Genomic DNA, 144,179 nt, shown 5'->3' with positions numbered 1-144,179 from the left:
AAAATGGTAAATGGAAGCTATCAAAACATTTAATATCTCTATTAAGCGTTTAATACATGGTGTGTGAATGAAGAGATAAAGAACAGTGAAGTACAACGATGAAAGAGATAGACAGAAACAAACAAGTGCCAATGTCCTAGCACTGATTCGATGAAGATCTGCTTGCCGGATAAGATGGTTTTGATGGCAGGAAGAGCTTCCCTCTCAGGCTTGCTCCACCAGTAGTAGGGATCTTTGCACAGAGCTTTCAATCGGGTGTTTGCCAGATTAGATCTGAGATTCACCTCTCGGCCTTATCTTGTCTTCTTCCCAGATTTCGTCTCTTAACCACTCAGCTCAGCCTTTTCTCTCAACAATTTTGTAGCACTTACCCCATATCCAGTAGCATATTTTTTCTCTGAAATCAATGAGGTGTTTATAGGTGCAGATCTTTGACTCCAGCCTTGTGGTCCCCACTTGATCGTTATGGTAATTCTGAAGATGAAGGGATATTATTCCTTCTGTTATGCAATCAGACCGTCAATTCTGCAACACCGTTAGTTGTATACGTGTCTCAATCCTCCGCTTTTGCATTGCTCAGCTGCATCTTCCGATCATGGGTTCGCATGCGGTGTTGTTTTTATTATCGCATGCGGTTGAAACACAACTCTAGATCGACTGTCGCATTGCGCCGTCATTGCAGTAATCGTCTCTTCATTGTTGATTGACGGGTGCATTGTGACAGAGATGCGTAGATTAGTTTCTCATGAGCCTTTAGCGCAAGCGGTGACTTGGTCTCTTGCAAAACAGAGTAAAATTCGTCTTGTCTTCCATCTTTATGGTGTTAGTGGGTGTAATTGCGATCATTTATAATTATTGTAATGCTAGGCTAATTTTCATACAATCGACGCATATTTACTAACTTTTGGCTGCAATATCTAGATAAGTTGGCATAAATAGTATTTCTACAAGTTATCACACCCCCAAATTTAGATATATGCTTGTCCTCAAGCATATCTTCTACTAAGGCAATCATGCTCAATTCCTATCCTCTATTTTTGCGACGATTGGTTCTCCGAATGCTGCACTTAGGCACATTACTTGACATCGTAATTTCCTTCTATCCTTGCTAATTCTTAGTAAGCCCTACTTTATTCTTCTATATGATAAAATTCTGCTCAAAGGCTTTTCTAGTTTTCACAATAGAATGTTTATCTCTTCTTTGTCAAAACAACTCGATGTATCTATTTGCGGTGAGCAAAAATTTGCATCATTTCTTTATTTAGAGACTGTTGGTCATGGTTACACTCTTCGTTTTGGCTTATCCCCACAGGTGTCATGCGAACATCCAACTACGATTGTGTGCCAATTTCAACTTCAACTCATGTGGATTAGAGAAGTTTGTCTCTTGCATATTTTTTGTTTTGTTTTGTTTTGTTTTGTTTATACTGCATTGATCCTGAAAACCCACCTTCATTTTGGCTTTCTCCTACGGGTGTCATACAAACTTCTAACTACGAGCAGGCTCCTTTCACAACTAAACTCTTATCAGGTTGGGAATATTTTTAAGGGTTTTCCCTTGCGCTGACATTGGAGTTTTGCCAAAAAAAAAAAAATTCTAATGAAAATGGACACATTTTCTTAACTACAGCATAATCTTGATCTCATCTGCTTAGACCTTCCCCACCCCCAAATTTAAAGATGAGCAAGGTCCTCATTGCATTGTTTGGAGAGATTATACAAATACTTAGAAGAAAATTTCAAAAAGAAGGTTTGAGTAGAACTTTGAAAGATATTGTCTCGATTCGAAATAGCCCAGACCAGCGAGACTTCAACTTTCCTAGAAACAATCGCAAACGCGCGTTGAATAATAATACCTACTGACCTTCGGTGAATGTCCGGTCGTGTATGCGGTCATCATGCCATTTCTTTGTCCTCTCCTTGTATATCTTAGCATTTTCATAGGCATCCCTTTGCCATTCGACCAACTGATTCAATTGCAGCTTCCGGACTTTCCCAGTTCAGAACAAGATTTGTTGCCACACATCTCTTCAAGACTTTTTCGAGGTTAATCAAACAGGAGTCATAATTACTGCCGAAGACTGAGAAATCATCCATGAATACCTCGACTGACTCCTCCAAGTAATCTGAAAATATTGCCATCATGCATCGTTGAAAAGTGTCTGGCGCATTACAGAGTCCAAATGGCATGCGTCGAAATGCGAACGTTCCAAATGGGCACGTGAAGGTTGTCTTATCTTGGTCCTCCGACGCAATTGCTATTTGGTTATACCCTAAATAGCCATCAAGAAAGTAGAAAAATTCATTCCCCGCAAGTCTGTCTAACATCTGATCAATGAACGGGAGTGGAAAGTGGTCCTTTTTAGTGGCCAAATTTAGCTTGCGATAATCCATACAGATTCTCCACCTCGCAATTGTCCTTGTGGGAACCAATTCATTCTTGTCATTAGTGATGACTGTCATCCCCCCTTTCTTCGGAACACATTGCACTAGGCTCACCCAACTGCTTCAGATATCGGGTAGATGACACCGGTGTCCATCCACTTTACTATTTCCTTCTTTACAACCTCCTTCATGGTAGGGTTCAAGCGGCGTTGTCTTTCTACTGATCCATTCTTTCCTTCGTCCAGACGAATCTTGTGCATGCAATATGAGGGACTGATTGCTCGAATGTCTGCCAAGGTCCATCCTAAGGCTTTTGCGTTATTTATTAGGATCCGTATGAGAGCATCTTCTTTCTCCTTACTCAATGATGTAGAAATAATAACTGGTAACGTGTCGTTATTCCCTAAGTAAGCATACTTTAGGTGCACCGGCAACGGCTTTAACTCTAACATAGGTGGCTCTTCTAGAGATGGTTTAAGTGCTGCGATGTCCGTTCAGATAACTTGAGCGGTTCAAAATTAGATTCTGCATGAATTGCAGCGCAGTCCTCCTCCAATATTGCGCCGACTTCAAAATTTTCCTCCTTCATTTCCTTCAAGGGTTCGTTCCACTATTCTCCCCGCAGCTCTTCGATATATTGGCAATTCTCTATATCTCCTGGGTACTTAAACGCATTGAATACGTTGAATTTTACTTCTTGATCATCACCTAGATGGTCAACTCTCCTTTCTGTACTTCGATTAACGCTCGCTCTGTGGCGAGAAATGGGCATCCCAGGATGATAGGAATTTCTCTATCGGCCTCATAATCCAATATAACAAAGTCTGCTGGGAAAATAAACTTGTCCACTTGCACGAGAACATCTTCTATCTTGCCCTCCGGAAGTTTTATTGATCTATCGGCTAGCTGTAACGTGATCGTGGTTGGCCTTGCTTCGTCGATGTCCAGCTTCTTAAAAATTGACAAGGGCATCAAATTTATGCTTGCCCCTAAATCACATAGTGCATTTCCGACCATCTTCCCTCCTATGGTGCAAGGCAATGTAAAAGTCCTAGGATCCTTCATTTTAGTAGGGAGATTGTTTTGAAACAGAGTACTACACTTATATGTTAGTGCAACTGTTTCATTTTCCCTAATCTTTCTCTTGTTAGCGAGAATATCCTTGAGAAATTTCACATAGCTCGACATCTGTTCTAATGCTTCTATCAAGGGAATATTAATGTGTAGCTGTCAAAGAACGTCCAGAAACCTCTGAAATTACTTACTATCGTCTTTCTTTTTCAGCCTGGACGGGAAAGGTGGAGGATCCCATAGTGTCTCTTGCTCACTTTGCTGCTTGGTGAGGTCATGTGCTTGCTGTGTGTCATTGGATGGAAGTTGCGTTGATTGAGAATTTAAGTCTTGAGAAGCTTCATCTTTTGTAGATAATCTTACTTCTGAACTGGGGGCACTTCCGTTATTTAGTAACTAGTCATCATCAACAGTTAAATCTGCTGGTGTTGTTACCGCATCTGGTACCTTCAACATAATGAGGGTTGTCGTTCTGCCACTCTGCAATGTCACGGCATGGCATTGTTCTTTACCTCTTGCCCCCGACACCCCTGAGCTTCCATGCTGCGTACCAGGCGTTTTCTTCTTTAATTCCCTCGTAAGTTGATCTATCTGATCTTCTAATTCTTTGAGAGAGTCAGCTTGTGATTGTCTCATGGCCTCGCTCTTTTCAATATAATGCTTTAATGATGTCTCCAGAGACGAGGTACTGCAAGAGGTATCATATGCGAACAGTTGGTCTCAATGTGGCGTACCTTGAGAATTACTTGGGTTGCAGTTCGGATTAGTGAAGTTCGGAGGGTTGCCTCGATCCTCTTGATAACTAAATTGATAGAAACTATGGCCCTTCTGATTGAGATTCTCATCCAAACCAAAAATTGGGTGACCCCCCAACTAGGGTTGAGGTTGTTCCCCAATGCTTCATCCAACATAGCATATACGGGTTGTTGATTCCATGGGCAAACGTCTACTGGATGTACCTTTCCCCATTGAGTGCAATCCATAGCGATCGTATGAGTCACTGCATTAACTTGCACTGTTCCTCGGGAAAGAGTTCTCTGCTGATTAGCCACCGTTTGGAGGAGCGATGTCATCGTGGTCATTTGCTCGACCAATGCGCTCATAGTGTCCATTGGCACATCGGCCCTTTCTACTTTTTCAGGCTCCAGACCTCTTACCCCAAGCCCAGTATCAATCCATTCGTCAGAATGTCGCGATATGCGATCCAATATGCTCTTTACTTCTGTATATGACTTATTCATTAATCCTCCTTCTACGGAGGAGTCGGCAACTGCTTGCATTGATGGGTCCAAGCCATTGTAAAAGGTTTCCATCAAAATACTATCAGGAATACAAATATGTGAACAGTTCTTTACTAACTGCCGAAATCGCTCCCAGGCGGTGCTCAAGGTTTCATAACCCTTTTGTTCGAAATTCAAAACCTCCCTTCGCCTCCTTGCATTGACATATGGAGGGAAAAATCTGTTCATGAACCTATCAACCAACTGCTCCCATCCATTAATTTCGCCTGGCTCTAATGCTTGAGCCCACTTCTTTACTTCATCCCACAATGTGTACGGGAATAGATATAGTTTAAGACTTTCTTGAGTTACCCCAGGAATGGAGAATGCGCTACACATGTCTAAAAATATAGTCAAATGTGCGTGTGGTCTTCTCCCTGTAATCCTCCGAATTGTCCCACATTCTGAATCATTTGAAGCATGGTAGGTTTTATTTCAAAGCTTGCATTCCCCTCAACTACTGGTCTTGAAATCTCTAGTAAAAAATTATAGAAATCTGGCGCTGCATATTCCCTCATAGGGATGTTCTAGTCAGCAATAAGAAAAACAGGATCTTGCACTGGCAAATCTCCCGTCTGGTTTCCAGCAAGTGCCATATTCTCATCAGCCATACTTCTTCACCAATTAATTCAGCCCTGATGAACTCTGCACGAAGAATACACTTGATCTCTAGGTCCACTTAAAGTTACCAGATCACCCTAGCACACCTAAGTCGTCAGACTGCTCTCCGCGTTGAACAGTCAGTACAAAGAGATCTGTCCTGCACATAACAAGAAAATATTCAACATTAACCTTTAACCAATCCTCGGCAACGGCGTCCTAAACTTGTAACGTTGTATGGGTTTATGATATGAAGTGCTCACAATGATGCGATACTACTTCTAAATATGCATTAATTATGGATGTTCATGTAGTATGCCATGCGTTGTCACAAGTTTCCTTACGATGGAACCAAGTGTAATTCCATCGCAAGTTTCTCAGTGCGATCCGAGGTCAAACACGGGGACTAGTTTACGTTATTGTGGTATGTTCATGATACATGCGACCAGGTTTTCAATCTTTAAAAGTATGTTTGTACAAGTATATAAATTGCAATAAAATAAAGGAAAGCAGCAAAGATGCGATAAAAACATATAAATATAGTAAAACTAAGTTAGATGATACAAGATAAAGACTTCATGTACAAGATGCTGGGATCAAGGCTGGCTGTGAAAGTTATGCAAAGACGTAGGATGCAGCGACAAGTCTTATGAACAGAATAGAAAGAGAAAGAAAAATAATATAAACCAAGCAAGTTCTTAATCGGATTGAAGCTACAAATACTGTTCTGCTCTTCTCTTGGCATACACCTCTCAGTGATCGGCCGCGCTCCCACATGTCTATGGTGAAGCAGAGACTAACGTAATGAATGCAAGGTTGCTTCCATGTTTGGAAGTACTACTCGTTTTAGTTAACGCATTCTTCTGACCTTTTCTCGATAGATCAGAATGACATCTTCACTTCTGCTCTCACAAGTGAAGATGCCGTCTAGCATGCTTTAGCTAAATGTATTTTATATCTTTAATATAGATTAAGTACTTAGTAATTCATATTGCTCATCAGGGGATTAAGAAGACTTCATGAAGAAAGTGATTGATGGGTGAATGGAAATAGACAGAAAATGGTAAATGGAATCTATCAAAACATTTAATATTTCTATTAAGCGTTTGATATATGGTGTGTGAATGAAGAGATAAAGAAAACATGAAATACACAATGAAAGAGAGATAGAACAGATACAAACAAGTGCCAATGTCTTGGCATAGATTTAATGGAGATCTACTTGCCGGATAGGATGGATTTGATGGTAGGAAGAGCTTCCCTCTCAGCCTTGCTCCACCGATAGCAGGGATCTTTGCACAGAGCTTCCAATCGGGTGTATGGCAGGTTAGATCTAAGATTCACCTCTCGGCCTTATCTCGTCTTCTTCCCAGATTTCTTCTCTTAAGCACTCAACTCAGCCTTTTCTCTTTGCAATCTAGCAGCACTTAGCCCCACATTCAGTAGCATACCTTTTCTCTGAAATCAATGGGGAATTTATAGGTGCAGATCTTTGACTCCGGCTTTGTGGTCCCCACTGATTGTTATGGTAATTTCGAAGATGGAGGGATATTATTCCTTCTGTTATGCAATCAGACCGTCAATTCTGCACAACCGTTAGTTGTACACGTGTCTCAATCCTCCGCTCTTACGTTGCTCAGCTGCATCTTTCGATCATGGGTTCGCATGCGGTGTTGTTTTTATTACCACATGTGGTTGAAACACAGCTCTGAATCGACTGTCATATTACGTTGTTATTGCGGTAATCGTCTCTTCATTGTTGATTGACGGGCGCAATGTGACAGAGATGCGTTGATCAGTCTCTCGTGAGCCTTGAACGCAAGCGGTGACTTAGTCTCCTGCAAAACAGAGTAAAGTTCGGCTTGTCTTCCATATTTTTGGTGTTAGTGGGTGTAATTGCAAACATTTATAATTATTGTAATGCTAGGCTAATTTTCATACAATCGATGCATATTTGCTAACTTTTGGCTGTAATATCTAGATAAGTTGGCATAAATAGTATTTCTACAAGTTATCACACCCCCAAATTTAGATATATGCTTGTCCTCAAGCAGATCTTCTACTAAGGCAATCATGCTCAATTCCTATCCTCTATTTTTGCGACGATTGGTTGCTCTGAATGCTGCACTTAGGCACATTACTTGACATCGCAATTTCCTTCTATCCTTGCTAATTCTTAGCAAGCCCTACTTTATTCTTCTATGTAACAAAATTCTGCTCAAAGACACTTTTCTAGTTTTCAAAATAGAATGTTTATCTCTTCTTTATCAAAACAACTTGATGTATCTATATGCTGTGAGCAAAAATTTGCATCATTTATTTACTCAGAGACTGTTGATCATGGTTACACTCTTCGTTTTGGATTGTCCCCACGGGTGTCATGCGAACATCCAACTACGGTTGTATGCCAGTTTCAACTTTAACTCATGATAATCAGAGAAGTTGTCTCTTGCATTCTTTTATTTTTCTCTTTTTGTTATACTATGTTGTTCTTAGAAACCCACCATCGTTTTGGCTTGCTCCTACGGGTGTCATACGGACATCTAACTAGAGCAGGCTCCTTTCACAAATAAACTTTTATCAGGTTGGGAACAATTTGAAATTCTCCCTTGCACTGACATTGGAGTTTTGTAAATTTTTTTTTTTTTGTAATGAAACACATTTTCTTAAATACTGCATATTCCTGATCTCATCTGCTCAGACCTTCCCCACCCCTAAATTTAAAGATGAGCAAGGTCCTCATTGCATTGTTTGGGTAGACTAGAAAAACACTTACAAGAAAATTTCAAAAAGAAGGTTTGAGCAGAACTTTGAGAGATAAAAGGTAAAGTACTTCTAAACTAGGAATTAACTAAGTGTTAGTCAGAATTTACTAAGTACGGGAAATGTTTCTAAGTGTAAACATATAATACATCATAGCAACGCAATGAAGATCGTAAAAATAAAAGATTAAGAATGTCACAAAAATTAACAAAGGAAGATAAAGAAAGAGGCACATGCAAAAAGTATAGTGAATATATACACTGATTGTATTGACTATTAACAAAGTATACAAATATATTACAAATGAACACATTGCAAAAAAATTTCTATTGCCTGTACAAGAGTCAAAGAATTTGATTAACTTACAAATTTGGTTCAGAAGGGTGCATGATTTAAAATTCACACCATGCTTCCAATAAACACAGATACATTTTTGCAGAGGACGAGCAACACGCACACATCCTTGTAGCATACCCCTTACCTAAACACATTTCGGGAGGATACCTCAACATTGTGCATTTAACTAAGGCCAGACAAAGGACATATATGTGCGCTACACACCCCTCACCATAATGCATTTGGGTGTACTAGACGCATAGCTTCTCTTGGTTCCGCTCACTACACCCATCCTCTCATTACAAATCAGTTTATTTTCCTCTCTTCATAATTCATCAAAAACGTAAGACGAAAAGACCTTACGGTGATTCATCCCATCATTCACAAAATTATACAACCGGCGCTACTATATTTAAGGTATGAAAACATATGCGAAATTAAATTACCAAGACATAAAAGACTAATCTTACTAAACAATAATTACATAATTAAGAAAACTGTAAAAGAAAGCGATAAAGAAAGAAAGTAAACATAGATAGGAAAGCCAATTGAAAGAAGTTCTTAGAGTTACTGCAATCGCTTTCCCTGCAAGCGGTTTAATCCTGCTTGCCCAAGTCAATGGTGTCCATGCGCCGATCAAAATTGCCTCCATAGTAGGGCTTGATCTGCTGACCATTGACTTTGAATGCGTTACTTCCGTCTAAAGTTGTTAATTCCACTACGCCGTGGGGAAAGATTGTCCTGATTTGGAATGGCCCTGACCAGCGAGACTTCAACTTTCCTGGGAATAGCCGCAAACGTGTGTTAAATAACAATACCTGTTGATCTTCGGTGAATGTCCGGTCATTGATGCGGTCATCGTGCCATTTCTTCATTTTCTCCTTATATATCTTAGCATTTTCATAGGCATCCCTTCGCCATTCGACCAACTGATTCAATTGCAGCTTCCGGACTTTCCCCACACTGGCTAAGTCAAACTTCAGCTTCTTGCATGCCCACATCGCCTTATGTTCCAACTCGAGCGGCAGATGACAAGCTTTTCCGAAGACCAGGGCATACGGTGACATGCCAATTGGTGCTTTGTAGGTAGTCCTGTAAGCCCATAGTGCTTCATCAAGCTTGGGTGACCAATCCCTCCTGGCAGTATTAACTACCTTCTCCAAGATAGTTTTGATCTCTTTGTTAGAAATCTCTGCCTGCCCATTAGTCTGTGGGTGATAAGTAGTTGCAACTCGATGGCTGACATTGGATTTAGTCAACAGATTAGCAATTATGCGGTTGATAAAATGAGATCCCTCATCGCTAATTAAGGCCCGTGGCATCCCACATCGAGCAAAAATGTTCTTCTTCAGAAACTTTGCCACAGTGGTCGAGTCATTCTTGGCACATGTGATGGCCTCAACCCATTTCGATACATAATCAACCGCCACCAGAATATATTGATGACCTTCAGATGGTGAAAACGGGCCCATGAAGTCAATTCCCCAAACATCAAATAATTCGACTTCTAAGATGGACATCAATGGCATTTCATTTCTTTTAGACATATTCCCCATCCTTTGACACCTGTCGCATTGCACAACATGGGCATGGGCATCCTTAAACAGTGTTGGCCAAAAGTAGCCGCACTGTAAGACTTTTGCTGTAATCCTTTGCTCCCCAAAATGTCCTCCATATGGAGACTCATGACAAAGCTCTAAAATGTGCTTGGCTTTATGCTCCAGAACACATCGATGTATTATATGATCAGGTCCTTGTCGATATAGGAATGGATCGTCCCAGAAATAAAATTTGGCGTCATGTCTTAGCTTCTTCTTCTACTGGTATGTATAATCATTCGGTAGTTGACCGCAAACTAGGAAGTTTACTATATCCATATACTAGGGAACATTAATGTCTACTGCCATTAGTAGCTCATTAGGGAATCTTTCCTCAATATCTTTTTCTGTCCCTTGAACCTCGCAATTTTCCAATCTTGACAAATGGTCTGCGACTTGGTTCTCGGTGCCCTTCCGGTCTTTGATTTCTAGGTCAAACTCTTGCAGGAGTAACACTCACCATATCAATCTCAGTTTTGCATCCTTCTTCCTCATTAGATACTTAATCGCAAAGTGATCCGTATAAACCACCACATTTGTTCCGATTAAGTACTATCGAAACTTCTCTAGTGCAAATACCACTATGAGCATTTCTTTTTCTGTGGTCGTATAGTTCTCCTGTGCATCGTTCAGTGTTTTGCTCGCATAATAAATAGGATGCAACACCTTTTCCCGGCGCTGACTCAAAACTACGCCCACAGCATATCCGCTAGCATCACACATCAATGTAAATGGTTGCATCCAATCAGGCGCAATCAAAATCGGTGCGGAGATGAGTGCATATTTCAATGTGTTAAATGCTTTGGTGCAAGCGTCATCAAAATTATACTCGCGGTCAACTTCAATAAGTGCACTTAGGGGTCTTGCGATCTGGGAGAAGTTGCGAATGAATCTTCTATAAAATCTCGCGTGTCCCAGAAAGCTCCTAAGTGTCTTTACATTCACCGGTGGAGGTAATTTGGAAATTGCATCGATTTTTGCCTGATCAACTTCCAATCTTGCCTTGGAGATTTTTTGACCCAGAACTATTCCCTCCTCTACCATAAAGTGGCATTTTTCCCAGTTCAGAACAAGATTTGTTGCCACGCATCTCTTCAAGACTTTTTCGAGGTTAGTCAAATAGGAGTCATAATTACTGCCGAAGACTGAGAAATCATCCATGAATACCTCGACTGACTCCTCCAAGTAATCTGAAAATATTTCCATCATGCATCGTTGAAAAGTGCTTGGTGCATTACAGAGTCTAAATGGCATGCGTCGGAATGCGAACGTACCAAATGGGCACGTGAAGGTTGTCTTATCTTGGTCCTCCGGCGCAATTGCTATTTGGTTATACCCTGAATAGCCATCAAGAAAGTAGAAAAATTCCTTCCCCGCAAGTCTGTCTAACATCTGATCAATGAACGGGAGTGGAAAGTGGTCCTTTTTAGTGGCCAAATTTAGCTTGCAATAATCCATACAGATTCTCCACCCCGTAGTTGTCCTTGTGGGAACCAATTCTTAGTGATGACTGTCATCCCCCCTTTCTTCGGAACATATTGTACTGGGCTCACCCAACTGCTATCAGATATCAGGTAGATGACACTGGCGTCCAGCCACTTTACTATTTCCTTCTTTACAACCTCCTTCATGGCAGGGTTCAAGCGGCGTTGCCTTTCTACTTATCCATTCTTTCCTTCGTCCCGACGAAGCTTGTGCATACAATACGAGGGACTGATTCCTCGAATGTCTGCCAAGGTTCATCCTAAGGCTTTTGCGCTATTTCTTAGGATCTGTACGAGAGCATCTTCTTTCTCCTTACTCAATGATGTAGAAATAATAACCGCATGCGGTTGAAACACAGCTCTGGATCAACTATCGCATTGCGCCGTTATTGCGGTAATCGTCTCTTCATTGTTGATTGATGGGCGTAATGTGACAGAGATGCATTGATCAGTCACTCGCGAGCCTTGAACGTAAGCGGTGAATTGGTCTGCTGCAAAACAGAGTTAAGTTCGACTTGTCTTCCATCTTTTTGGTGTTAGTGGGTGTAATTGCAAACATTTATAATTATTATAATACTAGGATAATTTTCATACAATTGGTGCATAATTACTAACTTTTGGCCGCAATATCCAGATAAGGTGGCAACTTGTATTTCTACAAGTTATCAACCAGCACAGGATCCTGTCTTCCTGGCAGCTGATCGTAACATCCCAATAAGGAATTATGCGGCACCCAATTTGTATGACTTTTTGCCGAGAATCTTGAGGCCTACTGTGGAGGAGAATGCATGGTTTGAGATTATGCCGGTCATGCTTCAAATGATCCAAAATGTTGGGCAATTTAGGGGTCTGCAAGGTGAAGACCCACACGCCCACCTGACCAGCTTTGTCGAAATGTGCGGCAATTTCTCTCTACCTGGCGTAACCCCGAAGAGTATAAGATTGTATCTGTTTCTCTGCACCTTAAGGGATGAAGCCAAGAAGTGGGCTTACTCGTTGGAGCCAAATGAAATCACATCGTGGGACCAACTAGTGGAGCGATTTATGAAGAAGTTCTTCCCACCAGCCGTCAACGTAAGGAGATGGAAGGACGTGCTGAACTTCGAGCAGAAGAAGAATGAGACCCTGAGCACCGCCTGGGTGCGATTTAGAAGACTGGTGAAAAACTACCCGCATATCGGGATCCCCGATTGTGTCTTGATGGAAACTTTTTACAATGGCCTGAACAGATCAATGCAGGCTGTTGCTGACGCTTCCGCGGCAGGAGGTTTCATGAATAAAACATACATAGAGGCTAAAGTCATCCTGGACTGCATATTGCAGAACATGGATGATTGGATCGATGATGGATATGGAGGTCGAGGCGTTGATAGACGAAGAGTGAAACTGCCATTGTCCCTGCAGAGATAATGACCATGTTGGCCGCCAAAATGGCGCAGTGACCTCCATCCTCGTGTCGATGGCAATTAACCAAGGAGACATCCCTCAACAATCAGCGCAACCTGCTGTGCCAGCTCAAGTGGTCGCAATAAGTTGCGTCAATTGTGGAGGGGCACATGCAGCTAAAATGTGCCCATCGAACATCCAGCAAGTATGTGCAATCCAGAACAACCCCTTCAGCAACACTTATAATCTAGGCTGGAGGAGCCATCCTAACTTCGGTTAGGGAGGCAATCCCAACCTAGGGGGGCCAATCAACCATCAAGGTGGCAGACGAGGGAATCCTCCTTTTCACCAGAATTTAAATCAAGGGCAGCAGAGACAGTTGCATCACCAGCAACCCTCATTTTCTAACACTTCTGGAAGCTCTCTAGAGACCCTGCTGAAGCAATAAATGGATAAAAACGATGTAGTCATGCAAGCGCAGGCATCTTCGATTAGGAATTTGGAGATCCAAGTGGGCCAACTGGCCTCAGAGCTAAGAAGTCGAGCACCAAGAACGTTGCCTAGCAATTCAGAAGCCCCAGGATCTACAGGAAAGGAGCAATGTCCCTACAGCATTGGGCAGGCAACTAGAACCGCCTGTGGAGATGTGGATTGCGCCCATTAGAGAAACGCAATTTTCGGTCCATACCTCACTACTATGTTTAATGCTTTCTTAAATGCCTGTCTATTTGAATTCTGAATTTTGACTTTAATTCCTCATTTATTTCATTCCTGACTTTATGAATTTTTTTTCCTCATTTATTTTCTTTGCATTTAATTCTGTCTCGTCTTTAATTCTTTGGCTTTTTATGTAATTAATGCAATGAGCTTTAAATGGTGAATGATTGAGTAATAAAGAAAAAATTTATTGCCGCAAGTCATAACCACTTGCGTTTATGGAAAAAAATATAGTAAAAAAATTAAAAATAATAATAATAAAACAATTAACAAGTATGCAAGGCGATAATGGATGCAGCTCAAACCAATAAGAGATGCTTTGCGTTCACCCAATTCAACTGAGTTGAGGGGTGTGTTGCGCTCATATATGTCCTTTGCCTGTCCTTAGCTAAATGCACTATGTTGAGGTATCCTCCAGAAATGCGTTTGGTTAAGGGGTGTGTTGCGGGGATGTATGCATTGTTTCCCGTCCTCAGCAAAGATACACTTGCGTTGATGAGCACATTGCGTTAATCTTTATCTTGCTTCCATTCAAATAAAATATTAAAGATAATTCTTTTTGCAATTTGGGGGGGAAGTCCAATCGTTTCGTATTCAATAGCAATTATGATCAGGCAGATGAAAGGACAACTTTATCTGAAATTCCATAAATGAGGGAGGTCGAATGACACGCCTTTTGAGCTGCTCGAGGCCTGTCGCCGCAAAAATAGCGTTGGGCCCACCACGACCCAATCTATAAATAGAACCCCTCCCTTCGTGGAAAAGCTTTAGCTCATTTTGGCAAACAGAAACCCTAGCGCCTTAGCATCCGAGCTTCCTTCTTCCCCAACATTCCTGCATTTTACCAGTTCTTCCAAGCTTAGCTTCAATGGCTGACCAAACTCCCAACCAATCTGCTTCACCATCCACCCTTGACCAAGTAGCCATGAGAGAGGCAACATTTCTGGCTGCCAGTCGCAGACTCTCCGCCCAAGCCTACACTATCCCTAGAATCGCCGGGAGAGCCCGAAAAAACCCTCTAGCCGTTAGGCCTCCTATATTCAAAAGAGTTGGAAGCACTGAGAGCACACCTACTCCAACCCCTGCCGTGTCAACTAAAAGTGAAAGGAAGAGACGAGATGATAGGGAGGTGTTTGGCAACATTTTGAGTAACCTGGAGCTAGGAGGTGGACTGCCCGAGGCAGGGGTTGTAAATCAACCACTGTCTACAAAGGAGGAAACGGTGGTAGTGGCGGGTGGAGTTGTGGTGGTGGAGGAAGTGGCGATTGAAGAAGAAACGGGAAAAGGCGTTCTGGCCCCAGAGATTCCTGAGGTGACTGCCAACACAAAAGCCTATGACTGACCTCCAAGAAGAAAAGAAGAAGAGATTGCGATGGAGGAGGCCAAGGAGGCTGAGGTTGCATTGGAGACCCCTGCCATTGTGTTGGAGGAGGTTGCAGAGGAGGCGCAACCAGAAGTGGCTGAAAAGAAAAAGAAGAATAACAACAACAAGGGAAAGAAGGCTGGAGAGGCTGAATCTTCACATCATCGCAGGGTAAGAAAGAACAAAGAGCAAAAGGATGATTATGAAAATGAAGAGGCTAAGAAGGAGAGAAAGAGAAGGGATAAAGAAGAAAGAAAATTGCGCCGGCATGAAGAGAGGCATTTAAGAAAAGCAGAGGAAGAAAAACAGAGGGCTACGAGCCCTGAGAAGGATGAAGAATCGACCTCTGTAAGGGAGGATAGGGGGGAAACAGCACAGTTGATGGAATCGGTGCAACCCGAAACAACGCAAATGGTTGTGACCGATGAAGGAGAAGAAACGAAATGAACCCCCCTAATGCGGCGTCGCAGGGAGAATGCGCCACAAGAGTCCACTATCGACCCTCAACGATTAATGTTGGCATTGGAAGAGAGAGAGAGAGAAAAAGAAAAGAAAAGAAGCAGAAGCAAGAAAAGATGGAGAGGGGCAAGCTCATCATCGTAGAGGGAAATAGAAGAAGAAGATTGGAGTATGAAGAAATGTGAAGCAACAATGAACTTGCTAGACTTGAAGGGATACGAAAGCGTGAGGAGGAACAGCGTCTGTTGCTGGCCTCTAACTAGTTTGAAGAGGAGTTTGGAGAGAAGAACAAGAAGAAGAAGAAGAAGAGAGAAGGAAGAAAGAAGAGGAGGAGAAGGAGAAAAAGCACGAAGCTAATAGGCGGCACTTATACAAGAAAAAGGGCAAAGAACTTGCACAACGCGAGAAAGAAGAGCAACGCAGAGAGTGGGAGAAGAAACAAAGACAAGCCACTCGCCTTGCATTGGCTAAGGATAAAGGAGAGGCAATCGTGGAGAGCAGCAAGCCCGCATCGACCAGGAAGCAGTCATTAGAAAGAAAAGAGAATGATGACATGTTAATCGATATGGGCTTCTACCCTGCGCCGACCCCACTACTGACCTCATCACGAGCGTAATTGTGGAACATGGGTGGGACACATTCTGCCAGTGCCCATCCTTCATGGTGCCTCAGGTAGTGCAGGACTTCTACTGCAGGCGTCTGCATGGAAATAGGGATGCGATGACCTTTAAGGAATAAACAGTATATCAGCACAAAGGACATCAACGAGTTGTATCAGATGAAGGATAACTCTGTTTCACCAGGGAACAAGATTATTGATGATCCTATAGAGGAACGGATGGAAGACGCGTTGAGGGTACTAATGATACCGGGCACAAGATGGTCGGTTTCACTTAAGGGCATCCGCACCCTAGAGTCCAAGTCCTTGCTTCCGGAGGGAAGGCTCTGGGTTTACCTGGTCAAAAAGTAGTTGATCCCAACAACGCATGACAGAACTATATCAAGGGATCGGGTCATGGCCGTATACTGCATCGCTCGCGGCATTCCTATCGACGTGGGGCAGTTGATCGCAAGGAAGATCAGAGCATTGGTGGGGCATATCCGGGGGCAGTACTTCTTCTCGTGGATCGTTTCAAGTCTATGCCTAACTATGGGTGTAGGCATTGATGAGGAACTCATGCCAGAAGTCCACGGCCTTATCAATATCAAAATTTTGAGGATGCTTCTCAAAGATTCCCTACACTGCCCCGAGCTGCCAGCAAAGAGGCCTGTGAACGATTTGAATGCGCCGCAAGAACCCAGGCTAACTAGAAGACGCAGAGAAGATAAGGGAAAAGAAAGGGTTCAAGAGTCACCAGTGCAAGATCCAGAACCTATGGACCCTCTTCCCTTAGTCATTCGCCCTCCGAGCCCGCCCAGCCCGCCTGACCAACCTCCTTCTCCCCTTCACGAGCATTTTACCAACCTTCTCCTTGTTTCAACTTCCCCCACTGTCTACCCAACAGCCCTACCTTCACCAACAACTTCATCACCGTAACCCACCATTCCACCGCTGCAAGTTGATGACCCACACGATTTGGGTGAAGGCACATCTGCCCAACACCAAAACGATGCTGGTGAGACATCACAGGTGTAACCCTCCATCACCTCCATGGCTGCTGAGTTAGCAGAAATGAGATCCCTCTTCTCCCAACAACAATAGTTTTTCTCGCAACAACAACACTTCTTCAATCAAAGATTTGAAGTGGTAATGTAGCAGATCAATGATATTCAATGCAGTGCTACCACATCAAGAGAGGCGTTGATCAACATGCAACGCAGCATTTATAAGGTCCATATGCACCAGAGACTGGTTGTGGAGCTTAATCAAGAGTACTTCAACTTTCTCACCGCATATCTGCATGGTCCAATGGTACCTCCACATCTCCAGCAGCACTTAAACTTTGACAAAGCTTCTCCTGCATCGCCTCAAAATCTGCCTCAAGACCCTCCAGCCCCTTCGCAATAATCCTCTTATATTCTTTCTTCTATGTGACCATTATGCATTCTTTTCATTCATTTATTCTTTTGTTAGTTAATCAAATTCTTTGACTTTTACAGGCAATAACAAAATTTTTGTATTGCGTTCATTTGTAATTATTTGTATACTTTGTTAATATTTAATACAATGAGTACATATTTACTCCACTTTTGTGCCTGTACCTTTTTCTTTATCATCCTTTATCAATATTTACGATCTTCTTAATCTTTTACTTTTGTGTTCTTCATTGCGTTGCTATGATGTAATATATGTTCATTACGTATTTAAGAAAATGCGTTCATTTTCTGTTAAAAAAAAAATAATGCAAAACTTCAATGTCAGCACAAGGGAAATCCTAAAAAAAAATGTTCCCAACCTGATAAGATTTTAGTTGTGAAAGGGGTCTGCTCGTAGTTGGATGTTTGTATGACACCCGTAGGAGTAAGCCAAAACGAAGGTAGGTTTCCAAGATCAATGCAGTATGAAAATGAAGGAATATATATATATATATAATAAAAGAATGCAAGAGACAACTCCTTTAAATATCATGAGTTAAAGTTGAAATTGGCACACAACCGAAGTTGGATGTTCGCATGACACCCGTGGGGATAGGCCAAAACGAAGAGTGTAACCATGACCAACTGTCTCTAGTAAATGACGCAAAAAGTTTTTACCACTGTATTTAGATTTATCAAGTTGTTTTGACAAGAAGAGATAAACATTCTATTTTGAAAAAAACTAGAAAAGCATCTTTGAGCAGAATTTTATTATATAGAAGAATAAAGTATAGCTTGTTAAGAATTAGCAAGGATACGAAGAAATTGCGATGTTAAGTAATGTGCCTAAGTGTAACATTCGGAGCAACCAATTGACGCAGAAATATAGGATAAGAATTGAGCTTTATTGCCTTAGTAGAAGATGTGCTTGAGGACAAGCATATATCTAAATTTGGGGAAGTGATAACTTGTAGAAATACAAGTTATTTGTACTTCTTTATCTAGATATTGCGGCTAAAAGAGGATAAATATGCGCCAATGGTATGAAAATTAGCTTAGAAATACAACAATTATGAATTATGGCAATTACACCCACTGACACCATTAAGATGGAAGAAAAGAAGAATTCTACTCTGTTTTGCAGGAAACCAAGTCACCGCTTATGCTCAAGGCTCAAGAAGGACTGACCAACGCATCTCTGTTACATTGCGCCCGTCAATTGACACTGAAAAGATGATGAACGCAATGACGGCGTAGTGCGACAGTCGATCCAGAGTTGACTTTCAATCGCATGCAGTAATAAAAACAACACCGCATGCGAACACTCGATCGAAAGATGCAGCAGAGCAATGCAAAAGTGGAAGATTGTGACACGTGTACAATTAACGGTTGTGCAGATTCAACGGTTTGATTGCATAACAGAAGGAATAATATCCCTCAATCTTCAAAATTTCCATAACAACAAGTGGGGACCACAAGGCTGGAGTCAAATATTTTTACCTATAACTACCCCATCGAATTCACAAAAAAATATGCTACTGCATACAGGGCTAATTGCTGCTAAAGTGTTGAGAGAAAGGCTGAGTTGAGTGCTTAATTGAAGAAATCCGGGAAGAAAAAGAGACAAGGCCGAGAGGTGAGTCTCAGATCTATTCTGCTAAATACCGGCCAAGAAGCTATGTGTTTATCACCCTGCTACCGGTTGAGCAAGCCTGAGAGGGAAGCTCATCAAACCATCTGATCCATCCAATCTGGCAAGTAGATCTCCATCCAAATCAGTGTCGAGATGTTGGTGCTATTTGTATCTGTTCTATCTCTTTTCATCATTGTAATTCATATTCTTTATCTCTTCATTCACAAAACCATGTATCAAATGCTTAATAGAAATATTAAATGTCTCGATCGCTTTCATATTCCATTCTCTCCTATTTTCGTTCCCCCGTTAATCACTTTCTCCATGATGTCTTCTTAATCCCCTGATAGTTAGTATGAATTAAACGAGTACTTAATCTATGTTAAAGAGATAAAATGCGTTTAGCTAAGAAATGCTAGACGACATCTTCACCTATGAGAGTAGAAATGAAGATGTCATTCTGATCTATTGAGAGAAGGTTAGAAGAATGCATTAGCTAAAGCGAGTAGTACTTCCAGATATGGAAGCAACCTTGCGTTCATTACGTTCGTCTCTGTTTCACCACAGACATGTGGGAACGCGGCCGATCACTGAAAGGTGTACTCCTAGAGAAAAGCGGAACCGTATTTATAGCTTCAACGCAATTAAGAACTTGTGATGTTTATATTATTTATCTTTCTCTTTCTACTTTGTACACAAGACTTGTCGCCGCATTCCACATTCTTTGCATAACCTTCACAGCCAGCCTAGACCCCAGCATCTTGTATCATGAAGCCTGTATCTTGTACCATCTAGCTTAGGTTTACTACACTTTATTTTATTATCGCATCTTTATTGCTTTCCTTTACTTTACCGCAATTTTATATACTTGTACATAAACTATACTTTTAAAGATTGAAAAACCTGGTCGGATGTATCATAAACATAACGTAATAACATCAAACAGTCCCTGTGTTTTAGCGAGCTCTAACACAAACCAAACTGTTCGGGATGCGTATGATAGATGGATCAAGGCAAATGATAAAGCCCATGCCTATATCCTCGCCAGCTTATCTGATGTTTTAGCGAAGAAACATGAAGATATGAGTACTGCCGAAGAGATTATGGACTCTCTACGGGGGGTGTTTGGACAACCAACCTTCACCCTGAGGCATGATGCTATCAAGTACATTTACAAAAACCGCATGAAAGAGGGGGCCTTTTTTCGTGAACATGTCCTGGACATGATGGTCCACTTTAATATGGCAGAAGTAAACGACATTGTTGTTGACAGGAGAAGTCAAGTTGGTTTTATTTTAGAATCTCTTCCGAAGAGTTTTCTGCAATTCTGTATGAATGCATTGATGAATAAAATTGAATATAGCTTGACTACTCTGCTGAATGAGCTACAGGCTTACCAGATTATGTTGAGAACTAAAAGTCTGGAATCAGAAGTTGTTGACTCACTTTTGGATAGGTCAGGATGTATGATGTTCTATGCTCATGATGATGCGATACTACTTCTAAATATGCATTAATTATGGATGTTCATGTAGTATGCCATGCGCTGTCATAAGTTTTCTTACGATGGAACCAAGTGTAATTCCACCACAAGTTTCTCGATGTGATCTGAGGTCGAACACGGGGACTGGTTTAGGTTATTGTGGTACGTTCACGATATATGCGACCAGGTTTTCAATCTTTAAAAGTGTGTGTGTACAGGTATATAAATTGCAATAAAATAAAGTAAAGCAGTAAAGATGCGATAATAAAATAAAAATACAATAAACCTAAGTTAGATGATACAAGATACAAGCTTCATGCACAAGATGCTAGGGTCAAGGCTGGCTGTGAAAGTTGTGCAAAGACATTGGGTGCGGCGGCAAGTCTTAAGAATAAAATAGAAAGAGAAAGACAAATAATACAAACAACGCAAGTTCTTAATCGCGTTGAAGCTACAAATACTGTTCCGCTCTTCTCTTGGTGTACACCTCTCGGTGATCGGCCGCGCTCCCACATGTCTGTGGTGAAACAGAGACTAACGTAATGAACGCAAGGTTGCTTCTATGTCTGGAAGTACTACTCGCTTTAGTTAACACATTTTTCTAACCCTCTCCCGATAGATCAGAATGGCATCTTCACTTCTGCTCTCACAGATAAAGATGTCGTCTAGCATGCCTTAGCTAAACGCATTTTTTATCTTTAACATAAATTAAGTACATGGTTGATTCATATTGCTTATCAGGGAATTAAGAAAACATCATGAAGAAAGTGATTGACGGGTGAACGGAAATAGACAGAAAATGGTAAATGGAAGCTATCGAAACATTTAATATCTCTATTAAGCATTTGATACATGGTGTGTGAATGAAGAGATAAAGAAAAGTGAAGTACAACAATGAAAGAGATAGACAAAAACAAACAAGTGCCAATGTCTTGGCACTGATTCAATGAAGATCCGCTTACCGAATAGGATGGTTTTGATGGCAGAAGAGCTTCCCTCTCAGGCTTGCTCCACCAGTAGTAGGGATCTTTGCATAGAGCTTTCAATCGGGTGTTCGCCAGATTAGATCTGAGATTCACCTCTCAGCCTTATCTCGTCTTCTTCCCGGATTTCGTCTCTTAAGCACTCAACTCAGCCTTTTCTCTCAACAATTTTACAGCACTTACCCCGTATCCAGTAGCATATTTTTTCTCTCAAAATAAATGGGATGTTTATAGGTGCAGATTTTTGACTCTGGCCTTGTGGTCCCCACTTGATCGTTATGGTAATTCCGAAGATGGAGGGATATTATTCCTTCTGTTATGCAATCAGACCGTCAATTCTGCATAACCGCTAGTTGTATACGTGTCTCAATCCTCCGCTTTTGCATTGCTCAGCTGCATCTTCCGGTCATGGGTTCGCATGCGGTGTCGTTTTTATTATTGCATGCGGTTGAAACACAACTCTGGATCGACTGTCGCATTGCGTCGTCATTGCAATAATCGTCTCTTCATTGTTGATTGATGGGTGCATTGTGACAGAGATGCGTTGATTAGTTTCTCATGAGCCTTTAGCGCAAGCGGTGACTTGGTCTCCTACAAAGCAGAGTAAAATTCGGCTTGTCTTCCATCTTTATGGTGTTAGTAGGTGTAATTGCGATCATTTATAATTATTGTAATGCTAGGCTAATTTTCATACAATCGACGCATATTTGCTAACTTTTGGCCGTAATATCTAGATAAGTTGGCATAAATAGTATTTCTACAAGTTATCACACCCCCAAATTTAGATATATGCTTGTCCTCAAGCAGATCTTCTACTAAAGCAATCATGCTCAAGTCCTATCCTCTATTTTTGCGACGATTGGTTGCTCTGAATGCTGCACTTAGGCACATTACTTGACATCGCAATTTCCTACCATCCTTGCTAATTCTTAGCAATCCCTACTTTATTCTTCTATATGACAAAATTCTACTCAAAGATGCTTTTCTAGTTTTCAAAATAGAATGTTTATCTCTTCTTTGTCAAAACAACTCAATGTATCTATCTGCGGTGAGCAAAAATTTGCATCATTTCTTTATTTAGAGATTGTTGGTCATGATTAAACTCCTCGTTTTGGTTTATCCCCATGGGTGTCATGCGGACATCCAACTACGGTTGTGTGCCAATTCAACTTTAACTCATGAGGATCAGAGGAGTTGTCTCTTGCATATTTTTTGTTTTGTTTTGTTTTTTATATTGCATTGATCCTGGAAACCCACCTTCCTTTTGGCTTGCTCCTACGGGTGTCATACGAACATCCAACTACGAGCAGGCTCCTTTCACAACTAAACTCTTATCAAGTTGGGAATATTTTTAAGGGTTTTCCCTTGCACTGACATTGGAGTTTTGCAAAAAAAAAAAAAAAAAAAAAAAAAAAAAAAAAAATCTAATGAAAATGGACACATTTTCTTAACTACAGCATAATCTTGATTTCATCTGCTCAGACCTTCCCCACCCCTAAATTTAAAGATGAGCAAGGTCCTCATTGCGTTGTTTGGAGAGATTAGACAAACACTTAGAAGAAAATTTCAAAAAGAAGGTTTGAGCAGAACTTTGAAAGATAAAAAGGTAAAGTACTGCTAAACTAAGAATTAACTAAGTGTTAGTCAGAATTTACTAAGTATGAGAAATGTTTCTAAGTGGAAACATATATTACATCATCGCAACGCAATGAAGGTCGTAAAAATAAGAGATTAAGAACATTACAAAAATTGACAAAGGAAGATAAAGAAAAAGGCACAGGCAAAAAGTGGAATGAATATATACTCTAATTGTATTGACTATTAACAAGTATACAAATAAATTACAAATGAATGCATTACAAAATTTTCTATTGCCTGTACAAGAGTCAAAGAATTTTGATTATTTTACAAATTTTATTCAGAAGGGTGCATGATTCAGAATTCACATCATACTTCCAATAAACGCAGATACATTTTTGCCAAAGACGGGCAACACGCATACATCCCCGCAACACACCCCTTAACTAACGCATTTCTGGAGGATATCTCAACATAATGCATTTGGCTAAGGACGTGCAAAAGACATATGCGAGCGTAACCCATTTCGAGCAAAAATGTTCTTCTTCAGAAACTTTGCCACAGTGGCCGCGTCATTCTTGGCACATGCGATGGCCTCAACCCATTTCGATAAATAATCAACCGCCACATGAATATATTGATGACCTTCAGATGGTGCAAACGGGCCCATGAAGTCAATTCCCAAACATCAAATAATTCGACTTCTAATATTGACGTCAATGGCATTTCATTTCTTTTAGACATATTCCCCGTCCTTTGACACTTGTCACATTATATAACATGGGCATGGGCATCCTTAAATAGTGTTGGCCAAAAGTAGCCGCACTGCAAGACTTTTGCTGCTGTTCTTTGCCCCCCAAAATGTCCTCCATATGGAGACTTATGACAAAGCTCTAAAATGTGCTTTGCTTCATGCTCAGGAACACGTCGTTGTAATATATGATCAGGTCCTTGTCGATATAGGAAGGGATCATCCCAGAAATAAATTTTGGCATCATATCTTAGCTTTTTCTTCTACTGGTATGTATAATCATCCAGTAGTTGACCGCAAACTATGAAGTTTACTATGTCTGCATACCAGGGAACATTAATGTCTACTGCTATCAGTAGCTCATCGGGGAATCTTTCTTCAATATCTTTTTATGTCCCATGAACCTCGTCATTTTCCAATCTTGACAAATGATCTATGACTTGGTTCTCGGTGCCTTCCAGTTTTTGACTTCTAGGTCGAACTCTTGCAGGAGCAACACCCACCGTATCAACCTTGGTTTTGCATCCTTCTTCATCATTAGATATTTAATCGCAGAGTGATCTGTATACACCACCACATTTATTCTGATTAAATACTGTTGGAACTTCTCTACTGCAAATACCACTGTGAGCATTTCTTTTTCTGTGGTCGTATAGTTCTCCTGTGCATCGTTCAATGTTTTGCTTGCATAATAAATAGGATACAACACCTTATCCTTGTGCTGACTCAAAACTGTGCCCACAGCATATCTGCTGGCATCACATTAGGGCGAATGGTTATGTTCAATCGGGCGTATTCAAAATGGGTGCGGAGATGAGTGCATCTTTCAATGTGTTAAATGCTTTGGTGCAGGCGTCATCAAAATTATACTCACGGTCAGCTTCAAGAAGTGCACTTAAGGGTCTTACGATCTGGGAGAAGTTGCGAATAAATCTTTTATAAAACCCCGCGTGTCCCAGAAAGCTACTAAGTGTTTTTACGTTCACAGGTGGGGGTAATTTGGAAACTGCATCGATTTTTGCCTGATCAACTTCCAATCCTGCCTTGGAGATTTTGTGACCCAGAACTATTCCTTCTTCCACCATAAAGTGGCATTTTTCCCAATTCAAAACAAGATTTGCTGCCACGTATCTCTTCAAAACATTTTCAAGGTTAGACAAACAGGAGTCATAATTACTGCCGAAGACTGGGAAATCATCCAAGAATACCTCGACTGACTCCTCCAAGTAATCTAAGAATATTGCCATCATGCATCGTTGAAAAGTGCCTGGTGCATTACAGAGTCCAAATGGCATGCGTCGGAATGCGAACGTACCAAATGGACACGTGAAGTTTGTCTTGTCTTGGTCCTCTAGAGTAATTGCTATTTGGTTATACCCTGAATAGCCATCAAGAAAGTAGAAAAATTCATTCCCTGCAAGTCTGTCTAACATTTGATCAACGAAGGGAGTGGAAAGTGGTCCTTTTTAGTGGCCAAATTCAGCTTGCGATAATCCATGTAGATTCTCCACCTCGTAGTTGTCCTTGTGGGAACCAATTCATTCTTGTCATTAGTGATGACTGTCATCCCCCCTTTCTTCAGAACACATTACACTGGGCTCACCCAACTGCTATCAGATATCGGGTAGATGACACCGGCATCCAGCCACTTTACTATCTCCTTCTTTACAACCTCCTTCATGGAAGGGTTCAAGAGGCGTTGCCTTTCTACCGATCCATTCTTTCCTCCTTCCAAGCGGATCTTGTGCATACAATACGAGGGACTGATTCCTCGAATGTCTGCCAAGGTCCATCCTAAGGCTTTTGCGTTATTTCTTAGGATCCGTAGGAGAGCATCTTTTTTCTCCTTACTCAATGATGCAGAAAGGATAACTGGTAACGTATCGTTACTTCCTGAGTAAGCATAGTTTAGGTGCACTAGCAACGGCTTTAACTCTAACACAGGTGGCTCTTCTAAAGATGGCTTAATGCGCTGCGATGTTCGTTCAGATAACTTGAGCGGTTCAAAATTCAATTCAGTATGAATTATGGCGTAGTCCTCATCCAACATTGAGCCGATTTCAAAGTCCTCCTCCTCCATGTCCTTCAGGGGTTCGTGCCTCTGTTCTCTCTGCAGCTCTTCGATATATTGGAAGCTCTCTATATCTCCCGGGTACTTCAACGCATTGAGTACGTTGAATTTTACCTCTTGATCATTGACCCGAATGGTCAACTCTCCTTTCTGCACATCAATTAACGCTCGCCCTGTGGCGAGAAAAGGACGTCCCAGGATGATAGGAATTTCTCTATTGGCCTCATAATCCAATATAACAAAGTCTGCTGGGAAGATAAACTTGTCCACTTGCACAAGAACATCTTTTATCTTCCTTCCAGAAGCTTTATTGATCTATCGGCTAGCTGTAACGTGATTGTGGTTAGCCCTGCTTCGCCGATGTCCAACTTCTTAAAAATTGACAAGGGCATCAAATTTAAGCTTGCCTCTAAATCACACAACGCGTTTCCGACCATCTTCCCACCTATGGTGCAGGGCAATGTAAAAGTTCCAGGGTCCTTCATTTTAGTAGGGAAAGTATTTTGAAACAGAGCGCTACACTCATATGTTAGTACAACTATTTCATTTTCCCCAATCTTTCTTTCGTTGGCGAGAATATCCTTGAGAAATTTCATATAACTTGGCATCTGCTTTAATGCTTCTATTAAGGGAATATTAATGTGTAGCTGTCGGAGAACGTCTAGAAACCTCTGAAACTGTTTGCTGTCATCTTTCTTTTTCAGCCTGGATGGGAAAGGTGGAGGATCCCGCCGTGTTTCTTGTTCACTTTGTTGTTTGGTGAGGTCCTGTACTTGCTGTGTGTCATTGGCTGGAGGTTGCGTTGATTAAGAATTCATATCTTGAGGAGCTTCATCTTTGGTAGATGGTCTTACTTCTGAACTGGTGCTTCTTCCGTTATTAAGTAACTGGTCATCGTCAATAGTCAAATTTGCTGGTACTTTTGTTATAATAGGGGTTGTCGTTCTGCCACTCCTCAATATCACGGCATGACATTGTTCTCTTCCTCTTGGCCCTGACACTCCTGAGTTTCCATGCTGTGTACCAGGCACTTTCTTCTTTAATTCCCTCGCAAGCTGATCTACTTGATCTTCTAATTCCTTAAAAGAGTCAGCTTGCGCTTGTCTCATTACTTTGCTCTTTTCAATGTAATGTTTTAATGATGTCTCCGAAGACGAGGTACTGTAAGAGGTATCATATGCAAACAGTTGGTCACAGGGTGGTATACCTTGCGAATTACTTGGGCTGCAATCCGGATTAGTGAAGACCGGAGTGTTGCCTCGATCATTTTGATAGCTGAATTGATAGAAACTATGGCCCTCTTGATTGAGATTCTCATCTAGACCAAAAAGTGGGTGACCCCACCAACAAGGGTTGTCGTTGTTGCCCAATGATTCATCATAAATAGCATATATGGGTTGTTGATTCCATAGGCAAACGTCTACCAGATGTACCTCTCCCCATTGAGTCCAATCCAATGCGGTCCCATGAGTCACCGCATTAACCTGCGTTGTTCCTTGAGAGAGAGTTCTCTGCTGATTAGCCACCGTCTAGAGGAGCGAGGTCATTGTGGTCATTTTTTCGACCAATGCGCTCATTGTGTCCGTTGGCACATCAGCCCTTTCTACTCTTTCTTACTCCTGACCTCTTATCTCAAGCCCCGTATCAATCCATTCGTCAAAATGTCGCGAGATGCGATCCAATATGTTCTTTGCTTCCGTATATGACTTATTCATTAATTCTCCTTCTGCAGAGGCATCGGCAACTACTTGCGTTGATTGGTCGAGGCCATTGTAAAAGGTTTCCATCAAAATACTGTTAGGAATCCCGATATGCGAACAGTTCTTCTCTAACTGCCAGAATCGCACCCAGGCAATGCTCAAGGTTTCATAACCCTTTTGTTCGAAATGCAAAACCTCCCTCCGCCTCCTTGCGTTGACAGACGGAAGGAAGAATCTGTTCATGAACCTATCAACCAACTGCTCCCATCCATTAATTTCATCCGGCTCTAATGCTTGCGCCCACCTCTTTGCTTCATCCCGCAATGTATACGGGAATAGGTATAGTTTAAGACTCTCTTGAGTTACATCAGGCATGGAGAATGCGCTACACATGTCTACAAAATTTGTCAAATGAGCGTGTGGGTATTCTCCCTGTAATCCTCCGTATCGCCCCACATTCTGAATCATCTGTAGCATGATAGGTTTTATTTCAAAGCTTGCATTCCCTTCAACTACTGGTCTTGAAATTCCTGGTGAAAAATTATAGAATTCTGGCACCGCATATTCCCTCATAGGGATGTTCTGGTCAACAGCAAGAAAAACGGGATCTTACACTGACAAATCTTTCCTCTGGTTTCCAGCAAGTGCCACATTCTCTTCAGCCATACGTCTTCACTAATTAGGTTAGCCCTGATGAACTCTGCGTGAAGATTACACTTAATCTCTGGGTCCCTTAGAATTACAAGATCACTCTAGCACTCATAAGCTGTCAGATTACTCTACGCGTTGAACAGTTAGTACAAAGAGATCTGTCCTGCAAAATACCAAAAACACACTCAAACAATAAACCGTTAACCAAGTCTCCGGCAACGGCGCCATAAACTTGTTGACTCACATTTGGATAGGTCAGGATGTATGATGTTCTATGCTCAATATGATGCGATACTACTTCTGAATATGCATTAATTATGGATGTTCATGTAGTATGCCATACGTTATCACAAGTTTCCTTACGATGGAACCAAGTGTAATTCCACCGCAAGTTTCTCGGTGTGATCCGAGGTCGAACACGGGGACTGGTTTAGGTTATTGTGGTACGTTCATGATATATGCGACCAGGTTTTCAATCTTTAAAAGTGTATGTGTACAGGTATATAAATTTCAATAAAATAAAGTAAAGCAGTAAAGATGCAATAATAAAATAAAAATACAGTAAACCTAAGCTAGATGATACAAGATACAGGCTTCATGTACAAGATGCTGGGGTCAAGGCTGGCTGTGAAAGTTGTGCAAAGACGTGGGGTGCGGCGACAAGTCTTATGAATAGAATAGAAAGAGAAAGACAAATAATACAAACAACACAAGTCTTATGAATAGAATAGAAAGAGAAAGACAAATAATACAAACAACACAAGTTCTTAATCGCATTGAAGCTACAAATTGTTCCACTCTTCTCTTGGCGTACACCTCTCGGTGATCGGCCGCACTCCCACATGTCTGTGGTGAAACAGAGACTAACGTAATGAATGCAAGGTTGCTTCCATGTCTAGAAGTACTACTCACTTTAGTTAACGCATTCTCTAACCCTCTCTCGATAGATCAGAATGGCATCTTCACTTCTGCTCTCACAAATGAAGATGCCATCTAGCATGCCTTAGCTAAAGGCATTTTATATCTTTAACATAAATTAAGTACTTGGTTAATTCATATTGCTTATCAGGGAATTAAGAAAACATCATGAAGAAAGTGATTGACGGGTGAATGGAAATAGACAGAAAATGGTAAATGGAAGCTATCGAAACATTTAATATCTCTATTAAGAATTTGATACATGGTGTGTGAATGAAGAGATAAAGAACAGTGAAGTACAATGATGAAAGAGATAGACAGAAACAAACAAGTGCCAATGTCTTGGCACTGATTCGATGAAGATCCGCTTGCCGGATAGGATGGTTTTGATGGTAGGAAGAGCTTCCCTCTCAGACTTGTTCCACCGGTAGCAGGGATCTTTGCACAGAGCTTTCATTCAGCTGTTTGTCATATTAGACCTGAGGTTCACCTCTCGGTCTTATCTCCTCTTCTTCCCGAATTTCGTCTCTTAAGCACTCAGCTCAGCCTTTTCTCTCAACAATTTTGTAGCACCTAGCCCGTATCCAATAGCATATTTTTTCTCTGAAATCAATGGGGTATTTATAGGTGCAGATATTTGACTCCGGCCTTATGGTCCCCAATTGATCGTTATGGTAATTTCGAAGATGGAGGGATATTATTCCTTCTGTTGTGCAATCAGACCGTCAATTATGCACAATCGTTAGTTGTACACGTGTCTCAATCCTTCGCTTTTGCGTTTCTCAGCTGCATCTTCCGATCATGGGTTGGCATCGGTATTGTTTTTATTACTACATGCAGTTGAAACACAGCTCTGGATCGACTATTGCATTGCGCTGTCATTGCGGTAATCATCTCTTCATTGTTGATTGACGGGCGCATTGTGACAGAGATGCATTGATTAGTTTCTCATGAGCCTTTAGCCAAGCGGTGACTTGGTCTCTTGCAAAATAGAGTAAAATTCGGCTTGTCTTCCATCTTTATGGTGTTAGTGGGTGTAATTGCGATCATTTATTATTATTGTAATACTAGGCTAATTTTCATACAATCGGCGCATATTTGCTAACTTTTGGTCACAATATCTAGATAAGGTGGCATAAATAACTTGTATTTCTACAAGTTATCAGAAGTAAACGTTACTATTGCTGAGAAGAGAGGAACATCCTCCAAGCCTGATTTTGCTTCCTCTTCGCAGAGTAAGAGTATACCTGTGAAGAAGGGCAAAGGGAAAGGGAAGAAGAAACTTGCTGGAAAGAAAGATAAGAAAAACGCTACAGATAAAGGGAAGTGTTTCCACTGCAACAAAGAAAGGCACTGGAAGAGAAATTGCCCTTAGTACCTTGCCAAGAAGAGAGCAGAGAAAGCTAAACAGGCAAACTAGTTCCTGGGGACCGCTTACTCAGCTTGACCAGTGGGAGATGTTTATGCTTGATCTTACTTGCTTTTGTGATCTTGTTAAGAACAAAATGTATATATTTTTGTTAATGAAATGTTCATTTTTAGAAATTATGTTTGTTCTATCTCATAGCAACTTCTGTTAAGAATCAAATTGTTAAAATCCATTTGTAAATATTTAGATATTTAAAAATGGCTAGATCAAAGTATAAAAAGTTTAAAATTTTCTAGATCTGATTGTTAACAAAGAGTTGTTAAGATAGGTCAGACGCGTCTTACTCAAAGAGTTGTGAGTACCTCAATGTAGTGGGAAGAAAGTGTGATTTCTTGGTCATTATTAAGAATGAGATGCATTCCCATATAGTTTAATTAAAAGCCTATTGTACACTGACATGTTTACAATGATTCTCTCGGCTAAAGTGTTTGAGAATCACCTAGTAAGACTAGAAATACCAGATTAATAACCTACGACAAGTGGGAGAAATATCGAGTATGAGATACCAAATGGTAAACCATGGGTATGGGATGCCCTAGTTTATTGTATTTCTCTATAAAACACAGAAACTCGGTCTTATATATTGGATATATTAGTTACCACTGGAGTTTTAGTCCAAGTGGGAGTTTGTTGGGTTTTATGTCCTAAAACACATGGTTTGTAAACAATAGAACTTATTTTGAAAATTCAATAAGGTGTTATTGAATAGATGTTTTGCTTATTGGAAATCCAATAAACCTAAAAGTCCCTTGACTATTATATGAGTACTTGAACTTTATGTGGAGACATAAAAGTGGATCGGGTTCGAGTAAATAGTCAAAATGATATATAATATGTGAATAAGATTAGGTGCCTTATTCAGGTAACACTATTGGATGCGACCTGCTCTGTAGTTGTTACAAAGAGTTGAAAATGCTATAAACGAAGTGATCCTAATTCGCTCATGTTATGACATGAGGAGTGGGGGTGTCCCTATGCAAAAGGGTTTGTACAAGATCGGACCACAAAATTAGTCACTCTAACTGTTTAAGACTGACTATTTCAAAACGATGACCTAGGTAACTTGACCTTAATCCTAAGCTAACTATGAACTCCTATTTATTTGGGATTATTCTTAGATTTGCGTAGGTGAGGGTTGGCTCAACAGTACCAGCTCAACAACCTCCCATTTCACGGGTAAGACTAGATAGATATAAGGTGCAAGATGGAATTCACTCCTACTCGCTATTAGGGATAGTAAAGAGGTTGTTCTCTTAAGTGTTGATTCTGGGTCTTGAAAGAGGAACCCCACCCTCTCATTGGCCCGAGAGGGACTCGATTTGTTGATTGGATCACAAATCAATTGTTCATTAGAGGATCAATGAGACTAAGGAACAAGAGGTAATTTCAGGGGTAAAATAGAGATTTGACCTAGCTGTTGTTACGAACAACCTGTGAAGGGTTAACTTACTAATCATGGTTATATCGAATGGACATAATATATCTACAGTGAAGGGAGTTCAACTATGAGTTTTAGTGGAATGACCCATTAGTTAATGAATGGGGGTTAGTTCGGTCTATGAGTTTAGCCGATTAATCTCGGATCGTTGGAGCCCATGATCTGTATGTCTGCAAGGTCCCCCTATTAGCTCGTAAATGGATTAGCTCTAGAGTAGCGTGATAAGTTAATTTCAAACATTCAAATAAGAATTAAAGGAATTAGTAATTATATAAGATATAATTACACGTTTAATTATGTGAATTAAACCGAATTGGAGAATTAATATTTAAATATGTTTTAAATATATGGAGGTGGATTTGTGTAAAACTAATTTAATATTGGATATTAAATTAATTAGAATTATTTAAATTGTTTAAATTATTATTTATTAATTTTATTAGAAAAATTAATTTATAAAATTAATTATTTTTGTTTTTGAAATCAAATTTTTTTTTCTAAAATCAAATTTGGAATTTGTAAATTGAAAAATACCCAAAATGGGAAATCGGTTTTTTCCATCATCATCTTCAAGTAGCTCACCCATAACCCACCATCTTTAAGCTTCAATTACTCCAAGCATGAGCTGCATCTCATGCAGCCATTCTCATTGCATGATGATCTGCAATATATTGAAGAAATTGGAGTGAATTTGAGGCAATGCAATCGTAAGAATTTTTGCTGAAAAATTTGTGTGTAGAAGGTGTTCTTCAAGTGGGTTGCTGCTGTGAGTATTTTTTCCAAGTTCCCTTGATTCCAGCTTAATTTGAGTCCCACAACTCAATCTAGAGCACCAAAAAAATAGTAGGGAAGATCTTGGGGTGGTCTACAACAAGATTTGCAACTAGAAATCGAGATTTTAAGAGGACTACAAAGGTATGACTTGAAACCCACTTATTTCTGTATAAGCATGCTTTAGTTTCTACCAAATTAATGAATTAGAGTGCTTATGTATCCTTGTCGCTTCCGCTGCGTGCTAATACAATCCAACAAAAGTCTATGCGATAGGCTTCCATTATCTAAACAATCGAGTAATCGTCTATATGATAGGCAGTGTTCATATCTCCTACTTACTCGATCGTCTAATCGATCATATACCTCCTATCTTCCTCAATCCAAGATCATATAGAGCCCACAACTCCTGGATTCTCATAACGAGAATACCAAGGTAACACTTGTGATGGTGTTCTAACTCAGTTCATGGATCGAGTTGGACTCGATTGCGGTTGAGGCTTATCCATACGTTCGTGGAGGTGTTGTTCTATTCGTTTCATTCGAGTGTCGTTTTGGACACATTGGAGATTGATCGAGGGATACTTGAAGAATGGTTCTTCAAAGGTACATATACTCTATCCCTTGTACACTCTTGTAGCATACTGTAATTTTTGTATATGCATAATCTGTTAGTTTCCAATTAGACTATAATTGTTGTGTTCATTCTGAATGGAATTTGGAATGATCCACTTTCGCTGCTCATGGAGATCTCTATTTTAGATTTTTCCTTCACTTGCACGGCCTCAAGGTGTCCTGGGAGTGTCCCCCTTCGGATGGTTTGTACAGTTGGTTAATATCAAGGCGAACTCCAGAAATGGGTAGGGTCGCTTTAGTTTTTGCTCCAATCAGATTTTTCCTCGGATTGGCTGCTTGGGGCGGAACTCTAGGATCTAAAATGAAGGGTCACACTTATGGGAAATTTTTAAGCAAGTTAATGATTTCTGGACCAAATCAATGATGGCTAGTCGTTATAGGAACAACAGTTGTTTTAGTGTAATGATTGGTTGAGAGTGTCTCAATTCAGTGGAGGGATAAATTGACTACCCTTCGGTGGCTTTTGTCCTAAACCATTGAAGTATCATTGCAAAACTAGATGTGTTATGGGGTTCATTTAGATTTTGCTAAACCAGATTGGATTTGTTTCAAAGAGTAATTGCTAAAATCTAACGTAGATCAATATGTATCAGAAAGGAGAAACATAACCCTGTTGGACATGGTTCGGTCTATGATGAGTTATGCTCATCTTCTAGACCAATTTTGAGGATACGCAGTAGAGACTGTCGTTTACATTTTGAACAATGTTCCCACAAAGAATGTTTCTGAAATGCCTTTTGAGTTATGGAGAGGTCATAAAGGTAGTTTACGCCACTTCAGAATTTGGGGATGTCTAGCCCACATGCTTGTGGCAACCTTAAAAGGTTGGAACCTCGTTCAAAAGTTTGCCGATTTGTAGGCTATCCCAAAGAAATGAGGGGTGGATACTTCTATGATCCAAGTGAAAATAAGGTGTTTGTATCGACAAATGCTATCTTCTTGGAAGAAGACCACATAAAGGATCATAAGCCATGAAGTAAGATTATTTTAAATGATATTTCTAATGAGACTACTGAGAGTTCAACAAGAGTTGTTGAACAGGCCGATAGATCAACAAGAGATTGATGTCGGTTCCTCTAGACAACCATCTCAAGAGTTGAGACTGCCTCGACGTAGCAGGAGGGTTGTGAACCCACCGATATGCTACATGGGTTTAATTGAAGCCCACAACAATATATCTGATGATGGAGTTGAGGATCCATTATCTTATAAGCAAGTAATGGAAGATGTTAACAAAGATGAATGGATTAAAGCCATGAATCAGGAAATGACGTCTATGTACTACAATTCATGAAGTCTATGTACTACAATTCAATCTGGGAACTTGTGGTTCAACTGGGTAAAACTTATAGGTTGTAAATGGATCTACAAGAGGAAAAGAGGTGTGGATGGAAAGGTACAACCTTTAAGGCTAGGCTTGTGGCAAAGGGTTATACCTAGGTTGAGGGAGTGGACTATGAATAAACTTTCTCACTGGTTGTCATGTTGAAGTCTATCAGGATTCTCCTGTCCATAGCCACATTTTATGATTATGAGATATAGAAAATGGACGTCAAGACTGCCTTTTTGAATGGTAATGTTGAGGAGACTATCTACATGGCTCAATTAGAAGGGTTCATTGATCCAGATCAAGAGCAAAAGATTTGCAAACTTAACAGGTCCAGTTATGGGCTGGAATAAGCATCTAGATCTTGGAACATTAGATTTTATAGTACGATCAAATCATTTGGCTTTGATCAGAATGTTGATGAGCTGTGTGTTTACATGAAAATCATCAACAACTCAGTAGCTTTCCTTATGCTGTATGTGGATGATATCCTACTCATTGGGAATGATGTAGATTTTCTTAGTGACATTAAGAAATGACTAGCCGCCCAATTCCAAATGAAAGATTTGGGAGAGGCACAGTTTGTTCTAGGGATCTAGATCATAAGGGATCGAAAGAACAAAAGGTTGGCCTTGTCTTAGGCATCATACATTGACAAGATGTTGATCAAGTACTAGGTGCAGAATTCCAAGAATGGTTTATTACCTTTCAGGCATAAAATTATTTTGTCTAAGAAATAGTGTCCTAAGACACCTCAAGAGGTTGAGGAGATGATACGGGTTCCCTACGCATCGGTTGTGATAGCCTCATGTATGCAATGTTATGTACTAGACCTGAAATTTGCTATGCAGTAGGGATTGTCAGTCGATATCAGTCCAATATAGGATTAGATCACTGGACGACGGTCAAAATGATCCTCAAATATCTCTGGAGAACGAGAGACTATATGCTCATGTATGGAAATAAGGATTTGATCCTTACAAGATACACAAACTCTGACTTTCAAACTGATAGAGATTCTCAGAAATCGACATCAGAGCCAATGTTCACTCTGAATGGAGGAGCTGTAGTATGGCGAAGCATCAAGTAAGGATACATCGCATACTCTACTATGGAAGCTGAATACATAACCACTTGTGAAGCTACTAAAAAAGCTGTTCGGCTTAGGAAGTTCCTTACCGATTTGGAAGTTGTTCTAAATATGTCTTTGTCAATCACACTTTATTGTGATAACAGCAGGGCTGTGACAAATTCTAAGGAACCTCAGAGTCATCGAAGAGGCAAGCATATAGAACGGAAATATCATTTGATCAGGGAGATTGTGCATTGCAGCGATGTGATTGTTAGGAAGATCGCATCGAAGTACAACGTTACTAATCCGTTTACAAAGGCTCTCACGGCTAAAGTGTTTGAAAGTCATCTAGAGAGTCTGGGTCTACTGGATATGCGACACTTTGTCTAGGGCAAGTGGGGATGTTACTGAGGTATAGAGTATGCCCTAGTTCATTGTATTTTGTACTGTTTTGTATTGTACATTAGTCTTCGAGGCTTTAGGACAAGTGGGAGATAATTGGGATTGGTGTCATAAATCTCCTGGTAGTCTCGTAGTTTGTAAACATTCTGCAAACATATTGTTATTAATAAAATAAATGTTATTTTATAAGCATTTTACTCAATCCAATAAACTAAGATCCGTGGTTATTTTATGGAACTGAAGCATGTATGTGGAGACATACAAGTGGATCATGCCTTAAGTAATAACCTAAATGGTCTGTAGTAAATGGATAAATGAGGGATACCTTATCCTGGTGACACTATGGATAAGGCCCGTTTTGTAGATGTTACAAGTTTTTTAAAGTGCTACAAACGGTCTGATCTTGACCATTCATGTGGAGACATGCAAGCGAGGGTATCCTATATAAAGAGTTTGTATAAGACCAAACCATGAAAGGATTAGTCTCTTTATATAACGCCGTTGATAATTGAGACTTACATTTCACTAGAATGACCATAGGTGACATGACCTTAATCCTGAGTGAGTTGGGAACTTCTGCTCATGAGGGTGGTTCTTTGATTTGTATGGGTGAGAGTGGCCAGATTGCCAACTCAATAAGCCTACCATTATGGGGATTCATCTGATTGAGGAGTTGGGAACTCAATTATACAAGACATAATTCACTCCTTCCCCGTAGCAGGGGTAAGTAGATAAATTGCTCCCTTAAGGGCTGATTCTGAGTTTTGAACATAATGACCACACCCTTTTTCGGGAAGAGAGAACTCAGTCATATTAGGACTATAACTTATTGTTCATTGGAGGAATTAGTGGTACTTAAGAAGTTAGATGTAACTACAAGGGCAAAACGATAAATTGGCCCAACTATAATTACGAGCAATTTGTGAAGGGTCATCGCACTATTGATTGGTCATATGGACACAGAAATATATCTATAGTGAGAAGAGTGTAACTGTCGGTATTTAGTAGAGTGCCCAACAGTTAACGGATGGTGAATATCATGATTAAGGAGTTTAGTCAGTTATTCACATACCATTGAAGCTTCAAGTTACAGGTCCTAAGGTCCCTTTGGTAGCTCAATGGGTTCAAGTTGAGAATAAAATTTTGGGTTGGTTTGAAGTGTTCGAATTAACAAAAGGAAATTCAATTATATGTGATATAATTGATGTGATGTATTTGATACATTATCGTTGGAGGAATTAATATAAATATGATTTATATTCAATACCATAAAATAGAAAAATAACTATGATTTATATGTTTTATGTGATGAAATATTAAAACTATAGGTTATAAATATAATATGATAAGTTGGTTATTATATTTATTTATAATATATTAATTATATGATAATTAATTATTCTTTTTCTTTAATAACTGACTTGAATGGTAGGTTATGCACGGTTATGGTAACTGTGAGATAAAAAGAAAAATGGTTTTCCAAAATCAAAGTAGATGATTCATTGAATCGGTATCACAAGAAAAGAAAATCTATCGAGTAAGAGAGTTTTACTAAACGATAGCATCTCACAAACTAAACAATTGAGTACCGAGTTTACTATACGATAGTTACTCGTTACTACACGATCGAGTAACAAGTCTATACGATAGGCTTTTTCTTCTACACAATCGTGTATCGAGACTATACGATAGACTTACTTCTTCTATCTCATACTCGATTGTTTACCTCATCCATTCCTCTATCTATAGTCACACAGAGCCTACAACTCCTAGATTCTCACACTAAGAATACCAAGGTAACTCTTGTGGTGGTATTCTTGTTCCGTTCGAGGGTCGAGGATTGAGTTGCACTCAATAGTGATCGAGGATTCTTCAATTCGTGCTCTTGGTTGTTCTGATTGTTACGTTCGAGTTTGAACTGTTGAACGAGTTGTTGAACGATCGAGGGATATTTGAAGAAACAGTTCTTCAAAGGTTTGCATACTTTATCTCTTGTTCAATTAGCATGCTTATAATTTATTGTTTATGCATAATCTGTTCTTTTAGACTGTATTTGTTTGTGTACTTTCTCAATGGGATTTGGAACGATCTGCTTCCGCTAATTGGTTCTCTACTTAGAGTCGCTTCATTCACGATTTGAAAAAAAATATATATAAAGCAAAAGAATACTCTAACTAAAAATTTAAGCATAGACGAGGCAACGAGATACAAGTGAATATTTCTAGAGGCTAGTTAAAAAATACTCTGTTAATATTTCTAATAGCTTATAGAAATACAAGCTACTTCAGCCTTTTACTTAGAATAATGAGGGTTGACGAGGAGAACATGCATTGATGTTGCTAAGAATTCATGTGAAATAATGAACTTGCGTTGATTTGCACTAAAAATCCCTGCTAACCCCATATCATGTGTTATCTTACATCAAAATGTCTATTGTGAAGTTATCGCAAAAGGCGATTGCATGCGTTGATCTTAATGAAGAAAAGTTGGTCGCATGCACTGCCACAACTACAGAGTGATAGCCATGATAGAAGTATGATTGCAAAAAGTGGGTGGAATATGTTGATCCTGCATAAAAAGCGAATATGAACGCATGCCTTGGGATGTCTAAGCTACTCAATAGACTTCTTGAAAAGCAGTCAGACCATGATCAGCGCTGGCATTCTCACTACCGCGTTAGCAATGGCGGTGATTTAGAGTGGGATTATCAAAGTTGTCAAAATTTGGCTCTATAAATAGAGTCATGGAGCCCGAGTTCAAGCATCTGGGACTTCTGTATTGGGCAGATTCCTGTGATCACAGACAAGAGCATGAGCAAGAATTTCTTTGAGAGTTCTTCATTTCCACAACTTCCTCCGATTGACGATCAGAGCTTCGTCGGAGATAGTGCTCGAGAGGGACTACTCCACCACTTATCCATTGCACCACTAGCAGCCTTGACACACATCTGATGGAAGCAAGAGATTGCCTACATCTAGCCTTTCATCTCTCTTCTCACTCTGTATTGTATTACATTTTGGCTTAAGACGTTAATACACTTTGTAATTAATGCCTCTCTTTAGTTCCTTCAATAACATTTTCATCATATTTTTCTACTTTATCATACATTTTGTAATTAATGACGAAAATGTTACCTACAACAATATTTGAGAAGTTATCTACAACAACATTTGAGAAGTTATCTGCAACAACATTTGAGAAGTTAACACACAACATTTGTATGTGACAACCAAGAGTATCAAGTGATGTTTTTTCATGAGGGATAGTCAATGTGATGCACTCTTTTTCCCTTGACTATGGTTTTATTCCACTGGGTTTTCCTAACAAGATTTTTAATGAGACAGTTATTAAAGTATATGAATGATGTACTCTTTTTCTTTCACTAGGTTCATTGGATTTTTCCTAGTAAGATTTTAACTAGACATATATTTTATATACTAAGGACATCCAAGGGGGAGTATTATAAATATATTAATTATGTAGATGTCCATGCATAACCTCCGCAAGTTAAAATTCATCTATTAACTCCTTCATATTAATCTCCATAATTTTCTTGTCCCCTCTTTATATTTGATTATTATAACCACCATCTTCACAATCTTATAAATAGAGATTATAGAGATCATTTGAATACACATCTTAATTGAATATAATAAATATGTTCTCTAGGGAAATTTGTGTGGATGACCCAAAAATTGGGCCCAAAATGTCAAATGACCCATTTTTAAAAAATAATGTCAATTAATCCTCTGCTGACATCATCGCCATACCAAATTACGTAAATTGCCCTTACACTGGCCTCACGAGGTAAATCTCGCTCTTGTCTGATTAAACGCTCTCGCTTTCGCTCTTGCTCTCGCTTGAAATTCCTTGGTTTGATGTGATTGCTCGTCAGTGTACTGTTGATTTGACAAAATGTCACGACGGAAGCCTCAAATCAAATCAATAATACCTAAATACAAGACAATGGTGATTTCTTTAAACTCTAAACTCTCTTTCAAAGGTGATTGCTTCTCTAGTTTTCGACGGTGTTTTGTTGAACAGAGATTTTTCGAATGGGGATTTCCAAGACGAGGCTTTCTCAGAAAGGAACAGCTTTTTCAAAAAGGTGAATTATTTTGAGTCTGTTTAATTATTTTTGATGTATTATTTCTGGAAAGGTAGCATTATGAAATTTTGTATTGGAAGAGAGTAAGAAAGAGGAAGAGTAAGAAAGAGAGCGAGATTATGAGAGAGAGCGAGATTTTGAGAGAGCGAGATGTTGAGCAGGAGCGAGAGCGAGATTTTGAGCGAGGACGAGATTTTGAGAGAGAGCGAGATTTTGAGAGAGAGCGAGAGTACACTTCAATTGCTTATACAACTTAATGACAAATGTTCTCTTGCTTTGTAGAATGACAGAAAAGTGTCTATTTATTCGATTTGGAGGTGATTGGGATGAGAATGAAAGTTCGTATATTGGGGGACAGTTGAAAGGAATCGTTGTGCCCCCTACAATGAATTATGAAGAACTTAAATCTCGTATTTACAAGGCTATAAAAGTTAGTTCTTCAGAGTTTGATCTTATCCTGAAAGTTAAATATAATCTTGAATTTGAAGCCCCTCCACAATGCATAACGGATGATGATGATCTTCACTTCCTTCTTTTTCGAGAAGAGCTTAGTAGACTTCAGATAGCTGTAACGTTGAAGTCTAAATAGGACGAAAGGGTTGGAATGGGGTTTGAAAATGTGAGTTATGATGATACGGCTGTGGACAGACAATACGAGGAATCATATCAGTTTCGTCGGGAAGAGGATGATATTCCATTGTTTACCATCACTGTACCATCAACATTTGATTATATGAATTGTGGTTCTTCAGTGGATATGGATGTGAATGAGCAACCAGCAGGATTGAATGAAATGGATCGTGATCATGGAGATGTGCGTCGTTCTATAGCAACTTTAGTGGTTCCACCATTTGTGTCTTCAAGTCATAGGACAAAGTTGATTGTGCCTGGCACCTTTTCATCTAGGACAGAGGACGTTGAAGTTGGTCAACTATTTGAGCAAAAAGGACTTGAAAATGAGATTATCTATTTTGTCCATCAATAGAAATTTTGAATTTAAGGTCAAGAAATCAACCAAATCTCTGTTCACTGTCAAATGCATTGGGGAGACATGTAAGTGGAGCCTTTGTGCAGTCAAAATGGAAGGGTCTGATATATTCAAGATCACAAAGTACTGCAGTTCGCACACATATTCCATAGGAATTTTGAATCACGACCATAGACAAGCAACTGCTACAGTTGTTGGTCAACTCATCAAAGATAAGTTCACGGGCATAGGGCGTATTTATAAACCTTGTCATATCATTGAGGATATGAGGAGAGATTATGGTGTGAACATAAGTTATGATAAAGTGTGGCGTGCAAGGGAAGCCGCGTATGATCTCACTAGAGGTACTCCAGAATACTCATACTCCATACTACATGCTTATGGAGAAGCGCTAAAAATAGAGAATTTGGGTACGGTCTTTGAGATCGAACTTGAAGATGAGGTGCATTTCAAGTATATGTTTATGGCATTAGGGCCTTGTATTAGAGGTTTTGCAAGCTGTCGGCCTTGTATTATTGTTGATGGGTCGCACTTGAAAGGAAAATACAAAGGCACCATGTTGGTTGCAGTTTCTATGGACGGGAACAATCAATTATACCCACTAGCATACGCAATAGCGGACAATGAAACCGATCGATCATGGAAATGGTTTATGTCAAACTTGAAATGCAGTATCGGAGAATTCGATAATCTGGTGTTTGTGTCTGATCGGATGGTATCTATCGGTAATGCTATTTGTGCATTTTTTCCCACAACATTTCATGGATTGTGCACATGGCATATAGAACAAAATTTGGTTACAAGCTTTAAGGATAGCACAGTTGTTGGGATATTTAGAGATACAGCAAGGGCATTTTGCATGACAGAGTTCCAGACAAAATGAGATGAACTCCGCAGTTTTAGAGGCGGTGCTGTCACGAAATATTTGGAAGACATCGGTCTTCAAAGGTAGGCACGGGTTTACCAAATAGAACGAAGATATGATAACATGACATCCAACAATGCATAGTGTTTCAATTCCTTAACTAAAGAGTATCGACTAATGCCCATAGTATGCTTGATTGAACATGTTAGAGGAATGCTCCAATCGTGGTTCTACGAATGGAGGAATTACTGGGCATCTCGAACAACGTTGCACTCTTACTACTATGAAACTCGATTGGCAAGTGAAGCTGGTAAGGGCAGACGATATCAGGTGGAGCCTATTTATTGTTATCGGGTACACATGCGAGATAATAGATTGGACGGTATTGTCAATCTTCACACGAAGGAATGCACGTGTAAGGAATTCGACTCACTTGGTATCCCGTGTTTCCATGCAATTGTTGCTGCCAGGGAAAGAAATATACCCATCCACAGTCTTTGCAGTCGATTTTATACAGTGGACTCTCTAATGATTGCGTATGCAGAGCCTATAAATCCACTTGGCCACATATCTGAATGGAAAAGACCTTCTGGATACATAGAAAAGATTATCCTTCCTCCGAAGTTTGTGCCACAAGTTAGGCGACGGAGAGTGAGAAGAATACCATCTAGAGGAGAATTTCGCAGATAAATGAAATGTGGTTGGTGTGGGAATTATGGACATAACCGCCAAAATTGTACTGAATCGTTTACAACCGTGCGACATGCTGAAAATGCTAGAGACCGAGACACAAACACCCCTCATTCAGTTTAGTTATAAATACCATTGATCATTTTTTCATACGTCATACTTGTAACATACTTCATACTTTTTCATACTTGTAACATACTTCATACTTTTTCATACTTATAACATACTTCATTGTTTTTCATACTTCATACTTGTAACACTTCATACTTCATACTTTCATCTTGTAAACAAAAAATAATAACAAGCTAGAGTATTTATATAATAGCAATATTCATACTCTCTCAATCTTCATACTCTTTCCATCTTCATACTCTCTCAGTCTTCATACTTATAACAAAAATGGATAACTTCATACTTTCTCAATCTTCATACTTGTAACAAAAGTGGATAACAAATACTCTCTCAATCTTCATACTTGTAACAAAAAACAATGACTTCAGACTCTCCCAATCTTCATATTTGTAACAAAAATGGATAACAAATACTCTCTCAATCTCACTTTCTCTCACAATCTCGCTCTCTCTGAACATCTCCCTCTCTCAATCTCGCTTTCCATCAATCTCGCTCTCTCTCACGAACTTGCTTTCTCTCAATCTCATTCTCTCTCATAATCTCGCTCTCTCAATCTCACTCTCTCTTACAATCTCGCTCTCTCTGAACATCTCGCTCTCTCAATCTCGCTCTCTCTCAACATCTCGCTCTCTCAATCTTTGAACTTTGAACCTTGAACCATATAATGTTCTAAGCTCAATTATGCATGTTCTGATAAAATTCTGATATTGAACTTTGAACTTTGAACTTACATAAAAAAAATAGATGTTCAATTATATCATGAAAAGAGCAGTAGCTCTATTATACATAAAAAATGCATGTTCTGATAAAATTCTGATATTGAACTTTGAACTTTGAACTTACATAAAAAAAATAGATGTTCAATTATATCATGAAAAGAGCAGTAGCTCTATTATACATAAAAAATGCATGTTCTGATAAAACTCTGATATTGAACTTTGAACTTTGAACTTTCATAAAAAATATAGGTTCAATTAAACAATGAATGTTTTTACATACATAAAAAATACAATATTCTATACATATAAAAAAATATGGAGTGTTTACCCATACCTGACACGATAATTGTATCCTATATTCACTCATCTTCTCCTGAGTGATTACGAATGGATCAGCACCAATCACCAGGTGTTCCAGTAGTTTTATTGCGAAGATGCCACAATCAAGCAACCCGTGTTGTATGTTAATGTTCATAGGTCGCGAGATTTTCCAACGGGCTATGGATAGGTCTGGCTTCGATCAATCCACGTCACAGTAGTGAAGTAGGGATGGTACTGTGACCGTCAATGGCTCTAGCCAATTCACCAGCTTTGTCATTGGTGTGAATGACGAAATTGAATCGAACACGAATATGTGGCCTCTGTTAATGTCCATCGCAAGGACCATCCAGTGGTCACCAATATTCATCGTTGTATAAACGAAATCCACATCTACCCATTTGACATCGAATTTACCGGTGACGTAGTCCTTATACGTGTTTTCATCTTCCCAAGCTAGGGCAGCCTCCAGAAATGGCTTATTCTTTATTCGTTTAAATACCCCGCCACGAGCATTAAGGTGACTCTGTCAAATAAAATGAGAAGTTAAGTAAAGAAGTAAAGACCAAGAAACTTAACGAAATACGAAGTTAAGAAACGAAATATCAAAACTTACCGTTACACCAATTGGCAAATGGTGAACTTGTGCATGCACATGTCGGGCCGGGTATAAAATTTATCTTTCATAAAATAAAATAAAGTATTTATGGTTTGCACGAAAAAATAATATGTCGGTAAAAGTACAAGACAACCAACATGTAAAGACGTAAAGACTAGAACACTTACATCGCACTTGACCAACGAATTCGGTGTAATCAATTCCTTGAAGAATTGCTTGGCGAGTGGTTTAAAAGAGTTCTCTCGAACCTCGTTGGTTGTATTGTCGTCCAAGATCCAACCTATCATTTATGTCAAGATATTGTGTGGAACATCGTGTGCTACGTTATATGTGACGATCGATCTAGATATTGCCGTAGCTACACCTGGGAGAGGATGTTTAGCCACACTTTTCTTCTTTACTTGGGCTGGGGGTGTATATTTATCAACCAATTTTCTCTTACGACTAATTCTTCGAGATTCCTACATAAATAGGTAATAAAATGTTACTCATCAAGAAATATAAAAATATAAATAAAGATTACTGATCAATAAATTACTCACCAGTGGAACTCTTTCTGTGGTCGTAACAATCCCAGAAGTGTCTGCCTCTGGGATGCCAGACATGTCAGCCTCTATATGTGGCATGGTGAGTAAGGCAGACATGTCGCGCTCTGTTTGTGGGACGTTGACCTATATAGGTTCGACGACAATCGGTGATGTCATGGCAGTGGTGGTACAGGTTGTACAGGGGGGGTGGGAATAGGTGATGTGGTGGTATCGGGCTGTAGAGGGGGGATGGGGATGGGAGTGTCAAAGGCGGTCGCAGTCGTATCGGGATCCCGAGATGGGATGGGTGACTTAGTCGTCTCCTCATTCACTGTGGAATCCTTCAATTAGTAAAGTAAAATGGTGAGTTCACGAACATGTAAAAGCTAAACACATAAAGACATAAAATGATGCAAACCTTGCACATAGACTGCAACAATGACAGGATGGCCGACAATTGCCCTTTCATATTAGTCATGCTTTCCTCCATATTCGATACACGACTATCTAAACCCGATATACGACCATCCAACCTCGATAGTGAGCTGTCAATGTACCATAGGTACGAATAAATAGACTCGTCAGCATTGACTCCCTCTTTGTGACGGGCAACACACTCAGGACACTCCTCATCCACAGGTCACTCTGTACCGAAGTCCGCAAGAAAGACATTAACTTGGTTCAACTCGTCCTCCTCGCATACATCCCCCATCATATCATGGAACATATCATCATTACGTGTGTATTCCCTCCTTCCACCCTTCCATATTCAGCATCTTTGTGCTCAGAATGCTCGGGTTCATCCCCTCCCTCCACCCTGACAACCTCATCACTGTCATCTCCACAATGGTCATCACCATCACTTTCACTTCGGGACTACCCCCCTCACTCATCGACCTATTGCCACTTTTAGAACTATCATCATCCGCACTAGCTCAAATATAGGTCGTCGTTCCACTGGGGTATCCCGAAACTCTCTTTCAACATCTAATATCACAGTGCCCTCTTTAACCTTTATCTGCATTAACAACCCAGTAAACTAGTTAGTGTCAATTTAACAACCAGATAAACATATTATGCATAAAGTAAACGTACATTGTTAGACTCGAATATCTCTCTCTCGAGTACTTTGAAGGACACTGAGTGGGAGTATGACCATCGTAATATGCGGGGCAAAGCCATCTTGCTCCTTCGCTCCGCAATGTTCCTAGCTATCGATGAAGCTAGGATCTTGTACATCCATACCTAAATAAAATTTAAAATATATTAAGAACAATAGTAATGCTAGATCAAACAATACGATTATTATATTAATCAAATTTATCTGGAACGCTTGTGGAAATCCACGTAAGGAGTACTTCACAACGTAGTTTTTATTTTCTTTGACCCTCGTCTTGTATAGACTGCTCTTATCATTCAACGCAGTCTTTAGGGCATCCAATGTCCTCTCCCAAATAATGATAACTCAATCAAGACTATTGTAGTACTCCAAGTTTTGAATGTCCTTGAAACGTTTGAGGTCGACTGCATTTTTTTGTTTGTTTTTCCCCATCATTGCGACCTCAGTATAGTAAACTAGGCTGATCTTCACAGCATCATCATCATTTTCAAACTCTAAGTCCTTGTATTTTTCTTCAAGTTCACGAAGGTGTAAAGTGTCATTTGTCACTCGATTACCAAAATACTTAATAGCAAGTTCATATGAGGACTGTTGGTTCCGATCAATTCGTGATGGGGATTGCCACAAACCAGTCATCACCAAAAAGTCATTCTTCAAAAAGGTGACAACTTTCCCATAGATAGAGAATGATATTGAGTCTGATTTTGTCCTCTTCACTTCTCTAAGCAACTGTGATGGACAATTGGGCTGTTAAACACTATATCACGTCTACAAATCGCCCAAAAACTGTTCTCTTGAACATGACCAACTGCTTTGGCGTGAGCTTCTCTTTGACAATCTTGTTTGCATTAGCAATGTGGGCCAAGCTGGTTACTTGACCGGGAAATCGATCAGCTTCAGCTATTCTGAAACATGTAGCCATCTTAAATCACTCCTACATTTATTAAAAAATTCAATCAGTAAACTCCTTCAGAAAAAAATGTAAAACAACATTCTGTTTAAATCTCGCCGAAATCACTCTAGCTAGAATCGCTCTCGCTGGCATCGCTCTCTCCGGTGTCGCTCTCACTTATCTCCCTCACATTCTCTCTTTTTACTCGTCTTCAACCACATAACACATCGAAAACCAGAATAACAAACAAAAAAACCATAGGTTCACTTATCTCGCTCACAAACTCTTTCTATTCGTATTCAACCACAGAACACATCGAAAACAAAAAAAACCATATTGAAAGATCTACCGATAAGATTCAATTTGTCGGTGGCAGTAGAATCGTTTGCAAGCCGGAAATAGTTTTTCGTTTATGAGCGATACGAAGCCGTTAGCCTTGGAAAATTTGAATGAAGAATAGTTTAGTTTTTGTGGGTTCTCAGTAAAAAGGTAAGAAGATGAAGAAGTAAGGGAAATTAACGTAATTTGGTATGACGATGATGTCAGCAGAGGGTCTTTTGACATTATTTTTTAAAAATGGGTCATTTGACATTTTGGGCTCAATTTTTAGGTCATCCCTACAAATTTCCCATGTCCTCTACTTTATTCTCGGTTTCTATCTTAGGTTCTTATATTTGTTCATCTGTCATCTCTATTTTATAACATAATGTCAATTTTTGTAAAAGAAAAATTGTATTCGAATTTTAAAGACGAATCCTCAATTTTATTTATTATTTTTTTCCTGTTATTTCGTTGGTTTGGATATCTAAAAAAAAAGAAAAAGAAAAAAGAAAGGAAAAGCAAAAGAAAAAGAAAAGAAGAGACGAGAGCCCCAACCATCTTCCTTCTCCCTCTCTTTTTCGTGGAACAGCCCCCCCACCTTCTGCGTGTAGCTTCAGCCGGCCAAGAAATCTTCACGCCGGCGACGACTGGCAGCGACTACCAGCGAGTGACCGGCGCGAGACCCTCCCTCCGACATCCCATTATTGTCTTTAGCAGCGTGCTGCTTCATCAACCACGCGAGACTCGGAGTTCCAGTGACGGCGGCGGTGACCATCGACGCGAAACCCACAACATTGACGACTTCAGAAAATCCGCGCAGTCTGAACGCCCTGGAAGCGACGTTTTCCTCCCTTTCGGCAAGGTTAGACACATATTTTAACGTTGGATTTAAGTTACCCACTTTTAAGGGCTCGTTATAAGTAGGATTAAGCATATTCGGACACCAACAAACAATCATTCAGGTTGTTTTGGGTAAGAATTCAGCGGCTATAACACTCTAACCTTCTTTTCGAACTAGTTTAAGGTTCTTTAGTTTAAGCCCTTATTTGTAGGTCTGGAAGAGTTTCGGAACAATTAGGTCATCTTGCAGCAAGGACTTGAATCTGTCTTGGTGAGTTTTAGTTTTTAGAACTCCGTTTAGAGCCTTTTGAATTGAATTTAGATGGTATAAATAGTTTTTAATTCCTGGGTCTACTTTATTTGTAGTTTAGACTTGGTTCGAGGTGCTTTAGTTGAGGTTTAAGGTTATCTTAGGTAAGATTACTCATTCCGTATACCTATTGAGTCTCTGAATAAGGGTTTGGACTAAGTTTTAACTTTTGAAACCGTGTTTTATTATTTCAGGAGCCTTTCAATTTGTTTAGAAGAGTCTTAAAATACTTAGATAATTAGAATTCTACTTGTTGGGTCTGTTTGCTTGTGCACTAGAATGATGCACGGTTTAATTAAATGTACAATTATGACTTATATTATATGGAATTTGTGATGTGTTTTGATATTGTTGGGCAAGCTTGGATGCTTATCGTGTTGATATAAACATGTATAATTCACCAAAATGCTATTATGTGACTATTGATATAAGCAAGTTATGTAGATGTTTGAACATATGTATGATTAATGTTGAGAACATAAAAATGTTTATGTGGTTTTAAGCATAAAGCATGTCATAGATTAGCTTCAATGGCCTTGGTTTAGTCAAGGTCGATTCTATGAGTTCAGAATGAAAAGTACTTGAATTTTTGAAAACGTCGATGGCCCTTTATGGAGTTAGTTAATGCCGACTTTGATGGGGAGGTTGGTGGCCTTGGATAATATCAGTTGGCATCGACAGAGAGGTCAATGGCCCTAGATATATCAGTTAGGGCCGACATAGACCATCAATGGCCTTGGAAGAAGTCAATGGGGTTGAGGAGAGCGTCGATGACCCTGGATAAAGTCAGTTAGGGCCGATAGGGAATGTCGGTGGCCTTGGGCACGATCAGTTGGGGTCAACATGTTTTGAGGGATTCGTTCAGAAAGTTTTGTGAGAGTTAAATTTGAATTTTTGGCGAATTTAAAGTTTTGTGAGAGTTAAGTTTGAATGTTTGGCGAATTTGAGTAGTTTGATTTAAAACTATGCATGCCTTATATATGATGATCTAATTCGTGACTTTAGCATGATGTGATTGACATTTATTGTTGTTGTATGTTTTTGCAATAGTTGTATGTATGTTGTTTATGGCTCTTTAGGTGTGGGATACTTACCAGTATAAGTGTCAAGTGTGTATTGACCCTCCACAAGATTTTGTAGGTGCTAACGATTATTGTGACCTCGGTGATACTGAAAAAGGAGTATGAGAAAGATTGACTATTGGGCATATGCCATTGTTTTGGTCTCTTTTCTTTATAAGATTATTTCATTCGAACTTTTGAAAATTGAAACTTTTTTTTAGATTCAAGTAGTTTTTTCAGTTGCCTTTGAGTTGAGAGTTTGCAATAGACTTTAGTGGTTTATGCTGTTTGAGTTTGACATTAGTCTTAGTCTGTTTAGTTTCGGCTAGTTTTGTTGAGTTTGATTAAGTAGATGCTTTGAATATTAATTTTTTAGAATTATATTGAAATTCAAATTGTTTAACAGGTGTTTTAAAATGGGTAGTATTTATGTTTACGTCATGTCGCCGAAAATTTTCTAATGTATTAGAGATGGTATGGTTAGTTATTGGTAAAATTTTGGTAATGTTCCCTAGGTGGGAGTTGAAATTTGGAGTTGTTATAAATCTCTTATTATTATTATTATTATTATTATCATTATTATTATTTTATCACTCATTTTCAAATTGATCTCTTGCTTTAATGCCGTATATTTTGCCAACTTTCTCGAATTCTGATACTATGTTCTAAATTTTTCTCATTTTTTTTCAATTTCGGATCGTGTATTTTCAACTAAATTTAGGAAGAGGTCCTTTCGGCTTTCTCCAAATTGTATTGTTCTGTGGTTGGGGCCAAACTGTTTGTTAGTGGCATTGATTGGAGTCCCCTTTTTAACTGCTGAGAATGAGGAGTTGGTGACCCCTTTTACCTTGGATGAAATTAGGAGGGTAGTCTTTGGGAGTGATTGAAGTAAATCCCCGGGTCCAAATGGGTTTTCTATGGTTTTTTTTTTACAAGATAATTGGGATTTGCTCAAGGCGGAGTTGGGAGGTGTGTTCAGAGAGTTTTTTTAGAGAGGCATTTTGAATTAGTCGATGGTGGAAACCTTTATGTGTCTAATTCCTAAGAAGGAGAATTTTAATAGCGTTAAGGAGTTTAGGCTCATTAGTCTTATCACTAGTGTCAAAGGAAAGTGCTCCCCATGACCATTGCAGGAACTCAAGGTGCTTTCGTAGCTGGTAGGCAGATTCTTGACTAGGTTCTCATAGCCAATGAAGCCATTGAAGAATATAGGGTTTATAAAAGGGAGGGTGTCATTTTCAAACTCGATTTTGGAAAGGCTTATGACCATGTCATTGGGACTTTTGGATAAAGTGTTGAAGAAGAAAGGTTTTGGGTTCAGATGGAGAATGTGGATGTGGGGGTGTGTTAGGAATGTGCACTACTCAATCCGTATTAATGGAACCCCTAAGGGACCGATTCAAGCTTCTAGAGAATTAAGACAAGGGAACCCTCTATCCCCCTTCTTGTTTGTAGTCGTGGTGGATGTTTTAAGTCATCTTATATCTTGGGGGCGGAAGATAATATTGTTGAACCCTTCAAGATTGGGTCTGAGGAGGTTGCATTGTCCCATCTTCAGTTTGCTGATGATACTATCTTGCTCTCTTCAAGTAATGAGGACTCCTTTTTTATCCTTAACCACATGGCGGGATTTTTTGAAGCCATGTCGGGGCTTAAAATTGATAGGAGCAAATGCCAGATCTTGGGTATTAATTGCGAGTAGGACAAGCTTGATAGGTGGGCTAGAAAGATTGGTTGCGAGGTTGCGACTTCCCCTTCACGTTATCTTGGTCTCCCTAGAGGGTAACATGAGAGCTTTGCCTTTTCGAGATCCCATTTATGAGAAGATCTGGAAAAGGTTAAACTCTTGGAAGAAAGGCTACTTTTCCAAGGCTGGTAGATTTATGCTGATCAGATCTGTGCTAAGTGGCATCCCTGTTTATTTTCTATCCCTGATTAGGGTTCCTTGAGAAATACATGAGTCACTTTTTTGTCGGAAGGTGCAAATGAAGGCAAAGGATCTTATATGGTTAGCTGGGAGGTTGTGGGGCGCCCTGTACACCAAGGTGGGTTGGAGATCGGGAATTTAAGACTTCGGAACAAAACTCTGTTGGCTAAATGGCTTTGACGATTTGCCCTTGAACCCAAATCCTTGTGGCATAGAGTCATTGGTAGTAAATATAGTACTTATCCCTTTGTTTGGATGCCGAAGGGGATTAAAAGCACACACCAAAATCCTTGGAAAGATATCATGCTGGAGCTCCCCTCGTTCTCCATTTTGGTTCGTTGCATTGTGGGGGACGATCAAGATACATACTTTTGGGAAGATTAGTGGGTTGAGCGAGTTCTCTTTGTTCTGCATTCCCTCATCTTTATCACTTGTCTTCCTTTAAAAACTGTTTGATCTTTGACTTTTTGGTGTGGTCGAGGAGCTCTGTGTCCTTTTCTTTTGGTTTCCGTCATCATTTATCTGATATGGAGATGATAAAGGTTGCCTCTCTTCTTTGGTTGTTGGATAAGTGCAACTTCAGGGAAGGGAAAAAGGATATTCGAGTTTGGAAGCCTAATCCTCTGGAGGGCTTTTCCTGTAAATCTTTCTTTAGGTCAAGGTTGGATCCCTCTCTTGCTTGTGAGTCGGTCTTTAACGTGGTCTGGAAGATTAAGATGCCAAAGAAAATTAAGTTCTTTACATGGTAGGTTTTGCTTGGTTGTGTGATCACCTTGGATAGACTTGCTAAGAAGGGGTCCTTGTTAATCGATCCTTTTTATTGTATTCTCTATTGGAAGGAGGAAGAAAGCCTAGATCACCTTCTCTGGGGCTATCAATTTATGAGGTCTATGTGGATTTGCTTTCTGCAGCAGTTTGATTTTCAAATTGCTGACCAGAGGGATATTTGTGCAATGATCGGGGAGTTCCTCCTCCATCTGCCTTTCAGAGAGAAGGATCGTTTGTTGTGGTTTGGGGGGTGTGTGTGATGTTGTGGGATGTTTGGGGGGAGAGGAACACTAGGGTGTTTAGGAGTTTGGAAAAGGACCCTAGTGGGATGTTTCATGTTGATAGGAACCAGATGGTTTAGAAGTTATTTATTGATAGTTTGCGAAGTACACGATCGTCTATATGTTCCGTTAAACGATTTTACATATAATTCTCTATGCGATGAAAGAACGAATAACTACTACACGATCACGTCTATTCTCTACACGATCACGCTTCCTTCCTACACGATCGTTGACACTTGCTACACGATCGCTGATACTCTACTACACGATCGTCTAGTAGATGAAGTAGACGATGAGTGATGCTTCTGCCCGCCTTTCCACGATTAGTTCTAACCTGAACTCCCCCTCACATGCGAGATTTCAACTTCCCTCACCCAAAATGTCCAGATGTTCAATGTCCTCCCCTTTCCCGCTTCCTTCCACTTTTGAACGAGAACTTCTCCCAACTGAATTGGAAGTCATTTAGTTGTGGTCTCTAACCCCTCTAATTGCCGTAACTTCTTGTTTTCCCATATTACCCCTATTCTTCCTTCTTTGATACTGCAGTACAATCGGAGGCCTAACATTACCTCCCTCCTCCACTTTTACTTTGTCCTCAAGGTAAAATTCTGGAAACTGTTTCTGAAAATCCACCACCTCCCAAGTAGCCTCATGTTCTGGCAACCCTTTCCATTTAACCAAAACCTCATGCCCCTGATGAGATGACTGAGGCCGAGAACCCAATACAGCCTCTGGTTCAGTCAACCAGGTATGGTTTTCATTGACAGAAGGATCTACAGATGACCTCCCTTTTGGCTGTCCCATCACCTTTTTAAGTTGGGAAACATGGAAGACTGGATGGATTGATATTGTTGATGGAAGCTCCAATTTATAAGCTACCAATCCCACCTTGTCAATAACCTGTTATGGACCATGATACTTGGGAGACAATTTGACATACCTCCTTTGTCTTACTGAGACTTGGTGATAAGGATGCAACTTCAGCCATACCCACTCTCCGACTTGAAACTCTACATCCCTCCTCTTCTTATCCGCAAATTTCTTCATTTTCTCTTGAGCCACCCTCAAATGCTCCTTAAGGACACGTAAGGCAGCATCCTTGTCTCGCATTTGTCGGTCCAATGTTGCATTCGAAGTTCAATCATCCCCATAATAAATCAACGGAGGAGGACGTCCATAAACCATTTGAAAAGGAGAAAAACCAGTGGAGGCATTATACATAGTATTATACCAATATTCTGCCCAATGCAACCAATTAATCCACTCTTTTGGACGCTCCCCACAAAAACATCTCAAATACATTTCTACGCTGCAATTCACCACCTTTGTCTGACCATCCGATTGAGGATGATATGCTGTGCTACGATGAAGCTTGGTACCCGACAGTCTGAACAACTCTTGCTAGAAGTTGCTCACAAATACCTTGTCTCGGTTTGAGACAATAGACTTCGGCATGGAAATATGCAAAACTGCAAAATGATCAAGATGTTAAGACATTAGTGTGCGGATTTTGTTCAAAAGTAACAAAAGGAGGAGTTTTTAGAATGAAACAACACCTTGTTGGTGGTTATAGAAATGCCACGGCATGTAGAAAATGTCTGGATCACGTGAAGGAAGAGATTAAAGAGTATATGTCTAAGAAAAAGGAGATTAAAAATCAAAGAAATTTGATTGTAGACATTGATGTGGAAAACTATGGTATTGAGGATGAGGACGAAGATGAAGTGTGCATAAGTAATTCAAATAAAAGAGTGGCATCAGTTTCAAAGAAGCCAAGACAAAAGGGTCCAATGGATGCATATTTTACACCAAACCCGGAAGATGTGGTGCAAAATAGAAAGAATGACAAAGGAAAGGGAAAACAGAGTACGATGAATGAGGCATACAAAAAGAAAATGAGGGGGCACACCATCCAAAGAATTGCTCGATGGTTTTATGATGTGGGAATACCTCTAAATGCCTGCAATTATGGAAGTTTTGCCCCTATGATTGAAGCAATTGGGCAATTTGGTCCTAGACTGAAACCACCATCGTATCATGAGTTGAGAGTGCCGTGTTTGAAAAAAGAATTAGAAGCCAAAAATGAGTTGATGAATAACCATAAGGCAGAGTGGGCTAAAGTTGGATTTACTATTATGGCTGATGGATGGACAGATAGAAGAAATAGGACATTAATTAACTTTTTAGTTAATAGTCCTAAAGGCACCTTGTTTATTGAGTCTATCGATGCTTCATCTTATGTGAACTCGACAATTTTGTAGAACGCATTGGAGGAGCCAATGTCGCACAAATTGTTATAGATAGTGCCTCAGCAAATGTTATGGCAGGTAAGAATGCAAAGTACTAACTCTTTCGTAAATTTGTTAGTCTTACGCTTGTTCTTACTCATTTAAGAAGCCTAATATGTTCTTATTTTACTTTGTTAATAGGGAGATTGTTAGAAGCAAAACGACCACAATTAATTTGGTATCCATGTGCTGCTCATTGCTTGGATTTGATGTTGGAGGATATATACAAGATCCCACATATTCATAAAACACTAAAAAGAGGCATGGAGGTTAGCAATTTCATTTATGTTCGTCCCGGATTGTTAAATATGATGAGGCGGTTTACTAATCAAAAGGAGTTAGTTAGACCAGCTAAGACTCGCTTTACTACAGCTTGCATAACATTATCAAGTTTACATCGTCAAAAAAACAATTTGAATAAGATGTTTACTTAGGACGAGTGGAAAAACAGCAAATGGAGCAAAGAACAACAAGGAAAACGGGTTGTTCAAACAATTTTGTTGACAACTTTTTGGAATACCATTGTATTTGCTTTTAAAGTATCCGACCCTTTATTGCGAGTACTTAGGTTGGTAGATGGCGAGAAGAAGCCTCCTATGGGATACATTTATGAGGCTATGGATAGGGCTAAGGAGGCCATTACCAAATCCTTCCATGGTAAGGAAGAAAAGTACAAAGATATTTTTACAATAATTGATCGACGATGGGAGCTCCAGTTGCATCGTCCTTTGCATGCAGCGGGATATTATCTTAATCCAGAATTCTATTATTCAAATCCAAATATTCAACCTGATGATGAGATTGTTAACGGGTTGTATTCATGTATAACAAAAATGGTTGCTTCCTTGGACATTCAAGACAATATACTTAGAGAGCTAACCAAATACAAGAAAGCTGAAGGACTATTTGGACAGCCTTTAGCAATAAGACAAAGAGACAAAATATCTCCAGGTAAACTTTAACTTATTCTATTCTATAGTAACTTATTCTATTCTATACCTACTAATAAAGTTTTGATCTACTGATTCTATTCTATAGTCGAATGGTGGGATGATTTCGGACAATCAACTCCAAACTTGCAAAAGTTTGCTGTGAGAATTTTAGGTCTAACTTGTAGTGCATTTGGATGTGAACGTAATTGGAGCGTTTTTTAACAGGTTAGGTATCTTCTATTATTTGTAGTGCCTCTAGATGTGAATGTAATTGAAGTTGACAATGAAATTTTTATTGTGTATACTTGCAGCTTCATAGCAAGAAAAGGAATAGACTTGCAAAGTCGTCTAAATGACTTAGCATTCATAAAATACAATACAGCACTGAAGCATCGTTATAATATTCGAGACATCATCGACCCTATCTCTTTAAAAGAGATAGATGATAGTAATGAGTGGCTTGTTGGAAGAATGGATGACGATTCAGAGGAGGATGATGATCTTGTTTTTTACGACGATTCTTTAACATGGGGCGATGTTTCAAGAAAAGAACTTTCCTATTATTCTAGAGTTGGTACCTCAAGAACTAAGTCTAAGACTAACGCTTCATGTTCATGTTCATCTTCCACACAACCACCATCCTAACCCACCCCACACCAGGTACTTTGGATGACTCTAAGACCGACGAAGAAGATATAGATGGTTATAAGTCGAATGATGGAGAGAATGAGGATGAAGACCTATTTAGTGAAGATGAGTTCGATATTTAGGATTTTAGAATTGTGTTTGTGATTGTTTTTGTGTCGTTTCACTTAACTTGGTGTTGAATGACAATGAGTCAATGATTAATATATAAATCTTATATATCTCTTATTGTTTTTTGTATATTCGTCTTTAAGTAATATTTCTATCCATCTATGTTTTAGTTGTGTAAATAAACATGTATATAGTATATATATATTTTTTTTTTTATATATAGTGCGCCTCATAAAAAAAAGTTCGCGCCTTTTTGTGCGTCTTGCACCTAGGCTCCAGAGGGTCATTGTGCCTTAGTGCGCCTTGGGCATTTTAAAACACTGCCAACACAGTGCTAAACCGTTCATGAATGTCTCTTCCAACACTTCGTTCGGAAGGTGGGATAATGGTCCCACCAACTTATCAAACAGGTTTCGATATGCTTCTACTGTGGTTTCTTGTTTAATGGCCAAGAATCTACCACAAATTGATCTCTCTCTTAAAGATCGGAATCGAACCAACATTCTTTGCTTCAGATCTTCCCAATCTTTGAACAACTCCCTACCTTCCTTAGATCGGTACCAGTCTAACGCAACGCCGTCGAAGCTAACCACCGCAACAGTCATCTTTTCGTATTCAGTCAGCTTATGAATCTGAAAGTAGCGATTTGCTCTGAATAGCCATGCATTCGGATCACTTCCGCTAAACACTGGCATCTCCACTTTCTTGAATTTACTTCGATCACTAGACGCTTCTTCTCCCTCTGATTTAACCGAATTGTTCGTTTTGCTCGTATTATTGTTGTTTGATCCTTTTATCAATTCACTCCTTGATCCTTCTTTCTCTTCTGTCTCTTCCGTTTTCCCTTTCGCCATTTCTACAACATACGAAATGAGCATTTTCTGATGTTTCTTTGCTTGTAATCCCAATCGATCAATGCTCTTCGCTAATGATGCTAAGTTTTCCTCTATGGTTGGTAATTTCTGCATTTCGACTCTGAGTCCAGAGATCTCCTGGTCTAGCAACTCCAACTTTTCTTCGAATTGTTTTTGAGCCATACCTACCCAGGTTGATGCTCTGATACCAATTTGATAGGAACCAGATCGTTTAGAAGTTATTTATTGATAGCTTGCAAAGTACACAGTCGTCTATATGTTCCGTTAAACGATTTTACATATAATTCGCTATGTGATGAAAGAATGAACAACTACTACACGATCACGTCTATTCTCTACACGATCACGCTTCCTCCTTCACGCTTGCTACACGATCGCTGATACTCTACTACACGATCGTCTAGTAGATGAAGTAGATGATGAGCGATGCTTCTGCCCGCCTTTCCACGATCAGTTCTAACCCGAACTCCCCCTCACACGCGAGAGTTCAACTTCCCTCACCCAAAATGTCCAGATGTTCAATGTCCTCCCCCTTCCCTCTTCCCTTTGTTTTTAAACGAGAACTCCCAACTAAATTGAAAGTCATTTAGTTGTGGTCCCCAACCCCTCTAATTGCCGTAACTTCTTCTTTTCCCATATTACCCTTATTCTTCCTTCTTTGATACTGCAGTACAATCGGAGGCCTAACACGTGTCGCTTTTGGTTTTGGTTTCGAAGCTTTTTTAAATTATTCTATAGACAACATTATGCTTAGTTGGAAACCCCTTTCTTTAGGGAGTTGCTTTTGGGGCTTGTTTTCTTGTATGTACTCATATTCTTTCATTTTTTCTCAATGAAAGTTGATTTTCCTATAAAAAAAAAACCTAAATTTTCTATCTTAGCTAAAGAGCTTCAATATTGATCTTGATTTTTGAAGAAGAATGGCAACATTTGAACTCTACCGCAGATCAACAATTGGAATGTGTTTGACTGAAACTTTGGATGAAATGGTCCAGAACGGTACACTTAGTCCTGAGCTTGCCATTCAGGTTCTTGTCCAGTTCGATAAGGTACAACCAAAGCTGTTAGGAGATGTGCCATAATTTGGATTTATGTTTAGAATTTAGGTCTTGTTTGATTTAATTTCTTACTGCTTTTGGCTTTTGCAGTCGATGACCGAGGCTCTGGAATCACAGGTGAAAAGCAAGGTGATTATCAAGGTATCTTTTTTCGCTTATGAATTTGATGAAACTTTGATGCTATAGATATATGCTGCTAAATAAAGTCAACATTCTAAATTTGAAACCTATTTTTACTGATAGGAGGAATTGGTTGTGTTTTCCTTGTTCTTAGATTGCTCTGTTTGTTCCCTAGCGCACGTCTACTTTGAGCCAAATTGTTTTGTCAGTAACACATCTATGTGTTGAATGTATAGTGGCATAATTTCCCCGGGTCTTTTGGTTGCCATGAAGTGAATCGAGAATCATGGTATAGGAATGAAACAATATACAGTATTAAAAACATTTGTATTGAGGGATGGTAGTTTCTTTGGTGGAACTTTTGATATCTATGTGATTAGGTTGCTTGTGTTCACTTTATTCCTTGCTTTGTGATCTCTTGATTCGAGAAACGTTTTTCCATATAAAATATTGCTCCTTGAATAAGTTTCTTTTGGAATAAACTTTGTAATTCATTGTGCTTTTGGAATCTGGGGACAAAGCAATCCCCGTCGTTATTAGGTATGTGGTCATATCAGGTTCTAACATCCATGGCATTTTGTTTGGGTCTTCCCAGAAAAACAAAAAAAAATCTGCGGTGATTTCTAAACCTCTTTGTCCTCCTATTGTCTTGCAACAGGGACATTTGCACACCTATCGGTTCTGCGACAATGTTTGGACATTCATTTTGCAGGATGCATTGTTTAAAAATGAGGATTCCAACGAGACTGTTGGAAGAATTAAAATAGTAGCATGTGACTCAAAGTTACTCTCACAATAAGCTTTCATACATCAAGTTTATTCGATGAAATTTGCATAATTATTTGCTGATGGTGGACGGAAGAACAGTGTGACGGTGAGGAAATGGCCATCCAGGAAGAGATTCGAACATGATTCTGTATATAGTCATCAACCTGAACAACAAAAATTTACATTGACGATACATTTGACTGTAATTGGCTTTTAAAGTTGATTACATAAGAATCATACGACCCTTCTAGTTTAGTGAAAATAAAACATGATATTGTGCTATTAATTTTCTTTTGTACTAGTTCCTTTGAAACTTGAAACTTATTATGTCATTTATCAAAACCTATTTTCTGTACATTAGAATTCAAATTAGCACGTAGAAAATCAACTTGATTGGAACTATTTTCTTATTAGTCATTACTCCATTATCATTGATGTTAGGGATCAATGACGACTGAGTAATACTTTCAATGGACAATTGGCAGACCTACCTATTCATTAATCCTTACGTAGGGGAATCATGTCGAACATGTTGATGGATAAGTGGTTGGAATAAATTATAGTAACCGTTCGTGTAGTCACATTATTTCATGAATGAATGACTTTCCGAAAATCAATTTGAAGATGACTACAAATAGTCTATAAATATGTCTCTTCAACATGCATTTTAGGACGAAATTTTCATAAGCACTTTTCTTTGGAAAGCTTTCTCCTTTTATTAATTGGTTGAAGCTCGATTTATTTCCACAAAGTATGATTTGTTGGATGTTGTGGATGGAGTATCGCTTCCATAAAAAAAGTAATTTGTTATGGGAGATAGTTTTTTAAGAAACTCAAGCACTAGATTGAATAAAATTGCCATAAGATTCTTAAAAGGTTGGGATATGTTTGAGTTGGCTACCAATTTTTTTGGATAGTATTCCTAAAGTGTGGATGTGTTTGAGTTGGCTACCAATCCTTACCTTTTTTTAATAAAGGTATTCCTAAAGTGTGGATATAGGTAATTGTTTAATTGTGACAATATATCTCAAATATAAAGAAGACATAATACAATTAAACAATTACTTTCCAGTAGAATTGTCACAATTGACTTTATTAGGTTAGAAGATAATATTTGTGGATCCATTTGTAAAAAGCCTAACTTGAGAGTTGGTTGAAAGTTCATCAAGGAAAATGAGATCATAACCCATAATTTTAAAAAGTTAACCAAAGATGCAACCCGACCTAGTTGACTGGAGATCCCAAAATCTAGGTTCAACGGGCAAATTGACCTCTGGATAACTTAATGAGCACTGAGTTGAAATTTTGTTCTCTTACCCTCTCACACCCCGTCCTGAGCCCGTACTCCTGAGCCCGAGGAGAGGCGTGAGGGACTATAGATACCACCCTTTCGTGATACCTACAATCCATCTGAACCTCTTAACTCTCAGTAAACTTTAAGGCAAGGAGATAAACAACAACTGAACAAGTAGGCCCATTTTATTACAACAATGTAAAGTTCATACAACTCCAAGACTTAGTTACAAAGTTTACAACAACCATTCTAAAAACCCTTCCGACTGTGGCATGTGGCAGACCTTGACCTTAGCAGCACCCTGGAACTCCTTGCCTTTCGCTACCTGGGAAGAGAGACATAAAATAACAAAATGAGCTTCACAAAGCTCAGTGAGTGGTAAACAACTTCTAGAGTCTATTTCAACTCATAATAACAAAGATATCATAAATACGAGATTACATTCAAACCTCAGCTTTGAATGGGTCTGTTCTCAACTCTATCTACACGCACGGTAGATAGCTAAATTGATAACTACTTAGAATGAGTATGTTTCCTACCTACACACACGATAGATTGTTACTAAACATAAACGCTTACTCTTTTGCATTCCCTTTTGTTCCCAATGTCTCCTATGTCCTCTATCTACACATAGCTCCCCGCTCATGGGCTCAGAAGCTAGGCTCGTCAGCCTTTTAACCATCCCATGCGAGGTTCCTCCCACAAGCTCACGAACTAGACCTCTCGGTCCCCTGACCATCCCGTGAGTTTTTGTTTTCGGGCTCAGGAACTAGGTCTATTGACCCCCTGACCATCCCGATCACATAATCTTATTCTCATGCTAGATACTCATTTATAACATAAGCATATACAATTTACTTTAAAAGATATGCTTTAAGACTTAAAGGAAATTACCACCCACCTTGGTAAGGATAGGAATCTTTCTCTTAGAAGTTCCTTGATCTTCTCGGGCTCCTCTTTTGAACCCCTAAGATCTTAGCTCAGAACTCCTCGTGGTTTGGCCGGAATCTTCAAAACATCAAGACTAGCCCAAGCTTACCCGACAGCTCGACTCTTCTGTCTTTTCCTCATTCTCCAGCCCGATTCCTTGGAGCTTCTTCTCCGGCAGCCCTACCCTGAAAACTAGACTCTCAGAGCTTTCATATGGCTTTGGAATCACTCCAAACGCACGAGTATTCTAGGAGAACTCTTCATCCCAAGTTGATGCTTCTTCCAGACCTTCCTGTTCGACAGCATCTTCCCCTCATGGAACCTCATGACCGACGCATGGTTTTTTGCTACCATCGCATGCGTTCTTCCATCAACGCATAGTCTTCTCCCAATCAGCCTTCATACACTCTTCTAAATGTCCTTTGAAGAGAATTTGAGTTATGATCTGAAGAGAAGTCCTTGGCCCTATTTATAGGCGTCCAAAATCTCTCCAAGGCCGACACTTCCTACTTGGTCGCATGTCCAAGTGTCTTTTCTTTACACTATTACCGTAATCTTTACGTCATCGCAACCCAAGTGTCTTCCTCTTCCTTTAGCCAACACATAGCCCTTACATTTGCATGTCTTCTTGTGCATCCACCTCATTTGCTTAAGGCTTAAGATTTCTTCCTAACAAGCCACATGTCCAGATGACGACCCTGAATGCGTCCATCCCGCTTCATATGCATTCATCCAACTTCATATGCGTTCATCCCTCATATGCATCCATCCAACTTCATATGCGTTCATCCAACCTTAACTTGTGCCTTTGCGGTGTATTTAAATCTCAACATAACACCCTTCAAGCCATTGTCGCCTAGCACCTTTCCCCATATGCGACCTACTAACCTCGATTGTGCCATTTCCAATTAACGCAACCTTACCTTGTGCATCCCATTGATGCAACTTGGTCGCATATACTAGATGCTCACAAGGCTCTTCCTTGGCCGCATGCCTTCTACCTCGTGGCTTACCTTTGCCCTATGTGCTCAACTAGGATTATGACCAACCCTCTTCCACCGCGTACTATTTGCTCAAGCCTTGTCCTATGCGTCCACATGCCTCGAATGTCCCCGACACATAGCACATCGCCAACGTATAACAACTTTAGGGTCGACTTGGTTCTCAACTCAACACCTCATGGTATAGCTCACCTTCGCTTAGGCTCTTGCTAACGCATCCCTTATGACTAACACAACCAACCTCATGAACCTTATTACCGCAAGCCTTAGAAATGCAAGGACAATTCACCATGCGTCCACCTTAGCTCGTTCCATCTCCTAGCTCATCCTTTAGTAAGGCCGCCACATAGCACCATCACGTAGCATCGCCACATCCATCGCGTAGCAACGCCGCATACACGATCAATGTGTGTGCGTGCCATCACCGCATACTCGATCAATGCGTGTGCGTACCATCGCCGCATACTCGGTCAATGCATGCGCGTACCATCACCGCATACTCGATCAATGCATGCACGTACCATCGTCGTATACTCGATCAATGCGTGCGCGTGTCTCCAACGCCTTGCGCCTATGTCCGCACAACCTGCGGCTATCGCAAGCTTTACTAACCTCTCAAACATAGGTTGTCGCATGCTTGTCCCCGCATAGCCTTTCCTCTCGGCCATATTTAAGCCTCTTTCAACACCCAAATAACCTCTCAAATATTTATGGCCAACGCATGGCACAACACCAACACTTAGCACAAGGCCAACACATTGTCTAGTACTTAAGTCATTTCTGCCTTGGCTTCCAACGCATAGTTCCTTGTTGGCATTATACTTAACCAAATTTTCACTAGTTATGGCTTATTCCAAGGCTACTAAGCAATCCATTTTAACACTTGGAATTTTCCTACTCTTTAACATATGATTTAACTTATACTTAGTTAATTCCTTTAATCACCTGCTTAAGTAAGGAAAATGGAAATCCGGGTTTCATATACCCATTCTAGGATGATAAGACAATGCAAGTTTGGTTTTCAGGGTAAGTACTATGCTTTTAATGATTTCTATGACCTAAATCCTTTTTTAATCCCGCTATGAGCTATTAAAAAGACCTTATAGACGTACAATTATAAGCTCCAATGATATAAGATTAATTAATTAAACTCTTTAATTAAATTAATCAACATTAATTAATTATGGGGCATGCCACTATAGACCCATAGATGCTTATGAACGGTAAACTATTTATGTGTCCATTGATTTCTAACCATTTCCTGTAAGTTAATCATTCACAAGTTGTTCGTAACTACAGCTATGTCAAATTGCCATTTTACCCTTGTACTTACTTCTTGCTCATTAAGTACCACTAATCATCTAATGAACAATCTGTTTAAGGTCAAATTATAAACAAAATCCCTATCGGGCCAGTGAGAGGGTGAGACTTCATTGTTTAAGTCCTGGAGTCAGCACTTAAGGGAATAAATTATCTACTTATCCTAAAGGAGGGAAGGAGTGAATTTCGTCTTGTGACTCTATGTTCCTAGCTCCCCACTTGGTATCATCCCTAAGATGGTTGACTTATCGAGCTGACAACTAGGGTCATTTTCACCCATACAAATCAAAGGATGACCCTCATGAGCAGGAGTTCATAATTCACACAGAATTCATATTAAATTCCATGGTAATCATTTGAAATATTAATCTCTTCAATTAACGATGTTATAACGAGAGACTATATTTTGCGGTTCGGTCTTATACAATCTCATTGCATAGGATACCTTCACTCACATGTCTTCACATGAATGACTTGAATCAAATTATTTGTAACAATTACAAAATGGGTCATATCCATAGCGTTACTAGGATAAGGCGCACAATCTTATCCGTATACTATAGACCTTTTAGGTTAATACTTGAACATGATTCACTTGTATGTCAGCCACATATTGTTTAAGTTACATGAAAATAACCTCGAATCTTAGTTTATTGGATTTGGATTATGTGATTAAATAAATAACGACCATTTATTAAAGATGAATAACATTTTATTTATATAGAAATTTTGTTTACAAATTTACAAACTACAGGTTTAGGACATAACTCCTAACAATCACACTCTTGTCCTAAAATTAGTGGGATGTACAAAACAAGAAAATAAAATACAATAAAACTTACAAATTTAGCAAATTATCACAGTTGTCTATCAATGATAAACAGTGACATTTTGCTATATTTGAAAATATTTCAAATATTTTACCATTTAAAATAATTATCCTTTTTAATAATTTTTTTACTTGATAACAAGGCTACGTTTAGTCCAGGTGGAATATAGTATATCAATGGTAATGTAAAAATTGGGTCCAAGTTGATTACGTAGTTGCATTTCATAATCTTAATGAGTTGTATGGCTAACTTCGAAATCTATGATCAAATCAGGAATGAAAGATACTCAATCTACGAAAGTTATGTGGGACCCACTACCTTTATATTTATTATAGATATTGCTATTGCAATAATATGAAAATGATGAATATGTCACATTTATTGTTATCTTTACTTGTCACATTTATTGTTATTTGGCATCTTTATCTTTACGCTTACCTTTGTGACATATTTATAATTTTAGGTAAATACTATAAAAAAATAATCTAATTATGTTTATTATTCAAGTCTATTACGATTCTTCGTTTTGATTATATCAAATCTCATTATAATTTGGTAGACGTGACCTAAATGGTTATAAATGTGTAATAGAGTATAGAGACAATAAACTTGATTATATTGTTAGCGGCAATAAAATAATTATTGTAAGAAGGGAAAAAAGGGGGAAAAGATCCAAAAAAGAAAAAAAAAAAGGAAGATTGTCGAAAAGTAGATGGAAGCCATTCTCACCGGTGTTACGTTGTTGACGATGCATTGACAAAAATGACCTATTTGGAGTTTGATTTTTTATTTTTGACCTATTTTTGAAAAACAAGTTTTTTTTACCCCTTGATGATGAAAATGATGTAAGCATGGAAAATATTGGTTATACAATTATTCTTATGTCCCTTATTAAATTCTCACTTTCAATTTCAACAACAGACCTACCAAATTAATTCACAAAAAATTTTTCACCTCAAAATTTATTCCCAAAAAAATATTTTATCCAAAATTAATTGACAAAAAAAATTTCACATACCAACATTAAAAATTCTCCACCAAATTTAATTTGTTTACAACCCCACAAAAAGTTCACTTCACCAAATTATTTCCAGAATGAAAAGTCTTTCGTCAAGTCTAAAACTTGTATTTCACGAAGTTGTAATTTTGTACACTCTGTAAGAAAGTATGTATTTCATTTTATATGTTTTTAATAGTTCTATAATTTCTGAAAAATTGGACAAAAATAAATGACATTTTTAGAGTTTGATTTATGCTTGCTTTGTTGATCATTTCTATTTTTTTTTTTAATAATGCTTTGCATTTGATATAGATATAAAAAAAATATGAAAAAATAGTTACACGATCGTATAACAATGTGAAGAAAAGTTAGATGAATATTCACCAAAGCTTCCCATTTTAAGGTTCAGTTGCTAAGCGATCGTTTAGTTCCAGACATTACACGATGTGAAGAAAAGTTGGACGATCGTATAGCAATGGTCGTTGGTCGTTGTGATGTTGAACGCTAAACGATCATGTACCTGCGGGAGCTAAATGATGCACTTAAATGCTATACGATAGCACTATGCGATCGTTTAGCTTTGGCTCAGGAACTAAACGATACGTTGTATTTGCTAAATAATGGCACTACACGATCGTTTAGTTACGACACGAGCTAAGCGACTGTGTCCGATGGTAGACCGGCCAGGCCATGTGTGTATTTCGACCGGGCATGGGCGGGAAAGAGAGAAAAGGACGAGGGGGAAGGGAGCAAAATCGGGTAGGAGTAGGTAGTGCCCGGTCCCAGCCCGGCCAGGTATTGGACCGGATAGGGGGAGGGCACTGGATAGAGAGGGGGCGTGCATGGAAGTATTGGGAATTGGCGTAGGAACTAAACGATACATTGGATTTTGTAAACGATGACACTACACGATCGTTTAGCTACAATGCACGCTAAACGATGCGATGAAGTGCTATGCGATAGCGCTAAGCGATCGTTTAGATATAGAGCTAAGCGATCGTGGCATGGGAACTAAATGATACGTTGATTTTCTAAACGATAGCACTACACGATCGTTTAGCTACGACGCACGCTAAGTGATGCGATGAAGTGCTACGTGATAACATTGAACAATCGTTTAGATGTAGTGCTAAGCGATCGTGGCATGAGAACTAAACGATACGTTGGATTTTCTAAACGATGGCACTACACGATCGTATAGATGAATTGCTTAGCGATGTGATAATGTTCTATACGATGGAGCTAAGTGACTGGTTTTCTCAAGGTTCAATCTGGTTCAGCCTCAAAGAGTTTTTGGAGTGGAACCCCTTATTAAATTCCCACTTTCAATTTCAACTACCAACCTATCAAATTAATTCATATTCTCCATCTAAAATTAATTTGTCCAAAAACTTTTCTCACCAAAAATTCAACGATTCTCCACCAAATTTTTCTTTACAACCCCACAAAAAGTTCTCTTCATCAAATTGTTACTAGAACGAAATTCACCAAGTCCAAAACTTGTATTTCACAAAGCTGTAATTTTGTACACTCTGTCATAAAAAGGTATGTATTTCATTTTTGTATGTATTCTCAATAGTTGGAAAAATTGACAATGTCCTGCATTTAATTTTATTTATAAATTTTTTGAGGTTGATTTTTGGAGTTTGAGTTATGGTTGCTTTACTAATTGTATGTATTTTTTTTTTTTTTGTTAATAATGCGTTGCATTTGATATTTATTTATAAATTTATAAAAAAAATTAAAACAATATGTTATTTTTTTGATACCCGGCTACGCTTCACCAGGTAAGAAGCAAAAGAGTTCAAATTACCCAGTCGGGCTTCACCAAGAGCAAAATAAATGTTCAAATAAGTTAGATTCACGGTCGTGCTTCACTGGGTTACTCGACCGGATGCACACAAAAGAACATGATTCTATTTTTTGGCCCGGTGGTGGACCCGATCGAGTGGATCATCGAGCCAAAAAACATAATCTTTTTTTTTGTTTTTTAATTTTAATTTTTATTTAATTGCATTATATTAATACATTTTTTATATAAAATATAGGAAAATGCCTCGTGTTTGGATTTGTTTCGGTGGCGTTTGGAATGAAAGAGAAAATGATTATGATGGAGGAGAGTTGTGAGGGTTTAACATTGAGTTGAGCACGACCTATAATGAATTCCTAACCGAAGTTTATAGGATAAGTGGTATAATGTCGGATGAGTATAATCTTATTATAAGATGTATACTTCAATTGAGATCCAAAGCCCCTATATTTGTAATTTGGAATGATGAAGATCTACACACACTCCTTACATGGGAAGAGGTATCGGTAATACCTCTTTACGTATCCACACTTCCAAAGTGTTCAACAAACCAACGATTTCATCCAAATAATTCATATGTCTGAAGAAATCCCTTCAACATCTAGGCCAGTACAGTGGAAGATGGAGTTGGATAGTCAATTTTTCCTCACATATTTTAACCCATCACTTACTTCGTCGCCTAGTAATTTGGCAGCTCATAACGTAGGGGATGATGTAGACCAAGGTCAATATTTCAATGATTGGTCTTGGAGGGAGAAGAACGATGAAGAGGAACCCAAGATTAACACCCACCAAACACCCCATGCAGAAGAATAAACAATCGAATACTACAGAGGCTCGTCACATGCAATGGGTCGTGACTTGTCACATCCTTCTAGTAGCACAATCACCATGCCAGGTCAGTCTTATTCTTCTGAAGATATGCAAGTTGGTAACATATTTATATCTAAAAAGGATTTAAAAATGCGGTTATCTATGTTAGCAATTAGAGGTAACTTTCAGTTTAGGATGAAGAAGTCGACCACAACATTATACAAAGTTATATGCTTAGTTGAAGAATGCAAATGGAGACTTCGAGCCGTTAAACTGAAAATTTGTGAAATATTTAAGATCTCTAAGTATGACAATGTCCACATTGTAGAAATGAAATATTGACTAACGATCGAAGTTTGAAGATGTTAGTCATTCATATAGACCGAAAGACATTGCCAAGGATATAAAACAAGAGTATGGTGTGAGTTTAAGTTATGACAAGGCATGAAGGGCAAGGGAAGAAGCGTTAGTGCTTGTTTGGGGGTCACTAGAAGAATCGTACAAGAAGTTACCTAAATTTGGTGAAGCCTTACAAATTGAAAATCTTGGTTCAGCCTTTAAATATGATCTGCAAGAAGATAAATATTTCAAGCACATCTTTATGGCTCTTGGTGCTTCCATTAGGGGGTTACTGAACTGCATTCGCCCTGTTTTAATTATAAATGGAACACATTTAAAGGGTAAATACAGTGGTAAACTCCTGCTTGCGACTAAAGTCGATGGAAATAATTAAATATACCCAGTCGCATTCAGTATATCTGGTGGAGAAACTGATGAATCTTGGGTGTGGTTCCTTCAGTAATTAAGATGTGCAATTAGGCAAGTTCATGATTTGGTTATCGTATCAGATAGACACCCTAGCATAAAAAAGGCAATTATCACGGTTTTCACAAAAGCATTTCATAGTATCTACATCCATCATTTGAAAGCTAATTTATTAGTTAATTTTAAGAATAAAGATATTTTGGATATTTTCGACAAAGTAGCTAAGGCAAGTCGTGAGTCTGTGTTTAAGTACCCTTGGAGTCAATTTGCAGGGTATCCAGGTGCACGCAAATACCTAGAGGAATTGGTCTTGAGCGGTGGGCTAGGGTGTACCAATGTAATAGAAGATATAATCAAATGACAACCATTTGCATGCGCCTGCTCGGGAATTGATATACTTTGATGAATAACAATAAATTTTAACTAGTAAACCACTCCCAACTATAAACTTTAAGTATAAATTTTCATTCATCACTTCAACTATTAATTACAAAAAAGTTTACAAAGTTCTAAAACAACGCTCTATTTGCCGATATTTGAATGACATATTGTCTATGAAAATATTGCATTCTATCTTGTGTTAAGGTGTCCATTTTGGACCCTGTTACATCATATTCAAAAAATTTACGTGTGAATATACCACAGTCACCACTCTCATGTTGTTGAGGCACAAAAGCATCTTGGCGTAGAGTCCAACGATCAATTGGAAGATTATGAGACTCCATTACCGCACCAACAATAAGTAGACCGGGAAAGTTTTCGCACACTGATCTCATTTCACATTCCAAAGTCTGCATTCGAATGTAATGCAATCAATGAATCGAACACAATTAATTCTCTGACCTGGAAGTTGCACAAAGAAGCACCCAAGTGCATCCCAAAGAGGTTGAAAGGCATGTACAATATCACCACCTACAACATCTACAGCTCCAGGAGAATGACCATCCCTATTATCATCATTGGCCACAGCATGATCACTCGTACCTCCATGGTCCCTACCTCTAGTGCAGTCAACGTCTTTTCCCTACATGCATAGTTATTAATGCTTTTTTGGTATATCCCTGCATGCTTAGTTATGAAGATAACATATAATAAGCATCATAATGGTATATCCTTACTTTTGATAATCTTCGCAAGTACTTCTTAATGCTTTTTAGGTCATGTTCCAAACTTTCCACGCGACGATCAAGACGTTTGACTAGCATAACCAATTTGTGGTACTTCTTCCATTTCTTCTAGGACTTCCCGTCATGTCTTTGTTGATTGTCACTGTCATCGACCTTCTTAGTGTTCGAAGGTCCAGCAACATCGCCATCATTTGTAGGTTCTGGTTGTACAGGTGGTGCAAGTGGTGCAAGTGGTGTAAGTGGAGGGATGGGTGGCTCTATAACACGATTCATAAACTGAATCTCTTCCTTAGAAGAAATGAGTTCCAATGTAATTCTCACCTACAAAAAATTGTAATCATGAATAAATAAACTAAGAAGCTATAATCATCAAAATAATTCTAACCCAAAAAAATTAAGAAGAAACATACTACATCTGACCCAAAGACTTCGTCTCTAATCACTTTATATGGATGAGAATGTGAGCACGACCATCCAAAATATGTGGTATTGCATTGTCATTCAATCTGTTTGCAATGCGTTCGGATAATGATGAAATCGTTTCATATGCTCATACCTATATGAAATGTAAGTGTATATCAGTGGTGTATTTTTATGAATATTCATTAAATAAAACTAATTAAATTACCTGAAAAGCATGGGGAAATCCGTAAAGATTGTACGTCTGTTTTTCCATCTGCATTGCCTTTATAAGCCTGTGTTTTATCTTTCAATTATTGTTTGAATTGTTTAGTTGTATTGGCAAAAATTTTCTTGCTCCAATCCTTATTACAAAATCTATTCCAATTGTCTATGATCGCTAAATTTTCAAAATCCATTTGTTTTTTTCCTCTCTCTACCCATCATAGCAATCTCAATAAAATAAAACAATGCAATTTTCACTACATCAAAATTGTTTTCAAAGACTCGGAAAAATAGAGTCCAACTTGTTTGCCTTCATGCCTTTATTATCGTTTAGATACTTAGCTTTAAGTCTAATAAAATAATTTTCTCCCCTCACATTTCTATTTTGATGTTTTAGTCCCGTGATAAGGTTAAACTCTACTGGCTGAAGGATACTTTATTCCCCATAAGATTAAAGCTAATAACATCTCTCCTAGGTTCCTTTAACCTCCCAAAGAAAAATATAATGAATTAGTGGTCCATTGAAGATGGTGTTCGTATCAAGGAGAGGACCAAAACATGTTTGTCTAAATATGGCTAATTGTGTTAGAGATAGTTTTTTCTTAATTTTAGGGATAGCCTTTCCTATGTGGGAACAACATGAAAGGGCTGCAAGAAAATGGTCATTAGAATGAACCTTTATATCTAATTCCATTATAACCTATATTTTCCATGAAATAGATAAATTATAAGATAACACAACATGATCATCAATGCATACTTAAAAAAAATAAAAAATTATATATAAATGTAAATTAAAAAAATGGCTCGGCCCATACCCAGTCGAGTACGGGGTCGGGCGAAAAAACAGAATACCCTTACTCGGTCCAATACTCGAGCGGGCTGGGCTGGGCCAAATTCCCGAAGCATCCCTTACACGACTCGCCCCCTCTACCCGGGTCCCCTCCCCCTACACGGCTATCGTCTAGTGAAGCTAAACGATCGCTTAGCTATGATCACTTAGTACCATCGCCTAGTATTAAACGATCGCTTAGTTATGACCGCTTAGTACTAAACTGTTGGAGTTGATGCCCTACAGCCTCGTGTCTTGTAGTTTGTAAACAATTTGTACGAACGCTTGTGTTGTTAATATATGATATTTACTTCAAATCTTGGATTTTTGCTCAGTTACTTGTTTTATTTGCTTTACCACAAACCAATAAACATAAAATCCCTGGTTATCTGTATGTGACTCAAGCATGTATGTGGTGACATACAATTGGATCATGTCTTGAATGATAACCAAAATGGTTTGTAGTATATGGATATAGGAGGGAAACCTCATCCTGGTAACGCTACGGATGCAACCCATTTCGTGGAATGGTCACAAGTGTTATGACTTATCACAGATGGTCTGATCCTAATCATTCGTGTTGGGGACATGCGAACGGGGGCGTCCTATATAAAAAGTTTGTATAAGACCTGACCACGAAGTGTTAACGTCTCGTTATATAACACTGTTAATGACAGAGACTTCACTTCACTAGGATGACCATAGGTAACATGACCTCAATCCTAAGTGAGTTGGGAACTTCTGCCATTGAGGGTGGTCATTTGATTTGTATGGGTGCGAGTGGCCAGGTCACCGATTTAAACCTACCATTTTGGAGATTCGTCTGAACTGGGAGCTGAGAACTCAGCTTCACAAGATGGAATTCACTCCTTCCCCGAGGCAGGGGTAAGTAGATAGATAGCTCCCTTAAGGGCTGATTCCGGGGCTTGAACGATGTGGTGCCACACACCTTCTCTTGGCTTGAGAGGTGTTCACACATAGTTGGACTATATTGTATTGTTCATTAGAGAAATCAGTGGTATTTAAGGGGTGAGATATAACTCCAGGAGCAAAACGATAATTTGGCTCAACTGTACTTACGAACATCTATGAAGGGTCATCGTACTCATGATTGGTTATATCCGATGGACACATAAACATATCTATGGTAAGAAGAGTTCAGCTGTTGATCTTGCCTGACAGTTAACGGATGGTGGATCTCGTGACTAGAGAGTTTAGTCAGCTATTCACGGACTGTTGGAGCTTCGAGCCACAGATCCATTAGGTCCCCTGGGTAGCTTGGATAAAGTCGAGAAGGGTTAATTTGAAATGTTCAAATTGACAAGAGGAAGTTCGAATATATATGATATAATTGGACTGGTTAATTATATATGATATAATTGGCTAAATATATGAGATACATTATTTTGGAGGAAATTAGATATAAATATGATTTATATCAAGTAGAGGAGAAAATACTCTAGTAGATATGTGATATCAAACTATAGGATAAAAAATATAATATGATTATGTTTATTAATTAATTAGTTGGTTAATTATATGATAATTAATCCAAAATTCACGTTCGACGTGGGTTAGTAGGGCAACGTCGGTTATTGTAATCGATGAATTAAAATGAAAAAAGTTTTCATTTTTGTTCAGATTGTCCAAAAGAAATCAAGTGCACGTTGGTGAACATCTAAACGATCGCTTACGTAAATCGAGAGCCTATACGATAGTTGCCTCGTGCCTAAACGATCGTCCTCCTTGCGCCTAAACGATCGCACACTTCGCCTACACGATCGCATATATTCTCTAAACGATCGTATAGTGTACCGATTTTGCTAATTGATTGTATACCTTTTTCTAAACGATCGTTCAGTAAAATCTACATGATCGTGTAGCTCCTCTTAAACGATAAGCATTTCTGCTATGCGATAGCGTCTTTTTCCCTCCTACTTGCTTATCGCCTACACGATTTGTGTTTCCTCCTTCCTCTACCAAATTCACCAAAGACCATGCTTTGGATTCTCACTCCGAGAATACCCGGGGCTCTTTACTGCTGGTGTCGTCCCCGCGGCGTTCGTGTTCGTGCTGCTGTTGTTGGCGCTGCTACTGGGCGTTGGTAGATCGCGTGGAGGTTTTCCGCTGCTTGGAGTGCTGAAGTTTGAAGAACGTCTTCAACTAGTATGACACTCTTTCCCTTATCATTTTGTTGTTCATAGCATGCCGATAATTAATATTATTTGCATAACTATATGTATTGAATGTATAATATCTATTTCGGTTACGGCGAGATCGGAGTGATCCGAACACGCTTATGGAACTCTTAGATATAGATCTTTCATAAACGATACGTTGGATTTTCTAAACGATGGTATTACAAGATCGCTTAGCTCTGCATCTAAATGATCGCTCAGCGTTATCATATAGCACTTCTTCGCATCGCTTAGCGCGCGTCGTAGCTAAACGATCATGTAGTGCCGTTGTTTAGAAAATCTAACGTATCGTTTAGTTCCCACGCCATGATCGCTTAGCTCTACATCTAAATGATCGCTCAGCGCTATTGCCTAGCACTTTATCGCATCGCTTAGCGCGCGTCGTAGGTAAACGATCGTGTAGTGCCATCATTTAGAAAATTCAACGTATCGTTTAGTACTAAGCGATCATAGCTAAGTGATCGTTTAGTACTAGGCGATGGTACTAAGCGATCATAGCTAAGCGATTGTTTAGTCCCAATACTTCCACGCACGCCCCCTCTTTACCCGGTGCCCTCCTCCTACCTGGTCCAATACCCGACAGGGACGGGATCGGGTGCTACCTACTTCTACCCGGTTTTGCCCTCTTCTCCCTCGTCCTTTCCTCTCTTTCCCGCCCACACCCGGTTAAAATACACATATGGCCCAGCCGGTCTACCACTAGGCACAATCTTTCCCTCTTCCCCAAATCATCCCAAAGCAACCTCAAACTTGCCCACCGGGTCACATACACGGTCACAATGGTATGAAGTCCGGCCGGGTAAGACCGATTTCTGAAAATGCATTTTAGGCTCAAACTTATTCAGAAAATACCGACCATGATGTTTTTAGGAAAAAAAATAACATTCAACATAGATCTAACATAAATTTCAAATATTCATACAAGAACACCTAACATAAACTAACCTATTGAATGAAAAAAATGAAAATCTATACCTTAGTTGAAAAATTCCAAATAATCTTTAATGAGAAGGAGAATGAAAGGAAATGTAGAATGGGAAGAGCTATTTAAAAAGGGTCTTAAAAATCAACATCAAAACTTAGAAAAATGTTATTTTTTTATTTTTATTTTTTTGTCAATTAACCCACGAACTGCTTGAATTTCTCTCCTCCAATAAAACGAGTACTTTGCAAATTCAATCCTCCAGAGAAGAAACACATCTCTGATCCTCTCGACAACATTGAAGAAATCACTGACGCTCAGTTGTTTCCATTGTTTTAGATCAATTTCGGAATTCTGAGGCGCAACTGAGGAATTGGGCAACAAAGCGGCTCTGCCAGCTCCGGCGTTCGAACCCCTCTCCGATCTGTAAAACCCTCACATTCCTACCCGATTCTTCCATCTCAAAACATATGCCAGGCGTCGGGTCAGTGTGAATTTAGCTAGTATTTTTCAGTGAAATGCAATGTTGCATTTGTACTTAAATTGATCCGTATCCTTCTTTGATCTCGACGGTCATTTGCTTACTCGGTGAATGATTAAGTGATCGTTAACTGTGAATGCAAGAAGCTCAGACTTCGTATTTCCATGACCCGATTGGTTTGTTGTGAATCTAGATCCCGCTGGCGGACTTTCTGTTGAGCACTCTTAGCCAATTCGGACGGGATGGCCGATACTGCGATCGACCAAGTGGTTAGTAAACTTATATCCGTTCTAATATATCTTAAGCGCTTTTCGGTTGGAGTACCATAGAAGCAATTTCATTCGAATTGGAATGAGGATGTTGGTATCAGCTACAAGACATTTCAAAAGTGAAGATTATGAATGTATCTACTTTTAATAATGAAATGGAAGTTAAGCTGCCTAGTGCTAGCTTAGTACAAACTCGAATTCAATTAAGTTTTGGAGTGGACAGTAGTGTATTATTATTATTTTCTCATGCTACTTCATATATCGCAGAATCAATCTTATGATGAAGCCAACAAGACCCAGAAGAATGTATTTGACTTGGAATCATTTGTTGGGGACTTGACTGTCGAGGAAGATGCTTGCAGGTAGGTCCATAGCTCATGTTTCTTCTTCCTGTGTGAAGCATACTCATTGATGATGGCCAGAATTGCAGAGTGGGCTAAGATTGATGTTACTTAAGAAGACTTCCATGGGTTTATTTTATATTTATTACCTACTACTATTGAATTACCAAATTTGATCGTGGTATTAATTTGTCCGGTTTTGCAGTGATGACATTTCATTGGAAGGACTGCAGCTAGAACTCGAAGAATGTAAAGATGACAATGTAAGTTATTTCTAACTTCAGTTTAAAATTTGCATGATTGCATGATTGTGAACTTTAGCTTTATAATCATTATCAGTATGTTTTACATTCATGGTAGTGTCTTTTTCCTGAATCAGCTTATTATTTTCAAATTTCGTATGTTATTGTACATTTAGACTCCTTGATTTGATTGTAGTTTATAAATGTGCTAATTTTTGTTAAGCAATAAACAACTTCTCACTAATGTAATAGAAAGGATTAATGTTTAGGAAATGCAAATTCTTACAAGGAGAGGAAAAAAAAGATACGTTCAGAAAATACAACAAGAAATAGATAAACTTTCGAAACAACTTTGACCTACAAGCCTTGTTCAACTATTGAGAAAACAAAAGCTACAACAAAACTACCGAAGAAACCCAAAAACGACCACCAACCAATAAAAGACCATCAAAGAGCAAACTGGAAACTCTTGAACGATGCACAAACTAAAAGCTCGATGAAAGAAACTTTTGATGAACCAACACCAAGAACCTTGAAAAGAAACCTTCTCCCAATCCTCTAAAAGCTTCCAACAGGAGAACAAGACAGAGCCCTTGCAGTGAACTTTTATTTATTTCTCATATAACTTGTTTAGAATCTTTCATTCAGCTTAATCAAAGCTTGTTTTTCATAAAAATAAGAACGATTTCATTTTTCTTTTCTGTAGGTATCAAATACGATAATCTGTGACTAACGTGCTCAATCACTTGGTGTTATTATACATTATGACTCATAGTTGAAGATTCTTGGAAGAATTTCTGCTGAATTTGACTTGTACTTCCTTACAATTAATCTTCTTTGGTGCTTAGTTGCGCTGTTTTAGCTTCTTTACGGTCTCATAGTATAGTTTGAAAACGTGGGGGCTTATGATTTCATCCTTTCCAGATTATGACATATATTCTCTGGAATTTGAAATTATGACCTCCGTTCTTGGCAGTTAGATCTCTCTTGGGTTATTTATTTGATATCTTATTTTCTTCGACATGACTTGAACTATCCAGAGATGGTTATACAAAATTTCAAGACATTACATTATCTCTGTTTTTTTATTTTTTTATTTTTTTAAATTAATATATTTGTGTGTGTTTTATCACGCTTGGACTATCTCAATTAAACCTCTTAACCATATGAACGCTTATGCTATCTCAATTAAACCTCTTAAACCCTATGAAATTTTGATATCCTAGGTAGTTGGGTAGCTTTGAGTTTGTACCTATTCTCCTATAGTCCCTTTACTTTGTCACTTGCCTTAATGGCCACTAGGCCAACCCAGACTAGTTGCAAATCTCTGGTTCTATAAGCATCTATCTTTGAGACCGTATGAAATGTATTCCAGTCCTTGGCTGTCCTAAAAACTTGGAATCCTTCAAATGCATTCAAATCTCTTGTTCTTAAAGGATCAAGAGGTCTGTGAGACCATATGAAATGCATTCCAATTCTCATTCGTCCTAAACATTTATATGTGCTTGATTTTAACATTATGTATCGCCACAAACTTTTTTGTATGGTCCTTTTATAGACAGTGTAACTTTGATGCCATAAAAAATCTGATCAATTAGTCAAATTTTGAAGATGTGTACTGCATATAATCGTGTTGATTGTTCTGGAATTTTGCATCATGTACTATGTTATTTTTATGCTGTTGTCTCTAATTCTTTTTTAAAATATTTTTTAAGTACAATTGGGATAGAGAGATTCTGACCACAGATCTCGTGGTTACTAGCACACTCGTATGCCGATTGAGCTATGCTCGTTTTGGTTGTTGTCTCTGTATTTTGAAAAGGCCAAAAGAGTTCCTTTTTTCTTTTTAAATATTATTGTTATTATAATTTTATTTTTTTAAATCTTTAATAATCAGGTAGTTACGAACATACTTTCTAAAGGTGTAAAACTAAGGGAGTACACAAAGGGAGTTGAAAACAATTTGCGGCAGGTTGAGCTGGATTCCATACAGGTTTGTCACCACTTCTTAATCTTTTTATGTTTCCAATTCTATCTCTAAATATTTTATTCCTTTGTTAACCATTTCTTTTAAAAGTGAATATATTATCTTGCCTTGCCTGTGATGTTGTTGTTGAAATACATAACTCTTTCTTTTTATTTCTTGTGATAATTTTACAAGAGGGAGCACCCCTTATATATACAACTATGATAGCTAAGTATGGAAAAACCTATAACAGTAAAAAATTGTACATAAGGTAAGAATAAAAACAAAACCTAATTACAAGGAATAAAATCATATGTACAAGGTAGGAGCAAATTTTCCATAATCAACACTCCCCCTCAAGCTGGGCGATATATGTTGATTAGGTCCAGCTTGGTTTTTAAGTCTTCAAACATATTCTTGAATAGGGCTTTTGTTAGTATGTCAGCAATTTGCTTCTTGGTAGGTATGTAGTTGAGTGAGATGCTTTTGTTTTCAATTTTTTCTTTAATAAAGTGCCGATCAATGTCCACATTCTTTATGCGATCATGATGGACTGGGTCTTTGGCGATACTGATAGAAGCTTGATTATCACAGTGTACCTCCATTGGTCCTTCTGATTTGATTTTAAGTTCATATAGAATGCTTTTGAGCCACATTCCTTGAGCTAGAGCTCTTAGTTTTGCTTCGGCACTGCTCCTGGATACTACAGATTGTTTCTTGCTTCGTCAGGTGACTAAATTCTCCCAAACAAAGGTGCAATATCCGGAAGTTGATCTTCTGTCTATTTTTGAGCTTGCCCAATCGACATCTGTGAAGATTTCGATGTTTCTTCTCTTAGATTTCTTGAAGTATAATCCCTCTCCTGGAGTTCCTTTCAAGTACCGGAGTATTCTGTATATAACTTGCATATTGTCTTCTATTGGACTGTTCATAAATTGACTTACAAAGCTAACTGCAAAACAGATATCAGGTCTTGTGTGAGTTAGGTAAATCAATTTTCCAACTAGTCTTTGATACTGATCTTTGTTAATCATTTTGTGATTGTTTTATTTGATTATGTGATTGTTTTATTTGATTATGTGATTGTTTGTGTCAATTGGAGTATTAGCAGGCTTGCATCAAAGCATTCCAGTTTCCTTTAACAGGTCAAGGACATATTTTCTTTGAGAAATGCTCGAGCCTATTTTTGAGCGGGCTACTTCCATTCCTAGGAAGTATTTAAGGTTGCCTACGTCTTTTACTTCGAATTCCTTGGCTAAGAGAAGTTTTAGATTTCTTATTTCTTCTTCATGGTCTCTTGTAAGAATAATGTCATCTACATAGACAATGATAGATTCTATTTTACTCATGCAAGAATGTTTGACGAAGAGAGTATGGTCAGATTGACATTGTAAGTATCCGTTTTCCTTTACTATCTTGAGAATTTATCAAACCACGCCCTAGGGGATTGTTTTAGGCCATATAGGGATTTTTTGAGTTTGCATACCTTATTTATGGTTTGAGTAGATTCTATACCGGCCGGTATATCCATATACACTTCTTCTTCTAAGTCTCCATTAAGGAAGACATTCTTTATGTCTAATTGGTGAAGAACCCAATCATTGTTCACAGCTAAGGAAAACAGGACACGAAAAATATTTAATTTTGCCACCGGGGCAAATGTCTCTTGATAGTCAATGCCATAGAACTGGGTGAATCCTTTGGCGATGAGTCTAGCTTTGAACCTATCTATTTCTCCATTAGCCTTGTACTTGATGGTGAAGATCTATTTGCATCCTACTGTTTTCTTTCCTGGAGGTAGGTCTGTTATTTCCCATGTGTTGTTCTTTTCCAAGGCCTTTATTTCGTCTAATACAACTTGCTTCCAATTAATGTCCTTGAGGGCTTCATAGACATTGTTTGGAATGTAAACTTGGGAGAGAGGTTTTTGTAGGACAAGTAGTTTTGGATGGGATGCATCGTACAGGTTCTTACCCCTTTCTGTTTTGCAATGGGAAGATCAATGTCTTCAGTAGGAGTTTCAGCTGTGGAGTTGGAGACATGATTTTCCTGTATTTCGGTTGGATTTTGATTGAGTACTGGTGTATGTTCAAGTGTGTTCTTCCTTCTAGTATAGACTATAGGATCTTTCCTACTTTCTGGTGGGCCTTGATTGGGAATATCTATTTCATGTATATAAGGAACATACGGAGCGCTCTCTTCAATGAGATCTAGTTTTTGGTTTCCTTCGTTTTCCTTCGTTTTTCGTTTTTTATGAGGGTGGAGGGTTCAGTGGTGTCTTGCTTTTTGAAGTAAGGTTGGGTTTCAAAGAAGGTTACATCCATGGATGCATAGAACTTTTTTGTAGTTGGTGAATAGCATTTGTATCCCTTTTGGCTTGGAGCATAGCCGAGAAAGATGCATTTTATTGCCTTAGGATCTAACTTACTTCTATTGGGTCTATGATCTTGGAAAAAAACTGTGCAACCAAATATTTTTAAAGGGACTTGAGAAAATAATCTAACATGAGGAAATACTTCCTTAAGTTTTTGTAAGGGGGTTTTGAAGCCTAATATTCGAGAGGGCATAATATTAATAAGGTAGGTGGCTGTTAGAACCGCTTCTCCCCAAAAACAATGGGGGGTGACACAAATATTTTTAATGTTGGCATGACACATTAAAGTTCTAGAAACTTCTAGGAGATGTCTGTTTTTTCTCTCCGCAATTCCGTTTTGCTGAGGAGTGTTAGGACATGTACTCATGTGGGCAATACCCTTTTCGTTTAAATTTTTTTTTTAAGGAAGTGTTAAAATAATCCTTAGCATTGTCAGTGTGAAGGATTTGGATTTTAGTGTTAAAGAGATTGAGAATCATGACAAACATATTCTGGAATATGGAAGTAACTTCAAATTTTTCTTTCATTAAAAATACCCAAGTAAGTCTAGTGTGATCATCGATAAATGAAACAAACCATTTAGCTCCTATTACATTATGAACTCTACTAGATCCCTAAACATCACTATGCATCATAGAAAATGGATAAGAGGGTTTATATGCGGTTACCGGATATGAGGATCGAGCCAACTTTGCCATTTCACAAGACTCACATTGAAACACCTGAGAACTTTTATTGAAAATATCTGGAAACATTCGTTTCTAATATAGAAAATTGGGATATCCCAAACGATTATGCCATAACATTATTGTACTATCATAATTGTCTTTAGAAGCAACAAAAGTAGATGTACTAACATAATTATCTTTAGAGACAACAAAATTAGATGTACTAGATGCATTATCATAATAGTCTTTAGAAATAAAACGAGATTTGCTAAGACCTAACTCCTTGACTTGTGGCTTAAGAGCATTTAGTATGTAGAGACCGGAGGTTTACTTAGCATTGCTAATCATCTTCCCCGAATTCAAATCCTGAAATATGCAATTATGTGAGTAGAATGTTGCACTGCAGTTTTTCATGGACGTTAGTTTGCTTATGGAAAGAAGATTGCATTTAAGATTTGGGACATGCAACACATTCTCTATTACTAGATCTTTAGATACAAACACGTTACCAATTCCTATTACTTTAGAATAGGTACCATTGGCAATCTTTACAGTAATTTGACTGTTATAGTGTGTGTAGTTAGTTAAAAGTGAGATGTCACCTGTCATGTGATCTGATGCACCAGAGTCAATAATCCAAGTACTACAATTTTCTTTGGTTGCATTAAGAGCCCAAAGAAAGTTACCTGATTGTGCCATTGTTGCTACGCTGGTTTCTGATGTCTTTTGAGTAGGTTTCGGTTGGCTGAATAATTTTTGGAGAAGGTCCAACTACTCCTTAGTAAATACATTATATTCAGGGTTGACGTTACCTTCTGATGATGTACTTGCTTGATATGCCTTTCCACGTCTGTCTCCTGCACCTTTGTTGGGCTTCCAATCTGGAGATTTTCCATGAATATCCCAACACACTTCTTTAGTGTGTCATGGTTTTTTTACAGTGTTCACACCATGGTCTTGGTTTTCATTGCCGATTTTCAATTCCTGTGTAGTTCTGGTTTCGATTGTAACGGTTATCTTGAGTATTTGTACGTACCTCATTACCAAGGTTTCGAGCAAGTAAGGCTGATCCTTTAGATTCAGAGCTTGCAGCCACTCCTAACATTAGTTTCTTCCTACTTTCTTCTCTTTGTACTTCTGCAAACACTTCTCTGATGTTAGGTAATGGTTTAATAACACCACGTACCTCATCGAGTTCTTTATTAAGCCCAAGCAGGAATTTGAACACTCGTTTCTTTTCAACTATCTTTTTGAATGTAGCTTCATCTGCAGTGCACTCCCACTTATGGCTTTCAAAAACATCCAGTTGCTGCCAAAGGCGAGATAGTTGAGTGTGACTTGCATATCCCCTTGCCGTAGCTCATGGATTTTTCCTTCAATTTCAAATGACTGCAGTATTTTCTTGGTCAGAATAAGTTTCACGGGTTGCTTCCCAAATTTTGCTTGCAGTTGAGAAATGTAAAAATCCTTCACCAATCTCTGTTGTCATGGAGTTGATTAGCCATGACATAACCATATTATTTTCCGCTTTCCATGTCTTGTATCTTTGATCAGTTTGGTTTGGGATAGGAATTTTGCTTGACAGGTAGTCTTCCTTTCCTTTCCCACATATGAACATCATGACTGATTGTGACCAATGTAGATAATTCCTTCCATTGTGACCAATGTAGATAATTCCTTCCATTTAATTTGTGATTAGTGATTGGAAGAATGGTCCCTTCAGTATTGTTAGAATTTATGGATGCCTTAGAAAAATAGATGATTGACAAAACAAGAAATTAAGGATGAAATAGGGGAAAATAAAAATGAAAACTTATAAAAAACCTCTCCAGACCCGGTTTATCGACCCGAGTAGGTTTAAAAAAAAAAAACGAAAAATGCTCCAGACCCGGTTTATCGACCCGATTAGGTTAACAAAAAACCGGAAAACGTTGCTCCAGATCCGGTTCCAAAGAGCTGCTCCAGACCCGACCCGATCAGGCTGACAAAACTTACAGACCCGATTAGGTTTAAAGCCTGCTCGACTTCGTCACGATCTTCCTTAACACGATCCGACCTGGTTCAGCAGTCGATCGCCACTCTGCATCCACGATCAGCGGCCACCCACGAACGGAGACGACGCTTACGAGAATCGGCACCCATGGTCGACGACTTTGAGCCATAGTTGACGACTTTTGGTTGATGAACGAGCTTCGTGGTCGTCGATCGAAGAATGTGTTTTGGGCCGGGAATGCTTCGATTAGTACCAGCCGTTCGTGAGAGTTGGAGTACGAATTTGCTTCGGATGTGAAGCTCCAAAGAATCCGATGTACTGCTTCAAAGAAAACGGTATGTTTGAGATTTCAACGTTCTGTTTTTTCTTTTCTAGGGTTTCGGACGTGAAACCAATAGAAAAGATTCAAAGAGATGGTTCTGATACCATGTTGAAATACATAACTCTTTCTTTTTATTTCTTGTGATAATTTTACAAGAGGGAGCACCCCTTATTATACAACTATGATAGCTAAGTATGGAAAAACCTATAACAGTAAAAAATTGTACATAAGGTAAGAATAAAAATAAAACCTAATTACAGGGAATAAAATCATATGTACAAGGTAGGAGGAGATTTTCCATAATCAACAGTTGTAGACATCAATTTGTACTCTGGTGCCGCGAGAGTGCTTTGGCTATTACTTTCTTTTGCTCTCATTAATATTTTAATTTTCAGACAGCCTTAAAGATTTATGATGCAGCATGTTGGGAGTAGTTGATTTGCTCAATAGGACAAGCTGGATGCTAAGCATAATTTTGGGTTCTTGGTTGGTTTAGAATTCCATGATCTATGTTTGTTTTTGTTAGGAATCTTCAACCCTGCAAAAAATTCAATGCACAGACCCCACAAATCCCAAAGAAGAGAGTTCTACTCTGGTAATTTTATTTATATGCTTTTTAGGGAAAATCAGTACAATCAAGGAAAGAAAAACTCTCGAAGAACAGAAAGTGAATATAACTAGACAATCTCCAGCATTCCAGAGGCTGGATCCTCTCCTCAGCAATTCCTTGCCTAATGTTCCAAAAGATGCCCTCACCCTCCTGTCACACCCCCTTTTAAAATTGTTCTCCCTACCTCAAATGGTCCCTAGCTCTAACAAACTCTCTGCAGATTCTGTTTTCTAATTTCCTATTTCTTCTATATTTACCTTCTTGCCCCTGCATTTATAAGTATGTATGATTGGTGGCTTTACAGTTTTCATGGGCCGAGATGGTATTGTTAGCCATATAATCGTAATTGTTCTCTTTTTATGATTATTAGCACTCGCAGAGATCTTTATCTTCTTTGACCATGCAAGTGGAGGATATTTTTATTTCCCCTTTTTCTCTGCATGCTATCTATTCTCATTATATTGCTTCTTATCTTAAAATTAAAAACTTAAGCTCTATCTAGTTGAATTAGATTGGTCTTACATATAAACCTGTGTACACTATTCCTAATATGCACACATATGTTTGTGGTTCATTAATTCTAGTACTGGGGGTTCTTCCTTTTCATGTATCAACGAAAAGTTGTTGAAGAAAGAGTTCCAGTATTAAGTGCTCACTTTGAATTGTTCAAACATTGCAGGAATATATTAAAGAAAGTGATAACTTAGTCTCGCTTCATGAACAAATTCGTGACTGCGATAACATTTTATCACAGATGGAAACTCTTCTCAGTGGTTTCCAGGTACTTCAACTGCTGTTCTCGCACCCCAGTAATATCAAACTTTTTCAGTGAAGTGTAACAATCTGCTTGTATTAGCATGAAGCATCATTTTGTGTCGTTATATCTTCTCTGAAGTCTGAATTTCTATCCGATTCCTGTTTTCTTTAGTTTGTATCTGATTCCTCAGGATGATTTTCAATCCTCATTAGATGATATACTATGGGACTTTAAGCTGTCTTTCTCAAATTTGAATGCTTATGGAATTACACTGACCTACTTGAGTTTTATTTCATTTGTTGATTTATATCATCTTTAAGGAGTTCATCATGATTTCTAATATATATATTTTCTTAAAACATTTCAGGCTGAAATTGGTTCTATTAGTGCAGACATTAAGGTCCTGCAGGAGAAGTCAATGGATATGGGTCTGAAGCTCAAGAATCGCAAGGTATTCATGATTGGATGAAGAAACTTCATTGCATTAGTAATTTGAAAAAGCTGAAAAAATAAGTCTTTGGATTTCAATAGGCATTACAATGGCATGCTTACTTGCACTATCCATTGTTGTTTAATTTAGCAACGTATCAGACACATTCTTATTTTCCACAAGCTTTAAAGAGATTTTTGTGATTTAGAAGTATTACTAGATCATATAAAATGCCAAGACATAGGAGGAAGTGAAATTAAGGTACTGTGATAATTTTATTATGGCATTTTGGACTTCTTAACTATCATATTCTGATAACATTAGTTGGTCATATTTTGATAATAAGAGTAAATTTAAGTTAACTAATTACATGAGCACTATGCATTTGGCATTGATTTTGAGTAGTAGTTCCAGACTTCAAGTGTTTTCTTTTTCTTTTTATCTCACATAACAAGTTTTTAGCAACTTTGTTTATTCATCAATACGACTGTCATTGATTTAGTTTCATTAAGCGAACAAAACATAATTAGTAGTAGTGTGAAATGATATTCACTTATATTCCTTTTTCTTGAATTTTCTACATTTTAACAAAACATGTTTCTTGAGAAACTTACCACAACTTAACACTTGCCATGAAGGAACAGGAGATGCTCAAGTTTTTTATCTGTGATATTACGGTGTTCCTCAGTTTATTTTAGAAATCCTTTCGATTCTTGGCATTTCTTTTCAGGTGGTGACGAGCATATTGTTTTCAGAATAGTATGCGCTTTGTCATTGTGTACTCTAGAAGTTGTTAATGAGACCTTTTTGGGCTTAGCTTTCCTCCCCTTTTGTAATTTCATATCATCTACAAAATGATCAATTTTTCTTATAAGAAAAGTTGTTTATGGGACCTGAAATATGAGGGGGTTCAGTAAATGCATTTATGGGGTCCTGAAAAGTTCCTTTTTTCTTCCTTCTTTCTCTTTAATACTTCTGTAAGTGAGAATTCATGTGAATGCATGTAGCAGTTGGTTTCTTTTGAAAAGAAAGTTGCATGTTCATCTAGTTTGCTCATTGTTTTAACTCAGTAAATGCATTTATGGATTCCTGAAAGTTTCTTTTCTTTCCTCTTTCTTTTTAATGCTTCTGTAAGTGAGACTTCATGTGAATTCCTGTAGCATTTGCTTTCTTTTGAAAAAATGAATGGCATCTTTGTTTAGTTTTGCTCTTTATTTTAACTCAGCATAGTACATACATCACTATTTCGTCTTCCTACTCCATCATTTTTTTCTCATGTGGTAGTCTTTATATTCTTATTCAGGTGGCGGAATCAAAATTGGCAAAGTTTGTTGAAGAGATCATTGTCCCTCCAAGGATGATAGACATAATTGTTGATGGAGAGGTATTGTCGGTATCTGTACACTTCACTCCCATTTAAAGCTTGGAATTGTTTGTTACTCATTTTCTTATTGTTCTTGCTCTAAATTTGCTTTTGGACACCTCTTATTTTTTGAAGTTTCTCCTGTATATTGTTCTTATTCAGTTTGTTCTGTTTTTTTTGTCCAATTTAAAAAATATATATACTTTGAGTAGTAATGAATAAATTTCACTCATTCTAATAGAAAGGAGCTAAGTTCTTCAATTTGGCTTGTCCGTGCATAATTTGTGGTGCATAATTTGGAATTTCTTCATGTTTCCTTCTCTTTTTATCATTGAAATGCCTATGTTGGATGTTCCAGTGAACCTTTGTTTCTTTCTTCAGGTGAATGATGAATATTTGAGAACTCTTGAGATTCTAAGTAAGAAACTGGTGGTCGTGGAAGTGGATCCAATGATAAAAAATTCCAAAGCACTAAAGGATGTACAACCTGAGCTTGAAAAACTCCGACAGAAAGCAGTGTCTAAGGTTGTTCTCTGTCTCATAGCGGCTGTATTCCTTTGGACATATATGTTAGTATGTGTTTTCTTAGGGATATTTATGAAGTAGTATGTTATCTACTCCAACCTCATTCACAGGACTCTGTAGTACAGTAGTAGTTAAATTAAATAAGTAGAAAAGCCATTTAATTTGAAACCACCTTCCAGCTTTACTGCGAGTAGCTTTTTTAACACCAGAGATGACTTTGGCAGTTCAGGAACAGTATAAAATTTTTCTCCTCTTCCTGTTATCTAATTTCTAATATGTTTAAGAATGAAATTGTGAGTTCTCAGTCACGTAGTGTTTAGGCATGTAACATAATCGACAGATTAGGAATGTAACATGAGTGAAAACTGACAAGGTCTTACCATTCCCTTGTACTTCTGGAAGTTTGTTTGGTCATGTATGCCTATTTGGATTTATGCATCATTAAAATCGATGACGCTCAGATGAGATTGATGTCTCGATTATCTCATATTAGAGATGAAAGATGTGGTCACCATTGATTAAACAATACATTATAAATTTTGAATTAAGGAATATGTTACTGTTTACTATGTTGGTTTTATTTTGTGAACGTCAAAGGTAAAACTCACTTTTCTTTGGCAGAAAGTTCTGAATTTTGTTCCAGTATCCACTGGTCATTTAACGTTGGTGCAGCTAAAACTCTAATTTGAGTGCATATGTACAGTTTATAGAATTTTTGTTTCTTTTTTGTTATTTTGATGGGCTGTTATATGCATTTTGTCTATGTTATTGTTTTTCAGGTCTATGACTTCCTTGTCCAGAAACTACATGCTTTGAGAAAACCCAAGACAAATATTCAGATCCTTCAACAGAGTGTTCTTTTGAAGTACAAGTAAGTCTAAAATTTTGCACTTTCCACACGCCTTTTCATTGTAGTCTGATGAAAAGACTGCCAAATATGGAATAAGCAGATATTCAGAATATTAATTTTCCAATAACTTACAGTATTTATATTTTTCAAGGGAAGAGCTAACATTATAAGATGATGTATTACAGAACAGGGGAGGATAGGGGTACTTCCCAGCAAAGAAACCACGAAGAAAAATTTTCAATTGACTCGTGTCAGAAAACAATTATGACCATAAAATGACTTAATTGAAATAACCTTTGTAGATGGAAGGAATCTGATTCTATCAATAACGTATTCTTCTTTGTCTGGAGGGAAAATGATTCCATGTACCTATCACCATCAAGACAACGGTCTCCAAGAGTGGCCAGACTTGCCAAAGATAACACCAGCCACAATGACCTGTGAAGTCTTGAGCTTGTTCTTTAATCCAGTACCAACAAAAAGTTATGGAGGAGCCACTCTTCAAGACCATTAGTATGTGATGAAAAGCAATAGAAGTGAAAGTGAAAGAGAAGAGGGGCACACAATAATTTATGTGGAAAATCCTATAACAGGGAGAAAAAACCACGATATAGAAGGTTTCTTATCAATTTTTTGATATAAACAATACAGGGAGACTACACATATAAATAGAATAGTAGGAAATCCTAGGGTACTGGTAAAAGACAAAAACGCCTCTAGGGCAAAACTCCCTTATTTTCAACATGCATAGATATCAGTAAGACCCAACTTACTAACACAAAAATCAAAGTTTTGTATGAGGAAGCCCTTTTGTGAGAATATTTGTGATTTGTTCATTGGAGGGAATGTAGAGAATACAAATGTATTGGAGGGAATGTAGAGAATACAAATGTTGCCACTGTCTAGCTTTTCTCTGATGAAATGTCTATCAATTTCCATGTATTTTGTTCTGTCATGTTGCACTGGATTGTTTGTGATGCTTATTGCGGCTTTATTGTCACAATAGAGTTTCATTCGGAGATCACTGTCTTGATTGAGATCTGTTAGGACCTTTTTCAGCCAGATCCCTTCACATATTCCTAGACTCATGGCCCTGTACTTTGCCCCCGCACTGCTTCTGACAACAAACCCCTTGTTTCTTACTTCTCCAAGTAACAAGATTACCCAACATGAAGGTACAATACCCAAATGTTGACTTTTTGTCCACAACAGAACTTGTCCAATCAGCTTCCGTATAAGCCTCAATGCACCGTTTTTCAGAGTTCCTGAACATCAACCCCTTATCGGGAGTAGTTTTCAAATATCTCAGGATACGTTCCACAACCTTCATATGTTCTTCGTAAGGAGCTTGCATAAACTGACTGATTGCACTAACAGCGTAAGATATGTCTGGTCTTGTAACGACCCAAATTTCTAATATGTTTCTAGGACGCTACTTTATGCATGCATAGACTTGGCAATACATTTTCTCAAACGAATAATACAATAAAAGAGATAAAATTTTTGTTTAATTAAATAATGCTCAAATAAGCAAAGGTGAGAAAACCTAAAAAAAAAAAATTATACCATTCTGGGTACCCCTAACCCAACTTTAAAATGAATAACAATTAAATAAATCAATAAATAAAATCAATGAATATTTCATAAGATTTTAAAACGCCTAACTCCTAAACCAGACTCTAGTACATGAAACCTGAGTGCGGAAGCAGTAAACCGTCCAAATGGCCAGGTTATGGATCTCTCTTGTCATGCGCCGGTCTATCGTTGCCCTTACCTGAAAAACATGAAAAAAAAGGATGAGTATAAAAGTATACTCAATAAGCGGCCCACTACTAGGTCCACTCAGTGATCTGTTAGTCTTTCCATTGGACTGAAGTGCACAAGGGAATCATAGGTGTAGGCATGGCATAGGCATAAGGGGCGAACCCGAAGGCACGCTTTCATAAGTAGTGACCCCAGAGGTCACAAGTATAAACATAAGTGGTGATCCCAAAAGGACACCGTACATAAGCATAGGGTGAGGCCCAAAGGCTCACAACATGCGATGTGCATAGCCCAATGTTAACACTAACAGTCACTGGAATCTCAAACAGACATATACATGCAAACAAGGTCATAAATCATGCCAAGATCATCTAACAGTTCACAATTTATCCATCCATCAAACTTTGCAACGACATACAACATTGACATACGGTGACATAAGCGTAAGCTTTCAAAATTTTCATCTGACCAGCAGGCCTATCAAAATATTGCATTCCAACTGAGGAACCAATACGTAACACATGCTTGGGATTGAGGGCAAACCGGTAATAAACCACTTACCTAAGTTTGAACCAATGAGCAATTCAATGCAAGCACGAAAGCAATGAAACTCACACACTCGAACAATCTCCCAACACCCCAAAAAAAGGTCCAACCTAGCCACACAAATAAAACAACAGTTTGACACAAAACACAGTAGCATAACCCAACCTACAAAAGCGTTGAAACTGCGTCCACGTACCTAAGGATACCGAACTACCCCAACGAACTTTCACTTTGCCTAGTAGTCTCCTTCACCACTACTAGATTCTGAAATCAACCACCAAAAGAAGAAAAAATTTTTGGGGTAAGGATAGCTTTGGCCCAAAATAGCCGATGACAAAGGGTTACCAAAAGAACCCGAAACTCACCCCCAAACTGGATGGTTGAGCAGAACCAACCCCGATCCGACGACAATCGGAACTGTCTGCGTCAGGGCTGGCGGACGGCGCTTGGACTGGGCTGGCGGCTGGCAAACTTGGCAGGGCGCGGCTGGAGGAGACGGAAGCCGAGTGCGAGCAACTTGAACCTAAAGCGGGATGCACGGAACTAAGGGGACGGAACAGCCTGACGCGTGGCAGTCGTCGAACGAACGGAGGCGCGACTGGGACTGGGGCGGACGTCGGACGAAGACGAAGTGCAGCTGCGAGTGACTGGGCCTGCAGCGGACTCCTTGCGCGGCTGGAAGAAGGAGATCAGTTGGGAAGAATAGAAAAATTTGGAGGGGCGGCGGCGGCTGGGAGGAAAAGAAGAAGAAGAAGATTCTTTTTTTTTTCTCTATTGCACGCTTCCCGAGGTCACCCAATTTAAAAAATACCAAACCCTTAACCCTACTTCTTTTTAGGAAAAGGTAAAACAACCCAAAAGTGAATAGATATAAACAACTAAATAGATAAATATAACCCCCAACTCCTTTTCCCAAAAACACCAACCACTACTAAAATATATATATATAAAAAAAGCTAAACTTTGGCCTTTAAATAAAAGAAAGGATCAATTGCACGAATTAATTTAGATCTTACCTAGATTTCAGGGCGTTACAACCTTCCCTCCTTAAGAAACTTTCGTCCTCGAAAGTTCTAGTCTTAGAAGAGCTCTAGATGCAGTGTTCTCATCTCGTCCTCTCACTCCCAAGTTGCTTCCTCAAACTGATGATTCTGCCATAGTACCTTCACTAGTGGCATCTCCCTGTTGTGCAAAACTTTCATCTCCCTGGCCACAATTTGCGCAGGCTTCTCTTCGTAACTTAAGTTTTCATTCAGCTGCAAGGGCTCAAAGTCCACCACATGAGACGGGTCCGTTAAATACTTCCTCAGCATGGAGACATGAAAACATTATGGACCGTAGAAAGAGACGGTGGCAAAGCCAAACGGTAAGCCACAGGGTTGGCTTGCTCCAAGATCTCGAATGGCCCTACAAAACGCGGACTTAGCTTACCCTTCTTTCTGAATCTCAGGACACCCTTCATTGGCACCACTTTCAGGAACACTTTGTCACCTGCCTCGAACTAGATCTTTACTCCTAACATTAGCGTAACTTTTCTGTCTACTTTGCACGGCTAGCATTTGAGCCCTGATCTTCTGCATGGCTTCATTTGTCAACTCCACTAACTCAGTTCCCACCAGTTTCCTCTCCCTAATCTCACCCCAGCAAACTGGAGACTTGCAACCACTACTATAAAGAGCTTCAAATGGCGACATGCTAATGGTAGCCTGATAGCTATTATTATAAGCAAACTTTGCCAGATGCAAGTGGGAGTCCCAACTCCCTGAAAACTCCAATGCACAAGTGCGCAACATGTCCTCCAACGTCTGATTCAAGCGTTCTGTTTGCCCATCAGTTTGAGGGTGGAAGACTGTACTGAAGTTTAACCGCGTCCCTAAGGCTGGAGGCTCTTCCAAAAACTGGAGGTGAAACAAGGGTCCCTGTTGGACACAATTGACATTGGCACATCGTGCAATCTTACTATCTTCTTCATATATAGCTGAGCCCACTTACTCACTGCGTACGTGGGCTTTCCTGGAATAAAATACATCACCTTGGTGAGTCTGTCTATCACAACCCAAATCACTGAGAAACCTTCCGCTGTCCTGGGCAAACCCGTAATGAAATCCATGGACATGCATTCCCACTTCTATTCTGGCACATCCAGTGGCTGTAGCAAGCCTGCTATCTTCTGCCTTGGGGCCTTCACCTGTAGACAGACTAAACATTTGCTGACATAGTCAGCTATCTCCCTTTTCATATTGGGCCACCAGTAATACCGTTTCAAATCTTGATACATTTTGGTACTACCTAGGTGCATTGAGAATGGAGAGTTGTGAGCTTCTGCCAACAATTCCCCCTTTAGGCCATCATCTGCTGGAACGCATAACCGTCCTTGATACAGAAGGCCTTGGTCCACCGACACAGAAAATTCACTGGCCTGGCCCGACCCTACCTGATGACATTTCTGAACCAGGTCCGGATCACCCTGCTGTGCAACAATAATCCTTTGTCTCAAGGTTGGTTGCACTGTTAACTGAGCTAGCTACGAAGTGACTTCCCCTACTGCCACCGCAATCTCTGCTCGCTCCAGATCCTTACACAACTGAACCTGCTTAGTGATCAAGGCAGCCGAATGAGTGGTCTTCCGACTGAAGGCATTGGCTACCATATTCGCCTTACCTGGGTGGTAGAGGATCTCACAGTCGTAATCCTTTACTAACTCGAGCTACCTGCGTTGCCTCATGTTTAACTCTTTCTGGGTGAAGAAGTATTTCAGACTCTTGTGGTCGGTGAAAACCTGGATCTTTTCCCCATACAAGTAGTGCCTCCAGATCTTTAGGGCAAACACCATCGCTGCCAGTTCCAAGTCGTGAGTAGGATAGTTTCGCTCATGGTTTTTCAACTGGCGGGAGGCATAGGCAACCACTTTACCTTGCTGCATAAGCACACAACCCAAACCCTTCTTAGAAGCATCACTGTAGATCACAAAAGGATAACGGGAGAAACTGAAATCCCTTCTTTCGATCGAGCCACTTCCATTCCGAGGAAATACCTCAATTTTCCAAGGTCTTTAATTTCGAACTCCTCAGCCATTCTCCTCTTTGGCCTGACAATCTCTGTGGCATCATCACCCGATATGACAATGTTATCCACATACACAATAAGGATCGCAATTTTCCCTGATAATGACCTTTTTGTAAACAGAGTGTGATCTGAATGCCCTTGACTATACCCTTGAGATTTCACCAAGGTAGTGAATCTATCAAACCAAGCTCTTGGAGATTGCTTCAACCCATACAAGGATTTCCTTAGCTTACAAACTCGGTGATTGAACTGACTCTTGAACCCCGGGGGGACTCATGTAAACTTCTTCTAATTCTCCATTTAGAAAGACATTTTTTACATCAAGTTGATGGAGGGGCTAGTCTCTGTTAACTGCTACTGATAGAAGGATGCGGACAGTATTTAACTTTGCCACTGGGGAGAAAGTCTTGGAGTAATCTATTCCGAAGGTTTGAGTAAAGCCTTTGGCAACCAATCTCGCCTTGTACCTATCCATCGTTCCATCAGGCTTGTATTTTATTGTAAACACCCACTTGCACCCAACTGTCTTGTGTCCTTTAGGAAGGGTGACTCGATCCCAAGTACTGCAGTTTCCATCTGACTCTCCACCACATTTAGCCTTCTACTTAAGAGTCTTATCTCTGAGGAACCTTTTTGCACATTCACCCTCAAAAGTATCATCTGCTGGAGTAGTTTTTTCGAAACTATCATCGTTTGCAACCACATCTTCATCGCATAAGGTGTCCTTGGCACAATCATCGGTACTGTCGATGATTTCTCTGCTTTCACATTTTCAACACAAACATCATTATTACTAGAGGTAGGAATACCAGTACCTGGAACTGATGTTGGGTCTAACTCATGGACCGGAGCCAGAGAAGTAACAGGCGACACTATTTCTTTTCTGAGATTCTTCCTATAGTATGTTATCCATGGAACTTGTTTGGTCGGAAGGATAGTCTTGTCAATATCCATGACAAACTCAGGACGAACATTCCCAGGTTCAAACCCAGGAAGAATAATCCCAGGTTCAGATAACGCAATGAACTCGGACTCCAATTAGTCTCTTCACTAGTACTCTCCTCTTGAAGACGACTAATGGGAAAAAAAGGTTGATCTTCAAGGAAAGTAATATCCATCGAGACAAAAGTATTTTCGTGAGGACGGGTGATAACATTTGTACCCACGTTGATGAAGAGGATACCCAATAAAGACACATTTCTGAGCGCGTGGGGTGAATTTAGTGCAATTAGGACCATGGGCATGGACAAACACGACACACCCAAACACCTGAAGAGGGACATCAGGAACAAGGTAGTTATTGGGGTAGAACTCCTTGAAACACTCCAGAGGAGTGTGAAACTTTAAGACATGGGAAGGCATTCGGTTTATTAGGTGGGCTGCCGTTAAGATAGCATCCTCCCACAAGTAGGACGGGAGGGAAGTGGACAACATAAGAGAGCGAGCGACCTCAACGAGATGACGATTTTTTGGCTCAGCCACCCCATTCTATTGAAGAGTGTACGCACACGAACATTGATGAACAATTCCCTTAGAGGCTAAAATTTCCCGAAAAGACATTGAAAAACTCACAACCGTTATCACTCCGAAGGATGACAATTTTTGTATTGAACTGGGTTCCCACAGTGGTATAAAACTATTGAAATACTGATGAGACCTCGGACTTATTAGTGAGAAGGAACACCCAGGTAAACCGAGTGTGATCATCAATCAACGTCACAAACCAGCGTTTGCCAGTAGAGGTAGTGATGGGTGAAGGACCCCAGATATCACTATGGATAAGAGTGAACGGTTTAGACATCTTATATGGTTGAGTTCTCAATGAGACATGATACTGTTTAGCCTGAATACACACATCACAAGTCAGACCAGAAATATCAATATTATGAAACAGATGGGGAAATAGATATTTCATATATTGAAAACTCGGATGCCGGAGACGGAAATGACATAACATGTAATCTTTTTCGGAAGTAGAAAAACAAGATGAAAGCAAACTAGTTCTATCACATGACCTAGAAAAAGTATCTGCATTAAGGAAATAGAGCCTCCTATCATGCCGGGCAGTGCCAATCGTCATCCCCGAGCTCAGATCCTGAAAAACAACAGCCTGACACCCCAGATCTCTCATAATCTTACTAACAAATAATAAATTATAAGAAATTTTGGAACCTGCAACACATCTTGTAAGGTTAAACCCTTAAAAGGAGAGAGATGACCCTTTCCTGCCACAGGAGCAAAGGATCCATCTGCAATTCTGATTCTCTCATTATCAGCACTTGGACAATATGAAATAAACTGGTCAGAAGAGCCACTTAAGTGATCTGTAGCTCCCGAATCTCGAATCCAGGACTTGCTACCATTAACACTCATAAGACCAAAGGATTAAGTCGTACTTGACTGGGCAATCGCACTGACACCCACAGCACTGGAGTCATTCAGACTAGTTCCCTGATTCTAAGGTTGAGAGCTGCCATTAGCTAATTCACCTACTAACGCTCGTCCAGACCCTGACTGACGTCGTCTACTATTAGGCGGATGACCATGCAACTTTCAGCACTGATCTTTGGTGTGCCAAGGTTTCTTGCAGTGTTCACATACTGGGGGAGGCTTACTATTCTGTTTATCATTAATAGGACCAGATGTTTTAAACGCAGCGGAATCTGTCAAAGAGATCAATAAATTGTTCATGGCACTAGACCTGTCTTCCTCTAGACGAATCTCAGAACAAACTTCCATGATGGACGGTATTGGACGATGGCCCAGGATTCGACTCCGTACGACATCGAACTTAGAATTTAGGCCTGCAAGTAAATCCTAGACCCGATCGGTTTCTTCAGACTTGAAGCGTTGCACTCCTCTGCAAGGACAATCCCAAACCATCTCACGACATAGGTCCATCTCTTGCCACAGTAACGACAATTTAGTGAAGTAGGCTGTTACATCCATCGTTCCTTGTTTGATTCACGAACTTGCTTGTGTAAGGTGTAGAGCCGGGAGGCATTCTGTCGTTTGGAATACAACTTCTGAACGGCATCCCAGATGTCTCGAGCAGTAGTAGCATATAGTAGGGGTTTTCTATCCGAGGTTCCATGTTACCTACTAACAAAGATTGGAGTAAAGAATCCTCCCCCTTTAAGATACATTCTTGAGGGTCACTTGATCTTGGTTTGGGTATTTCACCCGTTAAGTACCCAAATTTATGACGACCCTTGAGGGCCATCTTGATAGATTGTGACCAAGAAAAGTAATTTTGACTATTCAATTTTTCCCCAACAATAAAACCTGTAGAGTTTCCCATAGACACAAACAATAAATTTGCTGTAGGTAAAGTAGGGAAAGAGGTTACCATATTTTCGGAGTATGTCGGTAGGTTAGAAGGGAAATCTGATTGAATACCCGAGGTCTTCCCAAGTGCTTCTCCGAGGGCGGCTATCAGTTATTGAATAGACTCGTTTTGTTGTTTAAGCTGAAGTTGAAGTTGGGTGAATTATTCCTGGATCTCATTGGGTACTGTATTGCCTTGCGTTCTTGGGTGCATATAGTCAAGTGTCTGTCCAAGATAAGGTGATGATTCCCCCACTTCAAATCTGCCACCATAGGAACCTGTTGACTGAGACTGCAACCCAAGCTCGGCTGGAATGGAATCACGGTCGGCGCTGAGCAGTAACCATGGCTGGGATCAATGGACTTCAATTGAGATTGGGTACAGACAGCAGCGGGGATCGAAGTACTGCAGCTGGAATCGGTTGGGTCACGGCTAAGGGGGTCCACGTGCGTGGCAGGGTTGGTCCAGAAGGCTCCAACCGGTTGAAAGTCGGATGGGTCGGGTTGGAAATCGCCAACTGGCTGGCGTTCGATCGTGGAAGGCTCGGTGTGAAGGTCCATCGAGGTCTACGGGGCGGATGGTTTTGCACGAAGCTAGAAGCCGCTAAACACCTTGCTTCCGATCGTCTGAGGTGCGTCGCGGCTTCTGATTGTCTGAGGCGTGCCGCATGGGTTCGTCTGGTTGCCGATCCAATCGGCTGGCTGGGTCTGCTGGTTGACGATCCAGTCAGTTGCCTGTCCTCCTGGTTGGGTTGATCTCTGAAGATGAGGTAGAACTGTTTGGAAGTACCATTCTATACGATAGTGGCTATATTGGTGGTTGTGGTGCCATTATTGTCGCCAGATGGCACTTGTGATTCTCCTGTTTGGTTTTCCTCAATGGTGGCCAGAGTTTCATCTCCATGCTCTGATACCATGATGAAAAGCAATAGAAGAGAAAGAGAAGAGAGGCACACAACAGTTTATGTGGAAAACTCTATAACAGAGAGAAAAAACCACGATACAGACAATACAGGGAGACTACACATATAAATAGAACAGTAGGAAACCCTAGGGCATTGGTAAGAGACAAAAAGGCCCCCCGGGAAAAACTCCCCTATTTTCAACTGTATGACACAAGTTTCAGATTTTAAAGACCTAGCTAATGCTCTAGGATTTCTGCCTTTCCATCACTTGTCATGCATGTAGTTGGGGGAGAAAATTAATATGGATTCACTTTGGGATGCGATATGCCATGTTTGTGCAATAAGAGTGAGTCCAAAAGAAGAATCTGACAATTGGAGCAGCTTCTGCACTTCTACAAAAAAGAAGTAAAGTTGATTTGGCAAACCTTTAGGCTGATTTAGCAGAATTTAGGATTGTAACCTAGCACTTTTGGCTATGTGGATTTGGCGTTTCCTTACTGAGTGAGATGTTCTATGGTGGCCATTAATTGTGGCTAAACATTATATGACTGACAAAGTTTGGCCGGCATCTAGTTATCGGGGTTCTTTGAATTCCCTTGGAGATTTATTTTGTTAGACTATTAGCTCGGCCGCTAATTGTGTTCAACGTTGCATTGGTAATGGCTCTTCTACTTCTTTTGGGAAAGGTTCGTGGCTTAGTTGTGGTATTATTTCTACTGCATTCCTCTGTCTTTTTTGTCTTGCTCTCAACCCTGATGATACTGTGGCTGATGTGTGGATTGATGGATCAACTTCATGGGATCTGCATTTTAGTCGTAATCTTAATGATTTGGAGACTTCTTAATAGACTACTTTATCTCATCACTTATACTCGGCTAGAATCTGCCTTACATGTGATACTTGGACTTGGCCTATTGATCCCGCATCAACTTTTAGCGTTTAATCTCTCTTGGCAGAATTGGTGGGTTCGATTGATTCTCCTAGGAAGGATCTTTACTCTATTGTTTGGAAGGATCACTATCCAAAAAAGGTCTAGATTTTCCTTTGGAAGCTTACCTTGGTGCTATTAATACCACTTATAGGTTACGAAGGTGGATACCTTATATGCATCTCTGCCGTTCTTGGTGCCACATATGCCGCCAACCTGTGGAATCTCCATCTCACTTATTTGCTGATTGATCTTTTCCAACTCGCTTCTGGAATGTTATTTTGGAAGCTTTTGGCTGGACTATGACTTGTCCTAATTCTATATCCAATCTTCTTGCTTCTTTAGTAGTGAGACATCCTTTTGGTAGTTTTAAAAAAAAAAATTGGTTGGTATTGTGCATGCTGGACTTTTTGGGGTGAACGTAATGGTCGTTTATTTAGGGATTCCTACTCTCCTTTTGAAAGGTTCATGAATTTGGTTCTATCTAATGCGTTTCTTTGGTATAAATCTAAGCATCCATATACTCATTATAGTTTATCTCTTTTTTTTTTTTTTCTTTCCAATTAGAGAGCTTTCTTGTAATTACGTCTACGTGTTGAGGTTTCCCCTTATTTTATCTATTAATGAAATGTTTTTTTATTAGAAAAATATATCTGGCAGAGTTTATGGCACAAGTGCCCTATTTCCTCAATCTTCCATTTCTTCTATCGTGTGTATTGAAGGCCTGCTGTAGTAAAACATTGTGCTAAGAGGACACCACTTCTCTCCTCCTTCTCATAAAGGTTCCATTGAAGTTGAGTTTTACAATTTGCTCCCACTCATCTTACATGTCTGCCAACTGCCAGTATCCTGCCCTGGCTTTAACAAATCAGGGGTGTGCAAATATTGTAAATAGATTTTGTGGACCTCCCTACCATTCAACTGATCATTGCAGAAGAAAATTCTGTTGCCATTTTCCAGTCTGATATAGAAATTCGGATCTTTGCCTTTTTCTATATCTAATTTAGAGAGCAGATTCAGAAGCTATGCTATTACATGTTGAATATTTTCATGCGTTACTTGTATCAGTAGTTGGTTTATTCATTGATTGTTGTTTTATTTATAAGTGCCTTCTATGCACAATGAAGTAGTGATCAGTGTGTGCCTCGACAATGATCTATTTATTCCTTCCCCAGTTAGTTTTCATCTATGAAATTCAATATTATTCTATGATTTTGCATATTTTTTGTCTACCCAACGTTTATCATTGAATACCTTATCTAAAATCATATAATACCTTTTCAGATTCTGCTACCTTAATGATAAATTGATAATGTAGGTATGTCATTTCTTTCCTCAAAGATCATAGCAAAGAAGTTTATAATGAGGTTCGGACAGCATATATTGATACAATGAACAAGGTAATTGTTGAAGAAATCATTTATTTTTGTAATGGTATGCATGCTTAATTAATTACATGAACCCTTGTGGAAGAGGAAGACATGCCAATTCAAATCCTTGGACAATATATTACTCGGAAATTTTGTGCGACTATTATTTTGAGTCGTTTCGAAGTATGGATATTCATGGTTATCTTGATTTATTTTGACCTGGGAGTTCCAAATCACTGACGCTGGCATGATGCAAGTCTTCAGACTATGTTAACAATATATTGCCTGTTGGACATGAGAACTCAATGAATTTCTCAGTCAGACTTTGTCAGTAGTTGTACCACCATAGAGGCAATGAGACCATATGAATACTTCAGACCTTCCAGGCATCCTAGAGTTTCAAGAAGTAGTTCATCCACCCCAGAGCACTAAAAAATAACATAACATTGAAGTGATCCAATCAAGAATTCATTCCCAATCAAGCACTTAGATATTCATTGCAAACATATTCTTAAATTATTGTGGAACTCATAAACAGGTAGAGAAAAAATATATAAAAAGTGGTAATGATTGGGAATGAATTCTTCACGTTCCTCTAAAAGGAATCTATACATGGGAGAGGAAAACGTGCTTGTCACTTATTCCCGGCAGAAATTTTTACATTGGTTTCTATATTCCTGGCCGAAGAAGAAGATCATGTATTGGTTTCTATATACCTCGCTTTTCACTCTCTCTAATTATCACTTATTCCCGGCTAAGCTTTTGTGAGCATGGAATTGACTAGGCTGCTATGATATCTCTTGTGATAGATGTAACACACCATAAGAACAAAAAATGGTCCAAGGGGTGATAATAACTTATTTATTCAAGATACTGGAACATAATACAGAGAACAAATCTTCTGCATGCTTCAAGTCTATGCCACGTCTTATTTTAAAATTAATGTGGCATTACGTCGACATTATTCCATTGCCTATTTAACCTAAGAATAAATGATTTGGAGTATTCTTGGGTCCAACAATAATTAGTTTTTGATCTCTTTCATATGATTACTCACCATGCATATTTTTGGTCTTTACATAATTGCTTTTCAACAGTCAGCATGACAAGTTTTTATGCATCAGTAAAAATTGTTTTCTGTTTTTACGAGAAAAATCATTTATCTAAGGAGTATTGAGCTATTGATATATTAAAACTAATATTTATGTTTTTCAGGTTTTGGGTGCACATTTCCGTGCCTACATACAGGCATTAGAGAAATTGCAGCTAGACATAGCGACATCTAGTGATCTGATTGGGGTTGAGGCTAGAAGTTCAGGTCTTTTCTTGAGAGGAAGGGAACCACTGAAGAACCGATCTGCTGTCTTTGCTCTTGGTGATAGAATAAAGATACTAAAGGTTTTATTACTCTCTTATTTCTTGTAACCTCCTTGATCACGTTGTTCACTCACTCTTGTTTGAATCTAACTTGTGACTTATTTTTTCTCGTAGTTCTTCAATTCTTCATTCTTGTTTGAACTAGTAGCTTAGTCTTGTTAACCATGAATTTGTTTATGTAAAGTTGTGCATTTATTTTTGGTTAAATTACAAATTTAGTCCTTGAACTTCTAAGGTAGTGTCTAATAGGTCCAAAAATTTAAAAAGTGTATGATAAGTCCTTGAAATTTCTATTTTAAATCTTGACATGCACTACATTTTCAAAATTAATGGAGGATTTTGTGTATAATATGACCCAAAACGTTCAAATTATTTTGTCTAATGATACGTGAATTTTAAAAGATGTCAAATCGGTCAAAGACCTACTAAATTCAAAATTGAAACTTTTGGGATTTACTAAAATACTTTTAAAATTTTAGGGACCTGTTAGAATAGGCTAATTAGACACAAATTTGAAATTTGTAATTTAGCCTTTATTTTCTGTTTCTGTTGTTAGATTGCACTTTAATTTTGATGTATTATAAATAGATGCTTTAAATAATCATCTTTTATTAAAGAACTACTTTGATAAAGTTTAGAGACTACTTGTTTTGTCTACTACTTTTTCTTAGTGTAAAAACAAAACACCCTTTCGCTCATTTTAATTTATCCTTTTTAGTCGGTAATTGGTGCTCCCTTTTGTAATACCTTTTGTTTTTGGGGTTTCCCCCTTTTCTCACTAATATATTGTTTCTTTTACACTACTTTGAACTTAGAACAAATGAGTTTGGGTACATTCACATGTGATAAATAACATCTATATATAAGTGTGTAAACTCTATTCAGGAAGTTGACGAACCTGCACTGATTCCACATATTGCCGAAGCCAGTTCAATTAAGTATCCTTACGAAGTTCTCTTTAGGAGCATGCATAAGCTTCTAATGGACACTGCTACGTCTGAGTACTTCACAGTTTACTCTTCCTTGGTTTATTATCTTCAGAATGTTATTTTATCAAGTTTGTCGATTATGTTTATTAATTTGTTTTACTTCACAGGTATAATTTTTGTGATGATTTTTTTGGGGAAGAATCAATGTTTTATGAGATCTTTGCAGGTAACTATGATAGAATCCTTGGCTTATTGTCAGTTAACTTATCTATACAGACGTTAAGTTGCCAATATGAGTTTGAATCTTTTATTACGAGTTTTCACCTTTCAATAAAGTTGTGCCATTGGTCTTATATTGCCTTTTTTTTTCTTCAAATCTATTATGCATATGAATACAAAAGCATTTCCCTCTCTCCTTCTCTCTCTCTCTCTCTTTCTCTCTCTCTAATTCAACTATATATGTTCCTAGAGTCAATTTGTGTGGAAGCTCTGGCCAAGCATATCGCACAAGTTCTGACTTTTCTTCTAAGGAAAAGATATTGAGTGGAAGATGTTTTATTTTCAGTTATTATAGTGATTTGGTGAGGTTAACATGATCTGACATTCGTTCTCGAGTAATCAGGTCCTTTTGCTGTCATTGACGAACACTTCAATTCAATTCTCCCGAACAGTTATGATGCAATTGGTCTAATGCTCATGATTCTGATCATTCATCAGCATCAGGTACATTATCTTAGTTTGGTCTGGTGCTAATTATATGGGTAAACTAAAGAATTGCTGTTAGGCTTCTATGTTTAATTCAATAATAGGCAGAAGCCCTAATTAGAAAATATTGGTAGGAAGATATGTCAAGGTGGAGCTTATGATTTAGATCATTTCTGAATTTTCTAATTATTTAAATTCACTTATCAAGTTGACATCTTTTCAAATTTAGGAGCATGCCTTCATCTTGATAATTATGTACTATTTTTTAACCTTTAAAGAGTTACCATTTTATTTTTATTTTATTATATATATTTTTTTAAATAAGATGAAATACGTGAGAATTGAGATGCCCACAATCATTGACTAGTTTTTAGAGTTACATAACTTGTCTGGATACATCAGATACTTGTTTTAGAAAAAGCCTGCTTATGCAACTTGGTTATGACATTTATTTTTAGCATATTCTGTTTTCTTAATTAAAAAAAGAAAAAGATCTCCATACTCAGTTTTCTATTTGATCTTTTCTCTGCTTTCCAACGTGTTGAACATCTTGCAACACATCTACATCCTCGTTCACTTGGTTGCATCTTCTGTTACGTATGATACATCCATTGGCTGAAATTGCTTATATGTCCAGCTTATCATGTCACGGCGGCGTATACCTTGCTTGGATTCATATTTAGACAAGGTTTGTGTTTCTTGGCGAGTTTATACTTCTGCTTAACTTTCTAGATATCAGTTCCATTAATCTCGATGGTGTTAGTTGATGGCCCCTACAGTTTATGTGGGCTTTTTGATTGAGAACGTCCTCCGGGTGCGAGCTTTCGAGAAGGACTAGAATAAATGTGAAACTAATTTGCTGGTTTGAAAATCGAAGGAAGGGAGAATTTTGAACATAATTGTTTAAATGTTATATTTCTTTGATATCCAAAGATGGATGATGATAATTGTATCGCTTGCTTATGAACTACATAACCTGGTTGTTGGATTATCCTGAGCAGGTTAATATTGCTCTTTGGCCTCGTTTTAAGATGGTATTTGACATGCACCTCAGCAGTCTGAGGAATGCAAATGTAAAGACATTGTGGGAAGATGATGTGCATCCTCACTATGTCATGAGGCGATACGCTGAGTTTACAGCTTCACTTATCCATCTGAATGTCGAATATGGAGATGGGCAGGTAGGTCAGAGCACAACCCCCCTCCCCCTCTCCAGGTTTTCATTGCCTAATTATCTGTATATAAAATGCCATGTTTGCAGCTTGATTTGAACTTGGAGCGGCTAAGAATGGCAATTGACGATTTGCTTATCAAGCTTGCCAAAACCTTTTCAAAAGCTAAATCACAGACAGTGTTTCTTATAAATAACTACGATATGACAATTTCCGTCTTGAAGGTAGGGATCGGCTCTCAAGGTCTCTCTTCGTCTAATAAAATCAATGAAATAGAAATTCAGTAGGTAATGTCAATCTATAATTTCACAAAAGCTAGAAGGACAGATCCCAAGAGCGTAACCTATCCTCATTATGGCGTGCAGTCTTTTTTCTATTAAATCTGCAGTCACACTTTGTTTCTTTTTAGAAAAGAAGAATGATGTTTCCAAGAGTTCATTGTAAAGAAATGGTCTTCTCATAATTTTGAACCCCTCATTGAGAAATAGAAAGAACTTCTTGGACAAGATTATTTATTCAGTTTTTCCCTTCAGCCGGGGCAGCACATGAGTTTGTTTATGGCTCTACGGAGATCCTTCAATGAGAAATTTTATTGATTTCAGGAAGCTGGTCCAGAGGGTGGGAAAATTCTGGTGCACTTCGAGGATCTGCTGAAGAGCAACACAGCCTTGTTTGTGGCAAGTAACTTGCTGATTATGATGACCTAGAATGGTTTTTATTTTAAAACACATAATTGCATTATTGGTATTAATATTTGATTGCAGCTGCAGTTTATTGCTAAAATGGCTTAACCTTCACGCTGTTGTATTCTTATTGTTTTGACACTTTGCCTTCTAATTGAATGAAAAAAATTGGTGATCGAAAATTCTTGTGAGATGATACCACTAGTCTGTATTATAATTTTACGTTGGCTAAAATCTGCACCCATCAAAAGATATCAACATTCCTTTCTTTTTTATTTTTATTATTTTTTGCAAAAATATAATGTCCTAGAATGGCTTGTCATTCTTTGCGAGTCGTCTAAAGATATAATGCCTTCATGCAGGAAGAACTCTTAGCAGAGCATTTCAGCCAACTTATCAAGTTCGTTAAAACCCGTGGCTGTAAGTGCTTGAACAAAATTTTATTTTGACTTCTGGTCACTTTGTTGGTTTTTTAAGCAATGAACTTATAGAGAAAATATCTTTTTTAGCGGAGGACCTAAGTTCGAATCCCGACCGACCAATTACTGTGGCTGAAGTAGAGCCCCTTGTAAAAGACTTTGCGAGCAGATGGAAAGCTGCAATCGAGTTGATGCACAAAGATGTCATCACTTCTTTCAGTAATTTCTTGTGTGGAATGGAAATCCTAAGGGCGGCTTTGACTCAACTCCTGCTTTATTACACAAGACTCTCGGATTGTATAAAGCGGATCGTTGGTGGCTCTGCTCTAAACAAGGATCTAGTGTCCATTTCTTCAATTATGTATGAAATTAGGAAATATTCAAGAACTTTTTAAGGTTGAGGGAATCAGAACTAAGAGCAAGAAATGAAGATAGCATAATATGTAAGCAAGTAGATGCCGGCATCATTACCTTCTTAGCTCTTGAGCTTCTTTTTGTGCATCACATTTCCATTCACAAAATGTTAGTGTTGGTAAGCAGCTCACAGTATTATTTCTTATTGCAGGTGCCAGTGCAGCTGTGTTCAATGTTTGGTTATGCACAGCTGCTTTCGTTTTGGTTCTTTGGAAAATATCCAGTTGATGCGCGAGGTCATGTCTTTACTTTTCTATCACATTTCAGTGCCAAGACATTACATTACCTGCGTCGTCAACATTAGTTAATCTGCTGTGTACAGTTTTTACCATGGAACCTGATACACAATCCTTTTCCATAAATCACCCCCACCAGAAAAATCCCAGAGGAACAGGAAGAAGAAGCCAAGTTAAATTTGAAATATCACAGTTTGTTGTAAGATTCTGTTCCAAATTAAAAAAGAAATAGGAAAAATGACTTACGTTAGGGACCTAATTTGCAAGAGTGAAATGTTCATTCTTCTTCAAAGCGAGGTTTTGCCTTGGACTTGGAGTGGAGCGGCCACAGTTGGACAGGTTAATGTTTTATGGTTCTTCTGAGATGTTAATGTAGCACACACTTCTGTTTCTCCGTGGTACGACTTGTCGTTCATGGCTTATCGATTACATCATCTTTGGTAGACTGCGCTATTTCTTTTCTAGTTTCAAATTTAATGATCATTATAATTAGATTTCCTGATGATATAGGCAATGGGTGTCTAACCGGCTCTTTATGAGTGCTTAGGTTTATTTTATTTATTTATTTTTTTAATAAAAAAAAAGTGTTCCAAATAATAAGGGAACTATAAATTTTTTGGTTGCTAATACATCTGAATCTCAGTTGAGTTGAGCTAAGTTTAATTTTGGTTAGGCTATTCTTTATTTGAATCTCAAAGAGATATTATAAAGAAAGCTTTAAATGAAAGTTTTTTTGGATTACATAATATTCTCATGTTAGATTTTATGATCAAAAACTCGTGGTTTGTAAACAAAACTTATTCTATAAATTAATAAAGTTGTTATTGAAGTTTGATTTAAGAAAGTTGTATTGAATATATGAATTGCTTATTTCGTTTTAAAAATAAATTTAATAAACTATAAGATTCATGACTATTACATGAGTACTTGAATTTTATGTAGAGACATAAGAGCAGATCAGGTTCAAGTAAATAGTTTAAATGATCTATAGTATATTGAATAAGGTTGGGTGTCTTATTCTGGTAACACTATCGGTACGGCTCACTCTGTAGTTACAAGGAGTTGTAAAGTGTTATAAACAAGTGATCCTAATTCGTATATGTAGTGACATGAGAGTGGGGGCGCCATGTGCAATGAGTTTGTGTAAGATCAGACCAAAATATTAGTTATTCTTACTCTATGATGCTGTTTATTGTTTAAGACAGACTATTTCACAACGACGACTTAGGCAAATTAACCTTAATTCTGAGTTAACTATGAATTCCTGTTTATTCGAAATTATATTTAGATTTGCATATGTGAGGGACTTAATAGTGTTGGCTCAATAATTATAGACTAGGTAAATAGCTGGAGACATAGGGTGTAAGATGGAATTCACTCTTATTCATTTTTAGGGATAGTACTGAGGTTATTCTCTCAAACCAATTGTTCATTAGAGAATCAGACTTAAGGAATAAGAGGTAATCTCGGGGATAAAACAACTTTTTGACCTTGTCGTTATTGCGAACAACCTATGAAAGGTTAACTTACTAATTATGGTTATATCGAGTGGACACAATATATCTACAATGGGAGTACAACTTCGGTAGTTAACGAATGGGCGTTAATTCAGTATAAAGAGTGTAGTCAATTAATCTTGGATCGTTGGAGCTGATCTGTAGGTCCACTAGAGCCCCTACTAGCTCACAAACGGATTAGTCTTAGAGTAGTGTGATACTTGATTTGAAACATTCAAATTAGAATTAAGGAAAGTAGTAATTATATGTGATATATTACACGTTTAATTTTGAAATTAAATGGAATTGGAGAATTGGTTAATAATTAAATATGATTTAAATATTAAATTCATGAATAGAGTTTTAAGAAGGTGAAATTGGTATTAAATTAATTTAATATTTGATATTAAATTAATAGAATTAATTAAATTATTTAATTAATTATTAATTATTAATTTTATTAGAAAAATTAATTTTTGTAAAATTAATAAAATTTCATTTTTTTTAATTAAAAATTGATTTTTTTTTTAAGTTTGAAAATAATTTTCAAAATGAAAAAAAAAAAAAGAAAAGAAAAATGAAAAACCAAAAGCGGGTTTTTCCACTTTTGGCTTTTGGAACCAAGCACCCTACTCATATTTTCACTTCAATTCCAGCTCAATAATGAAAGTGGAGTTGGAAAATATGCAGAAGGGTTTGTTACTTGAATGTCATGCAATATAAACTTCAATTCTAAGCGGAAATTAGGCATGCAAAAGGTTGCATTTTGATGAGAATTTGTGTTTGAAGAAATGTTCTTCACACTGTGTAAAACCAGTAACCTCCTCTCCAATTTCCTTCGATTCAAGCTTGTTTTGAGTCCCACAACTCAATCTAAGGTTCCAAGAGAATAATAGGGAAGACTTGTGGTGGTTCACAACCAAAGGAAAAGGAGATTGCAATTGAAGATCGTGATTCAAGAGGTACTTCAAAAGTTAGTGTTGAAACTCTGTTTTTAGTTTATGAGTATGCTGAATTGAAGCCAAAATTAAAGAATTGGAATGCTTAATGATCCTGTTTTGCTTCCGCTGCTTGCTTCCTTAATCCAACAATTGGTATCAAAGCATCATTTAAGCATTCAACTCGGTTTAATTTTAGCTTGGTGGGTGCTTTTCATAAGTTGTATGAAAATGATGAACTGATATGGTTTTTCTGAGTTTTGGCATTGTTTTCTCTTCAATTATGTTGTAATTCTTGTAATTGGCTCTTGTTTGATGGGTCTTAATGTGTGTTTAAGTATCTGTAATTCATTTGGAGTCATTAGAGTTGCAATTAGGATGTAATTGAAGAAAGGAGTGAAGAAGGTTCAAGAGCAGGAACTGGATTTCAACCACTGCCCAATACTAGATGCTTGACGCCTAATACTCGATGCTCGATGCCTTATACTCGATGATTTTTTGTAAAAAAACTCGATGCACGATGTCATACTCGATGACCAACTCGATGGTATTTTGTAAAATACTTGATACACGATGCCATACTTGTTGGTACTCGATGCTCATACTCGGTGGTATTTTAAAATACTCGATGCATGATGCCATACTCGATGGTACTCGATGGCATACTCGATGGTTTTTAATGAAATACTCAATGCATGATGTCATACTCGATGGTACTCAATGCTCATACTTGATGGTATTTTGTGAAATACTCGATGCATGATGTCATACTCGATGGTACTCGATGACATACTTGATGGTATTTAGTGTAATACTCAATGCACGATGGCATACTTGATGCTTGGTGGTACTCGATGGTTTTGCCCGACTCAACACAATTTTAAGCATTGGAGGTCCGGTTCGAGGAGTTCAGGTATGGTTCAAGGCAGTTCGAGCGATCCAGAAGTGTTTTGGAGTTGGTTTTTGCTGAAGTTTGTAATAATTAGGCCTTTATTTGCTGAAAAATTCCAAAATTAAAACCATATCAGTTTTTGTTTAATTATTTATTCATATGATGTATGTTATAATTAAATAAATCTTGTATGTGCATAAAGTATACCATGTAGATTTAAAATTCCACCGTAGGAAGCATGTTACATGCATTGAAAATATGTTATAAAGTGTTATAATATATAGTATGCATGTATAGGGTTTCAAATGTTTTAATATAAATGTTATATTAAATGTTGAATGCGTTTGATGTATGTTATGGATGTTTAGCATGTGTAAAATTTTATAAGTAGTTATAGAATTGGGTTAGACATTTAAAATCCACAACAAAAATAAGTTGCATGCTCACGTAAGTTAACCACTTGTTTTAATAGTTAAAATAGGTCGACATCTTGTAAAATATGGTTACAAACTCAATTGGATTTAATCCTGTCTAAGGCTGGGGGTATTTAAGTTGGCAGTCTATGGAACACCACCTACCAGAGGATTATGGCCAAATAATTGAGCGTTGTTAACCAGTTTTATGAGCAATACATGAGCAGTGTGAGGTTTTAAAACTGGTTTATCACCAAGACATCGTAGGTTAAATCCAAATATAAACGTTATACTTGGATAAACACCTAGACTTAGATTTTTTAATTAGTTGGAACAAACCTGAGTAAAGATATACCCAAACAAATGTTAGGAAACGCCAGTGGAAGTTTAATAATATATATGACATGTTATTAGAATACTTCAGTGGGAATTTATTAGAAGGCTTTAGTGAGAGATTAGTAACATATACAATATGTTATTTTTAGCTCTCGCGTCCTTAAGAGTTCACATTGAGATTCATGTTTCGCTTCGTGTTGATATACCTTGACTGTTCCATTCGGAAAGTGTTTGCATGAATCAAGATCAGGTAAATAGGGAAAGTTTTTCATAGTAAAATAAAAAATGATGTTTTGATTTTAAATCTCACGTCCTAAGATGTTCACACCGTGAGATCCGTGCAACACATCGTATCGATTATACCTCGACTGCTTCATTCGAAAAGTGTGTGCATGGGATCAAGATCAAGGTGAATGAAGAGAAATTGTTCAATGTAAAATCAAATATACAATATATTGATTTCAAATCTCACGTCCCTAGAAAGTTCACATCATGAGGTCCATACAACACTTCATGTTGATTATACCTCGACTGCTCCATTCGAAAAGTGTTTATATGGGTCAAGATCAAGGTGAATGGGGGAAGTAGTTCATAGTAAGTGGGTGAAGGATATGTGTCAATGTGTCCTACGATCTCTTTTGTTTGTTTGGACCGTAAGATTCCTATGTTGCACCTGTTTATCGTCTTTATGTCGGCCTTGCTAGTCGTTTAACAACAGCTATCCTCTCGAAGAGTTGTAATATAGAATTTGGAACAACTCAAACTCCAGAAATGGATAGGATTTCTTAGTTCGTTTTCCAACTTTGACTTTCAATTCGGTAGCATCGTTGGGGCCAACCTCTGAGATCTGAAAATGGAGGATTACACTTACGGAATTACTAAAGTGTTAGTAAGTTCTAGCAAAAAATGGTAGCTAAATGACTATCAGAATATGAGTTATTATGGAGATAGTATTTGGTCAAGAATGTCTTGCTTTAATGAAGGAGTATTTGACTGCCTCTCGGTATTATTTATTCTGACTCACTATAGTATCGTTGCAAAAATAATGAATTTTGGGTACATTATTACTTTGCTAAAACATGATCGGGTTGCAAAATTTGTTTATATTTTCAAAATGACAAGTTCTTTAGTACAACTATTGGCTTCTGATAAACTTATTAGGGATAACTATGCTACGTGGAAATCAAACTTAAATACAATACTGGTGATAGATGACCTAAGGTTCGTTTAACAAAGAAGTTTCCTTTCGTTCCTAGCTTAAATGCAAACCGGAATATTTAGGATGCATACGAAAAATGGATCAGGGCTAACGAGAAAGCCCGTGCCTATATTCTTGCCAACATATCTGATGTATTGTCCAAGAAACATGAGAGCATGAGTACTGGCAAAGAGATTATGGAATCTCTTCGTGGGATGTTTGGACAGCCGTCCTTGTTCCTGAGGCATGATGCAATCAAATATGTTTACAACTGTCGTATGAAAAAAGGGGCCTCTGTTAGAGAACATGTCCTGGACATGATGACCCATTTCAACGTGACAGAAGTAAACGATGTTGTCGTTGATGAGAAGAGTCAAGTTGGTTTTATAAATCTCTTCTGAAGAGTTTCTTGCAATTCTATATGAATGCACTAATGAATAAAATACAGTATAATTTGACTACGCTTCTCAATGAGCCTCAGGCTTACCAGACCATGATGAGAGCAAAAGGATTGGAACTAGAGGTAAATGCTACTACTGCAGAAAAAGAGGATCGTCCTCTAAAAAGCTTGATATTGCTTCTTCTTCAGAGAATAAGAGTATTCTCGTAAAGAAGAACAAAGGGAAAGGGAAAAAGAAACCTACTGGTAGAAAAGGCAAGACAAATGCTGCAGATAAAGGAAAATGTTTTCACTACAGCGAAGAAGGGCATTAGAAGAGAAACTGCCCATAATACCTTGCAAAGAAAAGAGCAGAGAAAGCAAGACAAGGAAATTAGTTCCTTATAAACTCCAAGTTTTGAACAGGGGAGAATTTCTCAAAACAACCAATGCGGAGATGTAGTTGCTATTGAAAGATAAACTTGTTTATTTTTGTTATTGTAATGAAAGTTATTTTATCTTTTGTAAAGAACATATTGTATAAATCTTTGATAAATGAAATGTTCATTAGCAAAAGTTGTATTTTTTCTACCCTATTAGCAACTTATGTTAGAACCAACCAAGTTAAAAGACATTTGCAAATATTTAAATATTTAAAAAGGCTAGAAATCAATAAAGGAAAATATTTATTTAACCTAAGTAAAAAGTTTAGAACACTTGAAGAATTCAAGGTGTATAAAACTTGTTAGGTAAAATAAATTTGAAATACTTCAATTGGATCAAAGTAAAGAAAATATAGAGTTTAAGATTTCTAGGGCTATTGTAATAGAACATGACATTCAGTGAAAATACTCTACATCTAGTTGCCTTAATTATTTTGCATCATTCCAATTTTAAGGTATTTTCTGAAACTTCATATGGGATGTGGAGAACTCATAAAGCTGTTTATGATATGTAAAAGATGTTTACATAATTCAGAAATCTAGAGAATAGGTTGACACATATGTTAGTGTCGAAACCTTAAGTATTGGAATACCGCTCAAATAACATGTCTATTTGTAGGCAACCCAAAAGTAATATTTTTTTTCAAGAAGATGAAAATCAAGTGTTTGTGTTGCCTATCTGTTGGCAACTCCAAGAGGGTCCTACTGTCTTTCAGGCACATAGTTAAATTTTCTAAAGAATAGTGTCCTAAGACACCTTAAGAGGCTGAGGAAATGAGACGGGTCCCCTATGCATCTGTCATGGGTCGTTTGATGTATGCGATCTTATATACTAGACTTGATATCTGCTACGTAGTAGAGATAGTCAGTAGATATCAGTCTAATCCAGGATATGATCACTGGACAGCCGTTAAGAACATCCTCAAGTATCTTCAGAGAACGAGGGACGACATGCTTGCGTATGATTCTAAGGATTTGATCCTTATGAGATACACATACTCTGATTTTCAGATTGATAGGGATTCTAGGAAATCTACTTCAGGATCAGTGTTCATTCTTAACGGAGGGGCTGTAGTATGGCGAAGCACCAAGTAGGGGTGCATCGTGGACTCCACCATGGAGGTCAAGTATGTAGTGGCTTGTGAAGCTGTTAAGGAGGTCATTTGGCTCAAGATATTCCTGACTGATCTGGAAGCTGTTCCAGACATGTTTAAGCCCATCACCCTTTATTGTGATAATAGTGGTACTGTGGCGAATTCCTGTGAGCCTCAAAGTCATAAGCACGACAAGCACATTGAGCGAAAATACCATCTCATCCAAGAGATTGTTCATCAAGGGACGTGATTGTAACGAAGATACCTTTGGAGCACAACATTGTTGAACCTTTTACGAAGGTCCTCATGGCTACAACGTTTAAGGGTCACCTGTAGAGTATGAGTCTATGGGACAGACCACAGCTGGACTAGGGCAAGTGAGAGATCTTGTATTGGCCGTTTGTGCCCTAGTTTATTGTTTGTGTACTTGTAGTTTGATTATCTTGTACACCCCACTAGCTTTAGGACAAGTGGGAGATTGTTGGGGTTGAAGCCTTAAATCTTGTAGGGTTTTGTAGTTTGTAAACACTTGTATGAACAAACATTCTATGATTTATAATATATGATATTTTGTTCACATTGTCTATGAAATATATGATATTTTAGTTGCATTAACCACAAACCAATAAACTAAGATCCATGGTTATCATTGTAACTTAAACATGTATGTGGAGACATACAAGTGGATCATATTTAAATGATAACCTAAATGGTCTATAGTATATGGATAAGGTTGGATACCTTATCCTGGTGACAGTATGAGTATGGTTCGCTTTATAAGTATTACAAATGTTATAAAGTGCGCCACAAATGTTTAGTCTCGTTATATAACGTCGTTCATAATTGAGACTTTTATTTCACTAGGATGAACATAGGTAGCATGACCTTAGTCCTAAGTGAGTTGTAAACTCTTGCTTATGAGGGCGGTCCTTTGATTTGCATGGGTGAGAGTGGCCAGATCGCCGACTGAACAAGCCTACCATTTTGGGGATTCTTCTGATTGAGGAGCTGGGAACTCAGCTACACAAGATGGAATTTACTCCTTCCCGAAGTAGGGGTAAGTAGATAAATTGCTCCCTTAAGGGCTGATTCTGGGTCTTGAACAATGTGGCACCACACCCTCTCTTGGCCTGACAGGGGTTTAGTCATAGTGAAACTATGACTTATTGTTCATTAGAGGAATCAGTGGTACTTAAGGAGTTAGATGTAACTACAGGGGGCAAAACGATAATTTGGTCTAGTTGTACTTACGAGTGATTTGTGAAGGGTCATCATATTGTTGATTGGTTATATCCAATGGAGAATGTTGCTCAAAACAGAAAAACAATTTGATGAAAACATAAGAGGGAAATAAGAAAAAAATAAGTTGTGGTGTCTCATCTCTCAAGTGTGATATCTATTAAATAGTAGAGGAGATAAGAAGCAGATGAACGGTCATATCGACGTTGTAGTAGATGAATGGTTCATAAACGAGTGAAAGAACAATCGTGGCAAATGAACAGTCAAGAAATGGTCAAACAAAATGATCAACAAAATATTAATAAAATGATTTCTTGAAAAAATTAAATAGATAAGTAATAAAAATTTAGTTCTTTTTTGTGCAAGCACAGTAATCCAAACCCGCTTGTCCGGACGAACGGCGGCACGCGTGTGGTGAAAAGGTTATACTTCCACCATCAACACAATTTGGACTCTCATCTAGAATGTCTTGTTATTTATACCCTCTAGGCAATTTCAAATCCATCCATGTGAGACAAAATGCCCACTCTCCCTTAACTTTTCTTGTGGGCCGAAGCCCAAAAGTCATTACCAGCATTAAATAGTTAAATTCTTAGTCAAATTTCCAAAACAAAAACAAGCTTTTAAAAGCTAAATTTTTTAGTTTATAAATTTTAGTTTGGTTTTTTATATCATTGGTAAAAAGTATATAACAAAAAAAAAAAAAAAGAAAGAAATTTAGAGATGGAAGTAGTATATATAGGGTTTATTTTCAAAATCCAAATACTTACTAAATAGGACTTATATTTTTTCAACACAAAAATTGTGAAGATGAAGAATCGAACTTTCAATGTAATTGTGTATGTTCATTATAGAATGGAATTTGGAATGATCCTTCTGCTGCTCATGAAAATTTTCATGTCTGATTTCCTTCAATTGGTATCAGAGCCAGGATGTTCTGATATTCCAAATTTCACTTCTGTTTTGAACTTCTTTTAAAGTCGTGGTGGGTTTTCTACATTGCGTTTAAGTGTTAAATGCGTTTGTGGATGTTTGTTGATGAATATTTACGGGAGAATTGCCTCTGTTTAAAGCTTTCTTTTCGATTACAAAGTGTTAATTTTTAAGCGCCCCTGCGTTTTTTGGCATAATTAACAAGCAATCGAGTCTGTAATTTAATGTGTTTGAGTTTGTTGAGTCGTTCATGATGAAGTTTCGAAGCATGGAGACGTGGATCTCATCGAGGAAGAAGACCAAGATTTAGTCGTATCGTGTAGCTTCAGGTAAACGATCGTTGGGATTTGGCTAAACGATCGTGTAGTATTGAGTGGGAGCACTTGATGCTCATCGTTTAATAAAAGGTGCATGCTAAATGATCGTATAGTTAGCATACTTCATCGCATAGTCACTAACTACACGATCACCCGGTATGCAATACCTCGCGATTGCTCAGCGATCATTTAGATGACTGTGCTTCACCGTATCGTTGTCATTTAGATGATCATTTAAGGCTTGCATTATGTGTTGTGCGTTGCACGATCGCTTACCTCATACTTCATCGCATAGTAAATGTACACGATCGTTGCTAAATGATCAATTAGCTCAGGAAGCATTGGTAAATGATTGAGTAAAGCATTTACTCTTTTATGTAGGCGATCACAAGGAGTTTAGTACACGATCAGTGGAGATGCGTTTCTTTGTCTGGACGGTTCAAGACTCGATTCGCCTGTTTGAACTGGTGAATCTTTTATTTTTGTAATAGTTAGCTTTAGTTTTTGAGGAAATTGAGGCTAATTATCCCGGTTCATCAACTTTTATTTAATATACATGAGATGTATGTGGTTTATATGGCATGATGTATGACATAGATTTAAAACCCACCTTAGGTTGTGCAATTATTCATTCATCATATATTATAAGTGTTATAATATGGCATGATGAAATTACAAGAGAGCATGCACATGCATCATGAAATATAAGAGTTATATTTGTGCATGCAGTAAGCATATTCATGCATCATCTTTATATTATAAGAGCTATAGTATAAGGGTGCATGGAAGCATGTGTGCTTGGTTATATAAAAGTAGCAATGAAGGAACAATGCATGGAGCATGATATTTAGGCTTGTTTGTAAAAGTTATAAATGTCTGGTATGTGTTTGCTTCGCTTTGTGGATGGTTTGGGATGTTTCTGTTATAAGCGTTATAAAGGAAATTTGATTGTTATAAAGGAAATTAGAACTAAAATCAATAAGAAAGAGTTGCATGCGAACTTAGGTGAACTCATATTTGTTTTAAAAGGGTTTTAAAATTGGATTGAGATGGACTTAAGTTCAAGGTTCTAATACGATTAGATACCTAAGTTTTTAATCTTTTTAAATCGGTTTAATAGGATTAAATTGATTGGCATAAAATATTAAAATTGTATTAAATCTATCTATAAGGGACCTTTTGTCTAAGGCGGGTTCTGTCTAGGTTAGGGTACTTAAGCTAACGAAAACAGAACACCCCTACCTGGGAACCTACCTGAAAAGGTGAATTAGGTAGATTTTCTGCAAGCGTGTGACAATTGATCAAAGACTCCATTAAAGAGTTTAATGGATGATGATCAAAAGTTGTTCAACTTTCCAAGGTAAATGTTACTCTTGGGCAAACCTAAAAAGTCACTTAGTTAAAATCCTTAGCCGTGTTTTTTCTAAGTAAACTAAACCCTAGGTTATAAAATACTCAGTGGGAAGAAAAGATGTATATGATATGCCAATGATTCCACTCACGTTTCTCCCTGAATGTTCATGTCGTGAGATTCATGCTTGGCCTCGTGGTGCCCTGGGAGCATCCCTTCTCAGATGGTGTTTGCATGAGTAAATATCAAGGTGGACAGATAGAATATTTATAGTAAGTGGGTGAAGAGTTTTTGTCAACACGTCTTGCAGTCTCCTTCATTGGTACACACCGTGAGATCATTCTTGCACTCCTTCGTGGCGTCCTGGGAGCGTCCCCCTTCAGATGGGTTTTGTGCAGTTGGTCAATATCAAGGTGAACTCCAGAAATGAATAGGGTCACGTTAGTTTTTTCCCCAATCGGATTTTTTCGTTTCGAATTGGCTACTTAGGTCGGAAATCTAGGGCTTAAAATGATAGGTCACACTTATGGAAAATTGTTAAGTAAGTTAATGATTTCTTGACCAAATCAATGATGGCTAGTCATTATAGGAGCAAGAGTTGTTTTGGTATTAATGGCTGGTTGAGAATGTCTCAATTCAGAGGAGGGATGAATTGACCACCCTTCAGCAACTTTTGTCCTAAACCTTTGAAGCGTCATTGCGAAGCTAGATGTCACACGGGATTCATGTTAGTTTTACTAAATCGTATTGGATGTTGTATGTTTTTTCAACGAGTATTTGCTTAAAACCTAACGTAGGTCACAGTTTTTGTTTTTTTAGCAACATGTTTGACTTTTCATTAATTGTCGCTAGTTTGACCGGTTACATACAGTGGAAAGAGTCTGTTAAAACATATTTCGTGGTAAACAACCTCGAGTTTGTCATGGTTGAGGAGTGTCCTCAAGTCCTGACCCTTGATGGATCGCGAAGTGTTCGTAATGCATATGAGGTGTGGATGAAGGCTCATTGGCCCGACTTCACATTTTGGCTAGCATACTTGATGTTTTGTCCAAAAGGGTTGAGAACATGGTTATTGCATGTGAGATCATGGACTCATTGCAAGAATTTTTTGAACGTCAGTTCTTACTTTTTTAGCACAAAGGGATGGATGACAAAACTAGTAGTGTCAGTTCCCAAGTTAACCTCCAAGAAGAGAAAGCAAGTGTTGCTGACTCCGTTGAAGTTCATAGACGAGAAATATTCTCTGACATGGAACTTGGAGCTTATTTAGGTTCTGATACTTATCCCACTACTCTCCAAAAGAGGAGGATGTCTAAAGACAATCAATGTGATTTATTGGTCTTGGAGACGTGTTTGGTAGAGAATGATGATTCTGTCTGGATCCATGATTCGGGTGCTACTAATCACGTCAGTTCCTCTTATCAAGGATTCAGTTCCTAGCAAACGTTGCCACAGGGAGAGATGAATCTGAGGTTGTTTCAGCTGTTGTTATGGACAGGCTGAAGTTATTTTTGTACAAGAAACGCTATCTATTACTGGATAGTATTTTTGTAGTTCCTCATATCAAGAGGAACTTAATCTCAGTTTCTTGTCTCATTGAACAAGGCTATACTGTCTCCTTTTCTGAGAGTAAAGTGTTTAATTTCAAGAATGGTATGGAGATTGGTTTTGGTTCAATGGAAAATAACTTGTATGTACTAAGGTCGTTAGTCATAAAATCCTTGCTAAATACTGAAATGTTTCAATACGGCGACAACAACTAAAAGACTAAAGGTTTCTCCTAAGGAAAACACCCATCTTTGGCATCTAAGGTTAGGCCACATCAATCTTAATAGGATTGAGCAGTTGATGAAATGTGTACTTCTAAAGAGTTTAAAAGAAAACTCCTTGCCGATGTGTGAATCATTCCTCGAAGGCAAGATGACCAAACAACCTTATACTGGAAAAGGTTATAAAGTCAAGGAAACCTTGAAGCAGACCTCTGTGGTCCGATGAATGTTAGGGCTCGAGGTAGGTATGAATATTTCATCTCTTTCATGGATGATTATTCAATGTATGGGTATCTCTACCTAATGCAACATAAGTCTAAAGCCCTTGACAAGTTCAAGGAGTATAAGACTGAAGTTGAAAACTTGTTAGGTAAAAAGATAAAAACACTACGATCTGATCGTTGTGGAGAGTATATGGACCTCCAATTCCAAAACTATATGATAGAACATGGAATTACGTCCTAACTCTCGGCCCCAGGTACACCTCAGTAGAATGGTGTATCAAAAAGAAGAAATAGAACCCTGTTGGACATGGTTCTGTCTATGATGAGTTATGCTCATCTTCCAGACTCATTTTGGGGTTTTGTAGTGGAGACTGCATGCTATATTCTGAACACGTTCCCTCGAAAAGTGTTTCTGAAACACTTTTTAAGCTGTGGAGAGGTCGTAAAGGTAGTTTACGCTGCTTCAGGATTTGGGGGTGTTCGGCCCATGTGCTTGTGGCTAACCCGAAGAAGTTGGAACCACCTTCGAAAGTTTGCCTCTTTGTAGGCTACCCCAGGGAAACGATGGGTGGATCTTCTATGATCTAAATGAGAACAAAGTGTTTGTTTCTACAAATTCTATCTTCTTGGAAGAAGACCACATCAGGGATCATAAACCACGAAGTAAGCTTGTTTTACGTGAGACTTCTAGTGAGACTACTGAAGGTGTTCAACAAGAGTTGTTGAACAAGCCGATAGATCAACAAGAGTTGTTGATGTCGGTACATCTAGTCAACTAGCTCAAGATTTAAGACTGCCTCGATCTAGTGGGAGGGTTATGAACCTACCGAAACGCTACATGGGTTTGACTGAAGCCCAAAACATCATTTCTAGTGATGGGGTCAAGGATCCATTGTCTTATAAGCAAGCAATGGAGGATGTTGACAAAGATGATTAAGGCCATGAACCAGGAAATGAAGTCTATGTACTTCAATAACATCTGGGAACTTGTGGATCAACCTGATGGGGTAAAACCTATACCGTGTAAGTGGATCTACAAGCGTAAACGAGGTGTAGATGGAAAGGTGCAAACCTTTATGGCTAGACTCATGGCAAAGGGTTATACCCAGGTCAAAGGAGTGGACGATGAAGAAACTTTCTCACCTGTTGTCATGCACAAGTCTATCAGGAGCCACATTTTATGATTATGAGATATGGCAAATGAACATCAAGACTGCCTTTCTTAATGGTAATCTTGAAGAGACCATCTACAAGGCTCAACCAGAAGGGTTCATTGTTCCAGATCAAGAGCAAAGAGTTTGCAAGCTTAATAGATCCATTTATGGGCTGAAACAAGCATCTAGATCGTGGAACGCTAGATTTGACAGTGCGGTCAAATTGTTTGGCTTTAATCAGAATGTTGATAAGCCTTGTGTTTACAAGAAGATCATCAACAACTCAGTAGCTTTCCTGATACTGTATGCAGATGATATCATACTCATTGGAAATGATGTTGGGTTTCTAACTGACATTAAAAAGTGGCTAGCCGCCTAGTTCCAAATGAAAGATTTGGGTAAGACGTAGTATGTTCTAGGGATTTAGATCATACGGGATCATAAGAACAAGAGGTTAGCCTTGTCTCAAGCATCGTGATAAAATGTTGGTCAGGTACATGATGCAGTATTCCAAGACGGGTTTGTTACCCTTCTGACGTGGAATCGTTTTGTCTAAGGATCAATGTCCTAAGACACCTCAAGAGGTTGAGAAGATAAGACGGATTCCCTATGCTTCAGCTGCTGGAAGCTTAATGTATGCAATGTTGTGTACCAGACCCGACATTTTCTATGCAGTAGAGAATGTCAGTCGTTATCAGTCCAATCCAGGATTAGATCACTGGATAGCGGTCAAAACGATTCTCAAGTATCTACAGAGAACAAAGGACTACATGTTTATATATGGAAATAAGGATTTGATCCTTACAGGAGACATAGACTCTAACTTTCAGACTGATAGAGATTCTCGTAAATTGACATTAGCGTCAGAGCACAACGTTGTTGATCCGCTTACAAACGCTCTCACGGTTAAAGTGTTCGAGGGTCATCTGGAGAGTCTAGGTCTATGGGACATGCGGTATCTTGTCTAGGGCAACTGGAAGATGATACTAGAGTATAGAGAATGCCTTAGTTTATTGTATATTGTACTTGTATTTTTCATGTATTGTACATTAGTCTCCCGAGGCATTAAAACAAGTGGGAGATTGTTGAGATTGGTGTCCTAATTCTCCCAGAGTCTCGTAGTTTGTAAATTTACATATTTTTATGAATAAAATAATAGTTATTTTATTTTTGCATTTACTCATATCCAATAAATAAAGCTCCATGATTATTGTATGTAAACTTAAGCATGTATATGAGATATACGATCATGCCTTAAGTGATAACCTAAAAAGGTCTATAGTATAAGGATTAAGATGGGATACCTGATCCTGGTGACACTATGGATACAACTCGCTTTATAGAGGTTTGCAAATGTTGTGAACTACTACAAATGGTAGATCCTGACCATTCATGTGGAGACATGCGAGCGGGGGTGTCCTAGACAAAGAGTTTGTATAGGACTGGACCACGAGATGACTAGATTCTGTATATAATGTTGTTGATACTGGAGACTTACATCTCACCTAAATGACCATAGGTGACATGACCTCAATCCTGAGTGTTTTGGAAACTCTTGCCTTTGAGGGCAGTTTTTTTATTAGTATGGGTGAGAGTGGCCAGATTGCCAACTCAACATGCCTACCTTTTTTTGGGACTTATCTGATCTGGGAGTTGGGAACTCAATTACACAAGATGGAATTTACTCCTTCCTCGAAGCAAGGGTAAGTAGATAGATTTCTCCCTTAAGGGCTGATTCCGGGTCTTGAACATAGTGGCCATAACTTCTTTTTGGAAGAGAAGACTCAGTCATAGTAGGACTATGACGTATGTGAAGGAAATCAGAAACGCAATGTCCATGAGCAGCGGAAGCAAGACTATTCCAAATTACAATCATAATCAACAAGTCATTTATAGTCGACTTCAATATAAACAGTTATGCAAATATACAGAGAAATTACAGCATGAACATCAAATGTATAGAAGGCAAAACTGTACTAACAAAGGTAGAAGCATCTCCAAGCTCCGTAGCACACTCTGATCAATCACAACAACCACGAGCGCTCGAACTACACGACCGCAACACTGCACGAACATAGCATGAACTCTTCGCGCTTGTACTCAACGATCTCTTCGGTCACGATCTCCTTCGCAATAGCGAATGGCCTACACAGAATTACACAAACGGCCTCCGAAAAACCTCGACGGTGTCGAGTTGAGTCTGACACCATCAACAAGGCAACCTTGGTATTCTCGGTGTAAGAATCCAGAGGGTGGGCTCTGTTCGGACTTGGTGTAAGGCAGACGAACAGAGGAAAAATAGATCGTGTACACGACTGGGCAAGTGGGAGAAGTCGAAGACCTATCGTATAGGTCGATGCCAATCGTTTAGATAAAACTATGTGATCGCCTAAAAAAAGCTATGTGCTCGTTTAACTCTATCGTTTACCTCGGTTGATTCTACACGATCGTTTACCTTGGGCCAGTGATCGTCTAGCAAAGCTATGCGATCGTTTAGCTAGCCCAGCCATCGTTTAGTAAATCTATATTTACTTGACGAATTTCGTGAGTTTCTTTTTGCCAGAGAGAAAACTCAAAAAACTTTTTCAATTTTTTTTTCAAAAAAAACAAACTCTTTTTCAAAATCGGAAACCAATTTCCTTTTTACCATGATCAATAACCACCCACTACTTTTGGTTATTTAAAAGAAAAAGTATTAATTATCTAATAATTAATATTATTATAAATATAAATGATAACCAACTTATCATACTATATTTATAACCTATAGTTTTAATATTTCATCTCATGAAACATATAAACCATAGTTCTTTTTCTATTCCATGGTACTTAATGTAAATCTCATTTACATCATTCCTCCACTAGATGTATCTTATACATCAAACCGATTATATCATATATAATCAAAATACCTCTTGTCAATTTGAACATTTCAAATCAACACCAAAAACTTGATCCTTCAACATGAATCCAAGCTACCAAGGGGACCTTATCGACCTATAGATCCAAAGCTCCAACGGTACGTGAATAACTAACTAAACTCTTTAGTCACGGGATCCACCATCCGTTAACTGCCAGGCACTTCACTAAAGACCGACAAATGAACTCTCTTCATTACAAATATATTATGTGTCCATCTTAACCAATCAGTAGTGCGATAACCCTTCACAAATCGCTTGTAAGTACAGCTGGGCCAATAACTGTTATGCCCCTGTAGTTACATCTGTCTCTTTAAGTACCAATAATCTCTCTAATGAACATAAATCTTAGTCCTACTATGACTGAGTCTTCTCTTCCAAAGAGAAGTTGCGGCCACTATGTTCAAGCCCCGGAATTAGCCTTTAAGGGAGCAATCTCTCTATTTATCCTTGCTTCGGGAAAGAATTGAATTCCATATTATGGATCGAGTTTTCAGCTCCCAGATCAGACAAGTCCCCAAAAAGTTAGGCATGTTGGGTTGGCAATCTGGCCACTCTCACCCCATACTAATCAAAGGACTGCTCTCAAAAGCAGAAGTTCACAAAACACTCAGGATTGAGGACGTATCACGTATGGTCATTTAGGTGAGATGCAAGTCTCTAGTATCAATGGCGTTATATACAGAGTCTAGTCATCTTGTGGTCCAGGTATTATACAAACTCTTTGTATAGGACACCCCCACTTAACGTCTCCACACGAATGATCAGGATCAACCATTTGTAGTAGTTTACAATACTTGCAAACCTCTACAAAGCGGATCGTATCCATAGTGTCACCAAGATCAGGTATCCCACCTTAATCCTTATACTACAGACCGATTTAGGTTGTCACTTAAGGCATAATCCACTTGTATATCACATATACATGCTTAAGTTCACATAAGCTAACCAATGAGCTTTGTTTATTAGATATGAGTAAATTCCAGAATTAAATAACATTTATTTTATTCATTTAACAATGTGCATCTTTACAAAACAACGAGACTCCGGGAGAATTAGGACACCAATCCCAGCATTATGTTCATTAGAGGGATCGGTGGTACTTAAGGAGTTAGATGTAAGTATAGGGGCAAAATGGTAAATTGGCCCAGCTGTACTTACAAGCGATCTGTGAAGAGTTATCACACTGTTGATTGGTTGATATAGACACAAAATATATCTGTAGTAAGGGGAGTGCAGTTTTCAATCTTTAGTGAAGTGCCCATCAGTTAACGGATGGTGGATCCCGTGACTGAAGAGTTTAGTCAGTTATTCACATACCATTGGAGCTTCAAGCTACAGGTCTATAAGGTCCCCTTGGTAGCTCAATGGATTTAAGTTGAGAATCCGTTCTTGGGGTTGATTTGAAATGTTCAAATTGACAAGAAGAAATTCAATTATATATGATATAATTGGTGTGATGTATGAGATACATCAAGTGGAGGATTAATGTAAATATGATTTACAATAAGTACCATAAAATAGAAAAAGAACTATGGTTTGTATGTTTCATGAGATGAAATATTAAAACTATAGTTTATAAATATAATATGGTAAGTTGGTTATCATATTTATTTATAATAATATTAGTTATTTGATAATTATCTCTTTTTCTCTAATAACCAATTGAGTGGGAGGTTATTGGTGGTTTTATGGTAACTGTGAGATAAAAGGAAAAATGTTTTCCTAATATTTAGGGTTGCTACTTTCGGAAAGAAACTCACGGAGATGCTATCAAGTGAAATTTTTTCACTAAACGATAGCTAGTAGAGAACTAAATGATTGTGGAGTGTCACTATACGATAGTTCACTCAACTGGTCATAGCTAAACGATCGTGAGGCATTGTCTATATAATAGGCTGCCATCTCTTACATGATTGAGCACATCGTCTATATGATAGACAACTTTATCTCCCACTTTCTCAATCGTCTACACAATTGTTGTTCCTCCAGTCTCTTCCTCCAACTGAGATCATATAGAGCCCACAACTCCTAGATTCTCACACCGCTAATACCAAGGTAACCATTGTGGTGGTGTCCTCACTCAACTTGATTGATATTGAGGTTCTGAAGGCCATTTGTTGGGTTCATATTGTTTGTGTGGTGTTCGTTGTGGATTGTGTTGTTGCACCGGTCGTTGTGTTCGAGGCTGGCGTGTTGTTCTTGGATGCATTGGAGTGATCGAGGGAGTTTGAAGAATGGGTCTTCAAAGTCTTCAAAGGTATGATACTCTATCCCTTGATCTCATCTTAAAGCATGCTATAATTTCATATTGTGTATGACCTGTAAGTTATTGTTTCTTGTACTGTAATTGTGTATGTTCAATATAGAATGAAATTTGGAACAATCCTTCCGCTGCTCATGGAAATCCTCATGTCTGATTTCCTTCAGGCGCCACATCATTCAAGTCTCGAAATCAGCCCTTAAGGGAGCAATCTATCTACTTATCCCTGCTTTGGGGAAGGAGTGAATTCCATCTTGTGTAGCTGAGTTCCCAGCTCCCTAATCAGACGAATCCCCAAAGTGGTAAGTTTGAGTCGGCGATCTGGCCACTCGCACCCATGCAAATCAAAGGATCGCCTTTAAAGGCAGGAGTTCCCAACTCACTCAGGATTAAGGTCATGTTACCTATGGTCATCCTAGTAAAGTGAAGTCTCTATCATGAACGGTATTATATAACAAGACTAAACACTTCGTGGTCCGATCTTATACAAACTCCTTTGTATAGGACACCCCCGCTCGCATGTCTCCACATGAATGATCAGGATCAGACCATCTGTAGCACGTCACAACACTTATAACAATCTACCAAGCGGGCTGCATTCGTAGTGTCACCAGCATAAGGTTTCCCTCCTATATCCATATACTACAAACCATTTTGGTTATCACTTAAGGCATGATCCACCTGTATGTCTCCACATACATGCTTAAGTTACAAAGACAACCAGGGATCTTAGTTTATTGGTTTGTGGTAAAGCAAATAAAACATCTCATGTTTCATAGACAACAGTGAAGAAAATATCTCATATTATTACATCACTAGCGTTTGTTCAATACAGGTGTTTACAAACTACAGGACCCAACGAGAGTTTAGGGCATCAACCTCAACAGATTTTACCTAGATTATTGACTCTGGGGCCATTAACCATGTTTGTTCTTCATTTCAGGGAACTAGTTCTTGGTGGCAGCTTGGTGCTGGTGAGATGACGATGTGAATTGGAACCGGGCACACAGTTGTGGCAATGGGAGGTCTCCAGTTGACTTTACATAATAGGTTTATCATTTTGAATGATGCACATGTAGTTCCCGAGTTAAAGAGGAACTTAATTTCTGTAAAGTTGTTACTTCAATGTAAATATCAAATACATTTTTCTATAAATAAAGTGTTTATTTCGAAAAATGGTGTCGATGTATGTTCAACTCAATTGGAAAATAATTTATATGTTCTAAGACCGGTAGCAACAAATTCCCTCCATAATATAGAGATGTTTAAAACTGTCGCAACTCAAAATAAATGACTTAAAGTTTCTCCTAAAGAAAGCGTCAAACTTTGGCACCTACATTTAGGGCACATTAATCTCAATAGGATTGAGAGGTAGGTGAAGAATGGACTTCTAAGCGAGTTAGAAGAAAATTCTTTACCTATATGTGACTCATGCCTTAAAGGAAAATTAAATAAAAGACCTTTTACTAGAACAGGTTATAGGGCCAAAGAGCCTCTAGAGTTAGTGCATTCAAACCTTTGTGGTCCGATGAATGTGCGAGCCAGGGGAGGCTATGAATATTTCATCACTTTTACTAATGATTATTTAAGGTATGGGTAGGTTTATTTAATGGACATAAATTTGGGTCCTTTGAAAAGTTTAAAGAGTTCAAGGCTGAAGTTGAAAACTTATTAAGTAAAACGATTAAAATGCTTCAATCTGATCAAGGTGGAGAGTTTTTGGATTCTGAGTTCCAGAACTATATGATAGAACATGGAATAGTTTCCCAACTCTCAGCACCTAGTACACCTCAGAAGAAGTTTATAGCAGAGAGGAGAAATCGAACCCTGTTGGACATGGTTTGATCGATGATGAGTTACGCTTCCTTACTAACTCGTTTTTGGGTTTTGTAGTAGAGATTGCAACTTATATCCTAAACGGTATTCCCTTCAAGAGTGTTGCCAGAACACCTTTGGAGTTGTGGAATGGTCGTAAAGCTAGTTTACGTCATTTTCGTATCTGGGGTTGCCCAACACATGTGCTTGAGGCTAATCCTAAGAAACTGGAACCACGTTCAAGGTTATGCCTATTTGTAGGCTATCTCAAGGAAACGGGAGGAGGTTATTTTTATGATCCTAAAGAAAACAAAGTGTTTGTATTGACAAACACCACTTTTCTTGAGGGGGATCATATAAGGGAACACAGACCTAGAAACAAAATCGTGTTGAATGAGCTTTCTAAAGAAACTACTAAATCTTCAACAAAAGTTGTTGAAGAGCTTGCTACCTTAACAAGAGTTGTTGATGTAGGTTCATTTAGTAAGTCAAATCCCGACCGAGATGAATAGGTCAAAGCTATGGATCTCAAAATGGAGTCTATGTACGTCAATTCAATTTGGGATCTTGTAAATCAACTTGATGAGGTTAAACCTATAGGTTGTAAATAGATCTACAAGAGGAAATGGGGTGTTGATGGGAAGGTGCAAACCTTCAAAGCTAGACTTGTGGCAAAGGGTTATACCAGGTAGAGGGAGTCAACTATGGGGAGACTTTCTCACCTGTTGCCATGCAAAAGTTTATCCGGATCCTTCTATCCATTGCCTCATATTATCACTATGAGATATGGCAAATGGATGTCAAGGCTACTTTTCTGAATGAAAATCTTTAGGAGACCATTTATATGTTGCAGCCTGAGGGATTCATAGTCCGAGGTCAAGAGCAAAAGGTTTGCAAGTTGAATCGATCCATTTATGGACTAAAACATGCATCTCGATCTTAGAACATATGGTTTGATACTGCGATCAAATCTTATGGGTTTGATCTGAATATTGATGACCCTTGTGTCTATAAGAAAATCATCAACAGTTTAGTAGTTTTCCTAGTGTTGTATGTAGATGATATCCTACTCATAGGGAATGATATAGGCTTACTGACTTCAGTTAAGAAATGGCTAGCGACCCAATTCCAAATGAAAGATTTGGGAGAGGCTTAGTTTGTTCTTGGTATTCAGATCTTTTGGGATCGTAAGAACAAAATGCTAGCACTGTCTCAGGCATCGTACATTGACAAGATGTTGATTAAGTACTCGATGCAGAACTCAAAAGAGGCCTACTGCCTTTCAGGCACGGAGTTACATTGTCTAAGGAACAATGTCCTAAGACACCTCAAGAGGTTGAGAAAATGAGACGGGTCCCCTATACATCTGTTGTTGGCAATTTAATGTATGCGATGTTATGTACTAGACCAGACATCTGCTACGCAATGGAGATAGTCAGTAGATATCGGTCTAATCCAGGATTTGATCATTGGACTGTTGGGATTGGTGTCCTAATTCTCCCAGAGTCTCGTAGTTTGTAATCTATACACATTGTTATGAATAAAATAAGAGTTATTTTATCTGGCATTTACTCATATCCAATAAACAAAGCTCCATGGTTATTGTATGTAAAATTAAGCATGTATATGAGATATACAAGTGGATCACACCTTAAGTTATAACCTAAATAGGTTTGTAGTATAAGGATTAAAGAGGGATACTTGATCTCGGTGACACTACGGATACGGCCCGCTTTGTAGAGGTTTGCAAGTGTTGTGAACTACTACAGATGATTGATCCTGACCATTCATGTGAAGACATGCGAGCGGTAGTGTCCTATATAAAGAGTTTGTATATGACTGGACCAGGAGATGACTAGTCTCTTTATATAACGTCGTTGATATTTGAGACTTACATCTCACTTAAACAACCATAGGTGACATGACCTTAATCCTGAGTGTTTTGGGAACTCCTGCCTTTGAGGGCGATCCTTTGATTAGTATGGGTGAGAGTGGCTAGATTTCTGATAACTTGTAGCAATACAAGTTATTTATACTGTTTTATTTAGATATTGCGGTTAAAAGAAAGAAAAGTTGCGTCGATAGTATGGAAATTGGCTAAGAAATGCGAGAATTATAAATTGTCGTCAATACACCCACTAACACCATTGCGATGGTATAAAAGAATGTTTCATTTCTATTTTGCAGGAAATCAAATCACCGTATGCATTCATTGCTCAAAGATAAACTGAACAATGCATCTACGTCGCATTGCGCCCGTCAATCAAGAATGAAGAGATGATAAACGCAATGACGGTGCATGCGACAATCGATCAAGAGCTTTACGATTAATGCACTCTCAACCGCATGCGGTAATAAAAAACAACACCGCATGCGGCGATAGATCAAAGATGTAAAGAGCAACGCATTTGCTTAGGGTTCTGATGAGTGTACAGTTACCAATTGTGCATTTTTTACGGGATTGATTGTGTAACAGAAGGAATATTCACTCCACCATTTCAGGAACTACCTTAACAATAAAGTGGGGACCACAATGCAAAGAGTCAAGCTTCGCCTATAAATAACTTCTGCAATTCCATTGAAAGATAGACTTGAATACATAGAAACGTGTATATACTGATTTATGAAAGAGAGACTGGTATGAGCGCCTGACTAGAGTAGATCCGGGAAGAATCACGAGACAAGGCCGAGAGGTGAGTCTCCAAGCAAAGAATCCTTTCAACCCCCGTCGTTGAAGCTCTGTACAAAGTTCACTTCTACCAGAAGAGCAAGCCTGAGAGGGAAGCTCTTCTCTCCATCCATTCCACACGCCGACAAGCATATCTCTGTTCAGATCTGTGCCAAGACGTTGATACTCCTTCTGAATTTGTCTCTAAATCTCTATTTCATCACTTGTACTCATCTTCTTTGCTCTATCATTCACACCATGTATTGAACACTTAATCTTAGTATTAATTGTTATGATCATTTCCATTATCATCTCTCTGTCTATTTCCGTTCATCCATACTCCACTTTCTCCATGATGTTTTCGTAATTTTCTGGGTAATTAGCAAGAATTAAACAAGTAAATTAATTGGGTTAAGGAAATAATTAAGTTTAACTAAAGCATGCTAGATGGCATCTTTACTTGTGAAAGCATAAGTGAAGATGTTATTCCGCCTATCGAGAAAGGGTTGGAAGAATGCGTTAACTAAAGCGAGAAGTACTTCCAGAGATGGAAGCAACCTTGTATTCATCACGTTCATCCCTGTTTCACCATAGAGATATGGGAATGCGGCCGATCACTGAGAGGTGTACGCCAAGGGAAAGCGGAACCTTAGTTGCATCTTTAACGCAATTAACAAACTTGCGATGTTTTTACTACTTATTCTTTCTATTTTTGATTCATTCATAAAGACTTGCCATCGCATACCACGATCCTTTGTATAACTTCACAGTCAGTCTCGACCTCAGTATCATGTATCATGTATCATGTATCTTGTATCATATTAGTTAGGATTTTACTTTTTAATGCACTTTTATTTTATCAACGCAATTTATTTTCTTCGTAATTTAAATTCATGTATAAACCAAAATCTTTATTAATTGTAAAAAAATGGTCACATCTATCACAAAAGTAACACATTAACGAAAACAATCCATGTGTTCGACCTCGAATTATTCTGAGAAACTTGCGTTGGAATTATACTTGGTTTCAGCGCAAGGAAACTTGTGACACGCATGACTCTATCACATACTACAAGCATATCATTAACAACGCATATATTTAGAAGTAGTATCGCATAAAGTGTGCATAAGCAATAACGCAAAATAACATTCCATTTTCTATGTCATCAAGTTTATGGCATGCATTCATAATTGTCCACATGCTGTAAGATATAAAAACACCATGTCAAGTTTATGGCACAATGCACGTATAAAAAGAAAATAGCTTTTCAACGTTACAATTGCCAACTCAACAAGCCTACCATTTTGGGGATTTGTCTAATTTGGGAGCTGAGAACTCAGTTAAACAAGACGAAATTCACTTCTTCCCTGAAGCAGGGGTAAGTAGATAGATTGCTCCCTTAAGGGCTGATTTCGGGTCTTGAACATAGTGTCCATAGCTTCTCTTTGGAAGAGAGGACTCAATCATAGTAGGACTATGACTTGTGTTCATTAGAGTGATCAGTGGTACTTAAGGAGTTAAATGTAACTACAGGGGCATAACAGTTCTTGGCTCAACTGTACTTACGAGCGATCTGTGAAGCGTTATCGCACTATTGATTGGTTGATATGGACACATAATATATCTATAGTAAAGAGAGTTCAGTTGTCAGTCTTTAGTGGAGTGCCTGGTAGTTAATGGATGGTGGATCCTGTGACTAAAGAGTTAAGTTAGTACATATTGTTGAAGCTTTGAGCTACAGGTCCATAAGGTCCCCTTGGTAGCTCAATGGATTCAAGTTGAGAATCAGTTTTTAGTGTTGATTTGAAATGTTCAAATTGACAAGAGGAAACTCGATTATATATGATATGATCGGTGTGATGTATGAGATACATCAAGTGGAGGATTAATGTAAATGAGATTTACATTAAGTACCATGAAATAGAAAAAGAGCTATCATGAGATGAAATATTAAAACTATAGATTATAAATTTAATATGGTAAGTTGGTTATCATATATATTTATAATAATATTAATTATTGGATAATTATTCTTCTTTTTCTAATAACCAATTGAGCGAGAGATTATTGGTGGTTTCACGGTAACCGTGAGATAAAAGCAAAAAAAATTCCTAAATTCAGTATGACTTGAGATTTTCCATTCTGGGAAAGAGTTCTCACAGAAAGGCTATCAAGTGGATTAGATTCATTAAACGATAACTAAAGAGAGACTAAACGATCGTGGAGTGACACTACACGATAGTTCACTCAGCTTGCCATTAGTTAAATGATCATGGAGCTTTTGCTAAACGATCGCTTAGCATTTGTTAACGATTGAGCATCATCTATACGATAGGCCTTTGTCATCTTCCATTTGCTCAATCGCTTACATGATTCTTATTCCTCCTGTCTCATCCTTTAACCAAGTCCACATAGAGCCCACACTTCTGGATTCTCACACTGAGAATACCAAGGTAGCCATTGTGGTGGTTTCGTACTCAACTCGCATAGTTCGAGGTTTTCGAAGGCCGTCAAGAACATCCTCAACTATCTTCACAGAACGAGGGATTACATGCTCGTGTATGGTTCTAAGGATTTGATCCTTACGGAATATATAGACTCTGATTTTCAGACTGATAGAGATTCTAGGAAATCCACTTCAGGATCAATGTTCACTCTTAACGGAGGGATTTTAGTAAGGCGAAGCACCAAGCAAGAGTACATCACGGACTCCACCATGGAGGCCGAGTATGTAGCGACTTGTGAAGCTACTAAGGAGGTCGTTTGGCTTAGAAATTCCTAACTGATCTGAAAGTTATTCCAGACATGTCTAAGCCCATCACCCTTTATTATGATAATAGTGGTGTTGTGGCGAATTCCCATGAGCCTCGAAATCATAAGCAGAAAAGCACATTGAGCCAAAATACCATCTCATCCGAGAGATTGTGCATCGAGGGGACGTGATTGTCATAAAAATAGCTTTGAAGCCCAACATTGTTGTTCCGTTTATGAAGGCTCTTACGTCCATAGTGTTTTAGGGTCACCTGTAGAGTATGGGTTTATGGGATAGACCACGGTTGGACTAAGGCAAGTGGGAGATCTTGTACTGGGCGTTTGTGCCCTAGTTTATTGTTTTGTGTACTTGTAATTTGATTATCTTGTATATTCCACTAGCTTTAGGACAAGTGAGAGATTGTTGAAGTTGATGCCCTAAATCTCGTAGGGTTCTGTAGTTTGTAAATACTTGTATGAACAAACATTTTGTGATTTATAATGTATAATATTTTATTCCCATTGTCTATGAAATATATGATATTTTAGTTGCATTAATCACAAACCAATAAACTAAGATCTATGGTTATTGTTGTAACTTAAACATGTATGTGGAGACATACAAGTGGATCATGTTTAAGTAATAACCTAAATGGTCTGTAGTATATGGATAAGGCTGGATACCTTATCCTAGTGACACTACAAGTATGGCCCACTTTATAGGTGTTATAAATGTTGTAAAGTGCTACAAATAATCTGATCCTGATCATTTATGTATTAGACATGCGAGCGAGGATATTATATATAAAGGAGTTTGTATGAAACCGGGCCACAAAATGTTTAGTCTCTTATATAACAGCGTTCATAATTGAGACTTTCATTTCACTAGGATAACCATAGGTAACATGACTTTAATCCTGAGTGAGTTGTGAACTCCTGCCTATGAAGGCGGTCCTTTGATTGCATGGGTGAGAGTGGCTAGATCGTCGACTAAATAAGCCTACCATTTTGGGGATTCGTCTGATTGGGAAGCTGGGAACTTAGCTACATAAGATGGAATTAACTCCTTCCTCGAAGCAGGGGTAAGTAGATAAATTGCTCTCTTAAGGGTTGATTTCGGGTCTTGAACAATGTGGCGCTACACCCTCTCTTAGCCTAGGAGGAAGTCATAGTCGGACTATGATCTATTGTTCATTAGAGGAATCAGTGGTACTTACGGAGTTGGATGTAACTACAGGGGCAAAATGGTAATTTAGCCTAGTTGTACTTACGAGCAATTTGTGAAGGGTTATCGTACTGTTGATTGGTTATATCCAATGGACACAGAAATATATCTATAGTGCGAAGAGTGCAGCTGTCGGTCTTTAATGGAGTGTCCGATTGTTAACGGATGATGGATAATGTGATTAAAGAGTTTAATCAGTTATTCACGCATCGTTGGTGCTTCAAGCTACAGGTCCATAAGACCCCCTTGGTAACTCAATAGATTTAGGTTGAGAATCGATTTTTGGGTTATTTTGAAATGTTTAAATTAATAAGAGAGAATTTTATTATATATGATATAATTAAATTGATTCAATTATATATGATATAATTGATATAATGTATTTGATACATTATTGTTTGATTGGAGGAACAAATATTTGAATATGATTCAAATATATTTTCTATGAATATGATTCATAGTTATTAAATTTAATGTAAATATGATCTATATTAAATGCCATAAAATAGAGAAAAATAATTATGGTTTATATATTATATATGATGCAATATTAAAACTATATGTTATAAATATAATATGATAAGTTAGTTATCATATTTATTTATATTTATTAATTATTAGATAGTTAACTTCTTTTTCTCCATAACCACCCTTAGTGGGTAGTTATCTGGTTTTTATGGAAAAAGTGGGATAAATGAAATTTTTTTAATTATTCCAAAGGATAAGTGAACATGAGACACGATTGGCGATCGAGTTACTATACGATCACTTGAGAGACTAAATGATTGAGTAGAAAGTCTATGTGATAGACTCGTTCGTCTACACGACAGTGTTATTCCCTTCTCGATCGTCTTCCTCCTCCACACTAAACTTTCCCTCTAACCAAAATTAGTCAGAGCCCACCACTCCTGGATTTTCACATCGAGAATACCAAGGTATCCAAGTGGTAGTGTCCTATTTGGTTCGAGGATCGAATTACTGCTTGTTGCTTGTTCGAGGAGTGTTCGAGTTGTCCGCTGCGTTCGTGAACGAGTTTGATCGAGGGATTACTTGAGGAAGGGTTATTCAAAGGTATAATCTCTTGATCCTTTGTTTTTCATTTCATAGCATGTTTTAATTTAAGATTTATCATTAATCTATTTCATTTTTCATACAGTCGTAAATGTATGCGCTCCTTCACGATAGGATTTGGACAATCCACTTCCACTCAAAAGTCCTCTGTAAACGGAGTTCGTTCACCTCGAGGTAGTGGGAGGAATGTATGATAGCCTAGCCATTATTTGGGTTTAGTGGAAACTCAAGTCATCAAGTCCCAGTGACGGAATTGAGAAACAAAGAGTTGTAAAAATCAGATGAATTCCCTATTTAGTTTAATGAGGAATCCATAGTATAACTAAAGTGTTTACAGTAATCCTCTCGGTTAAAGCGTTTGAAGATCACCTAGTGCGACTAGGATTACAAGTTGGATAACCTAGGGCAAGTGGGAGAAAAACCCATGCGTATGTGATACCTAAAAGAAAAACTATGGGTATGTGATGCCCTAATTTATTGTATTTCTCCGTAAAACTCAAAAATTCAACAATATATATTCATATGTAACATACCACTGGAGTATCCGTCCAAGTGGGAGCTTTTTGGGTTTTATATCCTAAAACTCGTTGTTTGTAAACAATAAACTCATTCTGTAAATCAATAAAGTTGTTATTGAAGTTTTAGGATTAGTGTTCTAATTCTCCTTAAATCTCGTTGTTTGTAATTATACACATTGTTTATGAATAAAATAAGTGTTATTTCATTCTGACATTTACTCATATCCAATAAACAAAGTTCCATGGTTATCTTATGTAAAATTAAGCATGTATATGTGATATACAAGTGGATCATGCCTTAAGTGATAACCTAAATAGGTCTGTAGTATAAGGATTAAGGTGAGATACCTTATCCTGGTGACACTATGGATACAGCTCGCCTTATAGAGGTTTAAAGAACTCTTCAAGAAAATCGTCTGTTCAACTGTTGTCTTCACTTAATATCAACGTGAACCACCTCAAAGACTTCCCTACTATGCTCTTGGAGCTTTAGGTAGAGTTGTGGGATTCAAGAACAACTTGTAGATGTGGAGAAACAAGGGAAGCTCACAGTAGCAAGTTGAAGAAGACAACTTCTTCTTCACCATGATTTTTCTCTCAAAATTCTATATTCATCTCCTTCTCCAACAACTCCAATCTTCTTTATATACCAAGATGAACATGCAAAGAGATGGAGTGCATGGCTTGCAGCTCGTGCTTGGAGAATCAAGGTAGAGAAGATCATGGTTTGTGTGTGAGTATAAAGATGATGATAATGGAAAAAACTCTTTTTCCATTGTGTGCAACCCATGCAAACGAATTTCCAATTCCTTTTTAAAACAAAAAAAATGACTTTTAAATCATTTTAATTTAAAAATGGATTTTCTTAAATAAATTTTATAAATTAATTTAATATCAAATATTAAATTAATTTTTGCACAATAATCATCTTTATATATTTAAATCATATTTAAATATTTATTCTCTTGTTCTGTTTAATTTGAACGTTTCAAATTAATTTCTCAAGCTACCCTAAAGCGTACCCATTTATGAGCTAGTAGGGGGACCTCGCGGACCTACAGATCATGGGCTCTAACGATCCGAGATTAATCGGCTAAACTCATTAGACCGATCTAACCCCCATTCGTTAACTAATGGTGGATTCCACTAAAGCCCATAGCCGAACTTCCCTCACTGTAGATATATTATGTCCACTTGATATAACCATGATTAGTAAGTTAACCCTTCACAGGTTGCTCGTAATAACGGTTGGGTCGAATCTCTGTTTTACCCCCGAAATTACCTCTTGTTTCTTAAGTTCCACTGATCCCCTAATGAACAATTGATTTGTGATCCAATTAACAAATCGAATCCCTCTCAGGCCAATGAGAGGGTGAGACCTCTTGTTCAAGACCCAGAATCAACACTTGAAGGGAACAACCTCTCTACTAACCCTAATCGGGTAGGAGTGAATTCCCTCTTGCACCCTATGTTCCCAGTTATTCATCCGATATTATCCCCAAAATGGTAAGCTTATTGAGCAGAGGCAATTGGTTTACTCTCACCGCTTGCAGATCAAAGGATAATCCCGAACAAACAGGAGTTCATAGTTAGCTCAGGATTAAGGTTACGTTATCTAGGTCATCGCTTTGAAATCGTCAGTCTTAAACAATAAACATCGTTATAAAGTAAGAGTGACAAGTTTCGTGGTCTGATCTTACACAAAACTCATTTGCACAGAACACCCCAACTCCTCATGTCTCAACATGCATGAATTAGGATCACTTCGTATGTAGCACTTTACAACTCTTTGTAACAACTACAGAGTAGGCCGCATCCAATAGTGTTACCAGAATAAGGTACCCAATCTTATTCATATACTATAGATCATTTTGAATATTTACTCGAACCTGATCCACTTGTATGTCTCCACATAAAGTTCAAGTACTCATATAATAGTCAAGCGACTTAGGTTTATTGGATTTCTAAAAAAAATAATATATTCAACAACAACTTTATCGAATTCTCAGAATAAGTTCTAATGTTCACAAACCACGTGTTTTAGGACATAAAACCCAACAAAAATATTTTCCTAATTTTGAAAAGTTGTTAATTTGAGATTTCCAATCTCGAAAATTACTCACGAAATAGTTGTCAAGTAAATCAAATTTACTAAACGATAGCTTGGAGAGACTAGACGATCGTGGAGTGTTCTTACACGATAGACACTTAGCTAGACGATGAGCTAAAAGATTGCATAGCTTTCGCTAGACGATCGCATAGATTTTGTTAAACGATTGGGCATCGACCTATACAATAGGCTTTATCTTCTCCCACTTTCTCAATCGTTTACACGATTGTCATCCTCCGGTCTCATCCTCTAACCAAGTTCACATAGAGCCCACACTCTGGATTCTCACACTGAGAATACTGAGTTAACATTTTTGGTGGTGTCATACTCAACTCGACACAATCGAGGTTCTGTGGAGGCCGTTCGTAGTGTTCGAGGTATTCGTGACCTTGGTGATCGCTTTGTTCGAGTTTGCTGTGATCGTACAGTGTAGCGGTCGTGTTGTATGAACGTTCATGTGTTACTGTGTTGCTATGATCGAGCGTTCGTGATTAAGGGATCTTGAAGATGAGTCTTCAAAGGTTTGTTATTTCTATCCCTTGATCGTTTAGAAAAGCATACTGTAATTTATGATTTATGCATAACCGTATGTTTCCGTTTGTGATTGTAATTGTAATGTTCATATCTGCTGCTCATGGAAATCCTCAAGTTTGATTTCCTTCAGAAGTTTGATTCAACAAAGTTATATTGAAATATGAATTGCTTATTTAATTTTAAAAATAAATCGAATAAACTAAAAGATCCATGACTATTATATTAGTACTTGAACTTTATATAGAGACATAAGAATGGATCAGGTTCGAGTAAATAGTCTAAATGATCTATAGTATATGAATAAGGTTGGGTACCTTATTCTGGTAACACTAACGGATGCGACCCACTCTGTAGTTGTTACAACGAGTTATAAAGTGCTACAGACGAAGTGATCCTGATTCGTACATGTAGTGACATGAGGAGTCGGAGCATCTGTGCAATGAGTTTGTGCAAGATCAGACCAAGAAATAAGTCACTCTTACTTTATAATATTATTTACTCTTTAAGACTAATTATTTCATAACAATGACCTAGGTAACTTGACCTTAATTCTGAGCTAACTATGAACTCCTGTTTATTCGGGATTATTCTTAGATTTGCATAGGTGAGGGTTGGCTCAATAGCCCAGCTCAATAAGCCTCTCATTTCAGGGATAAGACCAGGTAGGTAGCTGGGGACATAGGGTGCAAGATGAAATTCATTTCTACCCGCTTTCAGGCATAAAAGAGAGGTTGTTCCCTTAAGTGCTGACTTCAGGTCTTGAACAAGGGGCCCCACCCTCTCATTGGCTTGAGAGGGACTCGATTTGATGATTGGATCACAAATCCATTGTTCATTAGAGGATCAATGGGACTTAAGAAATAAGAAGTAATCTCAGGAGTAAAACGGCCTTTTGACCCAGCCGTAATTATGAACAACCTATGAAGGGTTAACTTACTAATCATGGTTATATCGAGTGAACACAATATATCTATAGTGAGGGAAGTGCAACTACGTGCTTTAGTGGAGTGATTCGGTAGTTAACGAATAGGGGTTAATTCGGTGTAAAGAGTTTAGCCAATTAATCTCAGATCGTTGGAGCCCATAATTTGTAGGTCCACTAGGTCCCTCTACTAGCTCACAAACTAATTAGTCTTAGAGTAGCGTGATAAGTTGATTTGAAATATTCAAATTAGAATTAAGGAATTAATAATTATATGTGATACAATTACACATTTAATTTTGAAATTAAATGAAATTGGAGAATTGATTAATATTTAAATATGATTTAAATAGTAAATTCATGAATAGGGTTTCAAGAAGGTGGAATTGGTATTAAATTAATTTGATATTTGATATTAAATTAATAGAATTAATTAAATTATTTAATTAGTTGTTAATTTTGAATTTTATTAGAAAAATTAATTTTGAATTAATTTTTGTAAAATTAATGAAATTTCATTTTTGTTTTTTGAATTAAAAACCGAAAATCTTTTTTAAATTTGAAAAGAGTTTTCAAAATTTAAAAAAAAAATGAAAAACCAAGCACCTTACTCATATTTTCACTTCAATTCCAGCTCAATAATGAAGGTAGAGCAAGAATTCATGCAGAAGGTTTGTTGCTTGAATGTCAGTTCTAAGTGGAAATCAGGCATGCAAAAGCTTGCATTTTGCTGAGAATTTGTGTTTGAAGAAGTGTTCTTCACACCTATAAAACCAGTAACCTCCTCTCCAATTTCCTACGATCCAAGCTTGTTTTGAGTCTCACAACTCAATCTAAGGCTCCAGACAAATAGTAAGAAAGATCTTGTGGTGGTTCACAACCAAAGAAAAAAGAGATTGCAGTTGAAAATTGTGATTCAAGATGTACTTTAAAGGTTAGTGTTGAAACTCTATTTTTAGTTTACGAGTATGTTGAATTTGAAGCCAAAATTAATGAATTAGAATGTTTAATGATCCTGTTTTGCTTCGTTATTTGCTTCCTTAATCCAACAATGTTTCAATTTTTAAATGGTCTATTTTAGTTCTTAAAAAGATAATGATTTGTTTTTATCTTTAATTTTTCAAAAAATTATTTGTCCAAAGAAACATTTTAAAGATAGCTATTTTGGTCCTTAGTTAGTATATTATCCTTAGTATATTTGTCTTACCACCGAATATTTTCTTTATTCGATATTCATCTTCAAACATATGTGGTTTGGATTCATGTTTAGTTAGTATGTCAATTTACATGTTTGAAGCTGCATCATCAATTTGTTAATGGAAAAATAAAAGCTAGGATTAAAATAGTTAATTTTAGAATTTAAAGATTCAAATAGATATTTTGATATTTGTAATACAGAGAAAAAATCTAAAAATATATTACATCTTTAAAATATTTGCAAATATGGATGAGTTGACTAGTCAATTTTTGATTTTTTTTTTTAAATTTTCAATTTCGTCCTCCATTGTCTTATGTTGTTACTTTCTTTCATTTCCTTCTTTTTCCCTTTCTTTTTCTTCCTTTATTTTGTTTTTATTTTCTTTCATTTCTTTCTTTCTTTCTTTTTCTTTTCTTTTCTTTTTTTTTTGCTTCTTCCCTATATTTTTCTTTTTTTTAGTTTTTCTTTCATTTGTTCGGTTTTTGCTTCCTTTTTTTCTATTTAAGTTTCTTTCCTTTTGGACTTGAAAGTACTCAATTAATAAGCGACTTAACACCAACAAGTCAATCATCAAGTTTGATTAGTATAACAAATAATAAATATAAATAGCAAATGAAAGTCTATCAGTGATAGCCACTAATATTTTCTATCATTGATAGTTTAATTTTTGATTATATTTTCATAGTTAATAGCGACTTATAAAAATCTATCATTGTGTAACACACCTAGACTAGGATTCAAAATCCGGATTTGACCCCTAATGGCCCCAGTATTCCCTACGTCCCCTGCGACCTAGCTATGTCAACCTCCCTTCCTCCCTTGCCTTGAATGCTTTTTTTTTTTTTTAACTTTGAAGTTCTTATGATTGAGCCATCGAAAAGGAAGGTGCACCTTGTTGGTATAGGTAGTAACTTTCAATTCTTTTAAGCCTTTCTTAGCCATACTTTCATGTCCTCAGGATCCCTCTCATTCGGATGTGATATCAGTTCATTCATGTACCCCTCCTGAACTCGGGTCGTTACACATTGATAGCCAACTTAGTGAATTTAATTAATAAAGTTGAATCTCGAACTAAAATGTAAGTTGAATGCCTAGAAGTTATCACTAATAGCATGTTTATCAGTGATAGAAGCTATCATCGAAAAGAAAATGGACTTATAAATGTTTGGGAAGGACAAGAAAAAGGGGCAAAAAGGTGTTTAGTGACTATGATTGATAGAAGCTACTACTGATAGCATGTTACCAGTGATAGAAGCTAATACTAATAGCATGTTATCGATGATAGAAGCTACCTGATAGCACGCTATCAGTGATAGAAGCTACCATTGATAGCATGTTATCGATGATAAAGAACTATCATTGATAGCATGATATCAGTGAGATCATTGATAGCATCTTATTAGTGATGTTATCAGTGGAAGAAGCTATCATTGATAACCACAATTTGAGTGATGTTAGTGATATCGGTGATAAGACTTAGGTGATATCTATATATCGAGTTTATTTCAAAGGTGATAACCAGTTATAGAAGTCTATCATTGATAGCCTTAAGTGTTAATATTTCAAGGTTGATTCTAACTTATGAAAGTCTATCAGTGATAACGACTGATAGCTGCTATCAGTGATAGCCATGATAAAAAATTATTAATGATAACTACTATGGTAATCAAAGTTATTGGTCTTATTTCAAAGGTGATCACTATTTATAAATCTATCATTGATAGCCACTGATAGCCTTAAGTAGTAATATTTTAACGTTGATTTCAATTGATGAAAGTGAATCAATGATAGCTATTAATAATTGATAGAAAATTAAAAGCTAATATTTCAAGATTATATTAATTTTTCTCAAATTGAAAGCTATCGCTAATAGCAACTATCATCAATAACAATTGATAGAAGCTATCGACGATAGCAATTGATAGAAGCTATCAGTGATAGCAGCTGATAGCAGCTATCAGTGGTTATCACTGATAGCTGTTATCGGTGATAGCTTTTAATTTGAGAAAACCGGGAAGAAGTGAACAAAATGGTGGCTAGGTATGGGTTTTTTAGTATTTTACCATTTTTGGATCTATATATGCAATTATTTTATCCTTGTACTACATATTCTATTATTTTGGGCTTGAATTCTATTTATGTAACTAGCGCTAGATATTTTCAAAGTTTAGAAATTTTTTTTTAAAAAAATAAAACTTCAAAACAAAGTTTATGAATCAAAATAAAATTTAGGATACATATCAATTTATATTTTAACTTGGGAAATTATTTCAAATGGTAAAATGTTGAAAATATTTATAAGATATAGCAAAATTTTAGAACTATCAATGATAGATGCTGATGACATTGATAGAAGTTTATCAGTGTCTATCATTGATAGTTCTAAAATTTTGCTATATTTTGTAAATATTTTGATTTATTTTTCTATATTTAAAAAGAACCTTTTTTAATTTTGAGATTATATTAATTAAAATTTTGAACTAATAATTGTATCCATTTAAATTTATCAATTTATAACATCTTCTAGATTTTGTTTGATCAACATGGTGTAAAATTGCTAAAATGAGCTTAGCTCAATAACAATTGCCAATTGACATGATCTTCCATCTTAGAGTTGAAGATTCAATCTCCCATTTTTAGAATTGTTGTATTAAAAAAACAAAACTTATAATTTGAGACAATCAAACTCTTAAATTTTCATAAATTAATTAATTTAGATCATTTATACAATTACATTAATTCTCAAGGACATGTCAACTTTTTCAAATGTCCGTTTTACAAAATGAATTGCAAGAGTAAATGCATTGACAATTCTTTTTAATAGTCTTTTTTTTAAAAAAAAAAAAGTCTAAAAATCTATATTCATTTACTCACGAAAGTTTAGAGACTTAATTGATACAATGTTTCACACTAAATTTTTTTAAACGAAACATGATAGAAATATAAATTGATATCATTTAAATGGCTTCAAAATTTAGAGTTCTCTAAAATATAAAGTAAATTTTGATAATTTAAAAATAATAATAATAATAAAAAAATATTAGAACAAAACCCAAAAACGCAATGGGCATATTTAAAGAGGGGAACGATATATTTAAGCCAAAAACTCAACAAGTATACTGGATTCCCAGCCGATTGAGTGTAGACCTTCAGCGCCAGCTTACCGATGATTCTCCATTTCTTCCACTGTGACTAAGAATCAGAAAGCTTTTCCCAATCGGGTTTGGGCAGTTTTTCTAATCCACCCACATAAAATCTCAAACTCTGCCGCCCACCACCTGTTTGTAAAAATGTCTGCAACCAAACCGGCAGTTCTTCGCAACAAGCAAATGGGTACGTGAACAAATTTCTCTCCCATTTTTCCTTCTTTTATTCAATTTGACAATCTAGTGAAGGGAAAGACTGGACCCAGTTTCAGTATGCGTCCTTTTCGTGCTGTACAACTACTTTTCGGGTCCTCAAATTCCCTCCACAAGCGTCGATTTCTTCTGTCGGCTTCCTTTCTCTTCGAGACAAGATGGTTCAATTCAACGATTTCATGTCGCGAAACGGATTTTGTTTTGAAACACAGAAACTCTGAGTTTCTTGAAAACCCATGTGTTTTCAATAATCGTAGTTTTACAAGATCCTATTGTTCTGGAAAGGAGAGTGGGAATGGGTGTAGTGAGTGGACTGAGGATATAGAGTATCTAGATGAGTCGGGGAGTGTGATTTTCTCTGGTAAAGGCGTTCGATCGGTTGAACCAGGTGTTGATGATCATGTAATGGTGGGCGGACTCAAAAAGCCCTTTCTGAATGCATCGGCTGTTGCAAAGATAGTTGAGGTTGTAAGGAGGTGGAGATGGGGTCCAGAGTTGGAATCCCAGCTCGAAAAGCTTCAATTTGTTCCAAATATGACACACATCACTCAGGCATTGAAGATTA

At 38.0% G+C, this 144,179-nt stretch overlaps 3 protein-coding genes and 1 pseudogene across 19 annotated transcripts in view; all 4 read left to right on the top strand.

Annotated features, from left to right (window-relative positions):
* The first annotated feature begins 48,051 nt into the window (after positions 1–48,051).
* LOC120075370 (transcription initiation factor IIA subunit 2-like) lies at positions 48,052–59,942 on the top strand. Of its 14 annotated transcripts, none has more exons than XM_090313107.1 (6): positions 48,099–48,462; positions 48,653–48,711; positions 48,812–48,854; positions 58,588–58,690; positions 58,790–58,840; positions 59,478–59,942. In XM_090313107.1, the coding sequence occupies exons 4-6, from the start codon at positions 58,601–58,603 to the stop codon at positions 59,616–59,618; spliced, it is 282 nt and encodes a 93-aa protein (XP_090169233.1). In that variant the 5' UTR covers positions 48,099–48,462; positions 48,653–48,711; positions 48,812–48,854; positions 58,588–58,600; the 3' UTR covers positions 59,619–59,942. The 14 variants fall into 14 exon arrangements, with proteins under 14 accessions (XP_038884625.1, XP_038884630.1, XP_038884628.1 ...); XM_090313106.1 differs by having other exon boundaries at positions 48,807–48,854; XM_090313102.1 differs by having other exon boundaries at positions 48,807–48,854; positions 58,558–58,690.
* On the top strand, positions 48,861–58,516 carry LOC150036917 (uncharacterized; annotated as a pseudogene). Its single transcript, XR_016529318.1, has 4 exons — positions 48,861–55,117; positions 55,220–56,029; positions 56,117–56,235; positions 56,322–58,516. The product of XR_016529318.1 is annotated as an uncharacterized LOC150036917 (transcript).
* Positions 59,943–75,212: 15,270 nt separating the features above from the next.
* POK (Vps52 / Sac2 family) lies at positions 75,213–106,528 on the top strand. Of its 3 annotated transcripts, XR_005481243.2 has the most exons (23): positions 75,213–75,537; positions 75,728–75,803; positions 76,071–76,165; positions 76,350–76,407; positions 78,284–78,379; positions 84,999–85,100; positions 85,444–85,527; positions 86,810–86,890; positions 87,251–87,394; positions 88,174–88,265; positions 100,099–100,180; positions 101,366–101,548; positions 102,413–102,528; positions 102,624–102,682; positions 103,079–103,179; positions 103,799–103,849; positions 104,163–104,342; positions 104,423–104,557; positions 104,936–105,010; positions 105,379–105,436; positions 105,526–105,878; positions 106,001–106,085; positions 106,172–106,528. XR_005481243.2 is itself a non-coding variant. In XM_039028457.2 (22 exons), the coding sequence occupies exons 2-21, from the start codon at positions 75,777–75,779 to the stop codon at positions 105,828–105,830; spliced, it is 2,124 nt and encodes a 707-aa protein (XP_038884385.1). In that variant the 5' UTR covers positions 75,213–75,537; positions 75,728–75,776; the 3' UTR covers positions 105,831–105,878; positions 106,001–106,528. The 3 variants fall into 3 exon arrangements, 1 of the variants encoding a protein (XP_038884385.1); XR_016529040.1 differs by having other exon boundaries at positions 104,936–105,014; positions 106,001–106,528; XM_039028457.2 differs by having other exon boundaries at positions 106,001–106,528.
* A 36,719-nt stretch (positions 106,529–143,247) lies between these two features.
* The window catches only part of EMB2217 (Pentatricopeptide repeat (PPR) superfamily protein), a 3,024-nt gene continuing 2,092 nt past the window's right edge, over positions 143,248–144,179 (top strand). The window contains exon 1 of the mRNA XM_039028715.2: positions 143,248–144,179. This exon is cut by the window's right edge and continues 2,092 nt beyond it. Within this exon, the coding sequence (XP_038884643.2) occupies positions 143,675–144,179 (505 nt within the window). The 5' untranslated portion in view covers positions 143,248–143,674.

Source organism: Benincasa hispida, chromosome 4, assembly GCF_027475165.1.
Source record: "Benincasa hispida cultivar pf3 chromosome 4, pf3_genome.v1.1, whole genome shotgun sequence".
NCBI lineage: Eukaryota > Viridiplantae > Streptophyta > Magnoliopsida > Cucurbitales > Cucurbitaceae > Benincasa > Benincasa hispida.
The sequence above is the reverse complement of the archived record's forward strand: the minus strand, read 5'-3'. Positions and strand labels throughout refer to the sequence as shown.

Bases quoted from the DNA above. Each gene is read 5' to 3' on its own strand.
- LOC120075370 (XM_039028697.2), top strand. From the start codon at position 58,562: ATGGCAACATTTGAACTCTACCGCAGATCAACAATTGGAATGTGTTTG. The intron at 58,691-58,789 runs GTACAACCAAAG...TGGCTTTTGCAG, and splicing joins TTCTTGTCCAGTTCGATAAG to TCGATGACCGAGGCTCTGGA. The intron at 58,841-59,477 runs GTATCTTTTTTC...GTCTTGCAACAG, and splicing joins AAAGCAAGGTGATTATCAAG to GGACATTTGCACACCTATCG.
- POK (XM_039028457.2), top strand. From the start codon at position 75,777: ATGGCCGATACTGCGATCGACCAAGTG. The intron at 76,408-78,283 runs GTAAGTTATTTC...TTTAATAATCAG, and splicing joins AAGAATGTAAAGATGACAAT to GTAGTTACGAACATACTTTC. The intron at 104,343-104,422 runs GTAGGTCAGAGC...CCATGTTTGCAG, and splicing joins TCGAATATGGAGATGGGCAG to CTTGATTTGAACTTGGAGCG.